Source organism: Lactuca serriola, chromosome 8, assembly GCF_051521515.1.
Source record: "Lactuca serriola cultivar US96UC23 chromosome 8, Lser_US96UC23_V15, whole genome shotgun sequence".
In the NCBI taxonomy this organism is placed as follows: domain Eukaryota; kingdom Viridiplantae; phylum Streptophyta; class Magnoliopsida; order Asterales; family Asteraceae; genus Lactuca; species Lactuca serriola.
Window position 1 is genome coordinate 318,159,411 of NC_136415.1, and position 144,179 is coordinate 318,303,589.

Below are 144,179 nucleotides of genomic sequence, written 5' to 3' on the forward strand. Positions count from 1 at the left end.
AAACAAATTAACAAACTCACAGTTAGAGAAAATTTAAATCAGTTACATACAATGATACAATAAATATATTATATATTATATCAATCATTGATTGTATTATATCAATATAATGATACGATATAATCATCTAAGAAATATGTTATAACGAAACACTTGTTAGTTTAGAGGCTTGTACGTAATCAAGATTGTTGAAGACCATTTCATTTTTTATCCCATGTTTCATATCCTTGCACGACTATCTAGCTATGCTTGGCCTGGTGGTCTTCCAGAGTTTCCTGCTCTCCTGTACATTTAACATACGAGTATTGTTGTTATTAATTATCACTAGCTAATTGAAGCGCAACATAAAGGAGCTATAAATTAGTTAATGCTTTTGGCAATTATTTAAAGAACTGATATTGACTTTAAGAGCAAAGAAAAACATAAGAAAAGAAACAAATTAAGCCAATAGTTAATGCCGATGAATAGCGTCATCGACTCATATATACATTCATATATATTTGGTAATATTATATGACAACATTACTTTTTTTTTTTTTTTTTTTTGCGCGAAGGACAAGCAAAAATTTGAAAACAGTGTCCTTTTCCTTTAGTATATTATTATTAAAAGATATTTTAGATATATGATTAATATAGGTATAGCTGCTTATAGGAATAATGTATTAAGGGCCTTTAGCCTACCAGGAGTTAATAGATGAGGTTGACTAAAAAAAACACTCTTCTACAATTGTGGTGAATTAAAAAATTGACATTCTTCAACGAAGTGAATGTTGATTAGAACTTGATGCAGTTCCATATTAGTTTCTATCATATGGATGTCAAAATGCGGTCTTAGTCGTAGGATCGTACGATCCTACAATCTTAGGTATGAAAAATAAGCTGGATCATAAACGGATCGTATTTGGGGTAAGGTCGCAGGTAGGATCGGAATTCGATTTGATTCATTTTCCCTTGATTTTTTTTTTTTTTTTTTTTTTTTGCAAATGAATTTTTTTTTTATCATTTTATATCTTTTACCTTTTACCAATTTATCGTTTATCATTTTGTGTTGTGAATTATGAATAATATTTTGATGTTTTTATACCTTTTGAACGAAAATTTTAAATATTTTTTATGTTTTAAAATTATAAATTAAAATTATGTTTTATTTTGTTGGATCTTAGAATCCCGATCTCGATCTTACACACCCAAAAACGATTCTACATAAGATTCCGATTTTGATTATCTTAGTTCTATTAATTTTCCGCTTCCTTAATTTATCAATGATAATATTAATAAATACAAGTTTCAAAGTAGGAACATAAACCCATAAATACAAAATCGTTTTTCAATTTGTGGAGTCCTCAAATTTTATTTTTTTATTGCAGAACCATCAACGTACAAGAATAAAATTTTTATTTTATATTTTAACAGCTATAAAATTATATATAAACACGATAAGGACGGATAACGAAAATAAAAAGATTGCAAAAAATAGACGTAATAGTGTTCCTTTTACAATATTGTATAACAGTAAACTAAATTGGGAAGAACTATCAAGTATGATGTGTTTCTTGCCTTTTATTTTTGTAGTTAATTTATCTTTAAAGTAATTCTTACACGAATCTTTAAAAAATGATTGATGTAACACAATCAATGACAGATAAAAGTTTTAGTATGATATCATATATATAAAAAAAAATAAAAAATAAAAAACCCTCCCAAAATAAAACTTCTAGCCAATCTATAAACTTCACACCTTTTTCTACAGTTCAAATATCAAATATATGTTCCCCAAGTGATTGCAACACTAAGCTCTAAGTACAATGATTAACTGAGTTAGTAAAGCCATAAAGGTCTACAGGATAAAAGATGCCATGCATGAAGGAAATGTAAAGTTCTCTTAAATGCAAACATTAATATATAATGCCTTCTTTATGCATTGATTAAAGGGAAATATGTAAATTATATGTTCTCCTTTTTGTTTTAGCGGCAAGGTATTATGCATATTAATAATTTAATTAATATTCAGTTTTTACCCCAACATTTTTTTTCTCAATAATTAAACACAAAAACTTTCTGTTAAATATATTAACTTTGAATTACACTTGTGAGGAACGCCCATATTGTCTTAGGCTTTCTCTAGTCGATCTATATATATATATATATATATATATATATATATATATATATATATATATATATATATATATATATATATATATATATAAAAGACAACTATATTAGGTATATATAACTGTTATAGCATGTAATCTTACTTTTTGCCTCTCACATGATCACTTATGTGTTTAATAGTGTGCATGGAAAGCTTATAATTATTTTACTAAGAAATATTTTCTTAGAGTTTTATGTTTAGGTGTTACGTAAGTAATTATCAAGAATACACCAACATTAATTGCTAGCCACGCAGCCAAAGTTTCATCCACCAAGAGAATTTCTTAGGTCTCTTGACAAAATATCATTGAAATTAAGTAAATTATTATACGTTAATTGAAGTAACACACTGCACGTATATAAGTATGGTACTTACTTGGTATCTATAGTACGTACCAAATTAAATAAAGAAAAATTAATGTTTTATGATATAAAAGCGCTAACCTGTTATGAATAGGGTCAGGTCCATTGGGAACTCTTCTTTTGTTCATATCGAATTTCGAATGAACGCGGTCATCTCCTTGCACCACCATCTTTGCATGCTTCTTGTCTTGTTGTGGAGAAGAAGATGAAGAAGAAGAAGTTGTGGTTGTTTTGTAAAGGACTCCTAGAATGAAGAAACAAAGAACCCCTAATAATAGAAGTACTACCCTAAACAAGGACTTAAACTCATAATGCCTCTTTTTACTGCTCATTTTCAAAGCTATTGTGGGTGGGTTCGATCAATAAGTAAAATGCTTTCTAGAGAGAAAGAGAGAAGTGATATTAAAGATGTGGCATTTGTTTTTTTTGCTTTGAGCTCAGCCTTTATTTGATGGCTTAGGGATGTTGGTATTCTTTATAGGTTAGAGTGATTCTATTTCACTTTCTTCGACCTAAAGATACATCATATACAAGATATAAAAGGGAGAAAAATTAGAGTGATTCTATTCACTCTTTTTAACATAAAGCTTTTATATATATATATATATATATATATATATATATATATATATATATATATATATATATATATATATATATATATATATGTTTAAGTTTTATGGAAAACAAAACCTTAAAAAAAAAAATCCTAAAATCATAAAAAAAAAAAAAAAAAAACTTACAGATCACATAACTTTTTTTTTTAATTTTTTTTATGAAAAAATCGCATGATTTTAAATAAATTTGTTGATTTTTTGTTTTGAAAATTTTTCTTTATTTTTTTTTAAAAACTGATTTTTAATTTTTTTTCCTGCGAATTTATTAAAAAACCTGCGACTTTTTTATAAAAAAAATTAAAAAAAAGTTTTGTAATCTATAAGTATATTTTTTTATGCATTTTTGTGATTTTAGAGTTTTTTTGTTTTCCAAATAACCCTCCCTATAGGGGCATTCAATCGAAAACATTTCTTATCGCGTGAACATTTGAGAACAAATTTGAAAAACATAATTTTTTTAATTAAAATTATAAACTAATATTCATATAAATCAAAAAATAATTACAAACAACTAAAAAACTCAATAACTACCACCACTCACCACCCAACCAACACCACCCATCACCACCACGTGCCACCACCACCACCAACTACCACCCACCGCACATCACTACCCACCACATACCACCACCAACCACCACCCGCCACCACCATCACCACCCACCACCATCAACACCCAACCACCACCACCTGCCACCACTACCCACCTCTACCACCCATCACCACCGTCTGCCACCACCACCAACAACCACTACCTACTACCCATCACCACCACCCGCCACCACCACTACACGTCACCACCACCCATCACTAACCACCACCACCAACCAACACTCACCACCCATCACTACCCACCCGCCTACTACAACCACCAACCACCATCACTACCTAACCACCACCACCCGCCACCATCACCTACCTCCACCACCCATCACCACCGCCCGCCACCACCACTAACAACCACTACCTACCACCCACCACTACCACCCGCCACCATCACCACCCACCACCACCAACCACTACCCACCACCGATCACCCACCACCATCCACCCACCACAACCATCACCACCACCACCACCCATCACTACCCACCACCCACTACCTATCACTACCCACCACCCACCACCACCCACCACCATCACCCATCACTACCCACCACCGTCACCACCAACCACCACCCACCACCCACCACCCATCACGACCCACCACCACCACTATCAACTACCACCCGCTACCACCATCGCCACCAAACCACCACCTACCACCACCACCCACCTCCGCCACCGCATGCCACCACCACCAACAACCATTACCTACCACCCATCACCACCACTACCTAGGGTTGTTCGTTTGGATGGATCGATTTGATCCAATCCAATCAAGTGAATCCAAATTGATTTCGGTTTTCAAACATGGATTCGAATAGTCCAAACTAAATTTAAATCCAATTCGATCTGATCCAATTACAGTTCGGTTGGATCAGTTTTTATAATTCGGTTTTCAAAAACGGAAACATTTTAAAACGACAAATAATTATAAGATTACTAGACTTTACACGAAAAGCAAAAACAAATTACTCAGTTGTGATTTGAAATTTATAAACAACTAATAAGAAGATATATTATAGTTAAATATTTTATAGATAGAAAACTTTTGAGTGAAAATGCATATTAATGTTTTTTTTATCGGTGAAACGTTCCTATTTGAAAAAATACATTACAAAATTAAAAAATAATTATAGATATATATTATAAATAGATACCACTACCCACCACCACCAACCACCACCACCAACCACCACCCACCACCCATTACTACCCACCACCACCACCAACAACAACAACAACTCGTCACCAATATCACCACCCAACCACCACCACCTACCATCACCACCCATCACTAACCACCACCTATCACCACTCACCACCACCCGCCACCCCCACCATAACCACCACCCACCACCACCACCACCAACAACAACCACCACCCGCCACCACCACCCATCACTACCCACCACCACCAACCACCTCCCACCATCCACCACCCACCACCCATCACTATCCACCACCCATCACCATTACCACCCATCACCATTACCACCCACCACAATCATCACCACCACCAACCGCCACCATCCCCACCTACAAAGATTTGTTATTATGTTTTTGATTCATTAGGTTTTTCTCTTGTGTATAATCACTTGTGATTATATGTATCGAGTCACATGTGATTATATGTATCGAATCATATATGATTTATATGTTATTAAATACATATGATCACATGTGACTAAATACACGTGAAAAACTAGTGAATCGAGAATGCAAAAATGAATATTGTTCACGTAAATCATATGTGATTAGATACATGTAACTACATGTGATTATATGTATTTAATAAAATATTATTTACATGGGCCATATTTATTTTTGTGTTTTTGATTTAATATTTGGCATCGTGTATTAAATCACATGTGATTATATGGACAATATTTTTTTTTCACGTCTTGATTTAACAGTTGTTCTTGTGTATTTAATCACATGTGATTATATATATATATATATATATATATATATATATATATATATATATATATATATATATTTAATCACATATGATTCGTATGGAAAATAATTATTCTTGCGTCGATTCAATAACTGTTCTAATATATTTAATCACATATGATTTACATGGACAATATTCATTATTTCTTTCTTAATTAAATAGTTGTACTCATGTACTTAATCACATATGATTATATGTATCAAATCGCATATGTATATAATCATATATGATTTGAGGTGGACAAAATGCATTTTTTCCTTCTCGATTCAATAGTTGTGCTCGTGTACTTAATCACATATGATTATACCTATAATCACATTTGATAAAATACATGAGAACAACTATTAAATCGACAAAGCAAAAATGATGTAACATCCCGAAATTCAGGTAAAGCTATTTAACCCTTCTCCTTTTCCCAAGTTGTCAAGTTAAGTCCTTTAAGTAAATGTTAGGCTTGTGAGTACGTTGGGTGTACTGAGGAGTACGCTGCGCGTACTCGCGCGCTTATTTTGGATGCAGACTCGCCTGGGTACGCTGGGCGTAGCGAGCCTAGATGAAAACCCTAATTTAGGGCTTGTGCACTATAAAAGGAATGCTATGGCCTTGACCTCAGCCTCCATTCCAGAGAGTGAAACCCTAAAAGAGTGCCCTCCTTCGTCTCTAGCTAGAGTGTTGGTATTCTAAGCTTCTAAGCGGCATTTCAAGGTGGTGGAAGAGAAGAAGAGGCTATTTTAGAGGCTAGAAGCTTGTGGGAAAGAATAGATCTGAGCTTTTCAGAGGTTGGAGCTTCTTCCTGAGGTAAAAAGCTCAAATATTGCCTTGTTATTTGTAACACCCGGATATCCAGGTATGGGAATTTGAGTATTTTATATTGGGGAATGAGGAGACTCGGCGAGTTGACGCCTCAACTCATCGAGTAGGATCGCGTTTTGGGGACCAGTTTAATGAAGGGACTCGACGAGTCGGGTATTTGGACTCGCCGAGTCGGCGCTGTCAAGGAAAACCCTAATTGTCCGGGTTTGGGACCTATTTTAAGGCCCTTATGGCCTTCAGTGGCGGCCACCTACACCTTTGAGGGACTCCTATCGAACCAGAGAGCTGGGAGAGTGAAGAAGAGCCATTTTGGAGAATTCTTGAGGTGGTTGTGCAATGGAGTAGTCATTTCCAGCAAAGGGAGGTCAAGGGGGGTGTCGATTCAGAGCTTCTGAGCTTGCATCTTCACCATAGAGGTATCAATCGTTCTCCTTTTTCTGTTTTGGGTAAGATTGGTGATTTTAGGGTTTTCTAGCTTCTTTTTTGGCTTGATTTGTGGAGTATAGTGTCCCATTGAGTGTGAAGCCATAGATCTGGACCCAAAGGGGTCCAGATAGTCCCTTCCATCCTGCTTTATGCATCATATTTGGAGTTTTGAGCTAGGGTTGTTATGTAATGAAGGGTTTCACCCAAATGAGCTGTAGAACCTTGCATGAGTGCCCAAGGTTCGACCTTTTCGTGGTTATTGGCTTTGAGGGAGTTAGATCTATGGTTTGGTGAAGCAGATCTGACCTTAGAAGGTCAGATGAGGGTTGTCATGGGAGCAACTCTCCGAGTCCATAGGCAGACTCGATGAGTCGAGTCGGGGTTGCCCCGCGTTTCGTTGCCGAGTAACTCGATGAGTGGAGAGGGGAATCGTCGTGTCTAAGAGGTTTAGAAAGGATTTAGAGAACCCGCATGGACTCGCCGAGTCACTCTTGTGTACTCGCCGAGTCTGGTCAGTGTTGACCGTTGACTTGAGTTGTCTTATGTTGACTTTGGGGGGGGGGGGGGGGGTTGGTCAATAGAGGTAATAGAAGTCAAGGAGTGGTAAAATGGTCTTTTACCCATTACCTGAATAGAGAGGGAAAGAGTAATCGTCGGTTAATTAGAGTTGGGACTTCGAGTATTAATTAGAGATATTTGCCTTATGTGTTAGGCGGTGGCGAGTCCGAGGTTCGCATGTGCAGATAATTGCTTTCTGATTGCTAGGTGAGTCTTTTCACTATACATTACCTTGAGTAGGTAACCAGAGTTATGTGACAGAGTATTTGTATGTTGTGTTTGTTATGTGTTGTACTGCATTATTTCTATGTGATTTATGATGTGCATGTTTACAGAGTTAGAACCGGAAGGTTCCCAAAGTTAGAACCGGAAGGTTCACAAAGTGGGGTCCACGGACCCACAGAGTTATAGCTTCGAGTGGCTAATATGTGTTATGTGTGGTATTTTGGGGAACTCACTAAGCTTCGTGCTTACAGTGTTTTATGTTATGTGTTTCAGGTTTCTCTTAGGATCACGGGACGGCACCGGCTCGATTATACACACCAGAGAAAGAGTCATGTTTTGAGGATCCTGGTTTATTATGCAAGTGAAAATGGAGTTATGTTTTGTAATTCGATTATGAATGAGATTTTAAGCAAAGTGTTTCTAAGAATTAAACGATTATTTTTAAATGAAAATTTGTTTTGAAATTTTCGGTGTTACAAGTTGGTATCAAAGCCTTGGTTTGAGGGATTCGGATGCGCCTTCGGGTAAATCTGGACTCAAACTAAGGAAGTAAGAAAAGTTTTCAAAGAAATAATTTTCTAAAGCAAATAAGAGTTCAAAGAGAAAGCAAGAAAGAGCAGTGTGTACAATCAGCCAGAGCCCGAACGGTGATTTCCCAAAATACCCTTACTTTTGTGTTATGAGACATTTATGATGCACTTTATGAGATATTTTTGCATGCTAGAGACAGGCTAGGTATTCCATATCTTAGGACTAGAGTGGCCTGATTTGTGATGCCTTAGCCTAGGAATTGCTGTTATATGCGATGTGCTTTTGAGTATGTGATGAGTGAGAATATTTAATTGGAATCCTTTAGGGGATTTGAGTAGAGGAGTAATCTAAGGGAGATACCTAGATAAGTATCGTGGTACTTAGCGAAAGAATAGTTAGAACCCGCGAGGGGAAGAGTTGCAGTGTTCGGTGGTACTTTCGAGGATGAGTAGAGCAAGCAGAGTTATCACCGAGAGTGAGTTATATATATATTCTTCGATGATCGAATGCTGCTTGATTCGTGCTTTGTGGAACTCTCGATGATGGGAGTCAGCTACCAAGCGAATATGACGATATTCAGGAGGTAGATGGCTGACATCATTAGGAGCTCTTCAGCAGCTGATGGCAGAGAAGTGTGGGAATCTAGGAAGAGCCTAGGGAGTAACCTTAGCCAGATGAGTGCGCTGGCAGAGTAGAGAATTTCGCTAAGGAGATGTGGCAGGTAGTATGGGCCCGTACTACTGAAAGCAGAGGAACCATACTTGATACAGGGAGTATTCTGAAGGTTCTAAGGAGCGGATTGAGGAGTGATGTTATGGTTTGAGTACCATACATCGGAGCAGATTGAGGAGTGATGTTATGGTTCGAGTACCATACATCGGAGCAGATTGAGGAGTGATGTTGTGGTTCGAGTACCATACATCGGAGCAGATTGAGGAGTGATGTTATGGTTCGAGTACCATACATCGAAGCGGATTAGGGAGTGATGTTATGGTTCGAGTACCATACATCGGAACAGATTGAGGAGTGATGTTATGGTTCAAGTACCATACATCGGAGCAGATTGATGAGTGATGTTGTGGTTCGAGTACCATACATCGGAGCAGATTGAGGAGTGATGTTATGGTTCGAGTACCATACATCGGAGCAGATTGAGGAGTGATGTTGTGGTTCGAGTACCATACATCGGAGCAGATTGAGGAGTGATGTTATGGTTCGAGTACCATACATCGAAGCGGATTAGGGAGTGATGTTATGGTTCGAGTACCATACATCGGAGCAGATTGAGGAGTGATGTTATGGTTCAAGTACCATACATCGGAGCAGATTGATGAGTGATGTTGTGGTTCGAGTACCATACATCGGAGTAGATTGAGGAGTGATGTTATGGTTCGAGTACCATACATCGGAGCGGATTAAGGAGTGATGTTGTGGTTCGAGTACCATACATCGGAGCGGATTGAGGAGTGATGTATGGTTCGAGTACCATACATCGGAGCGGATTGAGGAGCGATGTTATGGTTCAAGTACCATACACCAGAGCATACTGAGAAGAGATGTCATAGGATGAGTACCATGGTTCGTAATGAATGATGCTTGTGGTTCTCCGGTTATCCGGTCACGATTGATGAGGTAGAGATTGGACGCTATGGGTTTTAGGCCTGTGGGCCATGATTGAGTTTGAAGAGGTGTTCCTTGAGAGGGAGGTCGAGAGCCTTTTAGAGTATTATGGTAAGGAGTCTTAGGGAGGGGAGAATTTCGGTCTGAGTTGAGCAATCAGTCGATAGAGGAGATGTCACCTTCTATGACCTGGGTGGTGCTATTTATGTTCGTGTGCAGAACATGAGAGGCATGATGTTTATGTTTTGGGTTGGGGGTAAACCCTGCAGGTTGTCATTGATGATGATTTTCCATCAGAGTATCTGATAGCATGTGTGCCGCGAGGCTGTGATTTACCATGAGCGGATAGTCAGTTGGGACTGAGATAGTCGAGGACCACGTTACCCCTATTTGAGTATAGTAGGGCGCATTTTAGAGGTATCAGTGGGGAGTCCAGTCGAGTTAATCAGTGCAGTGGTTTTTCTATCTATATTGGGTATTGAAAATGGGAGTGGGTCCCTGTTCCTGGGATGATCCATGTGTTGGAACGTCAGTTGATGAGTCGAGGTGGGGGAGTATGATGATTTCGTGGTCCAGTCTATGAGTCAGTGATGTTATTGGACAGTTGAGTTGTTTGGTATTGGATTGGTAAGAGACTTGGAACGACTGGAGGCAGTCGTGACGAGAAGTTCTTGAGGATTTCATCTGAGGTTCAGAGTTATGAGATCGATTGATTTCCTTAAAGGGGATTATCGGGCGTTCCATAGCACTTTCCAGGGGCAGGTGCGTTATTGCTGGTGAAAATAGTTTGTGAGGTTGTTGATGTGTCAGATAGTGATGGTTCGAACCCTAAGTGGGGGAGAACCGGGTGGTTTATTGAGAGAACCAGAGATTTGTGCAAGAGCGGTTAGGGGCTGGATACAGAAACCTGCGGCTTGAATTCATGAGATCAGGGTCATTGGTGATCAAGGAAAGGTGCAGGGCGAGATAATACATGTGGTATATGTCTGAGAAAAGGATGGGTGTCTCCACGGCGGGTGGTCATTGGTCAGGAATCTGGTGGTGTTCAGAGTCGTTTCAAGTGGAAGACTCGTAATGATGATGGTATGGGCAGTTGAGAACTTCTAGATTGAAATATGGGTAGAAGATAGTCGAGTAGCCAACTCCCGGGTTGGGATGTGTATTCTTGCTTGGATTTTGAGCAGTAGTGAAAAGGGTTTCGGAGGATCATCAGTGTGTTCTCAAGAGTTAGCGCCTTCCTTGTATTCCAATTGAGCGTTTGCATGCACTGAAGTTGCGCATTGAGTGAAATAGGAAATTATTATGGGATTCAGAGGAAATGTATTGTTGTATGTGTATGGTGCTGGGAATAAGGGAATAAGTGGTACAGGCAAGACATTGTGATGCTCTGTTAGGGTGTTCTGTGGTTTCCGCGTATAGCGTCCCGATTTCGGAGTTATTTAGAGTCTTGGGTTTAAGATGACTAGTGATGTATCATGTATCCACGATTCTAGTGGGAGCCATTCACGTATTGTCATCAAGAGGGATTATTTAAGGAAGTGGATCTCTGTAGAGGTAGGTTCTGTGTTATGGCGGTTGCCGCCAGAGTCTGTAATGCATATCGGGGCAAGTGTGTGTAACTATCTATGATAGTCTTCGGTGCATGATTTAGCAAGCATAGTGTGGCGTTGTAATGAGAGAGAGAGAGAGATTCGTGATGCTACGGGGAGCCGTAGTATTCACCAGTCAGAGGGTGTTGTGATGCTACGGGGAGCTGTAGTACTCACAAGTCAGAGAGAGAGAGAGAGAGAGAGTCGTGATGATACGGGGAGCCGTAGTATTCACCAGTCAGAGGGTGTTGTGATGCTGCGGGGAGATGTAGTACTCACAAGTCAGAGAGAGAAAGAGTCGTGATGCAACGGGGAGTCGTAGTATTCGCCAGTCAGAGGGTGTTGTGATGCTACGGGGAGCCGTAGTACTCACAAGTCAGAGGGAGGGAGTCGTGGTACTACGGGGAGCCGTAGTACTCACTAGTTAGTTGGCGTTGTGATACTACGAGGAGCCGTAGTACTCACTAGTCAGAGGCTATCATAATGTTGCGGGAAGCCATAGTACCCACTAGACGACAATAGAGTGTGATGATGGGGTGTTCTCCGATAAGTGCATGATGCAGAAGAGTTTTAGGCTTGAGTAGCCCTAGTGTTGAGTTTTGGAGCCTAGTGGTTAAACCGGGGTGAGACTGGGGTCTTTGTCTCTGTCGGGAGGGTCAGCGAGGTGCGCGGGAGAATATGTGCAGCAGATGCCAGAGGTTAGAGCTGAGGCGATCTTCGATTGGATTGTATTTTTTATGAGGAAAAGGGAATTTCGTAACTTGCGTGTCACTGGGCCGTGATAGTGGCCAAGGGGAGGATGTTAGTGAGATATTTTGGATCATGTTATGTGTGACCTTTGGGGGTTCAGCTGTGGGGCCAAAAGCTGACCTGGTGCTCGGTATCGAAGATGAATATGAGAAATCAGCTAGAGTTTACCATGGTGATGTCTGTGGACACTTCAGAGTGAGCGAGCGATTCAGATGCTCGAGGTTATGTTTCAGGCATGTGTATTAGATTTCGGGGGGAATTTTTGGCCCGTATTTGCCCTTGGCAGAGTTTTTCTACAACAATAGCCATCATTAGTGCATCAGTATGCCACCCTTTGAGCTGTTGTAGGGAAGGGGGTATCGGACCCCATTTTCTGGGGAGAGGTAGAGCAACGTGTGATGGGAAGTACAGAGATCGTGCTTCAGACGTCAGAGCAGATACAGCTGGTCAGGCAGAGGGTGTTGACCGATCAGAGTCGGCAGAAGAGTTATGCGGGCAGGTGCCAGTCCGAGCTTGAATTTTTGGTCGGTGACTTTGTGCTCCTGAAGGTCTCTCCTTGGAAAGGAGTGATCCGATTCAGGAAGAGGGGCATGTTGGGGCCCCGATATATTGGTCTTTTTCGGGTGATCGCGAGGGTAGGCAGGGTAGCCTACCGGTTGGAGCTACCTGCAGAGCTAGGTCATATCCATGACACTTTCCATGTGTCGCAGCTGCGAAAGTGTATAGCCGAGGAGTCGACAGTAGTGCCAATAAAGGATATTCAGGAGGATGTGGGCCTGAACTACGTTGAGGGACCGGTGGCTATTCGGGATCGAAAGATCAAGGTTCTGAGGAACAAAGAGGTGCCTCTGGTGCAGGTCCAGTGGCAACACCGGAAGGGTTCAGAGCTTACTTGGAGCCGGAGCGCGAGATGCGTGAGCAGCATCCGGAGTTGTTCCAGAATGAGACTTCGAGGACGAAGTCTGATTCTAGTGGGGGAGAATTGTAACACCCGGATATCCAGGTATGGGAATTTGAGTATTTTATATTGGGGAATGAGGAGACTCGGCGAGTTGATGCTTCAACTCGTCGAGTAGGATCGTGTTTTGGGGACCAGTTTAATGAAGGGACTCGACGAGTCGGGTATTTGGACTCGCCGAGTCGGCGCTGTCAAGGAAAACCCTAATTGTCCGGGTTTGGGACCTATTTAAAGGCCCTTATGGCCTTTAGTGGCGGCCACCTACACCTTTGAGGGACTCCTATCGAACCAGAGAGCTGGGAGAGTGAAGAAGAGCCATTTTGGAGCATTCTTGAGGTGGTTGTGCAGTGGAGTAGTCATTTCCAGCAAAGGGAGGTCAAGGGGGTGTCGATTCAGAGCTTCTGAGCTTGCATCTTCACCATAGAGGTATCAATCGTTCTCCTTTTTCTGTTTTGGGTAAGATTGGTGATTTTAGGGTTTTCTAGCTTCTTTTATGGCTTGATTTGTGGAGTATAGTGTCCCATTGAGTGTGAAGCCATAGATCTGGACCCAAAAGGGTCCAGATAGTCCCTTCCATCCTGCTTTATGCATCCTATTTGGAGTTTTGAGCTGGGGTTGTTATGTAATGAAGGGTTTCACCCAAATGAGCTGTAGAACCTTGCATGAGTGCCCAAGGTTCGACCTTTTCGTGGTTATTGGCTTTGAGGGAGTTAGATCTATGGTTTGGTGAAGCAGATCTGACCTCAGAAGATCAGATGAGGGTTGTCATGGGAGCAACTCGCCGAGGTCATAGGCAGACACGACGAGTCGAGTCGGGGTTGCCCCGCGTTTCGTTGCCAAGTAACTCGACGAGTGGAGAGGGGACTCGTCGTGTCTAAGAGGTTTAGAAAGGATTTAGAGAACCCGCATGGACTCGCCGAGTCACTCTTGTGTACTCGCCGAGTCTGGTCAGTGTTGACCGTTGACTTGAGTTGTCTTATGTTGACTTTGGGGGGGGGGGTTGGTCAACAGAGGTAATAGAAGTCAAGGAGGGGTAAAATGGTCTTTTACCCATTACCTGAATAGAGAGGGAAAGAGTAATCGTCGGTTAATTAGAGTTGGGACTTCGAGTATTAATTAGAGATATTTGCCTTATGTGTTAGGCGGTGGCGAGTCCGAGGTTCGCATGTGTAGATAATTGCTTTCTGATTGCCAGGTGAGTCTTCTCACTATACTTTACCTTGAGTAGGTAACCAGAGTTACGTGACAGAGTATTTGTATGCTGTGTATGTTATGTGTTGTACTGCATTATTTCTATGTGATTTATGCTGTGCATGTTTACAGAGTTAGAACCGGAAGGTTCCCAGAGTTAGAACCGGGAGGTTCACAGAGTTAGAACCAGAAGGTTCACAGAGTGGGGTCCACGGACCCACAGAGTTATAGCTTTGAGTGGCTAATAAGTGTTATGTATGGTATTTTGGGGAACTCACTAAGCTTCGTGCTTTTAGTGTTTTGTGTTATGTGTTTCAGGTTTCTCTCAGGATCATAGGACGGCACCGACTCGATTGTACACACCAGAGAAAGAGTCATGTTTGAGGATCCTGGTTTATTATGCAAGTGAAAATGGAGTTATGTTTTGTAATTCGATTGTGAATGAAATTTTAAGCAACGTGATTCTAAGAATTAAACGATTATTTTTAAATGAAAAATTGTTTTGAAATTTTCGGTGATACATTATTTGTGTTGTGTGCTTCTTGGACCAATTTCTAGGGTTTTTGGTCCCAAGATGGAGACTTTATGAGCAAATGGTCTCCATTGGCCTAGATCTATCATATTTCAGGACTATAAGTGTTCTATGTTCATAAAAATGCCATCTTGGACGTAAATATGGAGCCATGCATGAGATCTAGACCTTTCGAGGGAAATAGGAAAGAGGTTTGAGGGTGTAGGGACCATTACATCCATGTAAAGGCTTAAAGTTTCCGACTTTATGGATTAAGAGGTTGTAAGAGAGTCAGATCTGGAAGTTGAAGGAGTGTCCTAACCGTTTAAGACCAAAATCTATGAAATGGCTGAACTGGGACTTACGCTGGGCGTAACTCTCAGTACGCGCAACGTAAGGGGTTGAAGCCCCGATTGTGGTTCACTGGCATACGCCCCGCGTACAGAGGCAGTACGCGCCGCGTGCTGCCTCCTGTTGACTTTCATTGACTTTTAGGGTTTTGGTCAACCTTTCGACTTTTGGCTCAGGGAGGGGTAAAATGGTCTTGTACCCTTCTGTGGAAATTAAAGAGCGGATTTAATCTAGCCTTTGAGAACCATTATTTATTTGAGAGTATTGTTATGTGTTTAGGCGGGGGCTAGACCAGTGTGAGCGAGTGCGAGACTATCCGAGATACCAAGGTGAGTCTTCTCACTATACTGTACCTGGAAGGGTACCTATATGTGACTGGAAGGTCTTATATATTATGAGATATATGTGCTATATGCTGATATGTGATATGTATGTGTTATGTATGCTATGTATGATAAGGACCGGAAGGTCAAGATGATATGGACTGGAAGGTCAAGAGGACATGGACCGGAAGGTCATGAGGTTACGGACGGGAAGGTCGATACGGGTAGGACCGGAAGGTCTACCGAGATTCGGGACGGAAGTCCCCTGAGACACTTGGACCGGAAGGTTCCACAAAGTTATGGCCTGGAAAGGCATATGTGTTATATGTGGTATTTTATGTAACTCACTAAGCATTTATGCTTACAATGTTGTGTGATGTGTTTCAAGTACCAGTGAGGATCGCGGGAAGGCGCCGGCTTGATCAGTACACACACATGAGGAGTTTTATATGTTATGATCTTGGGATGTGATGTTATGGATTGTTATGTGATACAATGACATTTTTATAACAATTATGAATGAAAGTGTGTTTTTAAAATGTGAAAAGTTGTTTTGAAATTTACGTCATTACAAGTTGGTATCAGAGCCTTGGTTGAGGGATTCGGGTGCAACTTCGGATGTATCTGAACTCAAACTGAGGATTTGAGAAAGTTTTTCATAAATAAACAATTTTTGTAAGAGAGTAAAAGATTTTGGAAAAAGGCAGAACGGAGTAGTGTGTACGATCAGTCAGCGCCCGAACAGTGATTTCCCAAAATACCCTTACATTATGTGTTATGAGATATGTTATGATATGATATGCATGCTAGAGTTGGCTAGGTATTCATATTAGGACTAGAGTGGCCTGATTTGTGATGCCTTAGCCTAGGAAGATTTCTACTGCTTGAGAGTGAGTAGATAGCAGTGAGGAGCTTATGAGAGATCTACCGAAGGGTAGCCTGGAGGAGGACATGGGGTGAATACTGATGCGGTGTGGGCGGTAGTATAAGGGCCCGTACTACCGAAGACACCGTATCAGTGCGCAGTCCAAGTAAGAATCCTTAGGGTACTAAAGAACAAGTAAGGATGTGTTATCGAGTGCGAGTATACTCGAGCGGGTCTCTAATATTTCATGTTGTATTTCAGAGAGACATCATGGTTGGGACACGCCACACACCTGAGAGCAGTGGTGTTAGCGAGGAGGAGATCCACAGGCTGATTCATGAGGAGGTGGCTGCTGCCATCCGAGATGAGATTCTAGAGATGTTTGGGTCTATCAAGACCACATAGATTGAGACTTTCAAAGAGCGGTACGCAACAGTGACTGAGGCTGCGGCTGCTGCAGCTACTGCCGCCGTTGCTACTGCCAGGCCTTAGGGACGTGACTCGTTGTTGTTTTAGGACTTCAGCAACACGAAGCCACCAGAGTTTGATGGGATGCAGGATCTGATTGCTGCGATGAGATGGATTTCTTATATCGAGGGATGCTTCTACACTTGTTCATGTTCGGAGCATCTGAGAGTACGGTTCGCGCTGAACCAGCTTTGCTTGGGAGCGAAGGACTGGTGGAAGTTCATGACGGCGAGCTTCACTCTTGCGGAGATTTCTAAGGTGACCTGGGAAAGGTTCACCACCATGTTCAGAGACGAGTATGTTCCCCTTGTAGAGAGGGAGCGGTTGGCTCAGGAGTTCTTGACCCTTAAGCAGGGTACTGATTCGGTTACTGTGATTACCCGGAAGTTTCATGAGAGGCCGATGTTCTGCCCTGAGCAGGTGTCTACCGAGCGGGCACGCATGAGCCGATACTTGAGCATTTTGAGGAGGGATATTTGGGAGTTCGTATCAAACTCGACTTATCGTACATTTGCTAAGCTTCAGGCAAATGCCCGGAAGAGGGAGATTGAGTTGGAGACACAGGCCAAGGTGGAGGCCGAGTCTCAGGGGATGGATAGGCGGCCGACACAGTCTCAGCCGACAGCCAAGCGGGCAAAGCCCGCCGATTCAAGATCTGGAGGCCAGAAGGACTGCACTTGTGGAAAGTGCGGAAAGGGACACGATGGGGTTTGTCGATCTGGTGCTTGATACAAATGTGTCAAGGAGGGGCATATAGCCAAGGACTGGCCCAAGGGATTCATGGTTTGCTTCCATTGCAACCAGATGGGCCCATAGCTGCGAGGAACAGCACAGGGAGCCCAACAGGGATCTGCCCTTGCCGCCGTGCGCTCTGCTGAGGTTCGGCCGGTGAAGGCCGAGGCACCGAAGGCTCGCGGGAGAGCCTTCCAGTTGACAGCGGAGGAGGTCCATGCAACACCCGATGTCGTGGATGGTATGTATTCTTTCATTTATTTATGTCGAGTTTGAGGTGTTGTGCTTATGTTATGATATGCGTAGGTACTTTTCTTGTGAATTCTGTACCTGCTTTGGTGTTATTTGACTCAGGTACGAGTAGGTCATTTGTTTCCTTAGCATTTAGTCAGCACATCAGTATCCGACGAGAGGCGTTGAGTCGACCTCTGCGAGTTTCTATAGCTGACGAGCGAGCGGTGTATGCTACGGATGTGATTCGAGGATGTATACTTGAGATCTTCAGTGTGGAGTTCCCGATGGATCTAGTCCCGATTACGATGGGGGACGTATGTGTCATAGTGGGCATGGATTGGTTGAGCCAATTTGGAGCTGTTATAGACTGTGAGCGTCAGTTGGTGACGATACGATACCCTAGTGGGGGAGTACTTACGGTGTACGGTGAGGGTACCCGAGGTGGGTCAGCATTTTGTTCGGCTGCGAGAGCGAGACAGAGGTTGCAGCAGGGCTGCAGCGGGTTTGTAGCTATGTGATCGACACACGAGTGGCCGCTGAGAGGCCAAGTTCGATTGATGAGGTTCCGATAGTGTGCGAGATCCCGAATGCTTTTCCCGAGGAATTGTCGGGTGTGCCTCCCGAGAGGCAAGTAGAGTTTCGTATCGATTTGGTTCCGGGGGCAGCACCTATTGCCAAGGCGCCTTATCGCCTTGTCCAACCAGAGATGTAGGAGTTATCCTCGCAGCTTCAGGAGCTGTTGGGGAAAGGGTTTATTAGACCGAGTAACTCACCTTGGGGAGCGTCGATCCTTTTTGTCAAGAAAAATGATGGTTCATACCGGATGTGCATTGATTACCGGGAGTTGAACAAGTTGACGGTCAAGAACCGTTATCCGTTACCGAGGATCGACGATCTGTTCGATCAGTTGCAGGGGGCGTCTTGGTTCTCCAAGATAGACTTGAGGTTTGGATATCATCAGATGAGGGTTCGGGATGAAGATATCCAGAAGACAACGTTCAGAACTCGTTATGGGCATTACGAGTTCGTGGTGATGCCTTTTGGGCTCACCAATGCACCGGGACCGTTCATGGATCTCATGAACAGGGTGTGCATGCCAATGCTAGATCGGTCGGTGATCGTATTTGTTGATGATATTTTGATGTATTCGTGATCTAGAGAGTAGCACGAGGAGCATCTGAGAGAGATTCTTGGGGTGTTGAGATCGGAGAGGCTTTTTGCCAAATTCACCTAGTGTGATTTTTGGTTACGAGAGGTCCAGTTCTTGGGACACCTCGTTAACCAAGATGGGATATTGGTCAATCCGGCCAAGATTGGGGCGGTTATGAGGTGGGAGGTGCCGATATCACCCACCGAGATTAGAAGCTTTCTAGGGTTGGCCGGCTATTATCAGAGATTTATCAGGGATTTCTCCAAGATCGCCGTTCCTCTCACCAGGTTGACCCAAAAGGGTGTTGCTTTTTCATGGGGTCCGGAGCAGCAGACCTTGTTTGAGACACTTCGCCAGAGATTGTGCGAAGCCTCGGTGCTAGCCCTCCCAGAAGGGATGGAGGATTTTTTGGTGTATCGTGACATATCGATATCGGGGTTGGGTGCAGTACTTATGCAGAGGGGGCTTGTGATAACGTATGTGTCGAGGCAGCTGAAGCCTCATGAGACGAGGTATCCCACCCACGATTTGGAGTTGGGGGCAGTGGTGTTCGCCCTTAGGATCTGGCGTCACTATTTGTTTGGGGTTCGGTGTACCATCTACATGGACCACAAGAGTTTGAAGTATTTGATGGACCAGCCCAATCTGAATATGCGCCAGAGGAGATGGCTAGATGTGGTAAAGGATTATGATTGTGAGATCATGTACCACCCGGGCAAGGCTAATGTCGCAGCTGATGCCCTGAGTCACAAGGCGGAGAGCGCCCCGATTTGAGATATTTGCATGCGGTTGACAGTGATGACTCCAATGTTGGACACCATTCGGGAGGCCCAGGCAGACGTTGTGAGACCGGAGAACCAGAAGAGGGAGCGAGTGATCGGGCAGGTGCCAGAGTTCATTACCGATAGTCGTGGGCTGCTGACCCTTTAGGGTCGGATTTGGGTGTCGTATGCAGGCGGAGCACGCACCACCTTGAAGGAGGAGGCGCATAAATTGAGATTTTCGATTCATCCCGGGGCCACTAAGATGTATTTGGATTTGAAGAAGGATTATTGGTGGCCATGTATGAAGAGGGATGTAGCATGGTTTGTTGAGAGGTGCTTAACCTATCGCAGGGTTAAGGCCGAGCAACAACGACCGCATGGCCTTTTGCAGTCACTTGAGGTTATCCAATGGAAGTGGGAACAGATTTCTATGGATTTCATCACCAAGTTGCCGTGGACCGCGAGGGGTGTTGACATAATTTGGGTGATCGCCGACCGGCTGATGAAGAGCACTCACTTCCTTGCTATCAGTGAGAGCTTTTCTGTTGAGAGACTGGCAGAGTTGTATGTGAGAGAGGTGGTATCGCGGCATGGAGTGCCGATTTCGATTGTATCAGATCGGGATGTACGTTTTACTTCCAGGTTCTGGAATAAGTTCCATGAGGAGTTGGGCACGAGGCTGCATTTCAGTACCGCTTACCACCACAGACGGACGGACAGAGTAAGCAGACGATTCAGACGCTCGAAGACATGCTTCGGGCATGTGTGTTGGACTTTGGAGGGAGTTGGGACACGTATCTGTCATTGGCTGAGTTTTCTTATAACGACAGCCACCATTCAAGCATTGGTATGCCTCCCTTTGAGTTGTTGTATGGGAGGAGGTGTCGGACTCCCATCTATTGGGGAGAGGTAGGGCAGCGAGTGATGGGAAGCACTGAGATAGTGCTCCAGACGATAGAGCAGATACAACAGGTTAGACAGAGATTATTGATAGCTTAGAGTCGCCATAAAAGTTACGCGGATAGGCGACGATCTGAGTTCGAGTTTAAGGTCGGGGATTTTGTACTCCTGAAAGTGTCTCCTTGGAAAGGAGTGATTCGATTCAGGAAGTGGGGCAAGTTGGGGTCCCGGTATATTGGACCGTTTAGGGTGATCGCAAGGGTGGGCAGTGTAGCATATCGTGTGGAGCTACCTACAGAGTTGGGCCAGATTCATGATACCTTCTACGTGTCTCAGTTGAGGAAGTGTATAGCCGACGAGTCGGCAGTGGTACCATTGGAGGATATCCAGGTGGACGCGAGTCTGAATTACGTTGAGAGGCTGATCGCAATCTTGGATCGGAAGATCAAAGTTCTGAGAAACAAGGAGGTGCCCCTGGTTTAGGTCCGGTGGCAGCATCGGAGGGGGTCCGAGCTGACATGGGAGTCGGAGTCGGAGATGCGAGAGTAGCATCAGGAGTTTTTTTTCCGGCATAAGACCTCGAGGGCGAAGTCTGGTTCTAGTGGGGGAGAATTGTAACATCCCGAAATTCAGGTAAAGCTATTTAACCCTTGTCCTTTTCCCAAGTTGTGAAGTTAAGTCCTTTAAATAAATGTTAGGCTTGTGAGTACGCTGGGCGTACCGAAGAGTACACTGTGCGTACTCGTTCGCTTATTTTGGACGCGGACTCGCCTGGGTACGCTGGGCGTAGCGAGCCCATATGAAAACCCTAATTTGGGGCTTCTGCACTATAAAAGGAATGTTATGGCCTTGACCTCAGCCTCCATTCCAGAGAGTGAAACCCTAAAAGAGTGCCCTCCTTCGTTTCTAGCTAGAGTGTTGGTATTCTAAGCTTCTAAGTGTCATTTCAAGGTGGTGGAAGAGAAGAACATGCTATTTTGGAGGCTAGAAGCTTGTGGGAAAGAATAGATCTGAGCTTTTCAGAGGTTGGAGCTTCTTCCTGAGGTAAAAAGATCAAATCTTGCCTTGTTATTTGTGTTGTGTGCTTCTTGGATCAGTTTCTAGTGTTTTTGGTCCCAAGATGGAGACTTTATGAGCAAATGGTCTCCATTTTCCTAGATCTATCATATTTCAGGACTATAAGTGTTGTATGTTCATAAAAATGCAATCTTGGACGTAAATATGGAGCCATGCATGAGATCTAGACCTTTGGAGGGAAATAGTGATGAGAAGTAAACTCTAGATTGATTAGATCTTTTACAGGTAAGAATATGAAAATCAAACAAGACAAACACAATAAGAATAAGAACACATAATAGAATCAAATATGTGCTTATGATTCCAATAAAGTCACGCCTCAGCAGAGCTCGATAAAGAACTTCCACTGTAGAGGCGAGCTAGGGTTTTACAAAACTCAATGAGAAAATAATTTAAATCGTTAACTGCAAAGACTGCATGCATGCAGCTTATATACTAAACCCTAGAACAAAACATGCAAGGTTGGACAGGCCCAATACCAGCAATCAAAACTGGGCTAAGGACCGAGCCCATGACGCAACATAATAATCCCAACAATCTCCCCCTTTGCGTCAAATGAGGCGAGAGATTATTTCTTCTGTGTTGGCTTCACTGTCTTTATCACCTTGAACAGCCGAGGAATTATTGCAAGAAGTGTCTGCCGAAACTGGATACACCACCTTAGCATATCAGTGAACAACTTCTTGTCAGCTGCACTGTTCTGATCACACCTCTGAATAATCTCCCAAATATGCTCCAGGCAATAAGTTGATAAGAGGTGTTTGTCAATGAGAGCGAATAGACATTTCTGACCTTCGCCCCCGACGAACATAAAAGTGTGGTACTTCGAATCAATCTTCCCCTTGACCATTGTATTGACATTTCCTGCTTTGCCCATAGTCTTGATCGTGGTTCGCTTGTGAATGGCAGAAGCAATCTCTTGGTCCATTTTCGCTACCGCGTGAATGTAGCACACAAGCATGCTCTTGACATGGTCAATTATTGGCTGGTACTCCTGAGGATTTGACAATAAAATGTTGTTGAGGAGTATCCAGTCATGGGGGTTGAGGTTCGGTAGATCAGCAAGGGTGGAGTTGCGAACTAAGCCTTCGGTTCCTCAAGTCACTTTGAATTTGATGTTAATAAACTTTCCTGTTGAGTAGGGCTTCAGCACCTTGACAGTTGTAAATTTCTTCGAACTCCAGGTCAGGTACTGAGGTTGAGTGAACTCTAAGTAGAACTCCAACAGATCCCTATCTACCTTCGGGTAAGGAATGGCAACAGTTGAATTAAAGCAATGAAAAATGAATGCCTTTCGCGTGATCAGCATGTCAAACTGCGCATCCTTGGAGTTATCGAGCCCAAATGACATCACAGGCTCAAGCCAAAGTGCGCTAGGTTCATCAATGGCACACCTTTGAAGCGAATCAATAGTCTAGTCTGGAAAAATGGACTTCTTCTTTTCTAGGAGCTCCGCCTCCTTTCGCTTTTGCTCAAACTCAGCCTGTTGTTTCTTGTACTTTTCTTCAAGCTCTTTCTCAGAGGACTTTGCCTTCTTAAAAGGCTTTTTAGGATTCTCAGCATAGACATCATCTTCATTGTCTGTGTCATCTTCCCCAATCTTCTTCTTCTTCTTCTCCTTGTTACTGACCGAAGCTTCATTACCCTTCGGTTCAGTGGATGGTTTCGGTAGAGGAGGAGGTTGAGTTGCCTTCTCACCCCCTTGTTGCGGCTAGACACCAGTCACCGGAACACCCTCAATACGACTAAGGATGTCCAATGCTGGCCTGAGCTTGTCATCCAAGTGTCGTATGATAGTAATGGTGATGATTGGATCATGCGCTTCAAGGAGATGAAGGAGGATGGAGCGAACGTCAGCAACATAACTTCGAATAACCTCCCTTTCGGAATTCAGGTCATTAAGCTCAGCAGTGGCAGTACGCAACTTGTAATTTTGCATCTTCAGCTGAGAGGTTCTGCTGTGAAGCTCATGCATGATGCGATTCTCTACAGCTAATTCTGCCTCAAGTTGAGTCAGGTGATCATTAACATTAGCATGTAGAGATTCGTTAGCAGCTTCAATCGCTTGGCGTGCAGCTTCAAGATTGGACCTTTCAGATTGAAGGGACCGTTGAAGGTTATCCACCGGAGCATTGACGGTTTGAGCATTCTTCTTAGTAGCCGCCTACAAAGAATCTAGAAAAGGTGAGCTTCAGAAACTAGTTTATCGACTTTTGCGGTCGCTTCCTTGCCCTCCTTGTTGGAAGCCTCAACAGCAAGAGAGGCTTGTTGAGATTGTGAAGAGGAGGCGTCAATAGCCTTAGCTCCAGCGGAGAGTGAGGCACTATGTTCTTGAACAACAGATGAGAATAAGGCCTTTAAAGTAGCTTCAGAGTATGCACCAGAGGAAGAGGAGGAGAGCAGTTGATCTAGCTTTTCGTTTACTGCTTTGAGATGATGCTTGGTAACAGGCTCGTCATCATCATCATCACTCTGAACACGGTAAGGACTAAAGTAAGTGGAATCAAATTCCAATTCCTCACTGCCTAGAACATGGGTGGTTTCTGTAGATGGAGTAGGAGATAAGGGTTTGGAAGTTGTTGGAGGTTTGGTTGTTTTTGGTGGTTCGGTTGTAACTGGTGGATTGGTAGCTGTAGAGTGAGCCCATGTGGTAGTAGTGTTTGTGAATATAGGAGTATGGATGGGAATAGTGGTGGATGGTTGAGTGGTTGGGATAAGAAATAATTGAGGGATGGATACTGGGATGGTAACAGGTGGAGGAGAAGGAGGCTTGGAGCGAACTGGAATTTCTGGGGTAGGGGATCGAGGCGGAGTTTCACCTCGAGCCGAAACCTCATCACCAGAGCTTTCGCTCTCTGATTCTGAAGGAGGAGCAGACTTATGGTTGGGAGGAACATACTCTGAGTCTGAATCACTGGAAGATTGGAGTACGAGCTTCCTAGTAGGCTTCTTCTGCTTCTTCGGTTGAGATTGGGATGGAGCGGCCTTGTTAGACTTTAGCTTCTTAGGGGTTTGCCCCTTGGCTGGTTTGGAAACATGTGCCTCCTTCTGGGTTTCAGTTTTCTTGCCCCTTTTCGCTGGCTTGTCAGCCTCTTTGATGGAGCGAACCATGGCTGGCATTAGCTCCCTTGGACCTGAAGACGAAATCTTCTTGTACTATTGCAAAACGTTACTCGCTTCAGAGACACGAGCGAGCATGGATTCAGGAACAGATCCAATGAAGGAGTACTTGGTGGGATCGGTGACGATGATCTTGGTTGTGTGAAAAGTGGCAATGGAGGAGAGAAGATAATCCTCCATGATTGGAACGTGAAGACGATCCATTGCCCAGTTAGTGATTATCGACCAATATCGCCCACAAGAGATCTCTGAGTGCCTGGATGAAGAGACCAAGCTTTGTACCAGTTGTTGACAGATAATAGTGTCGTAATCCAAATCTATCTCATGGTATAGTCCATATAGCACAGTCATGAACGACTTGCTCGCCCCATCTGAGTCGGCGCTGCGTTCATAGAGTCCTTTGAACAGCTAAGTGAAAAGGCCATTCCATTGAGGAGGAAGGCGGGACTTCTTGAACTTGGTTATTGTGGTGAGGGTTTCAGTATACCCCATCTGATAAAACATAGAAAATAGTTGACCAGTGGTGATGGATTCAGGGTTTACCAGGGTTTGTTCTTAAGAAAGACCAATTAGGGCACAGAAGCGGTGCTTGGAGATAGAGGTCTTCTCATTGTGGATCTCAAAGTGAATCCTTTCATGAACCTTGTCGTAGTAAGCAGTGGAGTAGACAAGTGAAAGGCAGGACATGGGAACTACCTCGAATTTGGTCAGAGCATCGACTAAAGGTGAGTATTTGAGACACTCGACTACATACATCATGTAGGGTTCGTAGAAAAAAGGGGTGAGATCGATGATCAGGTTTTGTTGAGGTTTGATAGTGAGAAGGGGTTGGCGAACAGAGGTGTCATGAACTGAGGAAGAATCTGCCGTTGTTGAAGCTTGGAGAAGATGATGAACAGTGAGAGAAATCGCCTTTGTGCTTTGAAAGAGTTTTTGTAAGTGATAAAAGGGTAAAGATTACCATTCCAATTCCTTTTATACGTACAAGGAGGAGAGAGAAAAATCTGGCTGAGATCTTGGATTATTTCAAAAATAGCGCCTGACTTGACAGATGAACAGTTGGCATACTGATGATGACGCAAGAAAGAGAAAGGACGTTTCCTTTTTGCAATCCATAAAATTTGCTTTTTCAAATCGCCAAAATGATTAAATAACCGCTGAGTCAGCTTTCACTTTATCCCAATCGTCACCCCAAAATCCATTTGAATTGCCATTGCCTGTTGTGCTTTATTAAACAGCCTTAAAAGAACTAGAGTTTGGAAAATTAAAAATTTTTGTGCATAGAGTGTAAAAGATAAAGAAATAAAGCAAACTTTTTTGTGGTAATTTGTGATGTCTTAAAAAGACATAAAACGATTGATTCTGGGCACGAATCGCTTCGTTCAAAGTCAAGAGAGACATTAAAGTGCTTGTTTGGTTTCCCATTAAATAACGATCAATAACTTGTTAAGAAGTATTGAAAGACATCGTTTTGAAGGTTATAAAGGGTGGGTTTCGCTTCAATTCATAATTTCGATACTTGACATAAGACCGAAACTGAATGAAGTACTTGTGAGATCAATGTGATTTGTTGAACAAGTAGGTAGGATATATTTTATAGTGACAAAAGAAATTGTAGAAATCTCAAAAACAAAAAATAAACTGGATCTTTAGGGAAAGAAAAGCCTTGGTTTTAGACAAATTCATAAAAGATCACTAAAAAATAAGAAGATATTTCATTAGGTAACCAGTAAGATCTTGAATATGAGAATTCACCGTCAATTCATTAGTGGTGTTGAATTGTGGGTTTCACTTAGTACATAGTGGCACGAAACTAAGATCATTAATGCAAATTTTGTATAACCATAAACCTCAGGGGTAAATACTAAGAGTCTCAAGGGTTATATTGGTGAAACGAAGTATAATGGAGACAAATGATGGAGATGGTGTAAGAATCGAATGTACCTCTGCTTATAAGAAAAAGGACCAAGTAGAAAACTCTAAGCTCAATGTGAGTAGAGTAAGGTAGCTCATGATTAGAGTGAATATTGCAGTCTGGATTGGGAAAACATGATTTGTATATATACTGTTATTAAGGCTTCACTCAAAATCTGTTGAGGCTTTAGTCAACATACAACAACATGCTTCTAGGGACGTGTGGATAGGAGGTAGAAGAGAAATCATACCTTGTGAATCTTCATTATTGAGAATAACACGTAAAAAAAATTAATTAAAACGAAAAATATTTTTGTATTTTGTGAAAAAGAAATAATTGAACAAAAAGGAAAATATTTTCGAGTTTTATAAGAAAAAAAAAATATTAAAAATAATGTACACAGTAACACCATCAAAATGCCTTGAGAAGAAAAAGAAGCGATCGAGTTCAGAAGGACCGAACCCGAAATAGACCGAATGTTCGGTTCATTTCGGTTCTGGTCGAACATCACCCGAAATAGACCGAATGTTCGGTTCATTTCGGTTCGCTCTATATCGCTTGTTACCTTTATTGGAGCGAAGGCAATTTTGGTACTGATTCTGCTTCCATCATTCCTAGACGTTGTAAAATCTTGTTGAAGCTCGCTTCAGGTAAAGCCTTAGTGAATATATCTGCCAGTTGATCAGTTGTCCTGACGAAATGGATTTCCACGTTGCCATCTTCGACGTGATCTTTGATAAAATGATACCTCAGTGCTATATGTTTAGTCTTTGAATGTTGCACTGGGTTGTGACAAATCCTAATTGCGCTTTCAGAGTCGCAATATAGTGGGATTTTCTTCATATTTAGTCTGTAATCCCTAAGCTGACTTTGTATCCATACCACTTGAGATGTGCATGATGTTGCAGCAATGTATTTAGCTTCTGCAGTGGAGAGAGAGACACAAGTTTGTTTCTTCGATTGCCAGCTGACCAATTTACCATCTAGAAATTGGCATCCTCCAGTGGTGCTCTTACGATCTAATCCACAACCACCTAAGTCAACGTCTGAGAATACTTGAACAAAGAATCCTGAGTTGGCTGGATACCACAGACCGAGAGAGGAGGTTCGCTTCAGATAGTGAAAGATTTTTTTCACTGCTTCCAGATGAGGTTCGCGGGGGCTAGCTTGGAATCTTGCACAGTAACAGACTGAAAACATGATGTCAGGTCTACTGGCTGTTAGATACATCAGAGACCCAATCATTTGACGATAGAGCGTCATATCTGCAGCTGGTTTCTCCAATGAGGGTGTAAGCTTCGTCCCAAAGGCCATTGGCACTTTCACTTTGGAGTCTCCCATCATTCCAAACTTAGCCAATAGTGTCTTGGTGTATGCCTCCTGATGAAAAAAATGCCTTCGGGTCCTTGTCTAATGTTTAAGCCAAGGAAAAAGTTAATTGGACCCATTGAGCTCATCTCAAATTTAGTTTCCATCAACTTCCTGAATTCAGCTGTTAAACTGGGATTCATGGAGCCAAAGATGATGTCATCAACATAAATTTGGACTATCATAAGGTGGTTACCTTCTCTCTTGCGAAAGAAGGTTGGGTCAACCGAACCTTGTTTGAATTTATACATTTTTAAGAATCAAGTTAGAGTTTCATACCATGCTCTGGGAGCCTGTTTTAGGCCATATACCGCTTTGTCAAGTATGTAGCAATGATCTGGATACTTCTCGTTCACGAAGCCTGGTGGTTGCTCAACATACATAGTCTCTTCAAGTTCTCCATTGAGAAAGGCACATTTGACGTCCATTTGAAAGACTTCAAAGTTCTTGTGTGCAGCATAGGCAAGAAACATACGAACGGACTCTAATCTTGCAACAGGAGCGAAGGTCTCTTCATAATCAATGCCTTCTTCCTGACAGTAGCCTTTGACAACCAGCCGAGCTTTGTTACGAATGACATTCCCTTCCTTATCTATCTTGTTTCTGAAAACCCATTTCAAACCGACGACCGAAGCATCTTTTGGAGTTGGAATAAGTCGCCATACTTTGTTTCTTTCAAACTCATTTAACTCATCTTGCATGGTTTGAACCCAGTCTGAATGATCGAGTGTAGAATTAACGGTCTTTGGTTCAACTTTGGAAACAACTGAGTTGATCATGAAAAACTCTACTTGTGAAAAGAGTGTAGCTTGTTTTGCTTTGATTTGAGATTCGAGTTAACACCCTTTCGGAAGATTCTCCAATAATTTGACTTTGAGGGTGATCTTTGGTCCATTTGATAAGTGGCGGGTCATTTGAATCACAAGTGGGATCCAATTCCGCATTAATTTCCTCTTCCAATTCTGACAAAATGTCATCATCATTGATGCTGGTATTCTCCCCCTCGAAGGATGACATCTGTTCAGTATCTGGATTGGTATCACATCCTTCGATTGAATCATCCGAGAAGCTTGAAGATTGTGATGATAGATTCTCCCCCTGGAACGATGAACCTTGATCATGTTGAAGAGATGGACCCTCCCCCTGGACATTAGGACGGTCATTCAAAGGTTCACTTGCTTTTGGCTTTTGGGTTTCTTTGGGTTGATCATCAGCCATCTTTTGAGCAGCATCGTCGATGATTTGTTTTAGATTATCAACTTTGTTGTCTTTTGCCGTTGATTCAGAATTAATCGCCTTTTGAGGCTCATCAAACAGAAGCAAATATTGCTCGAAAAGATTTGAAATAGAAGTAGTAACTTGACCATTCTTTGGAAAGATTTCTTGCGTTGCACCTTTTGTTGATTTCATCTTCTTAACATAACGATCGTCAAAGGTGACATAGTATGTTTCTTCAATCTTCTTTGAGAGCTTATTGAGAACTCTATATGCCTTGGAATTCAGGGAGTAACCTAAGAAGATTCCTTCATCAGCCTTAGCATCAAACTTATTTCGATTCTCTCTAGAGTTGAAGATGAAGCATCTTGAACCGAACACATGAAAGAATTTCACATTCGGTTTACGATTGTTTAAAATATCGTAAGGAGTAATGGAGAATCGCTTGTTCAAATAAGATCTGTTTTGAGTATAACAAGCAGCAGCAACTGCATCAGCCCAGAAATACAAAGGCAAGGACGCGAAGCATAGCATTGTTCGAGTTGCTTCACACAGAGATCAGTTTCGTCTTTCAACGATACCATTCTGTTGTGGAGTGTATGGGGCTGAGAAATTCTGAGTTGTTCCCTTTTCAGCAAGAAAATCTTCAAAATCTTTGTTCTTGAATTCCAAGCCATTGGCGCTTCTTACGTTACGAACAACTTTCCTAACTTGAGTTTCTACCTGTTTTATGAAGAGATTAAGCTTTGGAGTAGCTTCAGATTTCTGCTTCAAGAAGAACACCCATGTAAATCGAGAGAAATTGTCCACTATAACCAGAATGTACTTGTTTCCACCAATGCTCTCAATTGACGAAGGTCCACATAGGTCGATATGTAACAGCTCCAACGGTTCTATCTCCTTTGTATTGATAATAGAAGGATAGCTTTGCCTGCTTTGCTTTCCCATTTCACAGGTAACACAAAGATGTTCTTTGTCAAATTTTAGAACGGGAAGACCTCGAACATGATCACCTAAAACCAGCTTGTTGATATCCTTGAAATTCAGATGGGAGAGTCTTCGATTCCATAACCAGCTTTCATCTGAGTGAGCTTTAGTAAGTAAGAAAACTGTCGGTTTACCTCGAATTGGGTTGAGGTTCAAAGGATACATTTTCCCCTTTCGCTTTGACTTCAGCAGAACGTTATTAGATTTCTTATCAACAATCTCCGAGCCTTCATCATCAAATGATACCTTCAATCCAGTGCCAACTACCAGCTGTGAGATGCTGATAAGTTTGTGTTGGAGCCCTTCAACATACACCACTTTTCTTATAGAGAAATCACCATTAGTGATCATTCCATAGCCTTTGATAGTGCCAAATGAGTTGTTGTCGTACTTCACAATACCACCATCCTCGAGAGACCGAAACTCCCTCAGTTCTTCCTTCCTCTCTGTTATTTGACGCGAGCAGCCACTATCAATATACCATTCTACGTCGAACTGCTCGTCACGTATAACCTGCAAAAAATTAAGCGGATTTAGGAACCCAAAGTTTCTTGGGTCCTTGTGAGCCTTTTACAGGACATGGAATAGTAAGAGTAATATCAACCAAGTAAGTACGTTTAATTAAAGTTGTTTCATATTTTCTTTTTATGGTAAAAACTTTAATTGTGGTTGGTTTAGATTAAGTAGGATTGGGATTTGTGGTTTTGACGTCGTATTCTTTTGGATCTCTTTTGGACGTCTGTTATCATCTGGAAAGAGTTTTTCTTTTCCCTTTAAATCTTTTGAGGGAAGAGAATTAGAATGTGAAGTGTTGGGTTCAGAAGTGGCATTGGATCTTCTGTGTGTCTGGTTGGACTTGTTGGGATGAGGACCGAAACTGCTCTTTTGGTTGCTGTTGGGTGGAGAACCGAAACCGCTCTTTCGGTTGATATCGCTTTGAGGACCGAAACTACCCTTTTGGTTGATGTTGTTCTGAGGACTGAAACTACCCTTTCGGTGCATTTTGGTTGAGGGACTGAAACTCCCCTTTCGGTTCCTTAATTCCTCTTGCGATTTGTGCATCCTTTCGATCCTTACAAAGTGAGGATTTTGCGATCTCCAAAACTGTTTTCTTTCTGAGAGATTCTTCTTGTATCTTAGATTTCTTTGGTGTTTTCGATTAGCCACCTGTTTTGGATTTCCGTGGATGTTGGCCTTTTTCTATGAAGCATGAGCACAACATTCACTTTTTGCCGAGGATGTTTCACTAGTGGTTTGCGCAGGATCGCCCAATGAAGTTTTGGTTCCACTTATGCTTGGCACATCATATCTTGCAGGCTCATTTAGTGGTTCGGGTATATATCTACCTTTCACTCTCCATGAGGTCTTATGAGATAGGCCCTCCGTTTCATCAGCGTTATCTATTGGTGCTGACCAGAAGAACTCGTCACATCTGGCAGCGTTATCTTCTTCCACCATAGTTGTCAATTCTGCAGTTTATTGTGGAGTGACACCAAGGACCGTGTAGACTTGATTTGGAGTGGTTTGTACCTTCTGGTACACAACAGCTTTTGCCTTAAGAGTTTTGGTCTTGTCTGTTGACGAGCGAGCGAACTCAACAAAATTTTCATAAATCAAATTTTTACGTGTTTCGGGTTCGTTCTTGACAAATTCTGAACAGTCCACCAAATCTTCTACATAGATTTCACACAGATCATAATCCTCATTAATTTCAGATGCATTTTCAACATCAATTTTATTTTCTGAACTTAATTTGGCATTCAAAAAGTCAAATTTCTTTACAGTTTCGGTTCTTAACTTCAATCTATCATTCTCATCTAACAGATTTTTAAGCATGTCCTTGTGGTCTTTGGACTTAATGTAGGACTCAATTTTGTCCAGACCAATTTTATATGCAGGAGAGACTTCGTCAGAAGATACAACGCTTTCACAGTTGTAGGCTTCAGCATCGATTTCATCCTCCTTTAACTCAAGGAAGGTTAAAATCATGCGATGTATCTTCTTTCCTATTTCACAATCAAGATGCAACCGAGTGATATTAAAATAAAGTCTTTTAGCAATCAAACAAAACACATTTCTATGTTTAAGAAGTTTAAGATTGTCTCTTTGCAAACAAATCGATTCATCCTTAGACCTAATCAACTCTTTCTCCTTCTACTCTATCCACATCCTCTTTTCCTCACTCTGCGACGATATCCTGCTGATTTGATCAGTTATGTTAGAATTTGTGACACGGGTTTGGGTGAGACTGCTACTTATGCTTGAAAATTTAGATTTTAATGTGCTTAATCCTTTTTCATAGTTAGTAACAGGTATATTTATAGAATCAAGAATATTTTGTACCTTCTTGATCAACTCATCACATTCGTTGATCTGTGCGCTGACAGGTTTAGCAGCAAAACACCTGTCCTCTCGCTCCTTCTCACCTTCTATCCCACCATCGGTTGTATATCCTCTCATTTGAGACACACCTTCGGTCACCACAAAACACCTTCCTTTCACAGGTTCTTCTTTCACCATCATCGCTTTCCCATGTGTGGGCTTTCTGACTTCTTCATCCTCTGAATATGTGGACCATACTTCTACACCACCAAACTCATCACGATTGTCTGTATCATGCACAATTAAAGCATTCATAGTATTATTGTTAGCAACATACTTTCTTTTCTTGATTTTCTCCACTCTTCTCAGGAGGCTCGCTTCCTCATCATCATCATTTATCTTTTTTTCTTTCTTCTTCAGCATACAATCTTTTGCAAAATGGTTCTTGCCTCCACAATAATGGCAATCAAATCCCGAGTCTCCACCAACTTTCCCTTATTTCTTTTGAAAAATGGTTCTTGCAAAATGGTTCCTGCCAGTTTCGGTTCTTGTTGGCTGGGAATTTCTTCTTAATGAATTTTCTAGGATTGGATACCATCATGGCATATTCTTCACCAGTTAGATCATAATTGGCAAGATTCAATTCCTCTTCTTCTTCTTCAACTGAGCTTTTTTCCTTTAGAGACAAGGGCTAAAGAACCCAAACTAGAAACCACACTCGTTTCCTTAGACAGTGCATTTTCATGGGATTTCAAAATACTCACTAGTTTCGCCAGAGAATACGACTTGAACTGTTCATGAGCTTTAACAGTAGATACAACCACCATCCATTCAGGTCTAAGACCATTCATGAAAGTAACCTTTTGTTCAATGACTTTCCTTTCAATCCCATGCTTTTTCATCTTGCTTAAAGGATGATTAAAGCGATCAAAAGCTTGGACTAGTTTCTCTTCGGGCTTCTGCTTGAAATCACCAAATTCAGAGAGAAAGAGAGTTTGAATTGAATGTTCCAGGTCTTCGCAGTGGAATTTAATTCTTTTAATTTGTCCCAAATCTCTTTAGCAGTGGCACAAGAACTTACCAGACGAAACGTATCTGACTGCAAAGCAAACCTAATCATCCTCAAGGCCTTGATGTTGCATTGAAACTTTTCCTTCTCGTCTTGAGGAATATCTTTGACATCGTTAACAAGCTGATTCTACTCCTTCTGAGTTTTGACAATCTTTGAGGTGCTTGAGTGAGCGAATGTGCCAACAATGATTGCTTCCCAGATCAAGTATCCATTATCCTTCGATCAAATCACATAATCTTCAAAGTGATGCGTCCAAACTTCATAGTCTTGAGTATACAAGATTGGAATCCTTGTCCTAGAACCAATGCTGTTGGAAATGTTGATTGTATTGGTTTGTGAATCATCCATGGAATTGTAATGACTTTTGATCGATTACCTGTCTAAGATCAGACTTGTAATATATCATTAGGGTTAGATCAACAATTAATGAGATACATCAATATAGAATGACGGCTCAATTAATATCAATCAATGCGGAATTAAAAACCCTAATAACTTCTTCGACAGAAGAGATGTGTATGGATTACACAGTCTCCTGCTCTGATACCAATTGATGAGAATTAAACTCTAGATCGATTAGATCTTTTACAGGTAAGAATATGAAAATCAAACAAGACAAACACAATAAGAATAAGAACACATAATAGAATCAAATGTGTGCTTATGATTCCAATAAATTCACGCCTCAGTAGAGCTCGATAAAGAACTTCCACTGTAGAGGCGAGCTAGGGTTTTACAAAACTCAATGAAAAAACAATCTAAAGCGTTAACTGCAAAGACTGCATGCATGCAGGTTATATACTAAACCCTACAACAAAACATGCACGGTTGGACAGGCCCAATACCATCAATCAAAACTAGGATAAGGACCGAGCCCATGACGCAACATAATAATCCCAACCAATAGGAAAGAGGTTTGAGGGTGTAAGGACCTTTACAGCCATGCAAAGGCTTAAAGGTTCTGACTTTATCTATTAAGAGGTTTTAAGAGAGTCAGATGTGCATGTTGAAGGAGTGTCCTAACCATTTAACACCAAAATCTATGAAATGGATGAACTGGGACTTACGTTGGGCGTAACTCTCAGTACGCACAGCATAAGGGTTGAAGCCCCGATTGTGGTTTGTTGGCGTACGCCCCACGTACAGAGAAGGTACGCGCCGCGTACTGCCTCCTGTTGACTTTCGTTGACTTTTAGGATTTTGGTCAACCTTTGGACTTTTGGGTCAGGGAGGGGTAAAATGGTCTTTTACCCTTCTGTGGAAATTGTAGAGCGGATTTAATCTAGCATTTGAGAGCCATTATTTATTTGAGAGTATTGTTATGTTTTTAGGCGGGGGCTAGACCAGTGTGATCGAGTTCGAGACTATCCGAGATATTGAGGTGAGTGCTCTCACTATACTATACTTGGAAGGGTACCTATGTGTGACCGGAAGGTCTTATATGTTATGAGATATATGTGCTATATGCTGATATGTGATATATATGTGTTATGTATGCTATGTATGATAAGGACCGGAAGGTGAAGATGATATGGACCGGAAGGTCAAGAGGACATGGACCGGAAGGTCGATACGGTTAGGACCAGAAGGTTTACCAGGATTCGGGACCGAAGTCCCCTGAGACACTTGGACAAGAAGGTTCCACAGAGTTATGGCCTAGAAAGGCGTATGTGTTGTATGTGGTATTTTGGGGAACTCACTAAGTATTTATAATTATAGTGTTGTGTGATGTGTTTCAGGTACCAGTGAGGATCGCGGGTAGGCGCCAGCTTGATCAGTACACACACATGAGGAGTTTTATATGTTATGATCTTGGGATGTGATGTTATGGATTGTTATGTGATACAATGACATTTTTATAACAATTATGAGTGAAAGTGTGTTTTTAAAATGTGAAAAATTGTTTTGAAATTTACGTTGTTACAAATGAACTATGTCCACATAAATCATTTGTGATTAGATTCATATAATCACATGTGATTATATGTATTTAATCATATATGATTAGATTCATATAATCATAAAGCAAAAATGAATTACCTCCACCACCCACACCCACCCACCACCCACCACCCGTCACTATCACCACCACTTCTAACCACCCAACCACCTATCACCACCCATCACCATACACCACCACCACCACCAATCACCACCACCCCGCGTGCACCACCCGCCGCCAACACCCCCACCCCCACCTACAAAGACTTGTTATTATGTTTTTGATTCATTAGGTTTTCTCTTGTATATAATCACATGTGATTATATGTATCGAGTCACATGTGATTATATATATATATATATCAAATCATATATGATTTATATGTTATCAAATACATATAATCATATGTGATTAAATACACGTGAAAAACTAGTGAATCAAGAATGCAAAAATGATTATTGTCCACGTAAAACATATATGATTAGATACATATATGATATAACTACATGTGCTTATATGTATTTAATAAAATATTATTTACGTGGGCCGTATTTATTTTTGTGTTTTTGATTTAATAATTGGCATCGTATACTAAATCACATGCGATTGTATGTATTTAATCACATATGTTTTACATGGACAATATTTTTTTTCACATGTTGATTCAATAGTTGTTCTTGTGTATTTAATCACATGTGATTATATATATATATATATATATATATATATATATATATATATATATATATATATATATATATATAATAACATATGATTCGTATGGAAAATATTTATTCTTCCGTCGATTCAATAATTATTCTAATATATTTAATCACATGTGATTATATGTATTTAATCACATATGATTTATATGGACAAGATTTATGTGATTATATGTACCCACCACCATTACCAACACACAACACTACCACCAACCACCACCCATCAATACCACCACCATCCATCGCCACCACCCACCTCCACCACCGTCACCTATCACCACCACCCATTACCTATAGCCACTAACATTGTATGTGATTGAATACATATAATCACATGTGATTATATGTATCTAATCATATATGATTATATGTATCTAATCACATATAATTTAATCGTGTGTGATTATATGTATTCAATCATATGTGATTTATTTGGAAAATATTTGTTTTTAACGAATCTTGTTTATGTAAATCATATGTGACTAAATATATAATCACATGTGATTATATGTATAATCAAATGTTATTATATTGTCGATTCAATAGTTAGTCTCGTGTATCTAATCATATGTGATTATATGTATTTAATCTCATGTCATTTGTATGGAAAATATTTGTTTCTGTGTTCTTGATTCAATAATTGTTTCCGTGTATATAATCATATGTGATTATATATGTATGTAATCACATATAATATATAGACAAAAGTTGTTTATGATTAAATACATTCACATATGAATAAATACAAGAGAAAAATTATTGAATCAAAAAAGCAAAAATGATTATTGTCCAAATAAATCATATGTGATTAGATACATATAATCACATGTGATTACATGTATTTAATCACATATGATTAAATTTGACACAGAACAATTATTGAATCGAGAATGTGACAATGTATCTTCTCCACAAAATCGTATGTGATTGGATACATATAATCACATGTGATTATATGTACAATCACATGTGATTATATGTATTTAATCACATATGATTATATGCGATTAAATACATATAATCTAATCACTTGTGATTAAATAATAAGAACCACTATTGAATCGAGAAAGCAAAAACGAACAATGTCCTCATAAATCATATGTGATTAGATACATATAATCACATGTGATTAAATGTATTTAATCACATATGGTTTATGTGTACAATATTCACATATGGTTAACGTTGTAAAAGAACAACTATTGAATCAAGAATACAAAAATAAATCATGTCTACATAAATCATACGTGATTAGATACATATAATCACATGTGTATTTAGTCACATGTGATTGTATGTATTTAATCACATGTGATTTATGTGGACATGATTCGTTTTCGCATTCTTGATTCAATATTTGTTCTCGTGTATTTAATCACAAGTGATTAAATGTATTTAATTAAATACGAATAATTATTGAATCGAGAATGTGACAAAAAATAATTATTGAATTGAGAACGTGAAAATGAATCTTTTCCACATAAATCATATATAATTAGAAACATATAATCACATGTGATTAAATGTGATTAAATATATTTAATCGCATATGTCATTATCACGCTCTCAATTCAATAATTATTTTTTGTCAACTTTAATCATATGTGATTAGATACATATAATCACATGTGATTATATGTATCCAATCACATATGATTTATATGAACGATATTCATTTTTGAGTTTTCATTTCAATATTTTTTCTCATATAGTTAGTCATATGTGATTATAAGTATTTAATCATACGATTATAAGTATTTAATTATAGTTAATCATATGTGATTAGATACATAAATCATATGTGATTAGATTCGTATAATCACATGTGAATTGATGTATTTAATCACATATGATTAATGAGGATAAAGATTTGTTTACGTGTTCTTGATTCAATATTTGTTATCGTATATATAATCACATGTGATTATATATAGCTAATCACATATGATTTATATAGACAAGATTCGTTTTTCCAGAATAAAATCATATGTGATTAGAAGCATATAATCACATCTAATTAAATGTATTTAATCACGTATGTTTAAAGTGAAAAAAAAATAATTATTGAATCGAGAACGTGAAAATGAATCTTGTGTAGATAAGTGTTATGTGATTAGATACATATAATCATATGTGATTATATGCATTTAATCACATATGATATATGTGTGTACCAATCTACAAAGAATTACATCAGTTCCTTTATATGTGGGAAACTATACATCGATATCTAACTATAGGCTTTGGAATTTTAGCATTTGAAGTTCTAATGAATTTATTATGATTTTTTGAACACATTGAATGAAATCTGTGACAGTATTCCACTATATCCAAAATCCCTTGTATATAAACTGAAGCTATGATTCGGTTTTGGAAATTGAGACTTTTTTTATAAAAATGAAAAAAATAATAAAAAGGAAAGATGATTGAACCTTGTATTATACATTCTTGCACTAGTTTGTGGATAAATATCACCGCCACCAACACTAGGATAAACAGGAGGCATAACTACCTTGCATTTTAGTAAAAAAAACATTTGGAAATGATCAAATGATCATTCATATTTAAGGCAATAATGATATTAAATCTTGAAGTATAAGAAAAATAAATATCAAAAAGGCCCGGTTCTAGGTTAATCGTTATCATTGTCTCGAATCCTTTGTTTAGAACTAAAAAAAGAAAGAATAAGTTCAATTTATGTAGAAGACGCTAATAAATATGGCTAAAAAGAAAGAATAAGAACAAGTCAATTCAAGGATGACAAGTTAGTTTATAAAGTAAATGAAAATTTGTAAACTTCATTACTTTTGAGAAACATGGACTAGTTAGTAGTTACCTTATAGTTACATTGGATGTGCTTGTTATTGAAGAACCATTCAATTTGGAAATGACATATTTGTTGATGTAATTTACGAGATTGCCCAAGTTTTTATATTGTGAATTGTATTTTGTCATCACTTTCACCAATGAAATCATTAATTCTACAAGGAAGAGACACCGGTTAGGTACATGAGAGCTATGAGAGCTACTGAAACAGAAAGAGATACAAAAATCATTGGACATTAGGATATTCTTCAAAAAAAACATCTATCAAATGAACATTTTAAGAAGAACTGAAGTAATAATAACATGCTAGCTAATTTTTTCCTTTTTCGCTTGATCAAAGAAAAAAAACAACTTGTTATCATGGAAGACTTGAAAGTCAATCGAGAATTTGTATCCTCAACTTTATATTGTTGTGGTCCTATTTTTATTTTTTCTCTTGATCAAAGAAAGTGGTTTATCCCCTTTAACATATGAAATTGTATTTAGGGGCAAAATAGGACTATTTGATGAAAGAGCATTTTAGACATTTATCAAAAAGTGAAATTAGATTATTAATAACAAACTGTTATGCCTTACCTGATTAATCACATTTCTTGCTTAATTTTAACCAACAAAAAGTACAATGCCATTAAAAACAATCATTTATTTTGTTTAATATAAAAAAACTTCACATATCTTAAGTAGTTACACCTTTGGCTTCGTATCTTATTTATGACCTCATGTAGCTTCTTTGACAAAGGGTTGTCATACTGCTGCAACACAAACTAAATACATAAACACAAGTCAGAAATAAGATGTTACAAATTTGCTCTCCTTTATACTTGAGTAAGGATTTCACCAATAGATGATATACCAAATAGTTTTTGTGTTACATTAGGATCAGCAGAGCTTCCAACATAAACTAAACAATCTTCACCATTTTCAAGAAGATGTAACTGTATTTCGCCACAATTCCATGAGATTTGAAAGCTTGTTTACAGATAGTCCTATTCTGCCCTGAAACACAGTCATGTAAACATCTTTGCTCAATACATAAATCCAAAATCTAGGGTTTTGTATTTGTTCTGTATTTTTGTATCGTAATCTAGAATCGAAAGGCTCTAAATCCCTAGAGTTTTGTTTATATGATAACCTGGATCGAAGAAATAGAAATTTGGAAGAACTAACCTAACCTGACAGAAGAATACACACCATTTCTAAGGATTCAAATGAGTTTTGCTTTGATTGATCGCTTATGATCCAGATAATTTTGTAGATAAAATAATTTTGTAAAGAAATCATTTCACATATAAAGGAAGAGAAGAGATGGAAAGAGGTTGTTTCCGGTGACCGTTCGGTGGTTGAACCATCGTTTCCATCTTTTTTCCAGAGAAAAGAGACGGACGACATGGTTTCCGTCGTTGCGGGGATTTCGACACCATTCAGGTGACTCCAATGGTAGTCAAGTGTTCCAGCTTCAATTGTGATCGAGAAAAAGGAGAACGGGAATCCGATTTTGATACTAGTAGACTTGGTGGGGGTGGGGAACGGGTGCGTTGGAATTGTTCTCAAATGTTCTCACGGAAAAAATGTTCTCATTGGAACATAACTCTCTCTCTCTCTCTCTCTCTATATATATATATATATATATATATATATATATATATGCTAAACTAAATTTAGAGAGTGAACTAGATAATATTTCATCCAAATTGAATTCGGATACCAAATTTAACATTTGCATTGGGTATAGCTAGTCTATACGAATAGCAAAAAAAAAAAAACATGTCTACATGTACAATTTTTATTTAAATGTACACATACACAAAAAAATATGCGCATACTTCAAATACGTATCTTTTTTCTATTTTTTAAGTTTGTAGATATAGTAAATACTATGTTTTAAAATTAAAAAAATACTTATTTTCTGCATACACAATTTTTTTTTTGCATATACAACATTTCTTTGTTTATTTTGCAATTTTTTTTTTAATTTGAGCCATTTCTAATACAGATGCAAATATGGTATCAAAATTTCATATCAATAAAATGTTCTCTAGTTCACTCTCATAAATGTTATTTTATATTAAACTTGTTGTGTTGTCTCTCTCTCTCTCTCTATATATATATATATATATATATATATATATATATATATATATATATATATATAGAGTGAGAGAGAGAGAGAGAGACGATTGTTGATACAAAAAGTGACTCTCTTTAACATAATGATCTGCTGTCTTATTTGTTTACCGCAATTGGAGATGCTACCGCAACTGAAGTTTGTCTACTGCATTTAAAGAAGATGTTTTGTCAACCGCAGTGAACTGAAACCATTACCGCAGTGAAGAATGATGAAGACTTTCTAGTTACATGTTAGCTTAACTTTATCCAGTGAACCTTGCATGGTCACTTAAGTCAGTAGGATATTAATTGTTTATTTCATATGTAACTTTTTGGGACTCTATAAATAGAGACTCCCCCTTCATGTACTCATATCCACTTTCACGATCTTTTGAGATAATACAGAAATACAAAGATCATTCTCTCAAATCTCTATCTTATCTAATATTCAAGATCCTCTTCGTCTTAAACTGTTTACATTTATTAACTTGTATTTAACTGCAAACATTGTTACGAATCAGTTTGATGTTTACTTTATATAACTTGTTATCATTTATATTTCCGCAACTAGCTATCTAACACTTCTAACTTATTATTGTTGAGCTAACTTGATCCTTAAGATTAACTTATTCCATAACTATTATCATGTACTAACGTTTATTCAAGTGTTTCTCAAAAGTTTTTCTCTCTACAATTGGTATCAGAGCCAAAGTGGTTACTTTTTAAACAAAACTCTGATTTTGAAAAACCTTCTATACCACTAAAGCTCATACTTGAAAATAAAAAAAAGAAAACAAAGGAAATATGGCATAAGCTTTATCATTGAACGTTTCCAACAGTGTTGGAGGCTCAAACAGAGCATCAATACTTGTTGCAATTGAATACCACCATTGGTCCCAAAGAATGGAAAGGTATCTTAAGAGGCTCAGAAGAGAAGTGTGGAGATCTGTGGAAGAAGGACCCCATGTCCCTATTGTTACTCTTGTTCAAGTAGATGGTGCGCAAGCACGACTAGGTGGAGGTACGACCGTAATGAATCGACCAACCAAAGATGATCTTGACAAAATGGAAAATGATACTACAACCTTCTATGAAATCTGTTGCGGTATTGCTCTAGATAATTTTGACATCGTCAACTGCAAATCTACTAAGGAGATATGGGATGTGCTCAAAATCTCTATCAAGGGTCAGAATAAGCTCAGGATAAGAAACTCACGAAAGCTCTCTATGAGTTTAGCAACTTTAAAGCTCTTCCCGGTGAAAGTCTTGACGTTTCTTTCAAACGATTCAATCTCATCATCAGGAATTTTTCTAATGCAGGTACAGTTCGAAGCAATCATGAAACAAATCTACAGTTTCTCAATGGTTAGGGAAGACATTGGTCTACCGTAAAGATGATTGTGCAAGGGGATAGAAAGATTCATACATTGTCCTTGTTCAAGTTATATGGAGAAATTCATGCAAAAGAATCAACTGCGCTGAAAGATTGTGCAGACCTGGGTGGACCACTTGCCCTGATAGCTCAAACCCCACAAGTCAAAACTCCACAGTACTCATATCCCTCAGAATCATCCTATACACTTTCATATGACAACTAACCGCATTCATATGAGGCTGATGCTGAAATCGATGACGAAGAAGAATTACAGAATCCATCGCCTTGGTTAGCCAGTAGTTTAACCGACTACCACCACCATCATTTTGCAAAAATCAGTGGTTTACCAAACCACCTTTTAACCTCAACTTCAAACCATAGAATAACCACTCACGATATCCCCGAAACCCTCACCATCCACCGCAACCACAAAATGAACATCATTCCAAAGAGGCACCGCAGTCCAACAAACCATCAGACATCGATACCTGAACTGAAAAAAAAATAAACTCATTATCTATCACAAGTGTCATAAAGAGAATCACTTTTCCAAAGACTGCAAAGCTAATATGGTTAAGGATAAGGCATTCTACCTTAGAATGGCTCGAGAGATGGAAGAAAAAGAAAAGGCAAGAGTGTCTGTTGCTCAAGTGAAGTAGGGTCATCAAGTGTGGTCATCCGGAGATGAAGATAAAGGGTTTGATAACTACAAGAGAAAAGGGAATATATGCATGATTGCAGCTATTGAAGAAGATGGATCGATGGATTTATAGAGGAGTTACTGCTATATGGCGAAAGACGACACCCTCAACATCTTCGAACAGGTAAAAATCATGATCCATTCTAATAATTTCAGAATGCATGATTGTGAACCATACTTAGATAGACTTAATGGCACGTGTGATGTCGTCCTTTCAGACAACAACAAAGCACTAAATGAAAAGAATATAGCATCCCAAGAGCTATATCATGTGAGAGGGAGACTTGAGGATAAGAGACTTAAGGTTTCCATGATAGAAAATGATTTGTTTTTAGAAAAGGATGCTAGGATGCTGAATGAAACTCAGTTAGATATTGCTTTAAATCAACATGATCTTGCCCAGAAAGAAATTATATGTTTGAATCAATTCATAGAAAAACTTTTTAATGAAATAGAAGCAATTGAAAACTTAGTTAACAATGGGACCGTAGACAACACTTACAACTGAGGGTGGTCTAATGGGTACTCAACTGATGAGAACTCTACTCCCCGGTTCAATGATGATCGTCCATATGTCCCACCGAATCGTGAGTTTCATTACCCAGTCCTGAACTTTCTAGTTCGGATGAATCAAGTTGTAACATCCCAAAAATACGAGCGAAAAATTTCATTTTTAAAACATACACTTTGCAAAACATTAGAAATAAAACATTCACTGATCATATCATTTCATAAAAGATGTTGCGTGTCTGGAAAACCATTTTATAAAACATAATAATGTCAGAGTACAAATCCCCAGGAAGATCTCATAGTGCGGAATACAAAGCATGTATGTGATGTGCCGCTACCGTGCCAGCTCCTTCCCCTTCGAAGAAGAGGTACCTGAAACCAAAACTGAAAACTGTAAGCACGAAGCTTAGTGAGTTCCCCCAACATACCACATACCATACAATAAAATAACATACATACATTGTCAGGCATATCTGGGTGCCCGACCTACCCCTTCGGTCCTCTCGACCGGATACATACTAGTCTATCTGGGAGCTGCCTCCCCTTCGGTCCTCTCGACCGGATACTGACTAGCATATCTAGGTGCTGGTCTCCCCTTTGATCCTCTTGACCGGATGCTTACTAGCATATTTGGGAGCTGGCCTCCCCTTCGGTCCTCTCGACCGGATACTGGGGACTATTTCACCCCCTACTACTACCACATAACACATATATTACATAATCTATCTAGCATGGCTGTGCATGACCATAATCCCGTCTCCACTCGTCGAGTTAGCCATTGACTAGACGGGTTTTCTTCTAACCGATGTCCAATAGTCCTTCATCATACTCACCGAGTTGTATGAACAACTCGTCGAGTTCATCTTAATCCGAAGAACATTCTATGCTGAGACTCGCCGAGTTGTATGAACAACTCGCCGAGTCAGTTCTTGAGGCAAGAACATTGCCTTGGACTCGCCGAGTCAGGGAATTGACTCGCCGAGTTCATTCATGGGTGAGTCTGGCTTCCGACTCACTGAGTCACACCCCATGACTCACTACTCCACTCCGCAAACACGAAAAGGGGAAAACTCGGGGACTCGCGACTCGACTCTTCGATTCCGATAAACGACTCGTCGAGTCTTTCACATGCAAATACTATATACTCGATTTTGCTTGAATCTAGCTCATGCCATACATAGATCTGGGTTTCTAGGGCTTGATTAACACGTAAAGTTTCCAACTTTACGTGTAAATAATGACCAATGAAGGTTTTAGGGCTCAAAATGCACTAAAAGAGTAGATCTAGGGCTTTCATGCAATATGGCTCCATAAAGGCAATAAATCCGAGCTCCTGGAGCTCAATCATGCCTAGATCTAAGGGTTAATCAACTTATTACAAACCCTAATTCATAATCAAGCTTGGAAATGGCTCAAGAAGGACTTTAATGGAGCTATAAGCGACTATAAGCATGAAAACAGGGGGAAACTGAGTTATAACTCACGGAAATCACTGAAATAACACCAAGATGTCTGGCCTCCTTCTTCTCTTCTTGATCTACTCTCCTTTTCTCTCAAAATCTTTCTAGAAAACACACCAGAGCACTTCAATCTCACAAGGAACAAGGGTTGGACGATATAAGGAGCTCTGAGGGTGAAGGGGGCGAGCTTGGGGGCGCATAAGATGACTTAAATAGGGTGCAAACCCTTGAAATTAGGGTTTCATCAGACAACGGGGACTCGCCGAGTCCAGAATATGGATTCGCTGAGTCGCCACCTTAAACGTGCTCCATATCCCATCTCTACTCGGCGAGTCGAGCCTACAACTAGCGGAGTCCAAAGCTAAAAATGCAAAACACTTAGATAAATTTTACATACCAGGAACCAGGTTCTACACAAGTCCTCGTTTTTCAACTCATTCAAAGGTTTTCAAGAAACCGCATTTAAATATTTCTGATTGTGGTTCTCCAAAGACTCATGTAAAATTGGTTTTCAAAGAGGAACTCAGGTCTCGAGGTAAAAAGCAGGATACTGATCTAAAAAAAAAACTTTCAAACAAGCCAAGTTTTAAAATTAAAAAAAAACTCCGAAAAACCCACTGCTACCAAAAATCTTTCAAAAAATACGGTAGTCAAAGGATCAAACAAAAAGGAATGTACAGTGACAAAAACCTTTTCAAACACTCCTGCAAAATTCCAATAGAAATTCATATTGCCATATTTATACATACTTTTAGGCAATATTTGAATACATTTTTATACATATTTTTGGCTATTTGCATGGAATAATGGTATTTACAAGATTAAATTGTATTTTGTAGCCAAAATAAGTCATTTTGAAGAATAAGGACTAAAAGTGGACAAAGAAGAAACCTTGGAGGCTTGGAAGATTAAAGAGAAGAAAACCCACGAAAACAGTTGTATCCACGTCGTAGATATCACTTACACGACGTAGAAAAGGAAAAATCTGGAAGATGAGTATGCACAAAGTCGAAATCCTTGCCCGATAAGGATTCATCTAAGTCCACGACATGGAGCCTTATTCCACGACGTGAAATGTAATTTCATGACAACTATAAGTATCCTTGATCCCTACGAATTTGGGAGTTTGGCTGGCTGGAGAAAAGTTCAGAAATCAGTTTTTAGAGGTTTAGAAGGCTAAGAATTTAGTTTTAATACCAAGGAAGAAAGAGAAGAACATAATTAACTTTCTAGAATGGTACTTTACTATGCTTTTGATTATGACTTGTTTTAGTTCAATTGTTGGTATGAGTAGCTAATCTAGCTGGTTCTATTAGCTAGACAATGCTGCAACTCATTGTTTATTTATAATAACTTAGACTTTTCTTGTTGGTTTATGTCTTGTGTTTGATTGATTACACCTAGTATGCTTAATTTGATACTAGATTTCTTTAAAGTCTTATTTTGTGTAGTTAGTGACCATTACTCTGCATGAATTTGATTACCTAGTAATTTAGTGAACATTAGATTATTAGAGCTAAGATTGAACTAATCTTAGATAAGTAATTGAAGTATTGAATTTGGTTGTGCTGGAGAAATCATATTATGAACATAATTGTGTTTCTCAACTCAATCTTACATAGTTGATCCTATAAAGGGTTTAATGCCATGGTTTGAAGGGTTAACGACTACCATATGATCTATGAAGGGTTTACGGCCCTATCAAGATCAATTGAAGGGTTCACGGCCACATGAAGGGTCTACGTCCATGAACTCTTGAAGATCATGCTTAAAAGGTGTTTGTTTCATGGGGATGCAAGAGCTTCTAATGTATAACAAGTGTATGGAAATGATACTTACTTAATGGAAGTCTTGAAGGTGTTTACGGCCCCAAGAACAAGTGTGTGTTCTTGGTGTTCTTGTTGAAAACATGAAGATTTAAAGATCTAAACCTAAAACGTGGATTTCATGGATGAAATCAAAGAGTTTCAATTAAATAAGAATGCTATCATGTAAGTGTTGGATTAATGTCTAAGTCCATAACTATATTTGGTATGTACTTGACCCGACCCGGCATGGTCCATTTGGGTTGCACTTCACCGGCACAATTTATATGGATAGTATTTTGAGAATAGTATATTTATGATTTATATTAATATATTATAAGTTCTAATATATTAATATAATCATATTATTTAATTAGTATTGATCAAGAATTAATTTATAATTAATTAAGTGATCAAAATGAACTAATTAAATATGGACCCTTAGATATATATGTGTAGTGGGCCAAGTTCATTTAGGTCGGGCTAAGTCTTTATGGATAGTCCATGGAGCTTTAACCCATGGATACTAGGAAATGAAAGGTCATGGGTATTAGGGTCTAACCCTAATCCTCCACACTATATAAAGATGTCCTTGGTTGGTGAAATGGGCACTAGTGTGGGTACACTAAGAGGGCTAGCCAATTTCACTAGAGAGAACCAAGTATCCATATTCTCTAAATTCTTCCAAGCTGTTTTGGTGATTTGTGATTCCATTTGAGGCTTCCACACTATTGCGGCTAAGCTCTTAAAGCTTGAAGACATCAAGCTACACCAAAAGGTATGTCATCTAACTAGTCTTTGTAGTATAGTTACTTCATAGTATGCTAGTTAGGATTAAAGTCTTGGAAAGTTCTTATTTGCATGTATAATAGAGAAAACATAGATCCAAGGTTTATAGGGTTGCATGTTGTCACACCCCGAAAACCGAAGGCGGAAACATTTCCGGGGTTGACTCCACGTTGAGTATCAAATCCAATGTACATAGTAAGTAAAGTGAAACAAACATTACATTACATATTAAAAGTTTTACAATTTGTTTCAAAAGACATAGTTTATACAATTGTGATACATAATATAGATATAAACAAAACGAACGAGCCTTGCACACACACGATCCTGAACCAAGTAAGTCTTTGGGTACCTGTACTATCGTTGACCTGAGAACACAAGCAGTTTGAAAATCAGCATAACGCTGGTGAGTTCATAAGTAGTTTTGTTTTGTGAAAATGTTTATGTTTCCTTTCTGTTTCTGAAAATGTAACACACGCCAAGAAAATCCCATATTTTCTTAAAAGTTAGTTGTTGTTTCACAAAAGTAAAGTATGGTTTGGTTATCCAATTCACTGTACTATTCCTTTTTATGTATCAGTGCATTCCCAGGAAAGTCCCATACTTTCCTGAATGTTAGTTATTGTAAAAGATGTAATGTTATTCAGTTGATTACACTTTTCTGGTCATGTATATGTTACCCAGGAATGCCCCATGCTTTCCTGTATGTTGATTTTCAATGTGAAAGATGTATTCTGTTAAACCTGGTTATGTGCAAAGTTTTCCCCAGGAAGGTCCCATACCTTCCTGAATGTTGGTTATTTGTAAAATGTAGTAAGTGGTTCATTATTACTATAAGTAAATCTCTGTTATCCTAATTGCGAGTTCCATAACCATACTAAAGACTGAACCTGTGGCAATAAGTAGTCCACAACCTTGTGGCAATAAGTAGTCCACAATCCTTATGACTTTCGTCACCCTTGAACCATTTCGGTTCGGCTGTAGCTAGCAGCCAGGTGTGGGGTAGTCAGCTCCGTATAGATCTATACACTCAAGTCACTCTCTCTAAATTCCAGAGATTCTGGTTACGGGTGTAGTCCTCCACTCGCGTATCTCTGTGGAGTGTTCGCCGAGGACGTGTCTCCAATCATACGGAATAACAAATTTACTAGTAATAATAGGATAATCCTCCATTCGCGTATCTCTGTGGAATGTTACCGAGGACAAAACTGTGTACGAATTATATTGTTCATGTGTTATAATGTCATGCTTTTAACTGATAAAATGTGGAAACCATTTGTGAAATATATAAAACATAATGGTTTATAATACTCATTTCACAAATAAATGTTTATGTGATCTATATGTTCTACCAATTTCAGTTGCGTATATCAATATAAAAAGCATATAAATTGTGAAACACACACACACGAAAATAAGTTTTGAGTACAAAAACCCTTGTACTTTGCTTGTGTTCCCCCCCTGAAAACAGTGAAAAACAGTGAAAAAGGTAGGGGTATGAACTCACCGGGCTCGGAAATGTGTCGGTTTTGGATACTAGACGTTGCTTCGGGGATTGTTTAATCGCGATGCCCCTATGTAAAATGTAATAATGTCCATATAATACTAATTAGATTTACAATCACTAATTATTTGGGACATTACACTCCAACGAGGTTAAACACCTCAAAACGAGCGTTTGGAGTGACCCGGATGACATCTATGGACGAAATATGGCACTAGGAACTTGGGACTTGAGTTTACTCTCCATAAGTAAACATTTAAATGAGTTTACAACCACAAAACACACCCACACATGAGTTTACGGCCGTAAACTCATGTTGGTGTGATTTTGACGGTTTAATGGCTTAAATGGACATGGGGATTTCTAGAATGGATATCTAAAATGCCTTGGAACACTTGGAATAAATTAACATCATTCAAAAGGGAGTTTACGGCCACACTCTTGGAGTTTACGGCCGTAAACTCACCCATGGCCAAGAATGATTGATTTGAACTACAAAGGACAATCACATGTGATTCTAACTAATTTTCTAAGCATTGTTATGAATTTAGGTTACCATTTAACAAAATTTTAGGAGTTTACGGCCTAGAGGCATGTTCTATGGCCGTAAACTCTCTTTATGCTCTTGAAAAATTAGTTTTTGATGTTTAAAACACTCATATGTAATTCTAGAAATTTTTCCAAGCCTTTAGGGTGGTTTATAACATCATTTGACACACTTATAGGAGTTTACGGCCTAGGAGGAGTTCTTTGGCCGTAAACTCACTTATGTAGGGAATTTGGTGTGTTTAGGGTCTCCAAATCATTTTTAGATAAATCTAGGATTTACCACAAGGCCATTGGTTGAGTTTCAAAGCATTTGGACATGTTTAGAGGCACTAAATCCCCATTAAAGAGGAGTTCACAGCCCAAGAACATACCTTGGCCGTAAACTCTCTTTTGTCCCTTATAATTCATGTTTTAATTGATTTAAGTCTAGATTTGCAAGCCTTATAGTCATATCTAAGTCTCAATTTTGATTTGGAAGGGTAATTTGGCTCAAAAACCCCATTTAATGGAGTTTACGGCCCAAGCTTGCTCCTTGGCCGTAAACTCATGTTCTTGGTCCCAAAACTCAAATAATTCATCAAATTGAAGGCTAAAGATGTTGAATAGCATGCTAGGGAGGCTACCTCAAGGATTTGAAGCCTTAAACTTGAGATTTGGACCTTAATTCTAGCTTGAGGAGAGAGGTTGTGAGAGTTTAATGGGAAATTGGCCAAAGGCTTCAAATGAAGTCTTAAAATACTTTATATAGTGCTCGGGAATTGGACACGATGGAATTTTACCCGATACCGACGTTAAGTGGGGCTTTTGGTCATACCCGACCAAATTGTCGTGACTCGATATGGTCGATTCTATAATTATTCCGATTACTAAAGTGGGGTGTTAAAATGATTTCTAAATGTATTAAGACACCCATTAAGTCATTTTAGGTTGATATAAGCTAAGGACTAAATAAAATGGCGAAATCGGAAACGAATTTGAAAACGACGTTTGGTTGATGAAATTGGATTACAAGTTGAGTTACAAGAAGTGATATGAAATTTCGGGTTGTTACATTATCCCCCCGATAGAAGGAATTTCGTCCCGAAATTCAAGACAAGAAATAAGATAAAATACAAATCATGGATCTAGAAAGAGTTGTGGATACTTTTGTTTCATCGAGTCTTCTCGCTCCCAAGTGAACTCCGGTCCCCGCTTGGCATTCCAGCGAACCTTCACCAACGGGATGCGACTTTGTTTCGTACGTTTGACTTCTCTATCCATGATTTCGATCGGTTCCTCCACGAAGTTGAGGTTTTCATCGATCTCAATCTCGTCTAACGGAATCACTAGGGTTTCATCGGATAAGCACTTTTTGAGGTTTGAAACATGAAAGACGGGATGCATGTTACTGAGTTCGTGAGGTAAACGAAGCTTATAGGCTACCGGACCAACTCTGGCGATGATTTCAAAAGGTCCAATGTACCTCGGATTAAGTTTCCCACGTTTATCGAAGCGTACAGTGCCTTTCCAGGGCGAGACCTTCAACAGAACACGATCTCCAACTTGAAATTCTAGTGGTTTCCGACGATTATCAGCGTAACTCTTCTGGCGATCGCGCGAGGCCTTTAATCGTTCACGGATTTGGATAATCTTCTCAGTGGTTTCACGGATGATCTCAGGACCAGTGAGAGCACTGTTGGGGACTCTACTCTTGGATAGCTTTGTATCTCCCACCTCGGCCCAGCACAGAGGGGATCTGCACTTGCGACCGTATAGGGCTTCGAACGGGGCAGCCCTAATGCTGGTGTGGTAACTGTTGTTGTACGAGAATTCGATCAAAGGTCGATGTGCATCCCACGACTTTCCAAAGTCAATGACACATGCCCTAAGCATGTCCTCTAGGGTTTGGATTGTTCTTTCACTTTGTCCGTCGGTCTGAGGATGATATGCCGTGGTCAATGTCTAGTTGGGTTCCAACGGCTTTCTGGAGAGACTGCCGAAATCAGGAAGTAAACCTGCTATCTCGATCAGAGATAATGGATGCAGGTACACCGTGCAGTCGGACTACCTCCTGAATATAAATCCACGCCAGTCTTTCCATCTTGAATGATTCTTTGATTGGAACGAAGTGAGCTGACTTTGTCAAACGATCGACAATCACCCAAATGGTATCATACCCACTCGATCACTTGGGTAGTTTGGTGATGAAATCCATGGTGATCATCTCCCATTTCCATTCAGGTAATTCAGGTTGCTGGAGCAGATCCGAGGGTTTCTGGTGTTCAACTTTTACCTTGGCGCAAGTCAGACACTTGCCCACAAATGAAGCTATCTCAGCCTTCATATTTGGCCACCAATATTGTTTTTTGAGATCTAAGTACATCTTGTCAGAGCCCGGGTGAACAGAGTATCTGGTTCTGTGTGCTTCCTCCATGACTAACTCTCTGAATCCTCCGGATTTGGGAATCCAGATCCGATCCATGAAACAATGGACTCCGTCACTTCTGATCTCAAGTTTCTTTTCCATTCCTCTCAAAACTTCAGTTGATATGTTCTCGGGTTTAAGGGCTTCTAACTGAGCTTCTCGGATTTGCATGGGTAGGTTGGAATGGATGGTCATCGACTGGCTCTTCAGCTTGTTGCTTGTATTCTCCTTTCGGCTAAGGGCATCTGCTACCACATTGGCCTTGCCGGGATGGTAACGGATTTCACACTCATAATCACTGAGTAATTCTACCCATCGCCTTTGTCTCATGTTCAAGTCTTTCTGATCGAAGATGTGTTGCAGGCTCTTATGGTCAGTGAAGATCGTGCACTTGGTTCCGTAGAGGTAATGCCTCCAAATCTTCAATGCAAAGACTACGGCTCCTAGCTCCAAGTCGTGTGTGGTATAGTTGATCTCGTGTGCTTTCAACTGTCTAGAGGCATAAGCAATTACTTTCCCCCTTTGCATAAGCACACAGCCTAAGCCTTGAGTAGATGCATCATAGTAGACAACAACCCTTCAGGTAGGGACAGGACAGGCGCGCTGCACAAAGCTTTCTTCAGCGTCTGAAATGTGGTTTCTTGTTTATCACCCCAACAAAAGGGTACACCTTTCTATGTTAGAGTGGTTAGAGGTTTAGCGATTTTGGAAAAGTTTTGGATGAATCTTCGATAATAGCCAGCGAGACCCAAGAATTGCCGGATTTCTGTGGGTGTCTTCGGTGCTGACCAATTCTATATTGCCTTAATCTTGGAAGGATCGACATGAATACCCTCTTCACTCACCACGTGACCAAGGAAAGTTACCTTCCGTATCCAGAACTCGCATTTTGAAAACTTCGCGTATAATTTCTCGGATCGCAGGGTCTCCAACACTAGCCTCAAGTGTTGTTTGTGGTCTTCTTCACTTCGGGAATAGACGAGTATGTCATCGATGAACACTATGACAAACTTATCCAAATAAGGACGACACACCCGGTTCATCAGGTCCATGAACACTGCCGGTGCGTTGGTTAGACCAAAGGGCATTACTACGAACTCGTAGTGTCTATATCGAGTCCTGAAAGCTGTTTTGGACACATCACTTTCATGAACTCGTAACTGATGGTACCCTGACCGAAGGTCTATCTTAGAGAAGTAACTGGCTCCCTAGAGTTGATCCAAAAGATCATCTATTCGCGGAAGAGGATATCGGTTTTTGACAGTCAACTTGTTCAGCTCGCGATAATCGATACACATACGAAAGGATCCATCCTTCTTCTTGACAAACAAAACCGGAGCTCCCCAGGGTGAGGAACTTGGTCTAATGAATCCTTTGCTAAGCAACTCGTTAAGTTGACTGGATAACTCCTGCATTTCTGCTGGAGCTAAGCGATATGGAGACTTCGCTACAGGAGTAGCCCCAGGAATTAGGTCAATACGGAACTCGAACTGACGCTCGGGAGGGATTCCTGGAAGCTCTTCGGGAAACACATCAAGAAAATTACAGACCTCGTGGATGCTCACGAGGTCTTTAACTTCTTGTTTCTCATTGATTACATGGGCCAAGAATGCAACACACTCCTTTCGCAGGAGTTTCTGAGCTTTGATGCAGGAAATGATACGAAGGTTGGAACCGAGTTTATCGCCATAGATTACTAGGGTTTGACCCGAAGGAAGGTTGAGACGGATGGCTTTTTCGAAGCAAAGGATATCTTCATGATTGGGACTCAACCAATCCATGCCAATGATGACATCAAAGCTCTTTATGGATACTGGCATAAGATCGATAGGAAATGAATAGTCGTTCAGGGTAAGTGTGCAATCTACGAATACCTCACTCGCACTTTCTTTCTCTCCGTTTGCCATCTCGACGGTAAATATTTCGGTTAAAGGTTGGGAATCATGTTTTAGGTTATGTTTGAATGCATGACTAATAAAACTTCTTTCAGCACCCGAATCGAAAAGAATATTAGCATACGAGTTGTCGAGAAGAAACGTACCCGAGACAACAGTGGGATCGGCGACCGCTTCTTCCCGTCCCATAGCAAGGACCCTTCCGGTGTTGTCAGCATTAGTCTTCTTGGGGTAGTTCCTTTTAAAGTGCCCGGCTTCACCACAGTTATAACAGGCATGACCGACGCCTGTTCCAGAGGATTGATTTGCTGATTGGCTCGGAGCTTTGCAGTATCAAACGGTGTGCCCCTTCTTACCACAATTTGTACAGGATAGTTCTCGACAGGGACTAGGGTTGTGGTGATACTTGCATTTTCACAATGAGGGAGATTACCAACATACCGGCTGGTAGGAGTTGGAGCTGTGGATCCCACAACAGAGGCAGCAGCAACGGGGGTAGTAGCAGCATGGACTGCTACTGTTTGTTGTCTTTTGGAGGATCCCTGAGAAGATTGACCCTTCTTCTTCTTCCAGAATTTTCTTTTCTCACCACTGCTTTTAGTCGACTCAGGGGTAGTAGTGGTGGTTTCCTCAACATCATCACTGTGGTGAATTATGGCTTGAGCTAAAGTCTTAGCACTATCATAAGTATCTGGGCGAGCAGCTAAGACATGACCTTTTGTCGGATTGGTTATCCCCCAAATAAACCTCTTGATCTTTTTGCTTTCAGGGGTGACTAGACCAGGGCAAAGAAGGGAAAGATCATCAAATCGGGAAGTGTAGGCAGCAATGTCGGAATCCTTCATCTTTAGATTCCAGAGCTCGTGCTCTAGTTTTTGCATTTCACCTCGGGGACAATATTCAGCAAGGAGGAGTTCTTTCATAGCTTCCCAGCTCATAGCATTGGCTACAGGGAGGGTTAAGGATTTGACTCGGCCATTCCACCAGGTCAATGCTTTATCAAGGAAGCTACAAGCTGCGAACTTGACCTTATCGGATTCAGCACAGGCACAAATTTCGAAGATGGATTCGATCCTCTCGATCCATCGGGATAAGGAAATGACACCACCAGTGCCATTAAAGAAAGAAGGCTTCGCATTCATGAAATCCTTGTAGGAACCCTCCTTACGGCGTTCCTGGTTACCATCTTGATTCTGATTAGTGCCTCCTGAACCACCGGAACCACCGGGGTTTAGCTGGGACATGACAGCTGCCACCGCGGCGGTAACAGCTGTTTGAAATAACACAGGATCAATTTCAGGAGGAGGTGGCGGAGGGTTGTTGGAGTTGGATCTTCTTCTGGGAGGCATCTTGATCTAATAAGATCAAGAAAAGAGAGAGGATGATAAGTCCTCTGAATTGAATCGAGAGATATGACAGGTATTTATTCCAAATAAGCGATAAAACAGGAAAGAGTTATTGAAGCAGGTAAACTATCGCTAACGGAACGATCGGGGTCTATACGTGTACGATGATTCGAGAAATACTCCCATAGTATTTCATGGTTTGCTATAATACTGGCTCGATGTTTGTGGTATTAGGGTAAGTTTTAGGCATGCCGTATACCACTGTCACTCCCAAGCACATGTTGGCCGTGTCTCGAATGAATATAGTTGGCCAGGCTATATTGACCCTAGACACGACTACATAACTGCCCAGGTTTAACTGCAATACACAACACCCGTTTACTTATGTTTTGTTCTACTTATAGTTACGGATCTCGACGGTTCGGTATACTTGTATATTTTTGAAAATACTTGTAGTTTGAAAATACTTTTAATTCAGAGCACTGAGGCCCTTTAGTGTTTATAGTTTTATACCATGTAAGGTTTCGTATACTTTATTCACTATAAACAAGGGCTCTGATACCAATCTGTCACACCCCGAAAACCGAAGGCGGAAACATTTCCGGGGTTGACTCCACGTTGAGTATCAAATCCAATGTACATAGTAAGTAAAGTGAAACAAACATTACATTACATATTAAAAGTTTTACAATTTGTTTCAAAAGACACAGTTTATACAATTGTGATACATAATATAGATATAAACAAAACGAACGAGCCTTGCACGCACACGATCCTGAACCAAGTAAGTCTTTGGGTACCTGTACTATCGTTGACCTGAGAACACAAGCAGTTTAAAAATCAGCATAACGCTGGTGAGTTCATAAGTAGTTTTGTTTTGTGAAAATGTTTATGTTTCCTTTCTGTTTCTGAAAATGTAACACACGCCAAGAAAATCCCATATTTTCTTAAAAGTTAGTTGTTGTTTCACAAAAGTAAAGTATGGTTTGGTTATCCAATTCATTGTACTATTCCTTTTTATGTATCAGTGCATTCCCAGAAAAGTGAAATCAACTGAATAACATTACATCTTTTACAATAACTAACATTCAGGAAAGTATGGGACTTTCTTGGGAATGCATTGATACATAAAAAGGAATAGTACAATGAATTGGATAACCAAACCATACTTTACTTTTGTGAAACAACAACTAACTTTTAAGAAAATATGGGATTTTCTTGGCGTGTGTTACATTTTCAGAAACAGAAAGGAAACATAAACATTTTCACAAAACAAAACTACTTATGAACTCACCAGCGTTATGCTGATTTTCAAACTGCTTGTGTTCTCAGGTCAACGATAGTACAGGTACCCAAAGACTTACTTGGTTCAGGATCGTGTGCGTGCAAGGCTCGTTCGTTTTGTTTATATCTATATTATGTATCACAATTGTATAAACTGTGTCTTTTGAAACAAATTGTAAAACTTTTAATATGTAATGTAATGTTTGTTTCACTTTACTTACTATGTACATTGGATTTAATACTCAACGTGGAGTCAACCCCGGAAATGTTTCCGCCTTCGGTTTTCGGGGTGTGACACATGTACACCATAGGAGTGTTAGAATGCTCAAAACCCAACTGTAAGAAGGGAAGAATCACTTACACTTTTGAAGATCAAGGAGGATATCCTTGATGATACTTGAGAGAGAAATGAGAGTTCTTGACTTGAATATGTGAGAAGTGAAGAATTATGAAGGAAATCTATACAAGTAAGAAGGGGTTTACGGCCGTAAACCAAACTTGGGCTGTAAACATCCCTTGATGGATGATCTTGGCTCCATTAGAAAATCATAGATTCCTTACTTACAATTAATAGCATTAAGTCCTAAGTTTACAAGGCTTAAAAGCTCCTAGAATAACCCTGAGCAAGGCTAAAAGGTAACAAATACAAGTCTAACTTGTGATTGAATTGATTGGCTTTAAAAGATAGAAATTTTGGGTTGTCACTTCATCCCCCTGTTAAAGGGAATTTCGTCCCGAAATTAGACTTTAAGAAAATACAGATAACTAAGGGAAAAGATGAGGATATTTCAGTTTCATTTGATCCTCATGCTCCCAGGTAAATTCAGGTCCCTGCTTGGCATTCCAGCGAACCTTCACTATTGGGATGTGGCTTTGCTTCGTTTTCTTGACCTCTAGGTCCATGATCTTTAATGTTTCTTCCACAAAGTTTAGGCTCTCTTTGATCTCGATTCCGTCGAGTGGGATTACAAGAGTCTCGTCGGATAGACACTTTTTCAGGTTCGAAACATGGAAAGTAGGGTGCACGTTACTAAGTTCCTGAGGTAGTTTGAGTTTCTAAACTACAGGGTCGATTCTAGCAAGAATCTCAAAAGGCCCTATGTATCTTGGATTTAGCTTCTCACGCTTTCCGAAGCGTATCAAGCCCTTCTAAGGTGAGACTATCAATAGTACACAGTCACCCACTTGCAATTCCAAAGGTTTCCTTCTATTTTCTGTGTAGCTTTTCTGTCGGTCTCTATAGGCTTTTAATCGTTCACAAATTTGAACGATCTTCTCTGTCATTTCCCAAACGATTTCCAGACCGGTGAGAGTGCTGTCAGGAACTCGTACTTTAGCTAACTAAGTATCACCCACTTCAGCAAAGCACATAGGGGATCTACACTTCCGGCCATAGAGGGCTTCAAATGGAGCAGCCTTTATGCTTGTGTGATAACTGTTATTATATGAGAACTCGACAAGGGGTAAATGAGTATCCTATGCCTTCCCAAAGTCTATCACATAGGCTCGCAACATATCTTCCAATGCTTGAATAATCCTCTCACTTTGTCCATCGGTTTGCGAATGATAGGTTGTGCTCATGTCTAGCCTAGTTCCTAAGGAACCTTGTAGCGACTGCCAGAACCTTGAAGTGAATCTACTATCTCTATCAGAGATAATAGATATGGGAACACCACGCAATCGTACAATCTCCTTAATGTAGGTTCTTGTTAGTTTCTCAATCTTGTCAGTTTCTTTGATAGGGAGGAAGTGTGCAGAGTTGGTTAACCTAACTACGATCACCCAAATGGTATTGAGACCACCCGTTGTATTGGGCAACCTGGTTATGAAGTCCATTGTGATCCGCTCCCACTTCCACATAGGTATCTTCAGTTTTTGTAGTAAACCTGAGGGTTTCTGGTATTTGACCTTAACCTTGGCACAAGTAAGACACTTACTTACGAAGGTAGCAATCTCTGCTTTCATGTTAGGCCACTAGTATAACTTGTTGAGATCCCAATACATCTTGTTTAAATCTGGGTGGACGAAATATCAAAAATTGTGCGATTCGGTAATGACTAAGTCTCTGAAACCACCGAGCCTCGGTGTCCAGATCCGATCCATGAGATACAAGGCTCTGCCACCCTTGACATCCAAGTTTTTTTTCCATCCCTCTCACGAATTCACCCACCACATTTTCAGGTTTCAAGGCTCCTAGCTGAGCCTCCTTAATTTGTGTGGAAATATGTTAATGGATAGTCATAGTCAATGATTTGGCTCTACGACCAGAGTATTCTTTCCGACTTAGGGCGTCAGCCACTATGTTGGCTTTACCGGGATGATAACAAAATTCGCTTTCATGGTCTGTAATGATAGTGCTTTTTGTACCATACAGGTAGTGTCTCCAGATCTTTAGAGCAAATACCACTGATCCTAACTCAAGATCATGAGTGGTGTAGTTGACTTCGTGTGTCTTTAGTTGTCTTGAGGCATAGGCGATGACCTTACCTCGTTGCATAAGAACACAGCCAAGCCCTTGGTTGGATGCATCACAATAAACCACAAAGTCTTCTATCCCTTCGGGGAGGGACAGTATTGGTGCACTGCATAAGGCTCGCTTCAGCCTTTGGAACGCCTTTTCTTGTTTCTCTTCCCAGTCAAAGGCCACATATTTCTAGAAAAATTTAGTAAGTGGTTTCGCGATCCAAGAGAAGTTCTAAATGAACCTGCAATAGTAGCCAGCGACGCCTAGAAATTGGCGAATTTCTGTAGGCATCTTCAGTGCTGATCAGTTCTCAATGGCCTTTATTTTGGAAGGGTCCATGTGAATTCCCTCTTCGCTAACCACGTGACCCAAGAATTCGACTCTCCGAATCCAAAATTCGCACTTAGAGAACTTCGCATAGAGTTTCTCCGATCGCAGTGCTTCTAAGACATGTCGTAGGTGTTGACTATGCTACTCCTTACTTCGAGAGTGGATAAGTATGTCATCAATGAATATAATGAAGAACTGATCTAAGTAAGGACGGAACACTCTATTCATTATGTACATGAATACTATGGGCACATTAGACAATCCGAATGGCATCACTACAAAATCGTAGTGTCCATAACGAGTCTGTAAGGCTGTCTTAGGAACATCTTCCTCTAACACTCGTAACTGGTGATAGCTGGATCTCAGATCAATCTTGGAAAAGTAATTCGCCCCTTGAAGTTGGCCGAACAAGTCGTCTATGCGAGGTAGAGGGTAACGATTCTTGATGATAAGCTTGTTTAGTTCTCTGTGATGCACATACAGAACGATCCGTCTTTCTTCTTCGTGAACAAGACTAGTGCTCCCCAGGGTGAGAAGCTTGGTCTAAGAAAGCCCTTGCTGAGTAGTTCATTCAGTTGACCGGATAGCTCGTGCATCTCGGCTGGTGCTAGACGATAGGGCGATTTGGCTACTGGGGTAGCCCCTGGAACTAAGTTGATTCTGAACTCGGCTTGCCATTATGGTGGTAATACTAGTAGTTCTTCTGGAAAGATGTCGGGAAAGTCCAGTACTTTTGGGATGTTCTTTATGTATTTCGTCTCTTGGCTCATATCGACTATATGAGTAAGGAATGCATGACATTCCTTTCGTACGTACTTCTGGGCTTGCATACTCGAGATGATACGAAGGTTCATGCTGGGTTTGTCTCCATAGATAACTAGGGTTTCGTTAGATGTTAGATTAAGATGGACGGCCTTCTCATAACACATAATGTCAGCACGATGAAGACTCAACCAATCCATGCCGATAATGACGTCGAAACTTTTAATTGAGACAGGAATGAGGTCGATTGGAAATGAATGGCTATCTAGAGAAAGGGTACATCCTATGTATATACTGCTAGTACTCTCAGTCTTTTTGTTAGCCATTTCTGTAGTGAACGGTTCTTTAAGTGCACGTGGTTTTTTGTTTAAGTAAGTGTGCAAATTTCAGGTTCACGAAACTCCTCTCCGATCCACTATGAAATAGTATGCATGCATAAGAGTTATCGAGGAGAAACGTACTAGTGGCTACTGTAGGGTCTGCTACTACTTCCTCGTGGCCTTTAGCCAAAACTCTTCCCACTCCGCCTGTGTTGCCTGCCTTCGGGCAGTTCCTTTTGAGGTGACCCACATTGCCACATCTGTAGCAAGCCTGTCCCACACCAACGTCAGGGACTTGGGTGATTTGCCTAGTCGGAGACTTGCAGAAATGGACATTGTGCCCTTTCCTGTTGCAGTTAACGCACTGCATTTCCCGACATAGTCTGTTGTGATGGAAGCTGCACTTGTTGCACTTGGGCATGCTTCTCGCATACTGCTTCACCGGCGTAGTGGCAGTAAGTGCTATCGTGACATGAACAACCACGACTTGCTACTTCTTGGTGGGGTTCTGCGCTGCGTTTCCTTTCTTCTTGTCCCAAAACTTCCGCTTGTTGTCAGCGACTTTCGATGGTTCTGGGATGGAAAAGGTTGTTGTCATTGTCGGTGTGCGGACTCCGTGATCGATGAGCCGCTGTGCCAATCGCTTGGCACTGTCGAATGTAGTGGGGTTTGAAGCTAAGACATTCCCCTAGAATGGAGGCACTAGCCCCCAAATATACATCTCGACCTTCTTTCTCTCAGTTCGGACCATTCCCGGACATAGAGCCACCAGATCACTGAACCTGACGGTGTAGGCAACTATGTCGAAGCCCTTCTTGGTTAGGCTCCCGAGTTCTGATTCAAGTTTCTGAACCTTACCCCTTGGGCAGTACTCCTCAATCATCAGCTCTTTCAGAGCTTCCCAGCCCATTGCATTAGCCACTATCAAGGTAAGTGACTTGACATGGCTACCCCACCATGTCAGGGCTCTGTCCGAGAAGGTGCAGACAACAAATTTTACTTTGCTTCCTTCCGGACAGGAGCAGATCTCGAAGATCGACTCGGTCTTTTCGAACAAGTACGAGAGAGTAATGATCCTACCACTACCATTGAAGGCTATGGGTTTGCAGTTGGTGATGCACTTATACAAACACTCCCTATAGTGCACAGGAGCATCACCTTGAGTAGAATGTAAAGTTGTTCCACTCCCGCTAGTACCGTTAGCGCTGAAGTGGGCTAAGGCTGCCGTAACAGCCGCAACTACCACAACTTGGAGAGCTACAGGATCGTATTGTGGACGAGGTGGTGGTTGATTTGGAGTTATCGGAGGGTTATTTATCGGAGAATGATGTGGAGGAATCTTTCAACTAAAAGTTTACAAAGTTGAAGATGATAGTAAGAATTTGATAGTAAGAAAATTTTGAGATGTCGCAGGGTTCTTGACTTGATACTCTCAATTATTTGTCAATATCATTGGCATTAAAGATGTAACAAGTTCAGGAAAAATGTCCTTGGAGTAGGTCTTACATCAAACCAAAAATGAGAAAAATTTTATAGCACTAAGACCTAATAGACTTAAAGTTCAAGGTCCTAACCTAAGCAGGAAGTTAGTACTAGAGTCTATAAATAATCCTAATTATATCCAAAAGATAGAGTAGAGTAGAATCTACTCGCAAGGGGAATTGTTCTGGTTGGTACTTGATTCAGCCCTAGCTTCAGCTAGTTGTTGTTCCGTTTCCCAAACACATCTCTGTAGTGCCACCTGGTTTTGACGAAGATCCCTTGATTCAGATCGACAGGCATTCAGCTCCACCCGTAGGGTGTCAGTGCAAGACCTTTCAAAGTCCTGGTCATCGGTCAGATGACGAAGACGGATTGTGTTGACTCCGGAGTTAGCACGGATCTCCATGACTTGGTCGAAGTTCGCTCTTCCCTGCTTAACATTGCGAGAAATACGTTGTACCAAGATAGGAAGGACTCTGTCTGTTGAGCCTCCCTCATTTAAGTTATAGTAACTCTGGTCTTCGTTGTAGGGTTGTGGTTGTCCCTGCTCGTGGCTCCATCTGCCCAATTTCACTGACCACGGAGGCGTCGGGCCTTGAAAAACTAGATGAGGGTTAGGATTTTCCGCAATTTGGGGTGGATTGTAGACCTCCGGTTCTGAATTCGAGTCTTCTTGGACTTCCTCCTCATTCTCTTCATAAGAACTCTCTTTGGGGTCTTCTTCTGTTGGGAGCACCAAGTTCTCGTTCTTGGGCTCAGCTTCGAGCCATCCTCCGACTCCTTGATCGGGAATGTACGGGTCGCTAGGAAGATGGAATCCAACCATGTTATCTAAGCGAGAAAAGGGATGTAAGAATCATATAATAGACGTACTATTTAAGATAATTATAGGATGATTCTTATCAGTTACTTCAATACTTGCGTAGTGCATACCAGTCATATGTAACCAAGATAGAATAGGCCTTCGAACAAGTGACCCTAACTCTAAGTCCACAACCAAACAAGGAACATGAAATAAAGCAAAGATCACAGATTCTAAGTCTATGACACCCTAGTCACATATAACCTTTGCGCATCGACTCATCAACTATTGACCTACTAATGAAGACCTTTTAGTTCTCAAATAAGTAACTATAGTATCACAAAATAATCCTATAGTATTTTAAGTTTATGTTCTCTTCTAAAGTTTTCATTGTAGTAGTGTTGGTAAGTTTTTAGACTTGCTGCAACACCACAACCATTCCTAGGCACATGTTAATCACTTCTCGGAAAGATATAGTTGATCAGGCTATATCACTCCTAGATCTGATCATATGTCCCCAAGCCTACTTGTGTTGTCCAACAACCGCAATACTTCCGTTCTGTTCTAGTATGACACTGATCCTAGTATGAATTCATGTATGTATACTATGGTTAAATATTTTATTATTTAAAAAGTATAAACTATTGGTCAGAATATTTTAATCCTGATGTGTTTAAAGTTGTATATCTTTTATGGGTGAATATACTCAATTCACTATAAAAAAGCTCTAATACCAATTTTTCACACCCCCAAACCGGAATAGGGGAAACGTTCAGGGGCAGAGGACGTCATGTTCAGTATCATAACAATGCACAATAGTAAAACAAGCAATAACATCATCCATTGCATCAATAATATAATTTAATACAAGTGTGTTCTGAATGTATTTGTAAGACACCAAATATATATATATATATATATATATATATATATATATATATATATATAAGACGAGTCTTGAAAGTACATCGTCTTCTTAAAACCTGGCCATCTGTACCTGTCTACTGGTGACCTGAGAATACAAGTTATTTTGAAAGATAGGATCAACATTTAAGCCGGTGAGTTCAAAAGTATTTTAGTGTCAAATGTTTGTAAAAGTTTGATGAAATTTTGTAAGTGTTTTGATGTAAATGTTTGTATACTTCCTAGAAAATCCTATATTTTCTACTAAAATGGAAAGTGGTCTTCTACCAAGACCTAACTGTTCTGTATGTTTGTTCTTTTTTAAAAGTGAGTGTTTTTCCCAAGTGTGACTATCGTTACTAGAAAATTGTTTACATTGCCTTTTATGTGAGAAGATCACTATATGAATGTAATGGGAAAATAAAGATGTACAGTAGTATTATATGTAATAACTACTGAAGTGCTAACTACCTTAAAACTAATTTGTTTAATTAAGGTAAAATGTGATGAGGTTATAACCATGCTTGATTGACTAGTATAAAACACGACGTTCCAAAGACATCGAAATGGTATGACATTTGTCACCCGTAGACCTGCAGGTCCTACTGTAGCTAGCAACAAGGTGTAGGATGGTCAATCCCATATAGATCTATACACAAATCATGCTCTCCGTCCAGGAGACTCTAGTTACAAAACGTGACACAGCAGTAAAATGCCATGCCATGAAGTAGTGTCTCATATTAATGTTATATTATTCTTGTGTTAGAGTAGTATGTTCCTTCTGTTCTAATGTATACTACGTCCTTCTTGTTCTAGTATATAATATCTTTGAACTAATTCATGTATGAACTGACTCTTGTAAGTTTCATTGTTCTAAAAATAATAAGTAGTAATCCTCTAAACTATACCTATTAAAGTTTACTAGTAACCTCTGTATTTGAATGACTGATCATGTATGTACACCTTTGCTGCGCAAAGGTATTGACTAATTGGAAGAACTTTTATATATACATACATATACATAATATACAACTAAGATTAAAATGACACTCGGACGAACAACCGACTTAAGTCCACAACCAAACAAGGAACATGAAACAAGGCGAGGTATCAGTCCTAAACCCTTTCAACCTTATTTATATAACTATATCTATATAGACATGATTTTGAAGATATATAGGTTTTAAAATAGTTTTGTAAAACGATAAAGAGTTTATTATATAAAAAGAGTTTTAACCATTTGAATGGTTATTGATGACTTGATGTCAGTTTATAAAATGATTTGAAATAGTTTGTTTGATAACACAGTTTTGAAGTTGAAGAAATCCTTTTGTTTGGTAGTTATAAATCACATGTGATTGATCCTATAACCATATTGTTTTCTACTTGTATTCCGTCCCATAAAAGCATTTAAAATCATTTAAAAGATAAGTTTAGGGGTATGAACTCACCTGTAGTGAGTGATTTGAATGAAAGATCGATATAGGATGCCAAGTATGCCAAGTGAAGTCTCGAGCACAACCGGATCCTATTAAGCATATAATGACCCATATATGTATATAATTAGTGTATGTAACAACTAATCATGTAAGGGAACAACCTTAAGGACTAAGAAACACTCGAAATGAAGTGGTAAAATCACATATGACTGTATGAAAGGTTGTTCACGGCCACACTATAAATGTTTTCGACCAAGAATTGATCCTATGAAGGGTTTACGGCCATGGGTTAAAGGGTTCACAACCATCATATGATCTATGAAGGGTTTACGGCCCTATCAAGATCACTTGAAGGGTTCACGGCCACATGAAGGGTTCACGATCTTAAACTCTTGAAGATCATGCTTAAAAGGTGTTTGTTTCATGGGGATTCAAGAGCTTCTAATGGATAACAAGTGAATGGAAAGGATACTTACTTAATGGAAGTCTTGAAGGTGTTTATGGCCCCAAGAACAAGTGTGTATCTTTGTGAAAAGATGAAGATTTGAAGATCTAAACCAAAAACGTGGATTTCATGGATGAAATCAAAGAGTTTCAATTGAATAAGAATGATACCAGGTAAGAAAGGGAAGAACCATCTAAACTTTTGAAGATCAAGGAGGATATCCTTGATAATACTTGAGAGAGAAATGAGAGTTCTTGACTTGAATATGTGAGAAGTGAAGAATTATGAAGGAAATCTATACAAGTAAGAAGGGGTTTAAGGCCAAGCTTGGGTTTACGGTCGTAAACCTACCTTGGGCCGTAAACATCCCTTGATGGATGATCTTGGGTCAATTAGAAAATCATAGATTCCTTACTCACAATTCATAACATTAAGTCCTAAGTGTACAAGACGCAAAAAACTCCTAGAATACCCCTTAGCAAGGCTAAAAGGTAAAAAACACAAGTCTGAATTGTGATTGAATTGATTGGCTTTACAAGATAGAAATTTCGGGTTGTCACATCATCCCCCTGTTAAAGGGAATTTCATCACGAAATTAGAGTTTAAGCTAATACAGATAACTAAGGGAAAAGATGAGTATATTTCAGTTTCATTTGATCCTCCCGATCCCAGGTGAATTAAGGTCCCCGCTTGGCATTCTAGCGAACCTTCACTATTGGGATGCCGCTTTGCTTTGTTTGCTTGACCTCTCGGTCCATGATCTCTACTGGTTCTTCCATGAAGTTGAGGCTCTCGTTGATATCGATTTCGTCGAGTGGGATTACAAGAGTCTCGTCAGATAGACACTTTTTCATGTTCGAAATGTGGAAAGTAGGGCGCACGTTACTAAGTTCTTGAGGTAGTTAGAGTTTGTAAGCTATAGGGTTGATTCTAACAAAAATCTGAAAAGGCCCTACGTATCTTGGATTTAGCTTCCCACTCTTTTCGAAGCGTATCAACCCTTCCAGGGTGAGACTTTCAATAGAACACTGTTGCCCACCTGGAATTCCAAAGGTTTCCTTCTCATGTATACGTAGCTTTTCTGTCAGTCTCTAGAGGCTTTCAATCGTTCATGAATTTGAACGATCTTCTCTGTCGTTTCCCTAATGATATCCGGACTAGTGGGAGTGCTGTAAGGAACTCGTCCTTTAGCTAACTGAATGATCTTCTTTGTCGTTTCCTGAATGAATGGTCATGGTGCATTAGGGTTTGCATCGATGAAACCCTAGCCTTTGTAACACTATAAAAGCAACCCATAGGCCTAAAATCGGTCGCCCATTCATTCTAAGAGAGTGATAACGAATTTTGAGCTAACTAGCCTACTCTCTCAAGCCTCCTCTTGCATTTGGTGTTTGTGGCACATTAGAGGCATCACACTTGAGGTGCTAAAACTTTCTAAGGGCAAGATACATCAAGAGGTATCCATCTAAATTGTTTTATGTTGTATATCCTCTATTGTATGCTAGTTAGGGTGCATGATTTGCAAAAATTGAAATTGCATGTATAATTAGAGAAAACATAGATCCAAAGCATCCAGGGTTGCATGTGCACCATAGGAGTGTTATAGTGCTTAAAACCCAACAGGGAAATCATCCTTTGATTGTAGATTCTTCAATTGTTGAACCTTTAGAGCTACTTCATATTAATGTCTATAGTCCACCTACCATAGCCAATCTTTTTCACAAGAAATACATTCTGGTTATAGTTGATGACTTTACTTGCTTCACTTGGGTCTTCTTCCTAAGACTAAAATATGACACACCGTAGATCATGATCAACTTCATAAAAGAAATAGAGCTCCAAATCAAGCTACCAGTCAGAAGGATAAGAAGTGGAAACTGCATGCTTTGTTCAAAACCAAATCATCATTTGCAAACATCTTAACAAGAATCCCTATGAGGGTCTCAACAACGGCAAACCCATTGTCCGATTCTTCCATAGTTTTGGATGTAGATGTTTTGTGATCAACAATAAGAATCACCTTAACAAATTTGCACCAAAATCATATGAAGGAATTTTTCTTGGCTACTCAACTGATAAGGCGCCCTACATGGTTCTCATTAGACGTACAAGACTGATAGTATAAGGATTCGATGTCAAATTTGATGAATATTATGTCTGCAACACTGCTCCGTCAACTGAAACAAAAGCTATCCTGAAAAGTGATATCTCAGCCTCTTCGGGTCTCTTGAACATAGTTGAAATGAACTATGATGATCTTTTTGATCCTGTTGAGATAACTCATCTCTCCGAAATCCTGGTGTCTCCGGTAGCCCTACAACAATAAGATGAGGTATCTGGTCCAACCTTGTCTGAAGATTTGTCACTCAATACATCCACCTCGCTAGTTGAGTGTGACAACCCAAAACTTTCCATTCTGTTCAACCATTCACTTCAATATGAGTTAAAACTATTTCTGCTAACTTTCAAACTTTTTGGAATAAGTTTGAGTGGTTGAAAGTTAGTGTTTCAAGAGATATCAGGAGAGTGGATACCATAGGGTGTACTATGTAGCAAAACATGCCTAGAACTTCAAGAGTTTTGAGTTTACGGTTCCAAAATGCTATTGGGACCGTAAACCCAAAAGGCTATATAAGTGTGACTTAGTTATTTTTATCACTTTTTCACAATTCCAAAGACTAGAGCCATTTCTCTCTCAAGTAGCATCCCGTTTTTCTTCAAGATCTTCAATTAGTAAGTGTTTCTAGACCTATTATCACTAGATCAAGTGTTAAACATCAAGAAATCATCAAAATTCCCCAAGAACAAGGTGTTCATGGCCCAAGACCTTCTTGGACCGTGAACACTCAAAGTAAGGCTTAAATGTGCCTTTTGTTCCTTTAGACCATTGGAACAAGTATAGCAACAACCCTTGACATGTTTAAACCTTAAGAGAATCAAGAAAACACCCAAATACCATAAGGATAAGGTGTTTACGGTCCAAGAATCTCCTTGGATCGTAAACCCTAAAAAAAGTGCTTTAAGTGTGCCAAAGTGCCCCTAAGCTCTAGCCAAACCTTAGAAGCAATCGTGGAACCTTCCTTGGATGTGTTTAGCACATGAAAACTACAAAAATGTCCCATATATATGTGTTTACGGTTTGGGGATCTCCCAAAACCGTAAACACCTCTTAGACATGTTTTGATGGCCAAACTCATTCCTTAAGCTTAGAAACTAGCCTAGACCTTTACCTAGAAGTGTTAAGGACTTGAAAACTTCATTTGACCATAAACCATTTGAGTTTACCACCGTAAACTCAAAGCCATATGGTCCAAAAACCGTAAACCTTATGAAGGGGTGATATGTTGCCCTAATCACTTCCTAAGGCAAAAACTTGAAGTTAGGATGCTTCAAAAGGACTTCTAGGACTTCAAACCACCACATGGTCAAGGTACCATGAGTTTACGACTGTAAACTCATGGGTTTACCACCGTAAACTCAAGTGGAGTTGTTTCCAAAATCATAAACACCATTTAGTGCCATTTCACTTCCCTTTGTTGAATCACATGTGATTCCAACACCTAGCCAAGGTGTTTCCTAGTCCCGAAAGGTGTTATCTTTCATATAGTTGTTTATAAACACTATATTCATGTCAAAATGTGTCCTTATATATCATTTAGGACTTATTGTGTCTTGGGACTTCATTCATGGAACTTCTCATCCATACGCGCATACCCGTTTGAATCACCCACATCAGGTGAGTTCATACACCGTAATGAATCATTTAACTATTTTAAACTGTTTTAAGGGGGGAATACAAGTTGAACACAATGATAATTGTGTAATTATTTGTTGTTACACATTCTTCAAAATGTTACTTATGTCATTTATAAGTCGTCTTTATATTTCAAAACTCTTTTAAAGGTTGTGTTACTTTATAGTTGTACAGAACTCCGTTTTTAAAGTATAAGCATAACTTGGTAGACAAATGAGCCTTTTCATCATCAGTACAGTTAGAACATTAGTTAACTATTATAGGTATAGTTTAGGAGAATACTATTCATTACTTCTAGTACAATTAAGCACACAAAGAAACAATATCAGAACATAACAAATAGAGAAGAGAATCAAACAACACCAGAACAGAACATAACAAACAAGTTAATTTGGTATAGCATGACAACACGCAGACAGGATCTAACTTTAATGTGAATTACATGGCTTGCATGGATTTGCTCGGGTCGCGTTTGGTTCCCTCAATCTCCATACATGAGAGCGGTTAGTAGGGGTTCCAGCTTTCACATTATGACCGTAATAAAACAAATATGTTTTTAGGTTGATAGTACCTCCGTATGTCATTATAAACGACATCAAGGTACTCATTTCTCCTATTACTTTCATAAAGTGTCCGTAACACTTGAAGGTTAATCTATTCTCTATTCGAGATATGTTATAAACTAGGGAGAATATACTTTACATTTGACAAGGGAACAGTAGAGTCTTGGTAGAAGACTGCTTTCATAACAGTAGAGTCTTGGTAGAAGACTGCTTTCATAACATTAGAGTCTTGGTAGAAGACTGCTTTCAAAACAGTAGAGTCTTAGTAGAAGACTGCTTTCAAAACAGTAGGGTCTTGGTAGAAGACTGCTTTCAAAACAGTAGGGTCTTGGTAGAAGACTGCTTTCAAAACTATCGAGTCTTGGTAGAAGGCTACTTTAAAAAGTTAGGACCATGATGCTAACCTTATGATTCCGTAATGTATACACTATAGGATACATATATGCTATGTAGATTCTGACAGCTAATAGGATGTGTGCTCTTCGCTGTACGTCCTGTTCCTGTTGGATGTGGGTTTACACCGAGGTCATCCAATCTATTATCTACTCGAATCTATATATATTTATGCTTAATATACGTTAAGTCATCATAAGGGTACCAGGTATGGATCAGGTCATCGGACACAGAGTCAATGCACAGTATTTCTAGTACAAAACTTTCATTTCAAAGTCAGTACTTTTGATATATAAAACTAGCGATTTTCCAGTTAAGGGCTTAATCCTTTTTATTAAGCCAGTACAGTTTTAAAGACTTTAAGTGAGTTAACTCTATAACACCTTAGTTTATACACCATGTTTATATATAAAACTAGTATCCGACAGCTAGTAGGATGTGTGCTCTTCGTTGTACGTCATGTTCCCATTAGATGTGGGCTTACACCGAGGTCACCCAATCTACTATCTACCCGATATCAAATTATATATAGCAGTATAAACAAAGCTATTATAAAAGTAGTCACCATAGTCAATATTTTATTATAAGAAATATAGTTTTCTTAAAAGGAACTCTCCATTTGATATAAAGGAACCATTACAAATAACTCCATGAGTAACAAGTGAATACACCAAGGTTATATATGACAACGATCTAATAACCAATGGAATGTGTGCTATCCACCTTACTTACTGTACCCCATCGGGTTGTGGGTTGAGGGAAGATGCGCATAATCGATTGTTTGTTTACTCCAAGTATATATAACTTGTACCCACTTATTACGCATAGAAAGGCTTGTAGTGTCATTTTAGTCAACTCCCATTTTAAGTAGGAAATATATGATTTTCTAGAGGAACAGGCAAACTTTACAAAACAACACCTTAAAGCTTACAACACTTTACCTATACAGCTTACTCACATCACTAAAATCTTATGAACTCACCAGCTTAATTGCTTATCAACTCTTTCAAATAACTTGTATTCTTAGGAGACTATTAGACAGGTGCTCGTGTTGGGACTTCAGAAGATGGAGCATTATAGCTTCAAGTCTTGTTTTGTTATTTGTTTATGACTTCTATGTTTTGTGAACACATACATTGTAAACACTTTCTTTCTAAATGAAATGGTTGTTCATTACTTGCTTACCATATACATATCTTGTGATACTTGACATGACGTCCTCCACCCCCACACATTTCCGCCGTTCTGGTTTTGGGGTGTGACATTAAGGGGCAAAGTTCAACTCCGGTTCCAGTAACAACTATTGAGGTTCTAGTACTTAAAGATGTAGCTCCAGTTTCTACCCACAGAGTCACTATCCAATCAAATGTTTCTTCAAACTCTGAGGATGAAGAAGTTGAGAACATCAACAGAAGATCAGATTTAAGGGTTATCAATCATTCATCAATCCAGGGGGAACTGATGTCATCGGTTCAAGGGGAACCATCTTCAGTTCAGGGGGGACTCCAAACCTCAATTAAGGGGGAACCTCCTTCAATAGCTGTAGTTCAAATTCGTACAGTCCAAGATACATCTACGGGCCGCTCCCAAGTTGAGGGGGAACTACCTACTCCAATTGTAGAGTCCTATGACTTTGAAGATTGTCCCTCAACTGTAGCTGTATATCACCAACAACCTCGTCTTCACATTTGGACGAAGGATCCCCCACCTACTTAAATCATCAGAAACCCATCCGCAGGTATCCAAACTTGATCCTATAATGATTTAACTGACCACTGGCATTATGTAGCTTTCATGTCCTCAGTCGAGCGTCAAATGATGAAAGAAGCACTCACAGAACCTGACTGGATCACCGCAATGCAAGAGGAGTTAGCTGAGTTTGAGAGGAATAAATTGTCGAAACTAGTACACAAGCCAAAAGGCCGCACAATCATCGGTACAAGATGGGTACATAAAAAAGCTTAATGAGCCCGATGTGGTGGTGAGAAATAAAGTTCGGCTAGTTGGTAAGCGGTACAGTCAACTTGAAGGCGTTGACTATGATGAAACATATCCCCCATAGCCAAAATGGAAGCAATACGCATTTTCTTAGCATATGTGGCACACAAGAACATCAAAGTGCATCAAATGGAGGTAAAAAGTGTCTTTCGGAATAGAGAACTGAAGGAAGAAGTTTACCTGCAACAACCTCCAGGCATTGAGAGTCTAGAATTTCCAAACCATTGTTACCAGATGGAGAAAGCAGTGTACAGTCTGAAGCAAGCACCAAAGGCATGGTATCAGACTCTCTTTGAGTTTCTTTTCACGTCATGATAAAAAAGAGGTGTGGTTGATCCCACGTTATTTAGAAGGGAAAATGGTAATCAGTTGATGCTCGTCAAAATATATGTTGATGATATCATTTTTAGATCAACAGATTAGTGTATGGTGAATGCTTTTGCAAAGCTCTTGACAAGTAAATTTCAAATGAGCATGAATAGAGAGATCAACTTCTTTCTAGGACTTCAATAAAAACAAGTCCCTCAAGGGATATTCATTCATCAAGAAAAATATACCACTGAGTTGCTGAAGAAATTCTCAATGGACAGTTGCTCCTCAGCTAAGGTCCCGATGGCCTTTGGATACAAGATCTCAACTGACCCTACCAGAGATTCAGTTGACCACAAAACCTACCAAGGAATGATTGAGTAGTTGATGTACCTCACCGGAAGTCGACCAAATATTGTCTTTGCAACAGGGTTATGTGCTCGGGACCAAGCTGACCCTAAAGTGTCTCACTTGGTCGTAGTCAAACAAATCCTCAGATATCTAAAGGGAAGTAAAGCGTTAAGCCTCTGGGACTCTGCGGGCAATGACTTTAACCTTCAAGCATTCATCGATGCAGATCATGCAGGATCCAGCTTATATCATAAAATTACTTCAGGTGGATGCCAATTCTTAGGAGAAAGATTAGTCAGTTGGTCTTCAAGGAAGCATAATTGTATTTCTTTGTCTACCGCAGAGGTGGAATATGTGGTAGTAGCCAGTTGCTGTTCCCAAGTTCTTTGGATGAAGACTCAACTCATGGAGTACGGTTACAGAATGTTGTGGGTGCCAATTTACTATGATTCAGAGAGTGCTATAGCGACTTCTTATAATCCTATTCACTACTCTAAAATGAAGCACATCGAACTACGGTACCACTTCATCAATGATCACATCCTCAAGGGTAACATCGCACACAGTTTTGTTCCCACTCACAAAGAAATAGCTGATGTTTTTACTAAGGTACTTGATGCTACAAAATTAAATGGCTTTCTGGAAATGCTAGGAATGATGAACCCAGACCCGAAATTTTTCTAGAATTGATAGCTACCGTAGACCATATCTGGTCTCCAAGTGTGAGGGAATCGCTTCTTTTCTTTTCAGATTAAAAATAAAAACTCTTAAAGCACTCACTTCACTACGGTTCTAGAATAATATATTCCTCATATTATTTTCAATATACCTAGTATACCACAATTACATATGAACAATATATATTCTTTCGGTCTTTTATTTCCTTTATTTCTAACCTTCATGATCAAGTGTTCTTTCAGCTAATGCTACTACAATCATAAGGCTTACTACCGTAGTCTCCTGAATCCTACCACAGTTGCATTGAATGATCCTGTAGTCATAACTTCATAAACACTATGAATAATGTTGTTTGCTATTTAATGGACTTTAATAAAAACATCCATTCAAACATTCATTTTGTCGCACATGACAGTTTCAGTCCTTTTTCAAATAACTTTTCTCTGTCAGGTTCCTTTTTTTGGATAAAAGCAAGTGAATCTTTTTTCCCATAAACGAAATCTTGTAAGAAATCTTTTCCTCAACCAGTCATATCACCCGACCGTTGGATGTCAAATCCGTTTCAACTTCCCCATTTTTCACAACGGATAAAATGACTCTCAACCCTACATTTAGGCAGCGTGTGATCATGGTATTGTGAATGCAATAAATGCTCCTCTTTTCCCTGAAACATTTTAATTTCGATTTATTTTAATTGTGGCTGATAATGGTAAAAACCCAAGGGTTTTTAAATTTAACAACTGTAATTAAATTAATTACAATGATTTTTGAAATCTAGAGGTATAAAACCCCTAATTCTTTCCAAGATAGCATTTATGCTATCTGAATCCTTACGACGATCTTCATCTTCTCCAGCCTCTTGCTCAAACAGTGTTTTAAGGAAGCAATCAAAAGCTTCAAGCTCTGTTCGCCCAACTGGTTCTGAATCAGCCATCAAGGATCAAACTTCATCCATCACTTCAAGCAACTTTAGGGCCATCTTCGAAGTTGTCCTTCTTACAACAACGCAATAAGGTCGATGATCAAGTTTCTCCCAAAACACCCACTATATGGCGTGTTTATTTCTTTCACTGAAGTAGTTCCAATGGTGATTCAGTTCAAGAGTGCTTTCTTGGATTTTCGACCAAGCCACAATTTACAAGAAGTTCATCTCAATCAGGTAGATGACTTAATGGTTTTGCTCACAAAAGACAAGTTTCTACGTTCAATCAATCTTAGGGTTCTTCCTTCGACGGAATTTTACTCCCCAAGCCCAAATGATGTGGTATCTACTCTGTACCAAATGGGTTACCAAAAGAGAATTAAAGGAATTGGCGAATTCAAGAAGAACCATCTTCTTGTAGTTTGGCAGTTTGTATGTCATGTCATCATCAGGAGTCTCTCAGGAAGAACTAGTGGAACTGATAACATGGGAATCAAGCTCCTGGAACTCGTCTGGAGTATCTACATAGGGAATGCTATGAACTATGGGCAAATATTGTGGGACGACTTTTTGTAATACATTCCCAAGGAGGCTAAAAAAAAGATGCTATTGAGCTTACTTTTGCTTGATTCTGGTCACTTTGCATCTTTGATTTGCACAAGGAGGCCAAGCTGGATATGGGCAATGACACAAACTTGTTTTCCAACTCGCGATCTGAAAAGGTACACAACCTATAAAGATCAAACTATTTTTGGACCCCTTAGATGTTTGCCAATGTATATCTTGGAGTCCATTGGACTCACAAACCTTGAGGTAGCTGACCATATTGTGGCTACGAGTGGTATTGCTGATGGGTTATATACAAACAATCCTATGTGTGCATGCAACCCTAGAGTTGGATCTATGTTATCACTATTAGTTATATAAGATTATGAAAATTTGAAGAACCCTAATAAGCTTCTAGGGATTTCGAAATTCACAAAGAAAGATGAAATACATACCTCTTGTTGTTGTATTGGAATAACAACATAAATCTTGAATCTTCTTGCCTTTGAAAGCATGTGCCACAAGTGTGGCGCCTCTAATGGCTCACAAACAAACCTAGCAACCAAGGATTACTATGAAGAGAGAAGGGAAGTGGAAAATTCGGATCTAAGCCTCTCTTGGAGTGCCCTAGACGAAATCCAACCCTATAAGGGTTTATATAGGTGATAAGGAAGGTTTAGGATAAGGCAGGTGTATCTTAGATAACCCTAATCCCTTAACTTCCTCCGTAAGGATTCCAAGGCACCTTAGAGCCCAAGGAAACCCTAGGACACTCTAGATTTCGTTCCCCCACCTCTAAATGAGGTTCTAGAATGCTTCAAAGCTCTACTTTTGAACATTTTCACCTTTAGTCCCTGCAGTTTCAATTAATTCCTTTAATCCTAAAATTAATTCCAAATTAATTTCTGATTAAATACTAATTAAACAATATGATTTCTAATCAATATATTATATCCGTAATACATTAATAAGTCATTTATCTTGATTTCAAATTTATTTATTAAACAAGTAATAAATTAATAAATCATTCTTCTCTCTCCAACAATTATCCTATTCCATTGCCAGGTTTGAAGGCAACCCAAAAGGACCATGCAAAACTGGGTTAAGTACTTACAAAATATGGTTGCAGGCTTAGACACCAATCCAACAGTCTCCCACTTGGATAAGTCTAGTAACCATAAATGCAAGTATAACCTGATTGACAATCGTAGCTCTCAAAGACGCTGTCGAACTCTTATCTTATCAGTAACCTGTCCTTTAGATAAGGGATCATATGTTCCTCCATTCTAGATATCGTATAGACGTGAGACATGAGTTGAAATTGTTCTATCAGTCTATGTGTTGTTTCCCGATTTTCGATTTACGACGACTGACTAATTAAACCAATCAAATTAGCCCTAGCCCGACCGAGCATTTAAGTTTGTCATCACTAAATCATTGAGGGGCCCACATATATCGCTTTTATCCCACTTTGGGTAAAAGGAACAGATAAACTTCGACACAATGCTTGCTTGCACTCACTCACCAAATCACACACAACAATATGTTTTATAACACCAAGTTACTGGTGTGTTTACATATTATCAATGTGTAACCGATTCGCAAGATACAACTCACACATCTCGGTTTCAAGAATACAAGATATTATCGTCTCACCAATCGTTCATGATAAAATCCATGAAGCGATCCAAGTGAGCGTAGGTTTAATCCAATGCTCAAAATCATATTCATAAGAACTCATGAACGTTGCAGCGAGTCTTTGCTATGTCTAATACACTTTAGACAATCTACAAACCAATTCATGACAATCTTCATTCATACCTACTTCCGACATATGAACGACTGTGGAGCATTCGAATAATTTGATTATTTTGAAATAATTAATTATTCAGGAGTTAAAAAATGCAAAGTTAAATACAAGAATAATACTAATCCTATATGGTCCCAAACCTTTGAGTATAAATAAAACTCCTTTTATTTATCACCATATCGATTACTCATTATTTGTTGTTTCGGTTAATTAACTAATTACTTGAATTATTACTACAATTGTCCCATGCTCTTAGCATGCACACAATGTTTACCTATGGTCCTTACTTTGTGAAATAGATCAAATGAACACAATTCCAATCATACTCATTTCACAACTCCCAACCCTTATCACAAGTGTAAGAATATCAAATTCTTTCCCCTTATAGAATATGTTGTATTCTAACGTTTTATGCAACGATCCTTTTGTAATGTCACTACACTAAAGTCACAAAGACTGTTGCCAATGAAATTACAAAGTCCTCTATTGGATATTGTTGCATGACAATTCCATAGATACAAAATCTCATATTCAAGGTACATTCCTTTGAATATCCTTCTACATAAAATTTTCTAATATAGACATATAGATTCTTAATGTCCAACTCCTAATATGGAAACATTTCCACATTTTCCATATGACAACTCATTATCAAATCTTGTAATAATAATGTCAGTATGGTCCATCCACTACTATACTTCCAACCATTCACAAGCAACTAATCCTTTGCGAACCTTAGATTGTCCTTTGATAGTTGTTTAATAAACTTAGTCATGTCCGGTTCTAGTCCTTTTTCCCTCTTAATGCTCTAGGCATTTGGAAATCTTTAGAACGGTCAATTATTACAACATATGCGATTGATCCTATACTCGAAGCGTGTGGAACACGAAGCATAATGTATTACATAAAGACGTGATACTTTATCGGTCTTTTGTCATAATATTTCTATTTACCATGTTCTCAAAACTCGAATTAAGAAAAGGGATGCTGTAATCATAATCGACTTTTGAGAATGGAATTCATATATTTGACTAATTTGATTAAAATTTCTCGATCTAAGCTCTTATATTTTGAAACGAAGTACAATATTCTCTCCCTTAATTATAGCAAAACAAGTTTTCAACCCTTGCAACTTTGCAAACTAAAACACTTGTTTTCTATAATTAATATTTCTAACTTGCAACTTACCATAATTATCATGCTCCCACTAACATGATGATTATATTCATACCAGCATAACACTTATGCTCCAACTAGCTTTGACATGTATTCAGAAAACAGTTGAACTTCTAGAAAACTTATTGAGTTTCTTAAGTTCATATTTCTAATACTAAGATGCTTTGATAAGACTTTATCTAAGCTTCTCAACCTCATACACCTTTTCTTAGATAACTCATGTGTGTGTCTAAACGATTCTAGAACTTATAGCAATAAGTCTAAAATGTTCAGACCCATTTTCCATTTCCCACAATTCGAACTATAAAGAGGGATGTCGTAATCATAGTTGGATTTGAGAAACCCAAATTACATAATGCTATCTTCAAAATCTCTCTTAGTGAAAGCGTTTCCTCACAATCATTTTCATGAAGGAGAGAAACCTTATGACACTTAGATTTTATTATGTATGTGCCCTTATCCATGTGAATTTGTTATAACCATAATCAAAAGATAATGTTAGTGACAAATCCAAACTCTTATGGACGGAACATGTTTATTCTTAATTTCTTGCCATCAAGGGTGCCACCATTGTTTCCGAGTTATTGAGCTGCCCACCCCTTCATTTCAATGTACTTTCCATTGAACAAGGTGCTTTGCCCCTATTCAATCCATTGAGAACTCATAGAATTCACATGCATAGTTGACCAAACTGGAATGGCACAGAAACAAAAATTTGTCAACACGATAGGTTAGAAACCTCAAGTCGTGTGCTAGTGTTTAATAATAGGTTTACTCTTGATTAGTTCATGAACCTATTCAAGATCATTTGGACTCCTACTGACCTCTTGACATATAAGATTCTCTTGTCAAGAAATATTCCTTGACAAAACAAATATTCAAGAGTTAGTGTGTGTCTTTATCAAGACAAAACCTACACACAATTTGGTACTAGTTGGTCTTTGTCTTATTCTAGACATCACAACTCACCAAACTGTGAAAAATAAGAACATTCCTACTTAAGATTTTATCACGCAAGTCACAATCTTGGAGTTTAACTCTAAGACTTGATATTGTAATGAAGTATGATTGACTTCTTGATTTAACCATTTCCACAATTCTCGATTCCTCTTACAAATGCACTAAGACTCACTTAGAGGATCAATTGAGATATGGTTCTTAATCATTAATACATATCATAAAAGGTAATCTCCCTTCCTCTTAGAATAGAGAAACTTTTATCTTTCTGCCTACTTGATTCTTCTTTATTTGTTCTGCTATTCATTGAAACTCTTTCAATCAAATCATAATTACACTTAATCTTATAAGTATAATCATATTTACTAACCTTTTAGTAAATCATGATAAATATATTATCTCTCTTTTTGGTGGATTTGATCAACGCACAACCTAGTGTGCTCGATCTCCTAGTCCTTCACTTGACAGTTTGTCAAAGAATTAGTTTAATTTCCAAATATGAAAGTTTTCATTCATCACACAACCAAGTTGTATGATTCCAAGTTTCTGTCCAATTGAAACATCGGCGATGAGAAACTCTCCCTATTTGGTAAATTCTTGACATCTCAACAAATAACATAATTAAGAATCAAATCCATATTTGCTAATAATAGAAACCTTCAAAAAGCAACTTTTCATACATGCCATTGCAAGGTTAAATAAATAAGATAAAATCAAAATTTATTTTATTGCGGAAAAATTTGTCCTTACAATGCAATTAATTTGAAAAACTATGTTATTACATATTTGATGAGAATTAATCTCTAGATCGATTAGATCTTTCACAGGTATGATTATGGAAATCAAACAAGTCAAAAATAGTAAGAGAATGAACACAGAATAGAATCAAATGTATGCTTATGATTCAAAATAAAGTCATGCCTCAGCAGAGCTCGATGAAGAACTTCCGCTGTAGAGGCGAGCTAGGGTTTACAAAACTTAGAGAAAATAAACAATGAAAGCGATAACATCTAAGTCTGCATGCATGCAGCTTATATAGTAAACCCTAGTACAAAAATATGCACGGTTGGACATGCCTAATACAGGCAATCAAAATTGGGCTAAGGACCGAGCCCATGACGCAATCTAATAGACCCAACAATCTCCCCCATTGCGTCAAATGAGGCGAGAGATCATTTCCTCTGAGTAGGCTTCACCGTCTTTATTACTTTAAACAAACAAGGAATTACAGTGAGAAGTGTCTGTCTAAACTGTATGTACCACCTCAGCGTGTCAGTGAATAATTTCTTATCAGCAGCACTATTCTGATCGCACTTCTGAATGATCTCCAAGATGTGCTCCAGGCAAGACGTTGAGAAGAGGTGTTTGTCAACAAGAGCGAACAGGCATTTTTGACCTTCGCCTCTGATGAACATAATGGTGTGGTACTTTGAATCTATTTTCCCCTTGATCATAGTGTTGACATTGTCGGCTTTGCCCATAGTCTTGATCGTTGTTCGCTTGTGTATGGCAGAGGCAATCTCCTGGTCCATCTACGCTACCTCATGTGTGTAGCAAATAAGCATACGCTTGACATGATCAATTATTGGCTGATACTCTTAAGGATTTAACAGAAGAATGTTGTTGAGGAGTATCCAGTCATGGGGATTAAGGTTTGGTAAACCAGCGAGGGTAAAGTGGCATACTGAGCCTTCGGTTCATCGAGTCACCCTGAATTTGACATTAATAAACTTCCCTGCTGAATAGGGCTTCATAACCTTGACAGTGGTAATTCTATTTGAGCTCCAAGTCAGGTATTGGGGTTGAGAAAACTCCAAGTAAAACTCCAGAAGATCCCTGTCCACCTTCGGGTCTGGGGACGGAATGGCATATCGAATTCTGCATCCTTGCAGTTGTCAACTCCAAAGGACATTACTCGCTCAAGCCAGAGAATGCTTGGCTCATCAATTGCACATCTTTGAAGCGAGTCTATGGTCCAGACAGGAAACATGGACTTTTTCTTCTCTAGGAGCTCCGCCTCCTTTTGCTTCTGCTCTAGCTCAGCTTGTTGTTTCTTGATATTTTCTTCCAATTCTTTTTCAGAGGTCTTAACCTTCTGGAAGGGATTCTTGGGATTCTCGGCATAGACATCATCTTCATTGTCTGTGTTGTCCTCGCAAATTTTCTTCTTCTTTTTCTCCTTATTGCTGACCGAAGCTTCATTACCCTTCAGTTTAGTAAATGGTTTTGGTCCAGAAGAAGGTTGAGTTGTCACCTTCCCTCCCCCTTGTTTCGGTTGGACCCCGGTCACCGGAACACCCTCGATACGACTAAGGATGTCCAACGCCTGTCTGAGCTTGTCAGCCAGATGACGCCGGATGGTTATGGTAATGATCGGATCGTGAGCTTCAATGAGATGGAGGAGGATGGAGTGAACATCAAAAACAGAACTCCTAATGACCTCCCTTTCTGACTTTAGGTCATTAACCTCAGCATTAGCAGTACACAACTTGTGGGTTTGCAATTTGAGTTGTGCAGTGTGTCTGTCCAGCTCATCCATAATACGATTCTCTACATCTAACTCCGCCTCCAGTTGAGTTAAGTGGTCATTGATGTTAGCGTGTAGAGTAGAGTTTCGTTGGCTGTTTCAATGGCTTGGCGTGCAACTTCAAGGTTTGAGCGTTCAGATTGAAGAGACCTTTGAAGGTTCTCTACTGAAGCGTTGACAGTTTGAGCGTTCTTAGTAGCAGCAGCCTGCAAGGAATCTAAAAAAAATGAGCTTTAGAGACTAGTTTATCGACTTTTGCAGTCGTTTCCTTGAAATCCTTAGTAGAAGCATCGACAACAAGAGACGCTTGTTGATATTGGGAAGTAGAGGCTTTGATTGCTCTGGCTGCAGTAGATAAAGTGGCACTGTGTCTTGTAACGACAGAGGAGAACAAGGCCTTCAATGCAGCTTCAGAATAAGCATTGGAGGAAGAGGATGAAAGAAGTTGATCAAGCTTTTCATTGACCACCTTGAGATGACGCTTTGTAACAGGCTCATCATCATCAACATCGCTCTGCACTCAGTAAGGACTGAAATACGTGGAATCAAATTCCAAGCTCTCGCCGCCTAGAATAGGGGTTGTTTCAGTGGATTGTGTGGGAGATAAGGGTTTTGAAGCAGGTGGAGGTTCGGTTGTGACAGGTGGTTCGATTATTGGTGGATTGGGAATTGTAAAGTGAGGTTTTGTGGTAGTAGTGGTATCTATGAACATGGGAGTGCGAATAGGAATTGTAGTGAATGGTTGAGTGGTGGTAATTGGAGATATAGGAGGGATGGATACTGGGATGGTTACAGATGGAGGTGAAGGAGGATTAGAGCGAACCGGAATTTATGGGGTAGGGGAGGAAGGCGGAGTATCACCTCGGCCCAAAGCCTCTTCATCAGAGCTTTCACTCTCAGATTCTGAAGGAGGAGCGTTCTTATGCTTAGGAGGGACATATTCTAAATCTGAATCACATGTCGATTGCAGAATAAGCCTCCTAGCAGGTTTCTTCTGCTTCTTCGGTTGCGCCTGAGAAGTTGCAGCCTTATCAGACCTTCGCTTCTTGGGGGTTTGCCCCTTAGTTGTTTTAATGACAGGGTCTTCCTTCTGTGTATCAGGCTTCTTACCCCTTTTAACTGGCTTGTCGGCCTCTTCAACAGAGCGAATCATGGCTGGCGTTAGCTCTCTTGGACCAGCCGATGTACGCTTCCTGTACTGTTGGAGAACGTTACTCGACGCAGAGATAGGACCGAGCATGGCTTCAGGAATGGATCCAATAAAAGAGAACTTGGTTGGATCAGTGACAATAATTTTTGTCGTATGAAAAGTAGCAATGGATGAGAGCATAGAATTCACCATTATTGGAACACGAAGGCGGTCTATTGCCCAGTTGGTGATGATTGACCAAAAGCTCCCACATGAGATCACAGAATGCCTGGATGAAGAAACCAAGCTTTGAACCAACTGCTGCCAGATAATAGACCCATAATCTAGGTCAATCCCATGGTACAACCTATACATCACAGTCATGAAAGACTTGATCGCACCATCTGAGCCAGCGCTTGGCTCAGAAAGTCCCTTGAACAGCAATGTGAAAAGGCCATTCCATTGAGGAGGAAGGCGCGACTTCTTGAACTTTGTGATGGTGGTTAGGGTTTCAGTATACCCCATCTGATAGAACATAGAAAACAATTGAGCAGTGGTAATGGAGTCAGGGTTTACCAGAGATTGATCTTGAGAAAGACCAATTAGGGCACAAAATCGATGCTTAGAGATGAGGGTCTTTTCATCGTGAAGTTCGAAGTGAATTCGTTCACTAATCTTGTCGTAGAAGGCAGTAGAGTAGACAAGAGGCAGGCAAGACATTGGAACAGCTTCGACTTTGGTCAGTGTGTCGACGAGCGGTGAGTATTTGAGACACTCAACCACATACAGCATGTATGGATCATAGATAAATGGGGTGAGATGGATGATCAGGTTCTGTTGGGTTTTGATTGTAAGAAGAGGTTGATGAACTGAAGTATCATGATCTAATGACGAGTCTGCCATTGTAGTAGCTTAGAGAAGATGATGAACAGTTGTAGAAAATCGTCGGTGTTCTTTGAGAGAAATTGGTAAGTGATAAAAGTTGAGAGAGTACCGTTCCAATTCCTTTTATACATACAAGGAAGAGAGAGAAAAATTCGGCTGAGATCTTGGATTATCTCAAAAATAGCGTCTGATTTGATGGGTGAACAGTTGGCATGCCGAAGATGACGCAGGAAAGAGAAAGGATGTTTCCTTTTTACACGTCATTCCATAAAATGCACTTTTTCAAATCGCCAAACCGTTTGGATAGCCGCTGAGTCAGCTTTCACTTTGTCCCAGGCGTTTCTTCATAATACGTTTGAATCTTTGTTGCCTATAGCACTTTATTGAGCAGTCTTAAAAGAACTAGAGTTTGGAAAATTAAAAAATTTCGGGCATAGGGTGTAAAAAATAAAGAAATAAAGCAAAATTTAAGGGATAATATGTGATGTCGTAAGTAGACATAAAACAATTCATTTTGGGCATAAATCACTTCCTTCAAAGTCAAGAGAGACATTAAAGTGCTTGCTTGGTTTCCCATTGAATAACGATCAATAACTTGTTGAGAAGTATTGAAAGGCATCTTTTTAAGGTTAAAAAGGGTGGCTTTCGCTTTAATTCAGAATTTCGATACTTGACATAAGGTCGAAACTGAATGAAGTAATTGTGAGATCATTGTGATCTGTTGAACAAGTAGGTAGGATAAACTTTAGAGTGACAAAAGGAAGTAAGGAAATCTAAAAAAAAAATAAACTGGATCTTTAAGGGTAAGAGAAGCCTTGGTGAAAGGCAAGGTCATAAAGATCACTTAAAAAAGATTTCTTTAGGTAACAAGTAAGATCTTGAATATTAGAATTCACCGTCAATTCATTAGTGGTGTTGAACTTTGGGTTTCACTTAGTACGTAGTGGCATGAAACTAAGATCATGAACACAGATTTGGTATAACCATAAACCTCAGTGGTTAATACTGAAAGTCTCAAGGGTTATATGGGTGAAACGAATTATAATGGAGAAAGATGATAGAGATGGTATAAGAAGCGAATGTACCTCTGCTTTAAAGAAAAGAGGGACCAAGCAGAAAACTCTAAACTCAATTTGAGTAGAGTAAGGTAGCTCATGATTAGAGTGAATTTGATAGCATGGATTGGGAAAAGATGATTGGTATATATCATGTTATTAAGGCTTCACTCAAAATCTTTCGAGGCTTTAGTCAACATACATCAACATGCTTCTAGGGACTCCTAACTAAGAAAACCATTTACCTGCCATAATATTGCCATCGAGAATCATACTTAAACAAAAAGAAAAACTTTAGATATATATATATATATATATATATATATATATAATAAAAAAAATAAAAAAAATATTTTTGAATTTTATAAGTAGAAAAGAAGCAATGAAAAAGGAGTACATTAGAAAATAGTTGAAATGCCTTGTTAAGAAAAAAAAAGCGAACGAGTTCAGAAGGACCGAACCCGAAATAGACCGAACGTTCGGTTCATGGTCGAACTTCACCTGAATCAGACCGAACCCGAAATAGACCGAACGTTCGGTTCATTTCGGTTCATTTCGGTTCGCTCTATTTCTCTTGTTACCTTTATGAAAGCGAAGGTGATTTTGGTACAGATTCGGCTTGCGTCATTCCTAGGCCTTGTAGAATCTTATTGAAGCTTTCTTCAGGTAAGCCCTTCGTGAATATGTCTGCCAGTTGATCTATCATTCTGACGAAGTGAATTTCTACGTTACCATCTTCGACGTGATCCTCGATGAAATGGTACCTCGGTGCTATATGCTTAGTCTTCGAATGTTGCACTGGGTTGTGACAAATCCTAATTGCGCTTTCAGAGTCACAATATAGTGGGATTTTCTTCATGTTTAGCCCATAATCCCTGAGTTGACTTTGTATCCATACGACTTGATATGTGCACGATGCTGCAGCAATATATTCAGCTTCTGCAGTGGATAGCGAAACACAAGTTTTTTTCTTCGATTTCCAACTAACTAATTTACAATCTAGAAATTGACATCCTCCAGTGGAACTTTTACGATCTAATCCAAAGCCACCTAAATCAACATCTAAAAATTCTTGAACAAAGAATCCTGAGTTGGCTGGATACCACAGACCGAAAGAGGAGGTTCGCTTCAGATAGCGAAAGATGTTTTTCATGGCTTGAAGATGAGGTTCGCGTGGGTTGGCTTGAAATCGTGCACAGTAACAGACTGAGAACATGATGTCAGGTCTACTGGCTGTAAGATACATTAGATACCCAATCATTTGTCGATAGAGTGGTATATCAGCTGTTGGTTTCTCTAATGAGGGTGTAAGTTTAGTTCCAAAGGCCATAGGCACTTTCACTTTGGAGTCTCCCATCATCCCAAATTTTGCTAATAAAGTCTTGGTATATGCTTCCTGATTAATAAAAATGCCTTCCGGTCCCTGTCTAATGTTAAATCCAAGAATGAAGTTAATTGGACCCAATGAGCTCATCTCAAATTTAGTTTCCATCAACTTTCTAAATTCATCTGTTAAGCTAGGATTCGTGGAGCCAAAGATGATGTCATCAACATAAATTTGGACTATCATAAGGTGGTTACCTTCTCGCTTATGAAAGAAGGTTGGGTCAACCGAACCTTGTTTGAATTTAGACATTTTTAAGAAACGAGTGAGAGTTTCATACCATGCTCTGGGAGCCTGTTTGAGGCCATATACAGCTTTGTCAAGGATATAACATTGATGGGGATACTTCTCGTTCACGAAGCCTGGCGGTTGCTCAACATATACGGTTTCTTCTAGTTCGCCGTTGAGGAAGGCACATTTGACGTCCATCTGATACACTTCAAAGTTCTTGTGAGCTACATATGCAAGAAAGATACGAACAGAATCTAATCTTGAAACTGGAGCGAAGGTTTCTTCATAATCAACTCCCTCTTCCTGACAATATCCTTTGACCACCAGCCTCGCTTTGTTACGAATGACATTCCCTTCCTTGTCCATCTTGTTTCTGAATACCCATTTCAGACCGACAACAGAAGCATCCTTTGGAGTTGGAATAAGACGCCATACCTTGTTTCTTTCAAACTCATTTAATTCATCGTGCATGGCTTGAACCCAGTCAGAATGATCAAGAGCTGAGTTGACAGTCTTAGGTTCAACGTTGGAAACAAAGGAGTTGAACATACAAAACTTAACTTTAGAAAAGAGTGCAGCCTGTTTCGCTTTGATTTGAGAACGAGTTAACACTTTTTCTAAAGATTCCCCGATAATTTGACTCGGAGGATGATCTTTGGTCCATTTGATAAGTGGAGGAAAATTTGGATCATAGATAGGATCCAATTCAACATTGATTTCTTCCTCTAGTTCAGACAGAATGTCATCCTCACCGACATTGGTGTTCTCCCCCTCTAAGCATGACTCATGTTCAGGACCAGTATTGGTATCCCCTTCTTTGGTTGGAATTTCAGTAGAGCTTGAGGTATGTGGCGACGAGTTCTCCCCCTGGAATGAATATCCTTGATCGTGATGAGGAGTTGGACCCTCCCCCTGGACATTAGGACGGTCACATGAAGGTTCGCTTTCTTCTGGCCTTTCGGTTTCTTTGGATTGATAATCAGCCATCCTTTTAGCAGCGTCGTTGATAACTTGTTTCAGATTATCAACTTTGTTGTCTTTTGCAGTTGATTCAGAATCAATCGCCTTTGGAGGCTCGTCAAACAAGAAAATGAATTGGTTGAAATGATTCGAGATAGGGATAGTAACTTGACCATTCTTTGGAAAGATCTCTTGCGATGCGTCTTCTGTTGATTTCATCTTCTTAACATAACTATCGTCAAAGGTGACATAGTATGTTTCTTCAATTTTCTTTGAGTGTTTATTGAGAACTCTGTATGCCTTGGAGTTCAGAGAGTAGCCTAAGAAAATTCCTTCATCAGCCTTAGCATCGAACGTGTTTCGATTCTCTTTGGAGTTGAAAATGAAACATCTTGAACCGAACACATGAAAGAATTTCACATTTGGTTTTCGATTGTTCAAGATCTCGTAAGAGGTATTAGAGAAGCGCTTATTCAAATATGATCTATTTTATGTATAACATGCAGCAGCAATTGCATCAGCCTAGAAATACAAAGGTAAGGACGCGAAGCATAGCATAGTTCGAGCTGCTTCACACAGGGATCGGTTTCGCCTGTCACCGATGCATCTTGCTGTGGAGTATAAGGTGCCGAGAAATTGTGAGTCGTCCCCTTTTCAACAAGAAAATCTTCAAAATCTTTGTTCTTGAATTCCAAGCCGTTGTCGCTCCTCACATTACGAACTACCTTTCTTAGTTGTGTTTCTATATGTTTAATAAAGAGCTTAAGCTTTGGAGTGGCTTAAGACTTTTGCTTGAGGAAGAATACCCATGTAAATCTTGATAAATCGTCCACAATAACCAGAATGTATTTGTTTCCACCAATACTTTCGACCGACGATGTACCACACAGATCGATATGCAATAACTCCAATGGTTCTATCACCTCAGTATTGATAATAAAAGGATGACTCTGCCTACTCTGCTTTCCCATTTCACATGCTGCACAAAGCTGTTCTTTATCAAATTTTAGAACAGGAAGACCTCGAACTTGATCACCCAAGACCAACTTGTTGATATCCTTGAAATTCAGATGAGATAGTCTTCTATGCCATAACCAACTTTCATCAGAGTGAGCCTTTGTGAGTAAGCACACAGCTGGTTTACCTCGAATTGGGTTGTGGTTCAAAGGATACATTTCCCCCTTTCGCTTTGACTTTAGTAGAATGATGTTTGTTTTCTTCTCGACAATCTCTGAGCCTTCATCGTCGAATGATACTTTCAATCCAGTGCCAACCACCAGCTGTGATACACTGATAAGATTGTGTTGAAGTCCTTCAACATAAGCTACTTTCCTTATAGAGAACTTGCCATTAGTGATCTTTCCATAGCCTTTGATAGTACCAAATGAGTTGTTACCGTACTTTACAATGACACCATCTTTGAGAGAACGTAACTCCCTCAGTTCTTCCTTCCTTCCTGTCATGTGACGTGAGCAGCCACTATCAATATACCATTCTTCGTCAAACTGCTCGTCACGAATAACCTGCAATGTAACAACCCAAATTTCACGTCCAAAAATTTCATTTTAAAAACATTACTTTAGAGACACATTAATTGTTAAAAACATTGATTGATCAAACCATAAAAAAACATAAGCCATGTCTAAAAATCAAATCATACAATCATCATAATATCAGAGTATAAATCCCAGAGAATCTCGTAAGTGCGGAATTCCGTGTGTGTGCATGATGTGCCGCTACCGCGCCGGCTCCTTCCCCTTCGACGAAGAGGTACCTGAAATCAAAACCATAAACTGTAAGCACAAAGCTTAGTGAGTTCCCCTATCGTACCACATATCATGCAAACAATTAACACGCATACTGCCAGGCTATTCTGGGGTGCCTGACTACCCGGTACGGCCGTTCTGGGGTGCCGTCCTACCCGTGTCAAGCCATTATGGGGTGCTGACTACCCATGTCAAGCCATTCTGGGGTGCTGACTACCTGTGTCAAGCCATTCTGGGGTGTTGACTACCCGTGTCAAGCCATTCTGGGTTGCTGACTACCCGTGTCAAGCCATTCTGGGGTGCTGACTACCCGTCGGTCCTAACAACCGAACACAGGGACTGATCCCCTCATACTACCCTATCGCATATAACATAACAAACCAGCATGCAAACATATCATCACATACTGTCAGACGTATCTGGGGTGTCTGACTACCCTTCGGTCCTAACAACCGAACTCGACTACTATTACATACAACATATCATGCTAGCATATAACATATCAGGTAGTAGCAACCTAGATGATATCACAAAGACAATCATCTATCATACGTCTCTTACTGGTGGGTCGGCATTGTGGCCTTAGACCCACTGCTACTGGAAGGTAACTCACCTCGAATAGGCTGCTGGTCTGTGTGGGAACTGGCTGTCTACTGCTGCTGCTAACGTCCCTCGACTGTAATTCCCACAAAACGATCAGTCAAACACGCTAGATGTTCTTAGGGTAAAATGACCGTTTTACCCCTCACCAAGTCAAAGACCAGGTCAAAGTCTGCTTCCAGTTGACTGGACTCGCCGAGTCTAGAGAGCAACTCGCCGAGTCCATCTCTCGCTGATCCGGTCCCACTCAGCAGGTCCCTCTTTCACTCACTGAGTCACCCCTGACTTGCTATCCGGGACTTTGGGGCCGACTCGAGTACCAACTTGCCGAGTTCCTCGAGCAGGTCCTCTGCTTGCTTCCAATCCACACCAAAACGCCCCATTCGAGGGTTTGGGGGTTTCGGGACTACGTTATACGGTTAATTCCGTGCACAGGTACGAAGTGTTTGAGCCTTTGACGCTTAAACCCCTCGTGTTCTGTGGATGTTCATATTACTCGCCGAGTTTGAAGAACTACTCGGCGAGTTCCAGGCAATCTTCATAGGACTCGCCGAGTTTGTTCATCCAACTCGCCGAGTTGATGACCATCTTCATAGAACTCGCCGAGTTCCACCCTGGGACTCGCCGAGTCCTTCGACCCACTTCCTGAGTAGGCCAGATCTAGGACATGCAACACTTCCAGACCACAGATCCATGGTCCTAGGGTTCATTTACCACGTAAAGTTGTAAACTTTACGTGCATGCATGGCCCTAAGAGCTCAAACATGCACTTCCAAGCTATACAAGAGGTCCTATGCTCATTGGGGACTTCCACTACCTCAACCACAGAGACTTTATGCTACTATGAAGTCCAAAAGGTCCACATCCGAAGTTCTTGCAGAACATTAGCCATAAACACATAGAGATTTAGGTTTTTAGGGCTTAAAACCTCTTTTCTTAGGGACAAAAAGGGGACTAACGAGCTAAAGATCAAGTTAGGGTCTTTTCTACCTGAATGGAGGCCTTTCACAGAGTAGATTCTGGATCTCCTTCCCTTCTTGCACTCTTCAATCTTCTACTTCTTCTCCCAAGCACCAAAACACCTTCAAATGTTAACAAACACCCACAAGAACACAAAGGAGGCTAGGGTTTCATTCTACAGGTCTCTGGGAGTGCTAAGGGAAGTGGAGGCTGGGTTAGATCGATTAAATAGGGTGCAAACACCCGGGTTAGGGTTTAAGTCCAAACAGGGTCTACTCGCCAAGTCCATCGGACCTACTCGCCGAGTAGATCGAGTAAATCCCGCGTCTAGTCCCGCTTCTACTCGGCGAGTCAGTCCCTCAACTCGCCGAGTCCAAGGCTAATTGCACAAAATAAAGAGATTTAATAATCACGAATACATACCAGGAATCAGGTGCTACATGCAAAATATTAAGCAGATTTAGGAACCCAAAGTTTCTTGGTTCCTTGTGATCCTTTTACAGGACAGGGAATAGTAGGAGAAATATCAACATGTATGTGCGTTTAACTAAAGTTGTTTCATCTTTTCTTTTAATGGTGAAAACTTTAATTTTAGTTCATTTAGTAGGACTGGAGTTTGCGGTGTTGACATTAGTATTCTTTTGATTCTCTTTTGGAAGATTGTTATCTTCAGGAAAGAGTTTTCCTTTTCCCTTTGAAGTAATTGATGGACAAGAATTTGAATGAGAAGAGTTGAATTCAGAAGTGACTTCGGAACCCCTGTCTTTCTGATTGGACTTGTATGGATGGGGACCGAAACCGCTATTTCGGTTGTTGTTGGGTGAAGGACCGAAACCGCTCTTTCGGTTGCTATTGGGTGATGGATTGAAACCGCTCTTTCGGTTGTTATTGGGTGAAGGACCGAAACCGGTCTTTCGGTTGTTATTGGGTGATGGACCAAAACTCTCCTTTCGGTTGTTTTCGGTCGAGGGACCGAAACCACCCTTTTGGCTCCTATTGGTCGAAGGACCGAAACCATCTTTTTGGCTCCTTTCATTAGAGGGAGCGAAACCATTCTTTCGGTTGGTATTGTGATGAGGACCGAAACTACTCTTTTGGTTTATTCCCGACGTGGGACCAAAACTTCCCTTTCGGTTCCTTGATTCCTCTTGTGATTTGTGCTTCCTTTCTATCCTTATAAAGTCAGCATTTTGGGAATTCCAAAACTGTTTTCTTTTTGAGAGATTCTTCTTGTATCTCAGATTTCTTTGATGCTTTCTATCAGCCACCTGTTTTGGATTTCTGTGAATGTTGGTCTTCCTTTTCGAAGTATGAACACATCATTCACTTTTTTCCGATGATGTATCACTAGTGGTTTGCATAGGTTCGTCCAATGGGGTTTCGGTGCCACTTGTGCTCGGCACATCATATTTTGTAGGCTCATTTAGTGGTTTGGGTATCTATCTACCTTTCACTCTCCATGAAGTTTTCTTAGATAGACGCTTCGTCTCATCAGCGTTCTCTATTGGGGCCGACCAGAAAAATTCGTCACATCCGCCAGCATTGTCTTCTTCTACCATAGCTGTTAACTCTATAGCTTGTTGTGGAGTGACACCTGGTACTATGTAGACTTGATTTGGAGTAGTTTGTACCTTTTGGTACACAACAGCTTTAGCTTTGAGAACTTTGGTTTTGTTGGTAGACGAGCGAGCAAACTCAACAGAGTTTTCGGAAATTAGGTTCTTGTGTGACTTAGGTTTGCTTTTGACAAATTCAGAACAGTCCACAAAATCCTCAATAAAGATTTCACTCAGATCATCATCCTCATTAAGTTTAGATGCGTTTTCAACATCAATTTTATTTTTTGAACTTAACCTGGCATTCAAAGAGTCAAATTTTTGTATAGTTTCGGTTTTTATTTTCAATCTATCATTTTCGTCCAACAGATTTTTTAGCATGTCCTTGTGGTCTTTGGACTTTATGTAGGATTCAATTTTGTCCAGACCTATTTTATATGCTGGAGAAACTTCATCAGAAGATACAACGCTTTCATAGTTGTAGGCTTTAGAATTGATTTCATCCTCCTTTAATTCAAGGAAGGGTAAAATCATGTGGTGTATCTTCTTTCCTATTTCACAACTAAGATGCAACTGGGTGATGTTAAAATAGAGTCTCTTAGCAATTAAACAAAACACATTTCGCTGTTTAAGAAGTTTAAGATTGTCTCTTTGCAAATAAATAAAATCATCCTTAGACCTAATTAACTCCTTTTCCTTTTGCTCGATCCACATCCTTCGTTCCTCACTCTTTGATGAAATCCTGCTGATTTGATCAGTTAGGTTAGAAATTGTGACACGGGTTTGGGAGAGACTACTACTTACGCTCGAGAATTTTGACTTTAAGTAATTTAATTCCTTTTCATAATTAATAACACATATTTTTAGAGAAGCAAGAATATTTTGTACCTTTGTGATCAATTCATCACATTCGTTTATCTGTGCACTGACAGGCTTGGCAGCAAAACAACTATCCTCTCGCTCCCTTTCATTATCAACAACCCCATCGGTTGTGTATCCTCTCATTTGGGACACACCCTCGGTCACCAAAAAGCATCTTCCTATTGCATGATCTTCTTTTGCCAGCATAGCCTTTCCATGTGTGGGCTTCCTGACTTCATCATCCTCAGAATATGTGGACCAGACCTCCACACCACCAAATTCATCACTGTTGTTTGTATCCTACAAAATTAAAGCATTCATGGTAGAACTGTTAGCAATAGACTTTCTTTTCTTGATTTCCTCCAGTCTTCTCAGGATGCTTGCTTCCTCATCTTCTTCACTTGTCTTCTCTTCTTTCTTTCTAAGCATACAATCTTTAGCAAAATGATTCTTGCCTCCATAGTAATGGCAGTCGAATCCTGAGTCCCCTCCAACTTTTACTTCCTTCTTTGATACTTCATACTTTGAACCCATCTTTGGTTCCTCCTTGATCTTTTCGGCACTGTAACTAACCTTCCAGTTTTGGTTCTTGTTGGCTGGGAATCTCTTCTTAATGAATTTTTTGGGATTTGACACCATCATGGCGTATTCTTCACCGGTTAGATCATAATTAGCAAGATCCAATTCCTCTTCTTCTTCAACCGAACTCTTTCCTTTAGAGACAAGAGCTAAAGAACCCAAACTAGAAACCACATTCGTTTCCTTAGACAGAGCACTCTCATGGGATTTCAAAATACCCACTTGTTTTGCTAGAGAATATGACTTGAACTGTTCATGAGCCATAACTATTGACACAACAGCCATCTATTTGGGTCTGAGGCCATTCATGAAAGTAACTTTTCGTTCGATAACTTTCCTTTCAATCCCATGCTTTATCATCTTACTCAAAAGATGATTGAAGCGATCAAAAGTTTGAACAAGTTTCTCTTCAGGCTTCTGCTTAAAGTCATCAAATTCAGACAACAAGAGAGCTTGGATTGAATATTCCAAATCTTCGTCAATGGAATACAATTCTTTTAATCTATCCCAGATCTCTTTAGCTATAGCACAAGAACTTACTAAACGAAACGTATCCGACTGCAGTGCAAACCTTATCATCCTGAGGGCCTTGATGTTGCATTGAAACTATTCCTTCTCGTCTTGAGGAATATCTTTGACATCATTGACAATATGATTGTATTCTTTCTGTGTTTTAACAATCTTAAAAGTGCTTGAGTGAGCGAATGGGCCTGCAGTAATCGCTTCCCAGATTAAGTATCCATTATCCTCTGATCCAATCACTTAATCTTCAAATTGATGTGTCCAAACTTCATAGTCTTGTGTACACAAGATTGGTATTCTTGTTGTAGACCCTATGTTGTTGGAGATATTGATCGGTAACCTGTAAAAGATCAGACTTGTAATATATTGTTAGGGTTAGATCAGCAATTAATGAGATACGTCAATAAAGAGTGACGGCTCAATTAATATCAATCAATGCGGAATTAAAAACCCTAATAACTTCTTCGACAGAAGATATGTGTATGAATTACACAGTCTCCTGCTCTGATACCAATTGATGAGAATTAATCTCCAGATCGATTAGATCTTTCACATGTATGATTATGGAAATCAAACAAGTCAAAAACAGTAAGAGAATGAACACAGAATAGAATCAAATGTATGCTTATGATTCAAAATAAAGTCACACCTCAACAGAGCTCGATGAAGAACTTCCGCTGTAGAGGCGAGCTTGGGTTTACAAAACTTAGAGAAAATAAAAAATGGAAGCGATAACATCTAAGTCTGCATGTATGCAGCTTATATACTAAACCCTAGTACAAAAATATGCACGGTTGGACAGGCCAAATACCGGCAATCAAAACTGGGCTAAGGACCGAGCCCATGACGCAGTCTAATAGACCAAACAATATTTCTTAGCAATCTATTCTAACTCCAAGTAGTAGCTCAAGAATCTAATCTTCAAGCAATGCGATCGAAATCCAATGCTTCACGATTAGATTCAACGCACTTCTTCCCTTAAGCTTCCTCTCTTTTCTTCAATCCTAAAAAATATCAAAATGTAATCTTATCACATCATGTATTAAGAATCTAGAATAGGAACTTAAAAGAGTTAGTTAATGGATTTTAACCAAAGCAGAGTCATACATCTTGACTCTCCCATCTCTTAGATCTTTTAGGTAGTGAGGGCAACTTCGTAACCAATGCCCCTTCCTTTTGGCAGTAGAAACTTATGGATTCTTCTGGAATGGTACACGGGACTATCTCAGACTCATCCTTTCTCTTGCGTAGAGAAAATGTTTCTAGACTTCCCATGTGGCCATTTCCCATAGAAGGTTGGGATATTGATATATCAGACAAAATTTGCTCGACCAGTGCGCAAAATCATTTCTAATTCAACAGCAATAAGCAAATGAGTCAAATCAATAAGGGTCATGTCGTGGTCCATCATATAGTACTCTATAAAGAACTTACCATATGATTCGAGAAGTCACTGAACAACCAACTTCCTTGAGACATCGACACCTAACAATCTTGTCAATGTGTGACTTCATCTTTAAGACGTATGTACACACAAAATTTCCATCTTTGTGTCTTATTGCCAATAGAGATTGAATGACCTTGAACTTTTCAAGTTTTTTTTTAAACACGTGGGTCAGGGAGAATTATTGGAGGAGGCGGAGAAATGAAGCATGATTTCCATTTCCACAATCCAATCGTGGAACATCATCTTCATGTGGAAAACATTTTCCAACGGATTTAGGAAGACCATAGTTGTTAGACTTTGATATCTATGAAATGGGAGAACATTCAAGTATAGTTGATTGAGTCCTTAATAAAACACCCAAATGAGATATTAAGGCTAGGATCCAACACAACATCCTACAAATTAGAAGAGGGATGCCGTAATCCAACTTGCAGAACATTTGAAGGTAAGTGAATGACGATTCACTAATTTTCCACCATGAAAAACGAAAAAAAAAGAATTTAAGTTTTAAATGTATTGAAAACTCCTATATCTTTTGAGATTCATTGAACTTTTCAATGGCATGTTTAAATCTCGATATGCCCCTCGATTTGTGACTGGGATACCGAGGATCACAAAACAAGGTGTGAATAACCATGCAAATATACATGGTGCCCCCAATGTTACAGTCACCTATTCGATGTGCCGGTTAACCACTCACGCTCCATCGGACTATGACAAACACCGAGTCACCCTTTGCCACCTTTGCTTAGAACCCAATTAGTGTGCCAGTTAACCACACACGCTCCACTAACGTTTTAAAAAGGGTACAAAGTGTAATTTCATGGAATTGCATCAATTCACTTTTTCCTAAAGTAACTAAGATTGGGAATTTTGTAAAACATTTAGCTACTTTATTTTTCATTATACTTTTAATGAGGAGAGGGTTTGCCCTATCCTACCCGTTCGGCTAATGACCCTCCACCAATCAAGGAAGCAGTGGGTGAGAGTGGACAGCCGTTAAACGACCATTTTATAGGCCATAACCTTATACCCCCCTTATTGATCGGATTCATGAATGAGGCCTACTAACGGTAAGACTAGAATTTAAGTTATACGTATATAATATTAGACTTTTAATGTTATACATAGTATAAGGATGTATTTTACACTTTTAAAATACTAGGTGGTTTAATTTTATAAATTACACCTTTAATTTAATCAAATATAAACCAAATGATGATGGATTTATTAACTTTCTTTTAATTAACTTCATAAAACCAAAAGGGTGACATTTGAACTTTTCACAACTAGGGTTTTAGAATTTGACATTTTAAAATTAAACTTTTAATCAAAATTTAAATTCCAAAACTTGAGGGCAAGTTTTGAAACTTTTCAAAACATAAGCAAGAACATCTAGATCAAATTACAAATAATAATAATTAACCAATTAATTAGTAATTATCTAAATATGACCTAATTCAATTTCTTGCAAGATAATCTATCAAATAATTCAAATAAATCAAGTTTATCACATAAGGCAATGAATATCTAATTAATTTGACAATTATCTTCTATGTTGGTAAGGATATCTTTTAAATTAAACAATTAATTTTACCTAATCCCTTAAATCCCCTAAAATTCGAAATTATGGGATGGGATAATTCAAAATCTTTAATTACCGAATTTAAACACTTAAAAGATAATTACTAGATATGACAGTTATCCAAATCCCTAAAAAAAAATAGGATCTTATCTTGGCGAAGGAGGCAAATTTTGAAATTCATGGGTTGGATAACCCTAGAATTCAAAAAACTTGGGGGCTAAGAAAAGTGTTTGGGAAACCCTAACCAATTTCGAAATCTCGGAGGCTAAGGAAAGGGTTTGGGAAACCCTAACCAAATTTTGTAAATTAGGGTTCAAGAACCTTAATTTCGAAAATTCATGCCTCCTAGGGTTTATTGGTCATAAACCCTAATTTGTCAGGTTCATACATTTGTATAATGCTAATTGAAAACAAAAACCAATGGCTCTGATACCATTGATGGGTTTTATACAAACAATCCTATGTATGCAAGCAACCCTAGAGTTGGATCTATGTTATCACTATTAGTTATACAACATTATGAACATGTGAAGAACCCTAACAAGCTTCTAGGGATTTCGAAATTCAAAAAGAAAGATGAAATACATACCTCTTGTTGTTATATTGGAATAACAACTTAAATCTTGAATCTTCTTGTGTTTGAAAGCAAGCCTCACAACTGTCGCGCCTCTAATGGCTCACAAACGAACCTAGCAACCAAGGATTACTATGGAGAGAGAAGGGAAGTGGAAAATTAGGATCTAAGCGTCTCTTGGACGACTTTTTGCAATACATTCCCAAGGACGCTCCAAAAAAAGATGCTATTGAGCTTACTTTTGCTCGATTCTGGTCACTTTGCATCTTTGATTTGCACAAGGAGGCCAAGCTGGATATGGACAATGACACAAACTTGTTTTCCAACTCGCGATCTGAAAAAAGATACACAACCTATAAAGATCAAAGTATTTTCAGACCCCTTAGACGTTTGCCCATGTATATATTGGAGTCCATTGGACTCACAAACCTTGAGGTAGCTGACCATATTGTGGCTACGAGTGGTATTGCTGATGGGTTTTATACAAACAATCCTATGTGTGCATGCAACCCTAGAGTTGGATGTATGTTATCACTATTAGTTACAACATTATGAAAATTTGAAGAACCCTAGCAAGCTTCTAGGGATTTTGAAATTCACAAAGAAAGATGAAATATATACCTCTTGTTGTTATATTGGAATAACAACTTAAATCTTGAATCTTCTTGCCTTTGAAAGCATGTGCCACAAGTGTCACGCCTCTAATGGCTCACAAACAACCCTAGCAACCAAGGATTACTATGAAGAGAGAAGGGAAGTGGAAAATTCTGATCTAAGCCTCTCTTGGAGTGCCCTAGACGAAATCCAACCCTATATGGGTTTATATAGGTGATAAGGAAGGTTTACGTTAAGGCAGATGTATCTTAGATAATCCTAATCCCTTAACTTCCTCCCTAAGGATTCCGAGGCACCCTTAGAGCCCAAGGAAACCCTAGGATACTCTAGATTTCGTTCCCCACCTCTAAGTGAGGTTCTAGAATGCTTCAAAGCTCAACTTTTGAGCATTATCACCTTTAGTCCCTTCAGTTTCAATTAATTCCTTTAATCCTAAAATGAATTCCAAATTAAATTCTGATTAAATATTAATTAAACAATATGATTTCTAATCAAAATATTATATCCATAATACATTAATAAATCATTTATCTTGATTTCAAATTAATTTATTAACCAAGTAATAAATTAATAAATCATTCTTCTCTCTCCAACAATTATCCTATTCCATTGCCAGGTTTGAAGGCAACCCAAAAGAACCATGCACAACCGGGTCAAGTACTTACCAAATATGGTTACGGGCTTAGACACTAATCCAAAAATTGCCCCATACCACTCTTACGCACCATGACCGAGTCAGTCTACCGCAACACAAGTTCCTCCTACTACCGCAGCCCCTACTGCAACATAGGTCCCCCTACTACCGTAGACCAATCTGCTCATCCCAAACCCAAAAGAGTTAAGTCTCTTCTTACTTATAGGAAGACCCCAATGAACGTTGTGAAGAAGGGAGTCACTCCCTCTAAGAAATGCAAGTCCAAAATTGCAGAATCCTCTACTACGGTTCATCACTCTCCTTCTAAGACTCAAGATCCCCCAATAAATGTTTTAGATAACACTCTTCATGAGTCTTCAAGATCTAGAGATGTATTCAGGAGAAAGAAACTCAAACTCACTCCGAGTTAAGGCCATATGCGAACCACGACTAATACCACAATATCTCAAAAGACTTTGGTAGTCATTGGAGTCACCGCAGACTCACCCACTCATACCCCATCTCACCACTTTGATACAATAAGTGTATCTATTTCATCTCATCATGGAGACACATCCCCAATCGGATCCCAAGTCGATCCTATTGGTTCGATTCGCCCTAAGGTCTCCAGGGCATCACACTTGCACTTTTTGGATCCTGAGGAGTTGAATTCTATATTAATTCATGTCATACAAACACTACAAACACTTGTTGCACCGTAGGGCACTTCTTCAGCCCTTTCCAGAACGGAGTCAAGGGTAGACTTGACTTCAGGTCAAGGAGATCGAGAAAGCTCAGGAAATCCTATTCCAACAACAATAATTACAAGTGGTCTAGGTGTGGGGAGCATAATTGTGCAAGGAACCACGAACCCGAGGGACACCTCGGTGTGATAAGGATTTGACGAATACAATACCGATGATTCTTGGACTCAATATCGTCCATGTACCGAGTCCGGACTCAGAAAATTTGAAGCGGTTAAAAGGGCAGTACAAGTAAGGAAAGCACAACCATTCCAAAAATAACAACAAAAAGAAAAGGATATCCAGACTGTAAATAAATATTGGGCGGACTCTATCAACAATGCGAAAATGGTCCATGATATCCTTTCAATTCAGCAATGGGTATCTACCACGGAGGCAACGGTTGAAAATGCTTAACGAATGGAGAATATTGTTGGCACTTCCAAACCTCTCCCAACATTTGAAATTCGCAACTCCAATGACGACGGCCCCGCAATCGAGATAAGATCAGCCCCAATGTTCGAATTCGATGACATTGATCTTGAAGATGTTCAACAGCCTCCCTACTTAGAAGAATTTATGATGGTCTTTGAAGATGAAGATTCGAGTGGATCTCAACAATAAACTTCCAAACTAAAAGCAAAGAAGAAGAAGAAGAAGAAGAAGAAGAAGAAGATTGCAGTCTCAAGAAAGGAATTTCTCAATCTCTATGCCAAAGTCGATCAGATCTTGGCCGCAGTCACGACTAAAGCACCACGGACTACTGAAGTTCCTACACCACAATATCTAGTGGAATGTGTGGAAACCCTCGAGACCATGGAAAGGATGCTTGCCCAAACAGTTTGTCTAAAGATTCAAATGGGAATCCGAGATTTGGATAATCACAAAACTGCTGATCACAAGGAGTTCCTCTCAACTGCGAAAAAGCTCATCAAGGAGATTACAGCACTGAAGAATGAGTTCATAGTATCTCTTGAGAAACAAGCCATTCACTCCAACAAGCTGGTCGAAGAAACTCATAATGCCTATGAATCCAGTCTTGCGGTCCTATAAAACACCATCAATGGCTTACGGAGATCCATAACTACAAAATCAAGTATTGATAACATCCTAAGGCTTACCAGGGAAATCTATCAATTACTCTTCATCAAAAAAAATCCTCAACAACCAACAACTCTATGACAAAATGAAGTCTCAATTTAATGAAACCTTTTCAAAAATTGATGGTCTTAAATAGTGGTTTGAGGAGCAACAAATTGTTACTTCCTCAGAAGGGGGAAGTGAGACTCCTCCACATTTCCATTATGAACAAGGCCCTTCACATTCAAAGACACCTTCAATTCATCAAAATCCTCCAAGAATCCAACCTACTCCTTCCAAAGAACAAGACAAACCTCCAACTCTACAACCATCTCTACAATAAACTCTACCGCAAGAAGATCCTCATCAATCTCCACAGCAGACCCCTCTACAATTCAGAAATTTGGATCCCACAATGTTCTAGGATCATTCGAATGAGTCACTGGCCACTCTTTAAAGAAAACATGACTGGAGGGCCACAAAGTTTGCTGAACAAATATAGAAGGCACATGGATTTGATACAACCATGGATGAGTCTTTAATCAATTCATGGGTAAGCCCTACCAGTGGGCTTCTAAATGATGATTATAGGTCAATCCTAACATACGTTGAACCTCCATCTGATGGATATTGGGACATACCAATCTCTCCGAACTCCAAATGTTTCCCTGTTTTTGAACAATTTGATCTCAGCCTTGTGACAACCCAAAACTTCTACCTGGTAGATCTAGTCAGTTAATCTAAGTTAAACTCATTTCTTTTAACTCGTAAAACTAATTAAGGGTTCATTTAAGCGTTCTAAACTTGAGTACAACCAAAGTCGAGAGTAAGAACGAGTCAGCAAGTCATATAGTGATGAAATCGGGCCATACACCCCTTTCTGAGGAAGGTGTGGCCGCACACATGGGTGTACGGTCGTACACACCCCTCATGGCCATGCACCCACCCCTATATAAAGGGTAGAACCCCTTCCGTTCATTCCTTTAACACCTTGGCAGCACACAACACCATTTCTCTCAAGCTTCTTCAATAAAAAAACCCTCCACGGCTTCAAAAACGTGAGTAATCCATCCCTTAGCTTATTGTTCTTGAAGAACCACTTAATCCAAGCCTTGAATCATTGAGTCCTGTCATGTCATCATCTCTTTGAAGGAGTGGGGCTGCATGCCCACATAAGGTGGCCTCACACTCCAAAAAGACCCTCCAAAGTGAGAGTTGGACTTCCATATTTGACTTGGACATGAACCTAGCTTTGCTACACCTTAGAATAAGCATTTTTAGACATCATCATGTAGGGTGTACGACCGCACACACCTGTGTACAGCCGCACACACCCTTGTGCAGTAGCACACTCCTTGTTTACGACAGCACACTCCCGTGTGCGACCACACACAGTCCCTAGGACCACAAACTCATTTCTAAGACCCTAAACTTGTACTACAACTTAGTATGGACCTAGAACGCTTCATGGATGCAAGTATGGACCTTGAAACCACCTGAAAAGAACCTTCCATCATGAGTGTATGGATGTACACTCATGGTCGTACACACCTTTAAGGTGACCATACAACTCCCTCATGCAATTCTTTAAGGTTCTAGCACTTAGTGTAGGTAGTCCCAAGCTCTTAGAGTGGTTCTCCATCACATTTAGTAGAGAAATACCTTCATTTTACTCCGTTATGTATCCTTACATGTTAATTAAGATCAAATCGTGTTCAAAGCTTCACTTGAACATCCGGCATTCTGTATCGATCTTTCATTCAAATCGCCCGAGGTGAGTTCATACCCCTATGCTTTTCCGAGTTTTTTATGTTTTCAGGGGTAATACAAGCAAAACTACAAGGATACTTGTGCTCAAAGTATATTATTTTGTTTAAGATAATTATATTTTAAGAATTCTTTTAACATGGAAAACAGGTTTTACCAAACCATTAAGAAATCGATTGGTACAAAAAGTTTTCGAAACTAGGGTAACGAACGTGTGAATCATGTAGTAAAATGTATTATTTTATAAAGGATTCATGAAAATCATAAACATGATTTTTAGTATTATTACTTGTAAATTTGTTAGTCTAAGTTGGAGAGATGTCGTTCGTAACACTCCCACAGAATCAGAGTGTAGGACTAACACTTGTAACCAAAATCTCTTGTAGGGAGAGTGTGACTGTTGTGTATAGATCTATATGGGACTAACAAACCCGCACCTGGATGCTAGCTACAGTCGAACCAACAGGTCTATGGGTGACAAAGTCATAAAGGATACCGACCGTTATGGGCCATATCCAGTCAGTTATGGTTATAAAACTCGCAACCTATATGGTAGAGATTTACTTTTGTAATAAAAATCAAGTGAACTAACCTCAAAGTAATAACTAATTTGATTAATAAAAGGTATTAATAATACCTTTAGGATTTAGTTCACCTCACTGGGAGTAACCGGGGTTTTTCAAGGATACTACGTTTAACGATATAAGTATGGTAGATACTTATACACTTCATTTTAACAGATAACTAACAACCTACTTTTAGGGAAAATATTGGATGTTCCCGGGATAACTCGGCCTTTCATAAACAGATTGTTTAGCAAGTAACTAATAGATGTTCACATTCATTCCACGACACCTTAGATTATACATATCTTGTATGAATTTGGAAGTCATGGAAGGAATGGGTTTTCAAACACACTTTTCATAAGGAAATATAGGATTTTCTAGAGGAACACTTCACAAAAGGATCAAAGAAACATTTTTAACCTGAACTAAATGCTTATGAACTCACCAGCTTTATGCTGATATTCTTTCAAAACTGCTTGTATTCTCAGGGAATTAGTAGGCAGGTACATCCAGAACGTTTGGAGAAGTTGGTGCGTCGGAGTCACGTCTTTCTATTTTACTTTCGATAAGAACAAAGCTTTGTATTAAGATGGTGTAAACTTTTTTCATATATTATTTCAATGTTTGGTTATGTTTACTATGCTTGCTATGATACAAATGTTGTGATACTACGCATGACGTCAACCACCCCTGAACGTTTCTGCCGTTCTGGTTTGGAGGTGTGACAGATTGGTATCAAAGCCCTTGTTTATAGCGAACTAAGTATACCGAACCCTACATAGTATACAACTATAAATACTAAGGGGCCTAAGTGCTCTAAACTAAAAGCATACTTTCCAAAAATATAAGTATTTTTGTAACAAATTATATAATTATACCCGAGTACCAAGATCCGTGTCATAAGTAGAACAAAACAAAAGTATTTGGATGTTGGATATCATGGTTAAACCTGACCAGAAACGTAATCATGTCTAGGGTCAATACAGCATGATCAACTATATCCATTCGAGACATGAACAACATGTGTTTGGGAGTGATTGTGGTGTTGCAGCAAGCCTAAAACTTACCTAGATACCAGAAGAGTTCTAGAATCAGGCATAAGGGTTAAAATACTATAGGGGTATTTTAGGATGCTATAACGACCGAACCGGAAACTTACCCAAGGATCCATTCTTCAAGAATCAAGCTTGTAGCTATAATACATTGGAAGTATTATTAGATTCGATGCCTATTAACTATCCTTTTACCACTATCTCGCGTAGATAGCATGGCCAGATTCTATCTCCCTGGCGACCCGTACTTTCCCAACGAAGGAGATGATGGATAGCTCGAACCAGCGCTAGAAGAGAACCATGAGATTCCTTTGGACGATGATTTCTCCGAACCTTTTCCTGAAGAGTCTGACTCAGAACCCAAAGTCGAGAACCTACCTCAAGTAGCCCCGATACCAAATCCTAACCCCCGACCTGAGTTTGAAGGCCCAACACCTATGTGGGTTAGAAGCCTGGATGGGTGGAGTCACGAACAAGGCCAACCCCGCCCGTACAATGGGGATCGCCACTTCTACAATGTGAACGAGGGAGGCTCCGCAGATAGATCCCTTCCAATCATAGTCCACCGAGTGGCCCGCAACATTGAAATAAACGTGGCTGCCATTCAGCAAACTATGGAGCTTGAGGCAGACTCGGATGCCAACACAAACCGCATTCGCAATCTTGAAGTTGCTCCCAGTAGAACTATGAGGGAGTATACGAGAGCTGAACTCATAGAGCTCCGAGCACTCGAGCTGAACTCATAGAGCTCCGAGCACGCCAGACAGTATACGAGAGTCGTCTGCTTGACATGGAGTGCTAGCTACCTAACTTAAGGATCTGTCCGAGGAGTGCTCATCGCCGATAGGAGAATAATCTACTCATCCTTCCTTATTGGTCTAAGGAATAACTTTCATATTTATGTTCTAAGTAGCTCTTTTCCGTAAACATCTCTGTCCTTCATGTTGCCAATATTCTTTCCTTAAGGGTTCCAAAATATGTGTAATCTCAGTTTTAGTTATGATGGCAACAATCATATTTCAGTTAAAGATTATCTTTGTCAAAAGTATACCTTAGATTGATAGCATGCAAATTAAGCAACTTTATCAAGGTCCTATCACTGTTTTGGCCTCAAAACATGTATCATGGGATGTAGTTAGACGATCATTCCTTTTCCACATCAGTTTCATATCAATTTCCATAAAAAGCTACGATGTCATAATTGGCATGAGATGGTTGAGCCCCAAATCGTGCTGATGTCCTTTGCATTCGAAAGAGCGACTCGTCTTAATCTTTCCCCCTGAAGAAGCCCTCACGAGTTATAGTGTTAAAATTTGTTTGAAACTTTGTATCATTCCTGTGCCGAATCCCAAAAGTATCTGCGAAAGGGATGCCTTGCATTCCTGGCTCATGTGGTTGATAAGACACAAAATGTTAAAGACCTCGAGAGCATCCCCGAAGTCTACAAATTTCCTGATGGCTTCCCCAAGTACATTCTAGGGATATCTTCCGAGTGTCAAGTTGAATCCCGCATCGACTTGATCCTCAGGACTACACTTATAGGTAAATCTCCAAAGCGTCTAGAGCCGAAGAAAATGTGAGAGTTATCCAGCCAGTGCAATGAGCTAAAACAAAAAGAAGTTCGTAAGTTTATTGTAGGTGAATTTATTGCGATCAAATCTTTATCTATTTTTGTTAGGACCACATCATGGACATGTGAGTCGAATCAATGAGAGTCAGATAACAAAACGGGAAATCTTAATGCATAGATAAACATTTAGGATACATCCAGAGTCAACCATTGTTGCTCACAAGCTTCTTTTCTTAATATGTAGCAGAATAATGCCTCCAAAGAAGCATAACCAACCCACATATAAGACGCTAATCCTCCAGATGGACTCAGCTACGTTCCAAGCTACTGTCACAGCAGCGGTGGCAGCCGCCCTAGTTGTACTTAACACCAACAATACAAATGTGACTGGAAGTGTTAATGGCAATCCAAATCTTGGTGTTAACCGATCTCAAAAACAAGTGCCTACCAGAAATGACACACTTGATCTCCAACCTAACAACCTAAAACGAAAGTTCAAAGGGAGTTGTTCAACCCAAAGACCTACTGAGAGGCAATGAATTGGGACAGTCAGTACCCCAGTCATCCCTGCCGCTCCGACACCAACCATACCTTACTGTGGAAATCTCCCACACTGCAGCAAATGCAACTACCATCATCATGGAGTCTACTGAGTGTTGCATTGCACTAGATGCAACAGGAAGGGACACATCACCTGCAGTTGTAGAACCCTAGTCAAGTTCATCACTCTGACTATCAACGTTGGGACAAGTCCAACCTGTTACCTCTGTGGAAGTGTAGGACATTTCAAAAGAGACTGCCCAATAGAGAAGAACAATGAGGAAATAGGAGGAGTCTGACCTCAGAAAATTAGGTAGCATCGAAGGACCCTGCCATATTTTGGTACGTTTTCGAAAACCCCGATAATTGTTCATAATTGTGATTACTTTCTCGTCCGGATTAAATCATGAAATCCTTATAAGGTTTAAAGCCCTATTGAGCAAATTATGATAGTTTTGTGAAAACGATAAAGCCAATTGTAGTTATACATTACTTGTATACACCAAGCGATTATAGGAAGATCTAGTAAGAATCATTTCATAAAAAGTTCATGATTTCGAAGTATCAGAACCCTCGTACTTACGGTACCCTACAATTTCGAATCAAACACAAGAGACATTCACCCAAGGGCAACAATGTCCTAACAGAACAATCCTTCCCAATTAACTTAACGTGCGACTCTACGACGTCGTCCCGCTTAGTCCGACTGATTCTATGTATACCAAACCCTTTTGTATTAAATCATTCGATCGCAAAACTCTCGTCGCTCATAATGATAAATTAGATGCGAACTTCGAAAATTCATCTCTCTTCGAAACCCGAAAGTAAGAGTATCACCCACAAAGAAATGGACAAAGTAAGAGAACAATCCGGACAATGGTAGATACGTCATGAGACACTCATCTACCATTAGTGGAACTTTGTTGCAAAAATGGAAACCTTTCCAGCATCATGGATGCGTCATTTGGAGCCCTCTATGGTCGTAAGTATAGATCCCCTCTGTACCGGGCTGAGGTGGGCAACACGCAGCTAGTCAAGAGTCGAGTCCACGACAGTACCCTCACGAGTCCTGAAATCATCCGAAAGGCGACTGAAAAGGGGTCGTACGAAAGGGCTACGCCGATAAGAGACAAAAACCCATGGAATTCCAAGTTGGTGACCCTGTCCTTTTAAAAGTCTCACCCTGGAAAGGCCTGATACGCTCCGGAAAGCATAGAAAGCTAAATCCAAGAATACATTGGACCGTCTGAGCTCCTTTGTAGGATCGCTCCCATAGCATACAAACTCCAGTTTCCTCGAGCGCTTAGCAGCGTTCATCCTTTCTTCCTCATGTCGGACCAAAGAAGTGCCTGTCCGATGAGACACTTGCAATTTTCACTTGACGATATCAAGCTAGACAAGAGTCTACACTTCATTGGACACACGAATCGAGAAGTCAAGCGAGCGAAATAACGTCACATCCTGATAGTGAAGATCCGTTGGAATGCCAAGCGGGAACCTGAATTCACATAGGAGCACGAGAATCCAAGGAAACAGAAGTACCCCCCATCATTTCCAAGTCCACGAGTTACGTAATTATTTTTGAATTTTGGGACAAAATTCCCTCCAATGGGGGGATGATGTGACAACCCAAAACTTCTCCCTGGTACATCTAGTCAGTTAATCTAAGTTAAAATTGTTTCTTTTAACTCCTAACACTGAGTAAGGGTTCATTTAAGTGTTCTAAACTTGAGTACAACCAAAGTCGAGAGTAAGAACGAGTCAACAAGTCATATAGTGACGAAATCGGGCCATACACCCCTTTTGTAGGAGTGTGCAGCTGCACACATGGGTGTACGGCCGTACACAGCCCCCATGGCCACAGACGCACCCCTATATAAAGGGTAGATCCCTTTCCTTTCATTCCTTTAACACCTTGGTAGCATGCAACACCATTTCTCTCAAGCTTCTTCAACCACAAACCCTCCTAAGGCTTAAAAAACGTGACTAATCCATCCCTTAGCTTATTGTGCTTAAAGAAACACTCAAGGTAAGCCTTGAATCATTGAGCCCCGTCATTTCATCATCTCTTTGAAGGAGTGCAGTCGTACACCCACATAAGGTGGCCTCATACTCCTAAAAGACCCTCCAAAGTGAGAGTTGGACTTCCAAATTCGATTTGAACATGAACCTAGCTTTGCTGCTCCTTAGAATTAGAATTTTTGGACATCATCATCTAGGGTGTACGACCGTACACACCTGTGTACGGCCGCACACACCCTTGTGCGGTAGCACACTCCTTGTGTGTGGCAGCACACTCCCGTGTGCGACCACACACATACCCTAGGACCACAAAATCATTTCTAAGACCCTAAACTTGTACTACAACTCAATATGGACCTAGAATGGTTCATGGATGCAAGTATGGACCTTGAAACCACCTCAAAAGTACCTTCCATCATGATTGTATGGCCGTACACCCATTGGGCTGCACACCCATAGTCATACACACCTTTAAGGTGGCTATATACCTCTCGCATGCAATTGTTTAAGTTTCTAGCACTTAGTGTAGGAAGTCCCAAGCTCTTAGAGTGGTTCTCTATCACATTTAGTAGAAAATACCTTCATTTGACTCCGTTATGTGTCCTTACATGTTAATTAGGATCAAATCGTGTTCAAAGCTTCACTTGAACATCCGACATTCCGTATCGATCTTTCATTCAAATCGCCAGAGGTGAGTTCATACCCCTATGTTTTTCCAAGTTTTTCTTGTTTTCAGGGTGGAATACAAGAAAAAGTACAAGGAAACTTGTGCTTAAAGTATATTATTTTGTTTAAGATAATTATATTTTCAAAATGCGTTTAACATGGAAAACAGTTTTTACCAAACGATTAAGAAATCAAATCGTAGAAACATTTTTCGAAACTAGGGTAACAAATGTGTGAATCATGTAGTAAAATGTATTATTTTATAAAGGATTCATGAAAATCATAAACAGGATTTTCAGTATTATTACTTGTAAATTTGTTAATCTATGTTGGAGACACGTCCTTGGTAACACTCCTACAGAATCAGAGTGTAGGACTAGCACCTGTAACTAGAATCTCTTGTAGGGAGAGCGTGACCGTTGTGTATAGATCTATACGGGACTGACCACCCAGTACCTGGCTGCTAGCTACAGTCAGACCGGCAGGTCTACTGGTGACAAATTCATAAAGGATACCGGCCATTGCGGGCCATATCCAGTTAGTTATGGTTATAAAACTCACAACCTAGATGGCATAGATTTACTTTTATAATAATGAATCAAGTGAGCTAACCTCAAATTAATAACCGATTTGATTACTAAAGGGTATTAATAATACCTTTAGGATTTAGTTCACCACGTATTTATTAGTTTTATTTATGTAATAAGGCTAGTATACCTCATTGGGAGTAACCATAATTTTTCAAGGATACTATGTTTAATGATATAAGTATGGTAGATACTTATACAATTCATTTTAGAACGGATAACCAACAACCTACTTTTAGGGAAAATATTGGATTTTCCCGGGATAACTCGGCCTTTCATAAACGGATTGTTTAGCAAGTAACTAACGGATGTTCACATTCTTTCCATGACACCTTGTAATGTAAATATCTTGTATGAATCTGGAAGTCATGGAAGGAATGGGTTTTCAAACACACTTTTCATAAGGAAATATAGAATTTTCTTGAGGAAAACTTTACAAAAGGATCAAAGAAACATTTTTCACCAAAACTAAATGCTTATGAACTCACCAGCTTTATGTTGATATTCTTTCAAAACTGCTTGTATTCTTAGGGAATTAGTAGGCAAGTACTTCTAGGACTTTGAAGAAGTCGCCGCGTCGGAGTCACGTCTTTCTATTTTACTTTCGATAAGAACAAAACTTTGTATTAAGATAGTGTAAACCTTTTTCATATATGTATTCAATGTTTGGTTGTGTTTACTTTGCTCGCTATGATACAACTTTTGTGATACTACGCATAACGTCAACCACCCCCGAACGTTTCAGCCGTTCCGGTTTGAGGGTGTGATAGCCTTCCGGATGATCAAAGACTCCCCCTTGAATTCAAACACTTAAGTCCGTTTCTTACCAAGCATGGTATTGACTTTGAAAAGATCTGGTCCAATGAAAGACCAAAAGGGGTTAAGAATTATAAACTTAGGAAGTTCATGAAAACTGATTTTGTTCACTATATCCTCACCAGGAGAGGAGACGACTACATCAGAACGCAGGCTGATTTCCCCTTGATGAACCCATAAGAGGTTTTTCTGATTGCAAGGGTTTTTCAAATCAAAGCTGAAAAACATGCAAAGATGAAGATTGCTTGTGAAAAGGATTGTGAATTTCTCGAGGCATTAGTATGCGATTTTAGGAAAATTGATGCTGAAATTCACCCTGTCCTGGCCAAGAATTTCAGCTTTCCAGACTTCTATCCTGCCCCAAGCTTTACTGAAGGTTATCAAGAAATGTCACTCAGAGCAACAAATTATCCGGAGTTAGGGGTTGTATTCAAGAAAGCCAACAATGATCTCAAGTACTTCATACCTGTAACTACAATGCATCGGTTGACCAAGAAGCAACTGGATACCACCTTGGCTTCGGTTTAAACCATCCAAGAATACAACAAAAGAGGTGAAGATTGAATCACCCGAAGGATCTAGTGCCTATGTGAAGTAAGGAAGTTCTGGTGGATCATTATCAAATTCCTAAAACTCAACAAGTGAAGAAGAAAGTTGAAGAGTTCATTTTGGGGGAAATTGCTGATACAAAAAGTGACCCTCTTTAACTTAATGATACGTAGTGTTTTTTGTCTAACGTAATTGGAGATGCTACCACAACTGAATTTTGTCTACCGCAGTTAAAGAAGATGTTTTGTCAACCGCAATGAACCGAAACCACTACCGCAGTGAAAAATGATGAAGACTTCCTAATTACGTAACTGACTTATCATGTTAGCTTAGCTTTATCCAATGAACATTGCATGGTCACTTCAGACTTTCTAGTTACGTAACTGACTTGTCATTTGTATTTCCTTTACATTTCTGCAACTAACTGTTTAACACATCTAACTTGTTATTGTTGAGCTAACTTGATAAGTGAGATTAAGTTATTCCGCAACTATTACCTTATACTAACGTTTGTTCAAGTTTTTCTCAAAAAATTTTCTCTCAATAATGACCATATGTAAACTAACAACTATTTTGTCAATAAGTAACAAACTATGGACCAATAATTTTAAAAATCTAGATAAGGGTTGTTATGGTATAGAAATATACTTATCATAAATATTAGACTAATTTGTTTTAAATAGAATCTATCTCTCTATCTATCTATCTATCTATCTATCTATTGATCTATCTATCTATCTATCTATCTATCTATCTATTTATCTATATATATATATATATATATATATATGTGTGTGTGTGTGTGTGTGTGTGTTTTCGTGTCGCCTGAACCCTAATCGTTCTTTGAAGCCAGGTCACCATTCTAGTTACCAGCTCTAATGGTAAGCCTCCAAATTGTTGTTCATAATTAACCATGTATTATTTTGATCTCATGTATTGGGTAGCGAGTGAGATGACTATGAGAATAATGAAAATTATTGCAAGGGTTATAGTAATGCCACATGCTAATTTGGGGTTAGGGTTTAAGGGTAATGACATTAAGTCATACTCGTTAGGGTTTAAGGGTAATAAGATTAATTCATATGGTTAAGGTTTAAGGGTTATGGCATTAATTCATATGGGTTAGGGTTTAAGGGTTATGGCATGAAGTCATATGGGTTAGGATTTAAGGTTACACGTAGCATACTCGTGCATTTAGCATTGTCGCGGAGGTCACCTAGTACGCTGGGCGTACTGGGCTTAGTGAGAAACCCTAATATTTTCTTTTCTCCCTATTTAAGGAACATGATGGCCTCATTTATAGCCACCATTATCAGCCTCCAACCTCCCCTAAACCCTAATCTCGTTCCTCTACCTTGTGTGAGTGTTTATGACCCTTTTGGGTGTCCTTGTGAAGCTTTTGGTGAAGAAGAAGCCTCGAAGGAAGGATAGTTGGTGCTTCTAGCTCTTGGATCTGAGTTCTTCTTTGGTTGGTCCATCTTCCAGAGGTATCAAGTTTAAAAGTTGTTCATTGTTTGTTCTAGTTCTTGTTTTGGGTCGTTTTAGGGTTTTATGTCCCAAGTATGGAACTTTGTGAGTTTGATGAACTGCAGAGATATTCTTCTGTCCTTTTAGATGTATTAGAGTGTCTCGATCCATAAAAATAAGTGATTAGACGTCTAGATCTCTCCATGCATGTGTTGTATGGTCTTTTGTATTGAGAAAGTTAGAGATTCTGGGTTTGGATCTTGACTAGCCTTGCAAAGGATTAAAGTCAGCAACTTTATGAATTAAGAGGCCTTATTTAGATCAAATCTATAGTTGGAATACTTTTCTAAGCGAACTAAGACCAATAGAAGAGGGACATGGGAGTCCGAGGAGTACGTTGTGCGTTATCCCAGCTATGCGCAACATAGAGTTGAAAAGCCCTGTCGCATGCTTAGGCAACAGTACGCCCAACGTACGCGCTGGGTGTTGATTTTATTTGACTTTTGAGTTTTGGGTCAATTTGTGGACTTTTGATCAAGGAGGGGAAAAGTGGTCTTTTTACCCTTCTAAAATTTAGTTGAGAGGCTCGGTCTAGCATTACGAGGTTATTAATATTAATTACAGTTATATTGTGGCATATTTTAGGCAAAGTCTAGACACACAGTTCAGGTGCGAGATTTATTTGCTTTTCTACGTGAGGTGAGTCTTCTCAGTATACTTACCGTGTGGTAGTTTATGTGACCAAAGGGTCTTATCCGTGTTATTGACCGGAGGGTCTTAATTGCGACTTATGTTGTTATATTATTTTGTGTATATATATTTAGTTATGACCGGAGGGTGCATACTGAGATGTGAGTCTGGAGGGTCTTCCCTGAGATAGTTGACTAGAGGGTCCTTATTGAGACATAGCCATGGGAGGCTAATTATTTGTGTATATGGTATTTTGGGGAACTCACTAAGCTTCGTTCTTATACTGTTGATTTAAATGTGTTTTAGGTACACATACATCTCAGGATCGCGGGAAGGCGTCGGCATCATTGTACACACTCGTCTACTAATGAGGATATATGTGGATTACGAGATACTCTAACTTTGTTTAATGATGTTATGTATTTCACATTAATATTTGACATGGGTTGGTGTCAAAACTATGTTTTTTGGGAAACTTAAAAATGAAAATTTTGTTTGAAAATTTTGAGTTGTTATAAGTTGGTATCAGAGCCTTGGTTTGAGGGATTCGGGCACACCCTCGGGTATATATGGACTCAAACCGAGGAGTTGATTAAATTTTTCAAAAAGAAATGATTTTCTTAAAATGATTTTCCAAAAGAGTAAAGGACTTTTAAGAGAAAAGCAGGACGAAGTAGTGTGTAGAATCAGCCAGAGCCCGAGCAGTGATTTCCCAAAATATAATTACTTGATTATATTATGAGATGAGTTATTCTTGAGCTGTTAAAAGTGCATGCTAAATGGTAGGCTATGTATCTCCAGGAAGTATGAGCTAGAGTTTCCTGATTTGTGATGCCTTAGCCTAGGAGGTCGCTTCTTTGATTGAACATATCCTTGCTATTTGCTCTGTGTATGCTGCTTAGTCATTCATGGTTAAGACTTTATAGCCTCAGAATACATGATTTAGCCTTTATTCATGTTCCTTGTTTGGTTGTGGACTTGAGGAAGAATCATTTATTTAACTGTCTATCGAGCCCTATATCATGTGCGATTGGTGTGCGTGGAGCGAATGGTGAGAATGGCTGAGATCCTTATATGGGAGTTTGGCGTTGAGGAGTAGTCTAGGATGAGTGCCTAGATATTTAGTTTGTGAAAGGAATAACTAGATATCCATGTGGGATGGAGTACTTGTGACTTAGGGCCTTAAGAGGACGACTTGGGACAAACATGGATTGGTGTGGAAGGTAGTATTGGGCTCGTACTACTGAAAGCACCAGATTTGTACGCGCCTCAAGAAGGAATCTTAGGATGCTAAGGAGCTTGCAGGGATGTATAGGTGTTGTGTGTGCATTTTAGCTTGTCCCTGATGATTTCCATGTTTATGTTTCAGAGAATATGGTGGTTACTTGAGGTTCAGGCTCCAACAACCCCGATAGGCTGAGTACCAGTGATAATGAGATCTGCAGGATCATTGTTGAGGAGGTGGTCGTAGGTATCAGTGCCGCACCCCAAAACCGTGAACGACGCAAACGTTCTGGGGCGGACGACGTCATGTAATGTATCACAACAATGCAAAGTAGTAAACAAGCAACAACATCATCCATTGCGTTAATAGTATAATTTTATTTACAAGTGTCTATTTGTGACCTATCTATTTGTGACCTGAGAATACAAGTTATTTTGAAAGCGAGTATCAGCCAAAAAGCTGGTGAATTCATAAGTATTAATGTGTCTTTGATTTGTAAAACTTGTAATGAAATACTTGACATTTTTTTTGAAAGAAAGTTTGTATAAGTGTGGAAATGTTGGTAAGTAGTTGCAAGCGTTTGGAAAAACCTAGAAATTCCTATGACTCCTATTAGTATAAAAGAAATCTTCTACCAACACCTAACTATTTTGAAAGTAGTCTTCTACCAAGACCCGACTGTTTTGAAAGTAGCCTTCTACCAAGACCCGACTGTTTTGAAAGTATCCTTCTACCAAGACCCGACTTTACGACTATTATTATTAATATAATAAATTTGTATCCTTTGGTACTAGCATACACAAATATAATTCACCTCGTCGGTTATGTGAATCTATCACAAGATAAAGGTAATAATATAAATAACTTAAGTATTATCCTTTTGTACTAGGATAACTAACAGTGTTAACTGAAGACATCCGTGGATGCACATTTACCTTTATAGCTAACAACTGGGTGTAGGAATAGTTAGTCCCTTAAAGTATACCAACAATGGTATCAACCGTAGACATCCGTAGATACGCTTTTACCTATGTAGCTAACACGGTTTTAGGAATGGTTAGTCCCACAAAGTATCCTTTGGTACTAGGATATTAAGTCCAATCTATCTCATCAGTTATGTGAATGTATCACAAAATAAAGATAAGAAGGAGAATTATATAACAGTATGTACACATATAATATGTAATAGTATCTCATCATATAATATCTACGTAAAAGTATCCATGTAAAAGTATTCATGTAAACGTACTCATGTAAGCGTATCTAGGTAAACGTACTCATGTAAGCGTATCTAGGTAAACGTACTCATGTAAGCGTATCTATGTAAATGTACTCATGTAAGCGTATCTATGTAAATATACTCATGTAAGCATATCTATGTAAAGACTCATGAATGAACCAACTCTTGTGTGATTCCTTGTACTTGGAATGGTAAGTAGTATCTCCTAACTATACCTATAATAGTTACTAATGGTGTACATGTATAAGTGAAAGTATGCCTTTGCTATGCAAAGGTATTGAACTGACTGGAGGAAATTTTATGTCTATATATGTATACATGATATATAACTAATATTTAGACAACATTAGGATGGATAACCGATACCCCATAGCCACATTCCAATGAGGAAAAGGAAATAGAGCGAGTTAGCCTTCCTAAGTCCTTTAAACATTACTTATATAACTATACATATATGGGCATGCATTTGATAATATAAAAGCCTAAAAGAAGTTTTGTAAAATCCTTTGAAAGAGATTGATATCTGATGTGGGCCCTAGTGTGGAGGATCGGGCCCTTGCGTTCCTAGAGGCCCACGATCGTGTGACTAAAGGGGCTTCACGAAAATGGCCATAACTTTGGCTACGAATCTCCGTTTCGGGCCTACGACCAGTCAAATCGAAGCTTGGAGCAAGGAATTTTGTTATTTTTCCTTAATTTTTGGGTTTTGTTTTTGGGTTTATATTTGGCCCATGGACTTTTAGGGTTTCATTTTAATTTATGCTTCTTATTTAACTGTTTTTGATGTAATTTGGATGGTCAATCATCAATTTTATGAACTTTCGATTTTCTCCCAAATTCTGTGTGTTAACCCAGATTTTGAAGCCAATCCCACGGTGTTCGTAGAATCAACGTGGTTTTGAAGAGATTGTCCTGGCTATTGTTTTAGAATCAACAGGTTCATTCTTGGTTATCTTTGTGTTGTTTTTTTTTGCGCTGCATCAATATCTAAGAAAAGACCGACCTGATGTCAGTTTATAAAACGGTTTGAAAGTATTTGTTTGATAAAACAGTTTAAGTATAAAGAACCCTTTGTTTGAAACACAATTGTAAAAGAGTTTGATATGAAACCTACAGTGTATAATAAACAATTTAATCAACAGTTTTAAACATATAAAAACGTTTAAGATAAACATTTGAAGAAATCTGTTGGGTAAAACAGTTACCGTATAGTAAATCCATTTGCGTGTTAGTTATTAATCACATGTGATTGATATAATAACTAGCACGATTTAACTTGTACCCCCCCCCCCATAAAGCATTTAAAAATATTTAGAAACATTTAAAAGGTTAATTCAAGGGGTATGAACTCACCTGCAGTGAGCGGTTGCAACAAAGGAGCGTGAGGCCTCATACGGGAGTTTATGGTCCAATGACCATATTTGTTGGAGTTTACGGCCCAGGGGAGTTTACTCTTGGCCGTAAACTCTCAATTGGTCACCAAAAGGGGCTTAAGACTCTAAGGGCTTAAGTGGTTAAGTGCTCCAAAGCTTTAAACAAGTGTTTTGGTGGGTTTAAGGTCCTAAAATGACCTTGTATGGTGCTTACGGCCCTGGCACCACTCCCCCATGAGTTTACGGCTGTAAAATCATGGTAAGGAGTACCATTTCGTGAAATGAGGTCCTTAGTTCAATGGTGTAAGGTTCTATGTCACTAACCAAGGCTTACTAAGGTGTTAGGGTGTCATTTGCACCCTTAAAAGGGGTTTACGGCCCAAGAACACGTCTTGGCCATAAACTCCTTGAATCTCATGATTTCTTATGTTTTCTAAGCTCTAAATATGATAAACCTAGTGTATAATGAGTTGGATCAAGAGTACTTACGATCTAGGAGCTTGAATGGTCGGTTTTGGTTGTTCTTGGTGTTCTTGGTGAAACTTGAAGATTGACCCTTTTGGAATGATTTCACGGTTAGAAGTGTGTTAAAACACTAGATTAAGTCATATAACAACTTAAGAAGGCTAGAAACACTTACTAGATTGAAGATCTTGAAAAACGTTTGGATGATACTTGAGAGAGAATTGGATTTGGATCTTGAGATTTGGAAAAAGTGTAAATAATAACCAATTGTCATATATATACTCCCAGATTTAGGGTTTTTGGTTGTAAATATTTTTTTAGGCAGTAACTCTAATTTCTTGGAGTTTTGGAATAACAGCGTTGCACAATAAATCATAGGGCATCCACTCTCCTGATATCACCCGAAGTGTAAATCCTAAATTACTCAAACTTGTTCCAAAAAGTTTGAAACTTAGCAGCAACTTTTTTGACTTCTATTGAATTGAAGGGTTGTAAAGAATAGAAATTTCGGGTTGTCACATCATCCCCCCGTTAGAAGGAATTTGATCCCGAAATTAGAATTTAGGTAAGGAAGTAGGCATGAATAATCGAGCCAAGAAGTGGGGATAGTTCCTAAATGATTGATTCTCGCGCTCATAAGTGAATTTGGGTCCTCGGTTGGTATCCCAACGAACCTTCACTAATGGGAGGCGGCGTTGCTTCGTCCGCTTGCCCTCTCGGTCGATGGTCACTACGATTCTTTCATGAAGGCGAGGATCTCGTTGATCTCGATCTCGTCGAGTGGGATTACGAGAGTCCTGATGGAAAGGTGCGTTTTCAAGTTTGAGACGTAAAGGGATAAATGTACGTTACTAGTTCGCGGGGGTAGGTTAGGTTTGTGAGTTACAGGACCGATTCTGGAAAGAATCTCGGAGGTCCTAACTATTTTGGATTTAGCTTACCACTCTTTCCGAAGCGTATCAAGCCTTCCTAGAGTGAAACTTCCAAAAGGATTTGGCCTCTCACTTGAAATTCCAAGGTTTTCTTCCTCTTGCTTATCTTCCCAGTCAAGGGCCACTCTAGGATTTAGGGTTTTTGGCTGTAAATATTTTTTTTAGGCAGTAACTCTAATTTCTTGGAGTTTTGGAATAACAACGTTGCACAATAAATCCTATGGCATCCTCTCTCCTAATATCACCCGAATTGTAAATCCTAAATTACTCAAACTTGTTCCAAAAAGTTTGAAACTTAGCAGCAACTTTTTGACTTCTATTGAATTGAAGGGTTGTAAAGAATAGAAATTTCGGGTTGTCACATCATCCCCCCGTTAGAAGGAATTTGGTCCCGAAATTAGAATTTAGGTAAGGAAGTAGGCATGAATAATCGAGCCAAGAAGTGGGGATAGTTCCTAAATGATTGATTCTCGCGCTCATAAGTGAATTTGGGTCCTCGGTTGGTATCCCAACGAACCTTCACTAATGGGAGGCGGCGTTGCTTCGTCCTCTTGACCTCTCGGTCGATGGTCACTACGATTCTTTCATGAAGGCGAGGATCTCGTTGATCTCGATCTCGTCGAGTGGGATTACGAGAGTCCTGATGGAAAGGTGCGTTTTCAAGTTTGAGACGTAAAGGGATAAATGTACGTTACTAGTTCGCGGGGGTAGGTTAGGTTTGTGAGTTACAGGACCGATTCTGGAAAGAATCTCGGAGGTCCTAACTATTTTGGATTTAGCTTACCACTCTTTCCGAAGCGTATCAAGCCTTCCTAGAGTGAGACTTCCAAAAGGATTTGGCTTCTCACTTGAAATTCCAAGGTTTTCTTCCTCTTGCTTATCTTCCCAGTCAAGGGCCGCTCTAGGATTTAGGGTTTTTGGTTGTAAATATTTTTTTAGGCAGTAACTCTAATTTCTTGGAGTTTTGGAATAACAACGTTGCACAATAAATCCTAAGGCATCCTCTCTCCTAATATCACCCGAAGTGTAAATCCTACATTACTCAAACTTGTTCCAAAAAGTTTGAAACTTAGCAGCAACTTTTTTGACTTCTATTGAAGTGAAGGGTTGTAAAGAATAGAAATTTCGGGTTGTCACATCATCCCCCCGTTAGAAGGAATTTGGTCCCGAAATTAGAATTTAGGTAAGGAAGTAGGCATGAATAATCGAGCCAAGAAGTGGGGATAGTTCCTAAATGATTGATTCTCGCGCTCATAAGTGAATTTGGGTCCTCGGTTGGTATCCCAACGAACCTTCACTAATGGGAGGCGGCGTTGCTTCGTCCGCTTGCCCTCTCGGTCGATGGTCACTACGATTCTTTCATGAAGGCGAGGATCTCGTTGATCTCGATCTCGTCGAGTGGGATTACGAGAGTCCTGATGGAAAGGTGCGTTTTCAAGTTTGAGACGTAAAGGGATAAATGTACGTTACTAGTTCGCGGGGGTAGGTTAGGTTTGTGAGTTACAGGACCGATTCTGGAAAGAATCTCGGAGGTCCTAACTATTTTGGATTTAGCTTACCACTCTTTCCGAAGCGTATCAAGCCTTCCTAGAGTGAAACTTCCAAAAGGATTTGGCCTCTCACTTGAAATTCCAAGGTTTTCTTCCTCTTGCTTATCTTCCCAGTCAAGGGCCACTCTAGGATTTAGGGTTTTTGGCTGTAAATATTTTTTTTAGGCAGTAACTCTAATTTCTTGGAGTTTTGGAATAACAACGTTGCACAATAAATCCTATGGCATCCTCTCTCCTAATATCACCCGAATTGTAAATCCTAAATTACTCAAACTTGTTCCAAAAAGTTTGAAACTTAGCAGCAACTTTTTGACTTCTATTGAATTGAAGGGTTGTAAAGAATAGAAATTTCGGGTTGTCACATCATCCCCCCGTTAGAAGGAATTTGGTCCCGAAATTAGAATTTAGGTAAGGAAGTAGGCATGAATAATCGAGCCAAGAAGTGGGGATAGTTCCTAAATGATTGATTCTCGCGCTCATAAGTGAATTTGGGTCCTCGGTTGGTATCCCAACGAACCTTCACTAATGGGAGGCGGCGTTGCTTCGTCCTCTTGACCTCTCGGTCGATGGTCACTACGATTCTTTCATGAAGGCGAGGATCTCGTTGATCTCGATCTCGTCGAGTGGGATTACGAGAGTCCTGATGGAAAGGTGCGTTTTCAAGTTTGCGACGTAAAGGGATAAATGTACGTTACTAGTTCGCGGGGGTAGGTTAGGTTTGTGAGTTACAGGACCGATTCTGGAAAGAATCTCGGAGGTCCTAACTATTTTGGATTTAGCTTACCACTCTTTCCGAAGCGTATCAAGCCTTCCTAGAGTGAGACTTCCAAAAGGATTTGGCTTCTCACTTGAAATTCCAAGGTTTTCTTCCTCTTGCTTATCTTCCCAGTCAAGGGCCGCTCTAGGATTTAGGGTTTTTGGTTGTAAATATTTTTTTAGGCAGTAACTCTAATTTCTTGGAGTTTTGGAATAACAACGTTGCACAATAAATCCTAAGGCATCCTCTCTCCTAATATCACCCGAAGTGTAAATCCTACATTACTCAAACTTGTTCCAAAAAGTTTGAAACTTAGCAGCAACTTTTTTGACTTCTATTGAAGTGAAGGGTTGTAAAGAATAGAAATTTCGGGTTGTCACATCATCCCCCCGTTAGAAGGAATTTGGTCCCGAAATTAGAATTTAGGTAAGGAAGTAGGCATGAATAATCGAGCCAAGAAGTGGGGATAGTTCCTAAATGATTGATTCTCGCGCTCATAAGTGAATTTGGGTCCTCGGTTGGTATCCCAACGAACCTTCACTAATGGGAGGCGGCGTTGCTTCGTCCGCTTGCCCTCTCGGTCGATGGTCACTACGATTCTTTCATGAAGGCGAGGATCTCGTTGATCTCGATCTCGTCGAGTGGGATTACGAGAGTCCTGATGGAAAGGTGCGTTTTCAAGTTTGAGACGTAAAGGGATAAATGTACGTTACTAGTTCGCGGGGGTAGGTTAGGTTTGTGAGTTACAGGACCGATTCTGGAAAGAATCTCGGAGGTCCTAACTATTTTGGATTTAGCTTACCACTCTTTCCGAAGCGTATCAAGCCTTCCTAGAGTGAAACTTCCAAAAGGATTTGGCCTCTCACTTGAAATTCCAAGGTTTTCTTCCTCTTGCTTATCTTCCCAGTCAAGGGCCACTCTAGGATTTAGGGTTTTTGGCTGTAAATATTTTTTTTAGGCAGTAACTCTAATTTCTTGGAGTTTTGGAATAACAACGTTGCACAATAAATCCTATGGCATCCTCTCTCCTAATATCACCCGAATTGTAAATCCTAAATTACTCAAACTTGTTCCAAAAAGTTTGAAACTTAGCAGCAACTTTTTGACTTCTATTGAATTGAAGGGTTGTAAAGAATAGAAATTTCGGGTTGTCACATCATCCCCCCGTTAGAAGGAATTTGGTCCCGAAATTAGAATTTAGGTAAGGAAGTAGGCATGAATAATCGAGCCAAGAAGTGGGGATAGTTCCTAAATGATTGATTCTCGCGCTCATAAGTGAATTTGGGTCCTCGGTTGGTATCCCAACGAACCTTCACTAATGGGAGGCGGCGTTGCTTCGTCCTCTTGACCTCTCGGTCGATGGTCACTACGATTCTTTCATGAAGGCGAGGATCTCGTTGATCTCGATCTCGTCGAGTGGGATTACGAGAGTCCTGATGGAAAGGTGCGTTTTCAAGTTTGCGACGTAAAGGGATAAATGTACGTTACTAGTTCGCGGGGGTAGGTTAGGTTTGTGAGTTACAGGACCGATTCTGGAAAGAATCTCGGAGGTCCTAACTATTTTGGATTTAGCTTACCACTCTTTCCGAAGCGTATCAAGCCTTCCTAGAGTGAGACTTCCAAAAGGATTTGGCTTCTCACTTGAAATTCCAAGGTTTTCTTCCTCTTGCTTATCTTCCCAGTCAAGGGCCGCTCTAGGATTTAGGGTTTTTGGTTGTAAATATTTTTTTAGGCAGTAACTCTAATTTCTTGGAGTTTTGGAATAACAACGTTGCACAATAAATCCTAAGGCATCCTCTCTCCTAATATCACCCGAAGTGTAAATCCTACATTACTCAAACTTGTTCCAAAAAGTTTGAAACTTAGCAGCAACTTTTTTGACTTCTATTGAAGTGAAGGGTTGTAAAGAATAGAAATTTCGGGTTGTCACATCATCCCCCCGTTAGAAGGAATTTGGTCCCGAAATTAGAATTTAGGTAAGGAAGTAGGCATGAATAATCGAGCCAAGAAGTGGGGATAGTTCCTAAATGATTGATTCTCGCGCTCATAAGTGAATTTGGGTCCTCGGTTGGTATCCCAACGAACCTTCACTAATGGGAGGCGGCGTTGCTTCGTCCGCTTGCCCTCTCGGTCGATGGTCACTACGATTCTTTCATGAAGGCGAGGATCTCGTTGATCTCGATCTCGTCGAGTGGGATTACGAGAGTCCTGATGGAAAGGTGCGTTTTCAAGTTTGAGACGTAAAGGGATAAATGTACGTTACTAGTTCGCGGGGGTAGGTTAGGTTTGTGAGTTACAGGACCGATTCTGGAAAGAATCTCGGAGGTCCTAACTATTTTGGATTTAGCTTACCACTCTTTCCGAAGCGTATCAAGCCTTCCTAGAGTGAAACTTCCAAAAGGATTTGGCCTCTCACTTGAAATTCCAAGGTTTTCTTCCTCTTGCTTATCTTCCCAGTCAAGGGCCACTCTAGGATTTAGGGTTTTTGGCTGTAAATATTTTTTTTAGGCAGTAACTCTAATTTCTTGGAGTTTTGGAATAACAACGTTGCACAATAAATCCTATGGCATCCTCTCTCCTAATATCACCCGAATTGTAAATCCTAAATTACTCAAACTTGTTCCAAAAAGTTTGAAACTTAGCAGCAACTTTTTGACTTCTATTGAATTGAAGGGTTGTAAAGAATAGAAATTTCGGGTTGTCACATCATCCCCCCGTTAGAAGGAATTTGGTCCCGAAATTAGAATTTAGGTAAGGAAGTAGGCATGAATAATCGAGCCAAGAAGTGGGGATAGTTCCTAAATGATTGATTCTCGCGCTCATAAGTGAATTTGGGTCCTCGGTTGGTATCCCAACGAACCTTCACTAATGGGAGGCGGCGTTGCTTCGTCCTCTTGACCTCTCGGTCGATGGTCACTACGATTCTTTCATGAAGGCGAGGATCTCGTTGATCTCGATCTCGTCGAGTGGGATTACGAGAGTCCTGATGGAAAGGTGCGTTTTCAAGTTTGAGACGTAAAGGGATAAATGTACGTTACTAGTTCGCGGGGGTAGGTTAGGTTTGTGAGTTACAGGACCGATTCTGGAAAGAATCTCGGAGGTCCTAACTATTTTGGATTTAGCTTACCACTCTTTCCGAAGCGTATCAAGCCTTCCTAGAGTGAGACTTCCAAAAGGATTTGGCTTCTCACTTGAAATTCCAAGGTTTTCTTCCTCTTGCTTATCTTCCCAGTCAAGGGCCGCTCTAGGATTTAGGGTTTTTGGTTGTAAATATTTTTTTAGGCAGTAACTCTAATTTCTTGGAGTTTTGGAATAACAACGTTGCACAATAAATCCTAAGGCATCCTCTCTCCTAATATCACCCGAAGTGTAAATCCTACATTACTCAAACTTGTTCCAAAAAGTTTGAAACTTAGCAGCAACTTTTTTGACTTCTATTGAAGTGAAGGGTTGGAAAGAATAGAAATTTCGGGTTGTCACATGATCCCCCCGTTAGAAGGAATTTGGTCCCGAAATTAGAATTTAGGTAAGGAAGTAGGCATGAATAATCGAGCCAAGAAGTGGGGATAGTTCCTAAATGATTAATTCTCGCACTCATAAGTGAATTTGGGTCCTCGGTTGGTATTCCAACGAACCTTCACTAATGGGAGGCGGCGTTGCTTCGTCCGCTTGACCTCTCGGTCGATGGTCACTACGATTCTTTCATGAAGGCGAGGATCTCGTTGATCTCGATCTCGTCGAGTGGGATTACGAGAGTCCTGATGGAAAGGTCCGTTTTCAAGTTTGAGACGTAAAGGGATAAATGTACGTTACTAGTTCGCGGGGGTAGGTTAGGTTTGTGAGTTACAGGACCGATTCTGGAAAGAATCTCGGAGGTCCTAACTATTTTGGATTTAGCTTACCACGCTTTCCAAAGCGTATCAAGCCTTCCTAGAGTGAGACTTCCAAAAGGATTTGGCCTCTCACTTGAAATTCCAAGGTTTTCTTCCTCTTGCTTATCTTCCCAATCAAGGGCCACTCTAGGATTTAGGGTTATTGGTTCTAAATATTTTTTTTAGGCAGTAACTCTAATTTCTTGGAGTTTTGGAATAACAGCGTTGCACAATAAATCCTAGGGCATCCTCTCTCCTGATATCACCCGAAGTGTAAATCCTAAATTACTCAAACTTGTTCCAAAAAGTTTGAAACTTAGCAACAACTTTTTTGACTTCTATTGAATTGAAGGGTTGTAAAGAATAGAAATTTCGGGTTGTCACATCATCCCCCCGTTAGAAGGAATTTGGTCCCGAAATTAGAATTTAGGTAAGGAAGTAGGCATGAATAATCGAGCCAAGAAGTGGGGATAGTTCCTAAATGATTTATTCTCGCGCTCATAAGTGAATTTGGGTCCTCGGTTGGTATCCCAACGAACCTTCACTAATGGGAGGCGGCGTTGCTTCGTCCGCTTGACCTCTCGGTCGATGGTCACTACGATTCTTTCATGAAAGCGAGGATCTCATTGATCTCGATCTCGTCGAGTGGGATTACGAGAGTCCTGATGGAAAGGTACGTTTTCAAGTTTGAGACGTAAAGGGATAAATGTACGTTACTAGTTCGCGGGGGTAGGTTAGGTTTGTGAGTTACAGGACCGATTCTGGAAAGAATCTCGGAGGTCCTAACTATTTTGGATTTAGCTTACCACTCTTTCCGAAGCGTATCAAGCCTTCCTAGAGTGAGACTTCCAAAAGGATTTGGCCTCTCACTTGAAATTCCAAGGTTTTATTCCTCTTGCTTATCTTCCCAGTCAAGGGCCACTCCCTTATAAGTTAAAGTCGTAAGAGGTTTCATAATCCGCGATGAGTTCTGGATGAACTCTCGACAGTAGGTCAGTGAGACCTAGAATTTGGCGAATTCAAGTCGGCGTCTTCGGTACTGACAAATTTCTCAGCGGTTTTGATTTTTGGCAGGGTTCTCAAGAATTCCCACATTATTGGTAATGTGTCTTAGGAATTCGACTCTTCAAATCTAAAACTCGCATTTAGAGAACTTCACGTAAAGCTTCTTTGATCGTAATGTTTTCAGGGTTTGTTGTAGATTCTCTTTATGATTTCCTTCTTACTACGAGAGTATATAAGTAAGTCATTTATAAGGTGTGACAACCGTCAAAATTCGAGTCGGTTCTATATTTGACTAGACTTAGTTGCACATAAAGGCACTACACATATTAGACTTAGTAACTAGAAGCTAAGTTACAACCTGTGAAAATTGTCAATTCAGGTCATTCTCGGACTCATGCATCTTTATAAAAACCATTCATGCATAACATGCCATGGCCTAGTAGTATAAATTAGGTCAAAATCTTGCATAAACTAGGATCCAACTAAGATCTAGGACTAATATACTTGACACTTACGATTCTAGTAAGTTGCTTAACTACAATAGGAAATGGCAATGCTATAATTAGAATGAAACTTCAAACTTTGTTACAATTGAAAAAGGGTATAAAACCCTGAAAATAAATTAAAGTATTCTAATTATGCTTCAATATGATGGTGAATATCAAAAAATATTCCAAAAACACAAAAGAGCCAAAAATCCAAATTTATAAACCTTAAAGCTTAAAAAATTTATAAAATTTGGCTATAAACTTCCTAATATCAAATTTTTATTAATCAAATTATGGATTATACCAATGAAATAGAAATTTAAATTATCATGCATTAATCATAATTTATTAGTTAAAAACAAGATTTTTAAATAAATCAAAAATTGTGTTCTTGCATGACCAAAAGCATTTAAACCATTTCTAGTACATCTTTGATGCTCATTCACTCCATGTATGTGCTATAAATCGGACCTTAATAGAAGCATGCATGTTGTTCTTGTCAAAATGCCCTAAGAATGCACTCAAAGCAAACATGCAATCTGCCAGATTACATTGTTCAGCTTTGAACGGCCATAACTTGGTCATTACTTAACCAAATCCTGATATTCTTTTTGTATTGGATAGCTCCACGAGTTAACTTTCAAACCCAACTAGTCTCACTATAAAATATTAAATATCGGATTTTTGGCAATTTTTACAAAATGGTTGCGCAAACAGCTCTTTTTCTGTGATCACCATTTTTGCTTTGTGTGATCAATGGCCTTAAACCCAACCATAAAGCTGGGGAAAAATAATTTAGAAACTTAACATATCCAGTGAATGATGGATGAAATTTCGTGGCTTAAAACCTCACTGAATAGGCTACTCAAATTCATGCACTTCAGCCACATTTACATCTCATGCACCAATATATGCAACATTTCTTAACTTGTTTGGGTTCAATACCCCTAATTCCCTTCTTAATAAATTTTGAACATTTTTCCTTTTGAAATCCCTCACACGCATGTGATAATCTATAAAATACCAAGAGCTTTTATTATTTCTTTGATTTATTAAAATTATTGCTAGAAACCAAGGGCATAAATCACATAAAATACTTCCAGAGCTCTATAAATCCGGAATAAATTCATGGATGACCTCTATGGAGAATAATGACCCCTCACTAAATTTCATCAATTTTTGTTGCTGTTTGGTATGATTTCCGATTTTCTTTTTGTTTGGGTATAATAAATCACAAAACCACTTTAGAAAGTGTTAAAATTGTATCTAACAATTTTTACAGCCCTTAACTGTGGTGGGTGACTCAGAAAAATAATTTCAGAATTTTTCGTCATGCCTTACTATTTTTCCCAATTTTTGGTAATTATAATCGCCTAAAAATAGGAAAAATAGTTCTGATTATCCGAAATTCATGCAAATTTACCAGAACATCATGTTGTACAGTAGGAGGTTATGATTTTTCTCTACTGTAAACTATTTTTCTCCTATTTTCTAAAGTAAAATACACTAAAATACACTTAAATACACATAAATACCCAAAACCGGATTATACAATATGAAAACTACTTTTGGGATTTTTCTCAGGTTACTTATACCGTAAATGATGTTACAAAATTTTTTGGTAATTTATTTTAACTGTTTAATATTTATTCTCCAATTAATGATTATTTAAAGGAACAAAACAAGGAAAAATAAAAATACCCATTGAAAAATATCTTTTATATTTTTCCCAGCCTAGTTATGTATAATAACAGTTAAATAAAAAGTTTGGGTAATTTTGGAAACTGTTTTCTATTTATTTCATTTTTTATTGGAATAAATGCTCAAAAATCATAAAATATAATTAAACAGCTTGGAAATCCATTTTTATATTTTTTCCAGCTTATTATTGTGTAATAACAGTAAAATAAAAAGTTTGAGAATTTTTATCCGTTGAATGTTATTTTTCGTGAATTTATGTTGTTAAGAAGACTTAAAAATTTGAAAAATAGTTAACCATATTAAAAATTCAAGGAAAATTTTTTGGAAAACCTCTATTGTATTTACAATGAAAATACAAGGTTTCACAATTTTTGGAAACTGTTTGATAACATTTTACATTTTTAGGAATATAAAACACTTTTAAATGTGTAGAAATACCTTTAATTTATATTACTAAATCTGGAAAATTAATATTCCAAAGTTGTAATTAATCGCATGACTTGTAGAATTTCATTATTTCAAAAAAAGTGTAACCAATTAATATAAAATCCAATACTAAAACATAAATTGACATTTTACTATATGTAGAGTTTAGTATATTAGCATTAGATTTCGACATGGAAACTCACTAGTGTGTGTTTGATGTCGTAGGATCCCGGTAGTAAGACGTTTGTGCATTCCGAAGTACCACTTGTGCCTACACGAAACATTGTGAGTATTCACGTACTCCCCTATTTTCGGTTTTTATGTTTTGGGGTGGAAAAGCATGTCCTAAACTACTTATGTTCGTTATATTTAATTGATTCGTATAAACTTGATTACTATATTTTGCATATTGTGAGTATTCACCACTCCCCTTTCTTGGTTTTTATGTTTTGGGGTGGAAAAGCATGTCCTAAATTATTTATATCCGTTGTATTTATTTAATTGACTCGTATAAACTTGGTTGCTATATTTTGCATATTGTGAGTATTCACCACTCCCCTATTTTTGGTTTTTATGTTTTGGGGTGGAAAGCATGTCCTAAACTATTTATATCCGTTGTATTTATTTAATTGACTCGTATAAACTTGGTTGCTATATTTTGCATATTGTGAGTATTCACACACTCCCCTATTTTCGGTTTTTAAATGTTTTGGGGTGGAAAAGCATGTCCTAAACTATTTTTATGTTCGTTGTATTTATTTTGACTTGTATGAAACTTGGTTGCTATATTTCGTATGTATGTGTATGTTACTTTAATTCATGAGGACTGTATCGCGGTTAAGTCCCTGGAATCTCTAGACATAACTCATTAACTCTTTTGAGCGTATGGTTATTATGGATAGCGCTATTAGGAGGTAGACAACTCCTCACTCGCACGATTCGCTTGAGTGCATTTTACCATTTTCTACACTATGTTTGCGATACACATAGTAGTCAATAGGGCACGATCCGGTCATTAGGCTTGGGTTGTGAACTCATGAATGGAAACTTGAGGCACATACGAATCTTTATGCACACATGAAACTTCTACTCTCATGTTAGCAACGACACTTGTATACTTATTTTAGCAATGAAACTTGTATACTTATTTTAGCAACGAAACTTTTATGCTTATTATAGCAACGAACTTTGTTTGTTATTATAGCAACGAACTTTTATTACTGAAAACTTATATACTTGTTTTAGGAATGAAATTGTTTGCTCCTTGTAGCAACGAAATTGATTGCTCGTTTTAGCAATGAAACTTGTTTACTCGTTTGAGTAACGAACTTTATCTTCCATGAGAATATGAATGTTGCATCTTATTTGGGCAACATACTTTATCTCTCATGATGAAAAAGAACATTGTTTTTACTAACTTATTTACTCATTTTAACAATATACTTTTATTATTGGAAACTTTTATCAAAACTTTGATTTCAATTCATGGAACCAATATCACTTTGTTTATCTGTGAGTACTCACCAACTATTTTTATAGTTGACGCTCGTTTTACATGCTTTTTCAGGAATCATCGAGTAAGTGGCACTTATGGACACTTCACTTTAGGAGCATTCGCATGTGTTGTATTTCAATTTACATTGTAATTTCTTTTAAAATTTGTTCAAACCCATTGTAAAATTGTAATGATTTTTAATACTATGGTTGGTGTTGTCTTTTAACTTTTGCAATGAAACCCTTTATACTGCCACGCCTCGTGTTTCCGCTTTAGCGGGGTGTGACAGGAAATGGTATCAGAGCCGAAGGTTATAGAGAATACCGGTTTTCCTTTGGAAAACCACAACTATAGCCAAAATAAAATTTCTAAACATTTTTAAAATACTAAACATACTACTGGTATAACTATTTCGAGTACGCATTATTGGACTCTAATTAAGTATAGCCTGGCCAACTATGCTTAATTAAGGAAATTTAATGCAAGGCTTGAAACAGTTATACTAGAATTATGTTCAAAACAATTTTCAACTTAAACTTTTGAAAAACAAAAATTTTCGGTATGCGTACGGGCATTGCATATTATAGGCATTCATCTAGGTACACTTAGAAACTAAGTGCACTTTCACCACAATGCCTTTTATTTAGAAATATTCTTACCCGTTATCAAGTGCTAGGTTAACTACTTAGGTTATATCACTAGCCACTCTAGGAGCAATGCACTTAGTGTTGAGAATGGGTATTCCTTGGTAGCTATTGACTTTAGATGTAAGGTTAGTAGCTAGATATACACTAGTAATAATCATAAGTCAAAACCTATACCAATTATTCCTCAATAGCTCTTCATCGTCTTCGTACTAGAGTTACAACTAGGAAAAAGCATTTCGATATCGACACAAATGATAATTGGAGCATCGCGTAAGGAGGTAGATGAGTCGCCACTAAGTAATCACTTGGATACCAATGGCGGGCATTCCGGATTCGACTCACGATGAGACATAGAGGTTTAACCCATACGTGAGACCTTATTATTACGCTACGATTAAACTCTACGTTGTTTCCACCTTGAGCTTAAAACTTAACAAAGGATATCCCTTTGACCTCTATAAAAGGTCATAAACTGCATTGACACCATAAAACGTTTTACTAACAATTTTTCTTTTCCTTTATCTCGGGGAAAAGACATTGGCACTCGCCTAAGACTCGCATTAGTATTTAAGTACGATCAGCTACACTAACATACTTATCCCTTACTTCTTAATCTTCCATCAAAAAGTTATTTCACTTCATCGGTTTTATTTATCATCGATAAAATACGTTATAACCACTTCATTCAACTTAGTATACATTTCCTAACAATTTAAGTCATATTCTTGCTAAAACTCTTTTGACAACTTGCTTTAACTTAACGCTTTTCTTCAAAACTCAATTTAACCAATATTGGTTTTTAACATCGCTATTTCAATTTCATTTCAAATCCATTTCGATGGATATATGTGCTTTTGAGGGCACATAAACCATTTTAAACATTGCTTACCATTTTGTTACGTCTTCGAAAAACTAGAAACATTTTCTTTGATAATCATGTTTAAACTCTTTGCTACAAAACATGGACCTACGACGTTGAAGTTCATTTTATGTGTAAAAGCTTCATTGAATCTTCAAAACACTTTTGCTTTGACACATTTAACCGCTTTCTCATTTAGACATTTTAATTTACTTTAATGTGTTTTCTCGAAAACACAACATGATATTTATGCAAATGTCTACTTCAAACATGTTTATAAGACATATCTAACGCTTGTTATTCAAAACATACCTTATTTGTGTACTTTGCTTCAATATAGTTTTATAAACAATAAAGATTCTAAAATATAAAGCATTGCAAAACCTAGTGTTCACTTTTAAATCTCCATTGGCGCACTTTTGACAATGCACAATTATTCATCTAAATATGTTAATTCTTTACCTTATCCGTTTTAACCATTGTTGGACTCTGGTAAAAAAGGTCAAAATTGTCAGATTTTGAATTACAAGTTTTATTGTTTGTTCTTTTTCACAAATGGAGTTTAACTTAGTAGATAACTTATGAATTTTTAGCAAAACTTAGAAAACACTTTAGAACTTCTACATATCTATTTAATCATCAACATACATCGAATATTTAAGTCTGAATTATATCTCAACCTGTTTTTAAATCTACATATATGTATTGTTCTTTGAATTTTAACAATAGTAATAATTGTTGTAATCTTCCTTTTCTTTCCCCCGAACTTTATTTCTCGCTCTCCTTCTGATTTTAGATCTCGCACGCCATAATGTTAACATAATACATTGTCTAACTTTGTTTCTGTCTATTTTGCTTCTCCTGATATCATATTCGTATATATAAAGACTAGAAGTCTACCCTTTCGTTTTGAGTGATTAATACGTGTATATTCATGAGGCATACCTTTGATTTAGTCAGCTTTGACATATTCAAATACGTCATTTATCATATACTTTTTATTTATATTTTGAAATCTACTCTTAAACAAGTAATCCTTATTTACATTTGCTCTTTCGTTTTAAAGTCGGAAAATTGATTTAAAATGCAATTTTCATTGAATTTTTCATTATAATTAATGCACAAGATGAATACTCTCATGCTTATCATTTTTCTATATTCGGAAATTATATGTGAAGGATATGTTTCCTTATGATTTTCTTTTCTTTCAATACATCAAAAGTTTTGAATTTTACGATTATCTATTTTCTAAATGATTGTTTTCGTAGAACCACTAAAATAAAAAAGCACTATTTCCAAAGATCAATATTTTTACATATTTCTTAAAATAGCATTCTACTTTGTACTTTTCAGTGAGTTCCTAAACTCTCAAACTTGTTTTCATAAGTATTCGAACTCCTCGTAAACTTGAATTTGTCCTGACTTAGACAATTGGATAATTTCTCAAAAGTTTAATATGAATATTTCTATATAAATTCCCTCATTGATGACTTAAACCTTTAACCTTAATTAATCTTTATATTATTTTACTACTTTGTTGGATCGCCACACATGTATCTTCATTATCTTAGAATTATTACATATTTTGATAATAGTGAGATTAATTATCATTTCTAAAAACACATTTTGATAATAGTGAGATTTTTATCACTTCTAAGCACTTAAAATGCTATATACACAATGTGATTTAATTTATCATAAACTTTCACCGCCTTCATTAGAAACAGTGACCCTCTAATTATATATACTCTTCGAATATAGTTCTATTATTGTAAGAGTAACCGTAGTAGTAATTACAACCTCAGAGATCCTCAATCATTTCGTAATTTATTTTGTAGACGACACTTAAATGGCCTTTACATTTGAGATGTGCTAAAACTTCGTTGCCTACCTTACTACGTATTTTTAGGAACTTACCCTCGATCGTTTCCCTTTCATTCGTGCTACCCCTTCTGATTTCAAAATGTATCTTTTCCAGAGGTAATAGCTAACCCATAAGTGAACAAATTGTTCCTAATCTCTTCTTTATTAGGTGGCGAATTTACACTTAGTGCTAATTTAGAATGCGACTTAAGCATCAATGTGGATTTAACGCTCAGTGCAGTTGGTGCTTCAGCAAAACTTCTAATGCTCTCTTAATTCAGATAATATCTAACTAGATGATCTTTTTCAAATAGGTCGCTATGGTCGGATCGTGATTCCATGACCCAAATTTTCCATAATCTAGACGAAAGAACTCGAATTAAGGATACACTAACTTGACTATAGCTAAAGAATTAGGCTCTTCCTTTGAGGAATTAACCTAAAATAATCAAAGAGCTCTTCAAGTCACCACCTCTCCAATTATACAATTGTATTCGGCTGAGTTCTAATAGAATGTGTCACGAATTAAATTTCGGGACGAAATTCTTTCAACCGGGGGAGACTGTGACAACCGTCAAAATTCGAGTCGGTTCTATATTTGACTAGACTTAGTTGCACATAAAGGCACTACACATATTAGACTTAGTAACTAGAAGCTAAGTTATAACCTGTGACAACTGTCAATTCAGGTCATTTTCGGACTCATGCATCTTTATAAAAACCATTCATGCACAACATGCCATAGCCTAGTAGTATAAATTAGGTCAAAATCTTGCATAAACTAGGATCCAACTAAGATCTAGGACTAATATACTTGACACTTACGATTCTAGTAAGTTGCTTAACTACAATAGGAAATGCCAATGCTATAATTAGAATGAAACTTCAAACTTTGTTACAATTGAAAAAGGGTATAAAACCCTAAAAATAAATTAAAGTGTTCTAATTATGCTTCAATATGATGGTGAATATCAAACAATATTCCAAAAACACAAAAGAGCCAAAAATCCAAATTTATAAACCTTAAAGCTTAAAAACTTTATAAAATTTGGCTATAAACTTCCTAATATCAAATTTTTATTAATCAAATTATGGATTATACCAATGAAATAGAAATTTAAATTATCATGTATTAATCATAATTTATTAGTTAAAAACAAGATTTTTAAATAAATCAAAAATTGCTTAAAAAATCACTTCTATAAAAATTAGATTTTTATAAAAATTAAGGAGGGATTTTTTATAAAATTTGAATTGAGGAGAGAGGAGGCTTTAATGCCTCAAAAATCCGGCCACTCTCCCCTCTCCCCATGCTCTCTCTTCCCAAAACTCAATCATTAAGTCTTATCCTTCACTCTTCCACTTCTCTCTTCACTCTGTCTCACACTCTACCCTCCTAACACACAAACTCTCTTCCTCTCTCTCTCTAACTCACAAAAATCCTCCATTCTCTGCCATAATTTCTAGATTAAGGAGGCCTTGAAGTGTTCTTACTTCTCTCAAGATCAAAACCAAGGTAAACAACACAATCCTCCCTCATGGTTTCATGATTTTACTTCCTCTTCTTCATGGTTTTCTCTACTCTTCGGATTCTATGCCCTTCCATGGCTAGAAATCCTTACTTTTCCCTTGTGGTTTGTATATTCTCACCATAACACAATGCATGTGTTTGAGATGGTGCAAATCCGGGATCAAACCCATGCAAGGAGTGAAAAAGATGCACATTTGTTCATGTGACTTCAAAACCGAGTATTACATCTTCTTCTCCATTTCTTTTGTGTTCTTGCATGACCAAAAGCATTTAAACCATTTCTAGTACATCTTGGATGCTCATTCACTCCATGCATGTGCTATAAATCGGACCTTAACAGAAGCATGCATGTTGTTCTTGTCAAAATGCCCTAAGAATGCACTCAAAGCAAACATGCAATCTGCCAGATTACATTGTTCAGCTTTGAACGGCCATAACTCGGTCATTACTTAACCAAATCCTGATATTCTTTTTGTATTGGATAGTTCCATGAGTTAACTTTCAAACCCAACTGGTCTCACTGTAAAATATTAAATATCGGATTTTTGGCAATTTTTACAAAACGGTTACGCAAACAGCTCTTTTTCTGTGATCACCAGTTTTTCTTTGCGTGATCAATGGCCTTAAACCCAACCATAAATCTGGGGAAAAATAATTTAGAAACTTAGCATATCCAGTGAATGATGGACGAAATTTTGTGACTTAAAACCTCACTGAATGGGCTACTCAAATTCATGAACTTCAGCCACATTTACATCTCATGCACCAATATATGCAACATTTCTTAACTTGTTTGGGTTCAATACCCCTATTTCCCTTCTGAATAAATTTTGAAAATTTTTCCTTTTAAAAGCTCTCACACTCATGTGATAATCTGTAAAATACCAAGAGCTTTTATTATTTCGTTGATTTATTAAAATTATTGCTAGAAACCAAGGGCATAAATCACATAAAATACTTCCAGAGGTCTATAAATTCGGAATAAATTTATGGATGACCACTATGGAGAACAATGACCCCTCACTAAATTTCATCAATTTTTGTTGCTATTTGGTATGATTTCCGATTTTCTTTTTGTTTGGGTATAATAAATCACAAAACCACTTTAGAGAGTGTTAAAATTGTATCTAACAATTTTCGCAGCCCTTAACTGTCGTGGGTGACTCAGAAACATAATTTCAGAATTTTTCATCATGCGTTACTATTTTTACCAATTTTTGGTAATTATAATGGCCTAAAAATAGGAAAAATAGTTCTGATTATCCAAACTTTAGGAAAATTTACCAGAACATCATGTTGTACAGTAGGAGATTCCATAAATATTTTGATGATTTTTCTCTACTGTAAACTATTTTTCGCCTATTTTCTAATGTAAAATACACTTAAATACACATAAATACCCAAAACCGGATTATACAATATGAAAACCACTTTTGGTATTTTTATCAGGTTACTTATACTGTAAATGATGTTACAAAAATTTTTGGTAATTTATTTTAACTTTTTAATATTTATTCTCCAATTAATGATTATTTAAAGGAACAAAACAAGGAAAAATATAAATACCCACTTCCAAAACTCTTTTATATTTTTCCCAGCCTATTTATGTATAATGAAAGTTAAATAAAAAGTTTGGGTAATTTTGGAAACTGTTTTCTATTTATTTCAATTTATATTGGAATAAATGCTCAAAAATCATAAAATATAATTAAACAGCTTGGAAATCCATTTCTATATTTTTCCCAGCTTATTATTGTGTAATAACAGTAAAATAAAAAGTTTGAGAATTTTTATCCGTTGAATGTTATTTTTCGTGAATTTATGTTGTTAAGAAGACTTAAAAATTTGAAAAATAGTTAACCATATTAAAAATTCAAGGAAAGTTTTCTGGAAAACCTCTATTGTATTTACAATGAAAATACAAGGTTTCACAATTTTTGGAAACTTTTTGATAATATTTTACATTTTTAGGAATATAAAACACTTTTAAATGTGTAGAAATACCTTTAATTTATATTACTAAATCTGGAAAATTAATATTCCAAAGTTGTAATTAATCTCACGACTTGTAGAATTTCATTATTTCAGAAAAAGTTTAACCAATTAATATAAAATCCAATACTAAAACATAAATTGACATGGAAACTCACTAGTGTGTGTTTGATGTCGTAGGATCCCGGTAGTAAGACGTTGGTGCATTCCGATGTACCACTTGTGCCTACACAAAACATTGTGAGTATTCACGTACTCCCCTATTTTCGGTTTTTATGTTTTGGGGTGGAAAAGCATGTCCTAAACTATTTATATCCGTTGTATTTATTTAATTGACTCATATAAACTTGGTTGTTATATTTTGCATATTGTGAGTATTCACGCACTCCCCTATTTTCGGTTTTTAAATGTTTTGGGGTGGAAAAGCATGTCCTAAACTATTTTTATGTTCGTTGTATTTATTTTGACTTGTATGAAACTTGGTTGCTATATTTCGTATGTATGTGTATGTTACTTTAATTCATGAGGACTGTATCGCGGTTAAGTCCCTGGAATCTCTAGACACAACTCATTAACTCTTTTGAGCCTATGGTTATTATGGATAACGCTATCAGGAGGTAGACAACTCCTCACTCGCACGATTCGCTTGAGTGCATTTTACCATTTTCTACACTATGTTTGCGATACACATAGTAGTCAATAGGGCACGATTCGGTCATTAGGCTTGGCTTGTGAACTCATGAATGGAAACTTGAGGCACATACGAATCTTTATGCACACATGAAACTTGTACTCTCATGTTAGCAACGACACTTGTATACTTATTTTAGCAATGAAACTTGTATACTTATTTTAGCAACGAAACTTTTATGCTTATTATAGCAACGAACTTTGTTTCTCATTATAGCAACGAAATTTTATTACTGAAAACTTATATACTTGTTTTAGAAATGAAATTGTTTGCTCCTTGTAGCAACGAAATTGATTGCTCATTTTAGCAATGAAACTTGTTTACTCGTTTGAGTAACGAACTTTATCTTCCATGAGAATATGAATGTTGCATCTTATTTGGGCAACATACTTTATCTCTCATGATGACAAAGAACTTTGTTTTTACAAACTTATTTACTCATTTTAACAATATACTTTTATTATTGGAAACTTTTATCAAAACTTTGATTTCAATTCATGAAACCAATATCACTTTGTTTATCTGTGAGTACTCACCAACTATTTTTATAGTTGACGCTCGTTTTACATGCTTTTTTAGGAATCATCGAGTAAGTGGCACTTAGGGACACTTCACTTTAGGAGCATTCGCATGTGTTGTATTTCAATTTACATTGTAATTTCTTTTAAAAGTTGTTCAAACCCATTGTAAAATTGTAATGATGTTTAATACTATGGTTGGTGTTGTCTTTTAACTTTTGCAATGAAACCCTTTATACTGCCACGCCTCGTGTTTCCGCTTTAGCGGGGTGTGACGTAAGGACAATGACGAACTGATCCAAGTAAGAATGGCGTACCCTATTCATCAAGTTCATGAATACTACGGGTGTATTGGTCCTATCCGACGGGTATCACTATGGACACGAAGTGTCCGCATTGAGTTTGGAAGATTGTCCTCGGGACACCCTTCACTAACACTCGTAACTGGTGATATTCGGATCTTAGGTCTATTTCTGAAAGGTAAATAGTTCCTTGCGGTTGCTCAACCAACTCATCTATGCGAGGCAGAAGGTAATGCTTTCTAATGGGAATCTTGTCGAGGTCTATGAAGATGAGGTACTTCTGGCATGAATACTTTGGAGATCTGAAATGATGGCTTCGATAGAAAGATGATTTCGGAGAAGGAGATGTACGCACGAAACTGGTATTGTGAAGCTCGAATTGACTCAAGTTGTATGAAAATGTCGGAATCATTTGGAAACTAAAGACATTAGATATGAACATAAGGCGTTACAGACAAAACACAACAGTGCGACCTTTAACAGAGTTACAGTACTTTAGAGTAACTACATGAATACTGCTGCGAACAAAGTATACTACAAAAGGCAAGTATACGCAGCCCGAGGGTCCCTTAACTGACAGGATCTCGCAAAAGATAAGACTCGAGTTGCACTAGTTTTAAACATGTTTTAAAAGCATACAAAATACTGACGATTGGAAGTGAACCTATTCTATAGTAGGGTCCTTCGTTGCCTCTTTCCATTCTGCGGTCAAACTCCTCCGGACTCGCCGTCGTTCTTCTCCGTTGGACAGTCCCTCTTGAAGTGTCCCATAACGCCACATACATGGCATATCCGAGAGGTTTCTGATGGGTTTTGAGCATTCTAACACTTCCTAAGTGTACATGCAACCCTAATAACCTTGGATCTATTTTTGTCTAATTATCATGCAAAGTTGAATTCCAAGGTTATATTCCTATCTAGCATACATGGGGAACAATTTCTAATTTGAATGAAAGATAGAATAACTTACCTTATTGTTGCTTATGTTCCTTGAAACCTGGTGAGCCTATCACCCCAAGTGTAATGCCTCAAATGCTTCACACAACACCAAATGCTCTTGGAAAGACTTTTAAGAGAATACACACTTCTTGAAATCGGCCTAGCCCTCTTGTTTCATATGTGTGTGTAATCGATTTTGGTGGAGAATGGGATTCTTATATAGTGTTGACACATCTAGGGTTACACCATGTAAACCCTAATGTGTCATGACTCTTCATTTCCATGACCCATGGGTTTGTAACTCCCATGGAGCATCCTATGGGTGGAACCCAACTTGATAATCCATGGAGCCTCTTAGCCCACTCTACAAGATATGAATGATTTACATAATCAACCCATATATTTAATTAGTTATCTTTTGATCACTTAATTAATTCTAAATTAATTCTTTGATCAAACTAATTAAATAATATTATTAATATATTAGAACTTATAATATATTAATAATCTCCAAGTGTTATTTCTCTCATTTAGTCTATCCAATTGCATGGTGCCATGCAACCCAAATGGACCATGCCGGGTTGGGTAAAGTACTGACTAGAAATAGTTATGGACTTAGACACCTTATCCAGCAGTCTCCCAATTGGATAAGTCAAATAACTATAACTCTAGTACTTTAGGAACCGACCGACAATCGTAGCTCTTTCAGGGACTCTCGGAACTGAGAAGAATTTGATACGCCATTTAAGATAAGTGATCATATAATCCTTTGTTCTGGATATCAGCCAGACAAATACATGGAACAATGTCTTACTTATTGTCCAGCAATTTGTTTCCCGATTTTCGATTTGTTTGACAAATAACTTAATTGAACACATCAACTTAGTTCTGACCGGGCCCGGTACATAGGTCAAAACAAAATCATCGAGGGGCCTAGATATCAGCTTCTAATCCAAGAAGGAACAGATAAACTTCGACTCATATGTTTGTTCTACCACTCATTGAATTATACACAAAAGCACATTTTATAACATCGAGTTACCAATGCGTTTTCGTACAATCAATGCATAACCAACTTGTAAGTAACAAATCATATCTCTAGGTTTGAAGACTTATATGATATTATCATCTCACGATCACTCGAGATAAATTCCATGAAGTGATTCCAGTGAGCGTGGGTTGAGTCCAATGCTCAGAACTTATGAGCACTCATGATTGTTGTAGCCTTGTCCAACACCTTAGACCTCTGCAACCAATCATGACAGTCTTGATTCATACCTACTTCCGGCATATGACCGACTGTGGAGGTTTGAATAATATGTTATACAAAACAAAATTATTCTAGAAGTCAAAACATGCAAAAAAATATAGTAAACGATCGACAAGAGATAGCAACACTTTACTCATAAATAAAACACCTTTTATTCATCATCTAATGTCAATTACACTTTACAAATTTCTAGGTTATCTAACTACTAAATCTAATATCATCCTTCAGCCCTATGCTCTGAGCATGCTAGAGATGCTTAACCCGAGTCAGTCCCTTCGTGAGGGGATCTGCTGTTTTCTCATCCGATGATACCCTCTTTCCCACGAGGAGTCCTTCTTCTATTCGATGTCTGATAAAATGGTATTTTCTGTCGATGTGTTTGGATCTCCCGTGATCCCTTGGTTCCTTGGCTAAGGCAATAGCGCTTTCACTATAACAGAAAATTTCCATTGGCTCTTTAATAGCTGGTACAACTCCAAGGTCTCCAATGAAGTTCTTCAGCCATATCGCCTCTTTTGCCGCCTCGCTAGCTGCAATATACTCTGATTCACAAGTTGAGTCAGCGACTGTCTCTTGCTTGGAACTCTTCTAAGAGATTGCTCCTCCGTTTAGGTTAAAGACCCAGCCCGACTGAGAGCGGAAGTTATCCCTATCAGTCTGGAAGCTAGCATCACTATACCCTACAACTCTCAAGTCATCACTCCCACCGAGGGTAAGGACACAGTCCTTAGTCCTCCGTAGGTACTTGAGGATATTCTTTACCGCAGTCCGGTGTGCCTTGCCAGGGTTCCCCTGTTACCTGCTAACCATGCTCAGGGCAAAGGCTACATCAGGTCGAGTACACGTCATTGCATACATGATCGATCCTACAGCCGAAGCATAAGGTATTCGACTCATTTCTGCTATCTTAGCCTCAATGCTAGGGCTTTGTGTCTTACTCAATCTGGCGTTACTCTGGATGGGTAACTCTCCTTTCTTGGAGTCCTGCATGCTGAATCTTTTCAGCACTTTATCCAAGTAGGTACTCTGACTAAGTCCAATTAGTCTTTTACTCCGATCTCTCAAGATCCTTATCCCTAGAATATAGGCAGCTTCTCCTAGGTCCTTCATAAAGAAACACTTCCCAAGCCAGGACTTGACTTCCTGCAGATTTGGGATGTCATTTCCTATGAGTAGTATGTCATCCACATACAGTACCAAAAAGCTAACTATACTCCCACTAGCCTTGACATACACGCAAGACTCATCTCCACTCCTAGAAAAGCCAAATTCCTTTACCTTTTCATCAAAGCAAAGATTCCATCTGCGAGGTGCTTGCTATAATCCATAAATGGATTTCTCAAGCTTACACACTCTATTAGGGTACTCGTTGCTGACAAAACCCTCTGGTTGACTCATGTAAACATCTTCAGCCAACATTCCATTAAGAAAAGCGGTTTTGACATCCATTTGCCATATTTCATAGTCATGAAATGCAACTATGGCTAACAGAACCCTAATAGACTTAATCTTGGCTACTGGAGAAAAGGTCTCATCTTAGTCCACTCCAGGAATTTGAGAGAAGCCCTTAGCAACCAGTCGAGCCTTATAAGTGTGTACTTTACCATCCATGTCGGTCTTCTTCTTGAAGACCCATTTGCACCCTACTATCTTACGACCTGGTACATTCTCAACCAAGTTCCAAACTTGATTGTCATACATGGATTGTATTTCGTTGTCCATTGCCTCTTTCTACTTGGCTGACTCAGGGCCTGCCACGGCTTCCGCGTAACTGTTAGGTTCATCCAGACCTATCAGTGTCTCATCACTGATAAGTGTATCACCTTCTGCAGTAATGTGGAATCCATAGTAATGCTTAGGAGCATTCCTAACCCTTGTGGACCGCCTCAGAGGTACAGACTTGTCAATTGGCTCAACAGGAGTTTCCTCCTCAAGTTGAGTGCTAGGGTTTGAAGTTCCTTCACTGCTTGACTCTTAAATTTCTTCAAGATCAACTTGCCTCCCACTGTTTCCTTGGCTTATGAACTCTCTCTCTCTCTAAAGAAAGCCCTCCTAGCCACAAAGATCACATTTTCACCAGGTCTGTAGAAGAGGTAACCAAAGGATTGTTGTGGGTAGCCGATGAAAATACACCTCTCGCTTCGAGGTTCGAGCTTATCATGAGTCTCACGTCTCACGAAAGCCTCGCAACCCCAAATCTTGATGTGGTCTAGTTTAGGCACTTTACCAGTCCACATCTCGTGAGGAGTTTTGGAAACTTTCTTTGTAGGGACTAGATTAAGGATATGGGCGGCAGTCTCTAAGGCATACCCCTAAAATGAGATTGGTAGCGAAGCTCGACTCATCATGGAATGAACCATATCCAACAAGGTTCGATTACGCCTCTCAGCCACACCTTTCAACTGTGGTGTCCTGGGAGGTGTCAATTGTGAGACTATCCCACATTCCCTTAGATAGTCAATGAACTCTGAACTAAGATACTCACCACCACGATCGGATCGAAGCATCTTAATGTTCCTGCCCAATTGATTCTCGACTTCCTGTTTAAATTCCTTAAACCTTTCGAAAGTCTCTGACTTATGCTTGATCAAGTAGACATATCCATATCTACTGTAATCATCAGTAAAAGTCAAATAATAACTATTAGTATCCCTTGTGGCATGTTTGAATGGTCCACACACATCCATGTGTACAAGGTCCAACAAACCTTCACCCCTCTCACAAGAACCTGTGAAGGGTGACTTTGTCATTTTTCCAAGTAAGCATGACTCGCAACTATCATCTGACTTTAGGTCAAATGACTCCAAGACTCCATCCTTTTGGAGTTGGCCTATGTGTTTCTTGCTTATATGTCCAAGACGACAATGCCATAATGATGCTTTATCCATGTTATTATTAACAGAATCAATACACAATACATTATTTCCTAAGTTATCAACCACAGATACTGTTTCATACACGCCATCACAAGGTAATGCTTTAAAATAAAGAACATTATTAAAGAAAGCATTAATCGAACCAACTTCATTATCAAATGAAAAGGTGAAACCTTGTTTATACAATGCATGAAAGGAAATAATATTTCTTGCCATTTCTGGCGAATAACAACACTTATTCAAATCTAAACTAAACCCACTACTTAGCGATAAAGTATAAGCTCCAATCTTGGTGACAGGTAAAGCTTTCCTATTCCCCATGATTAGGTTTATTCTTCCTTGCTCCACATTCTCACTTCTTCTTAGTCCCTGCAAGTCACAACAAATGTGAATACCACAACCGGTATCTAGGACCCAAGATTTAGAATGAGGTGAGTTATTAGAAATGATAGTGTAAATACCTGCATGGTTGGGTTTAACTTTCCCATCCTTCACATCTTGTTGGTATTTTGGGCAGTTCCACTTCCAATGTGATTTTCATGGCAATAGAAGCATTCAACCTCTTTTGGGTCAGAAGAAGGAGTAACGAAACCTTTTTTGGTTCCACTTGAAGAAGAGCCATCAAGGGTCCGAGCCTTGGTACCCTTTGAAGAGCTCTTTCTCTTCTTCCCTCGACTTTTCCCGATGGCTAAAACTGGAGTAGAGTTTCGAGTAGGAGTGTTAACAACCGACTTCTCCTTAAGACCTGTTTCTGCGGTCGTGAGAAGTCCCTGAAGTTTGCTGAGTGTGACCTCTTCCTTATTCATGTGATATGTCATGCG